We start from the raw sequence: 143678 nt of genomic DNA, 5'->3' as shown, positions 1-143678 counted from the left end.
GGCTTCAGCTTCCTATGAGAGTCTCCCACCCCCTCTGAATCCCCAGACCACTACCTTTCCTTACCTGTGGATGTTATATAAGCCTCAATTACATGATAACCTTTGGAGTCCTCATGTTTCTATCAGGTTTCATACATACATAATTAAATTTATTTTTGTCCTGCCATTTCTCCTGTTAGTCTGTCTTATGTCAATTTAATTGTTAGCCTGGCTAAAGAATCTAAAAAGAAGGGAATTTTTTTTATTCTCCTAGTATTGATTTATGAGGCATTAAGGTTTTTTTTTTTTTAAAGAAGTATAGACCTAAAAAGTACTGAATAGTTTGCCTATACTTATGGAGTCAAGCAGTGGGGTGGGGGGGGAGCATGAACTATAGAAAAGAGTGAGCAAATATATGCGTTCACTATGGGGTTTTTAGGCTAATGGAAGCAACCTAAATATCCTGGGGGGGGGAGTGGGGGGATTACACATATAAACAATGAAATGAAGTATCATTTGAACGCTGATTATGTCATTTGAGCAATTACTAAGAAGAGCCTTTTACTATTATTTGCATATATATGCAAATATATATATATATATATATATATATATATATATATATATAACCCCCTCTTTCCTGTCTCTGGGTCTGTAACAAACAGTCCTTTGCTATCTAGATAAGGCACCTGTTCTCTCCTCGCCCTGTCCCTAGCCAACCTCCATGTGTCCAATTTCAAATGCTACACATTTGTTAACAAATGTTTCTTCCACAGGCATTTGCCTTGAACCCTGTAGGTGGCACCTGTTCTCCTGGGACTGATGGTCAAATAATCACACAAAATCGATTACAAGTGGGAATAGTGCTGGGAAGTAAAGAGATAGCTGTAAAAGATGGTAGAGAAATCTTTGAGGTGGAAGTGAATCTGGAGCTGAATCTAAGAGATGACTAAGACTTTTGAAACACTAAGGGAGTGGGGTGGGGAGCAACTTGTAACCTTGTTATAGAAAATGTATGGAATTTTCAGAGAACAGTAAAAAAGCGATTACAGGAGCATCAAGAAGAGAGGGGGAACTTCATAGGGGTGACCTTATCTTTACTCTGAGAGTAAAGGTGAGATTCTCAGACAGAGAGGACATGGTCACTGACCAACCCACACCCGGATGACACTCCCAAACCACATTCTTCTAGGTCACAAAAGAGCAGTGATTGGGGACCTCCCTGGTGGCGCAGAGGTCAAGTCTCAGTGCTATCACCTCTATGGCCTGAGTTCGATCCCCCGCCAGGGAGCTACCCACACAGCGCAGCAGACCTCTCCTGTCTCGCCCACTGCTCCACTCAGCAGTGTATTTCAGTAGATCTCCCTGTTCTGCTCCCCACTCTTTCTCTGGTGAATCCTCAGCCCCCTGCACCTCTGGCCTATACCCCAGTTCTTCTACAAAATAAATACATATTAAAAAAAAAAAGAGCAGTGATTGCTTCCTCAAACAGGAAAAGAGTAGAAGTTTAGTGAGAGATGATTTATTTTTTGATAAGGGAAGGGCCAAAGACTCAAACATGGATAAAATCTCCTCAAACTCCAGGGCCCTCACTATCCTCAACTCATAACAACCTATATTCTTTAAATAAGGGCCGATGACTTCCTCGGACCTACAGGGTCTCTATTGATCTGTTCTCTTATCAAGGTGACAAGAAGCCTACTCTGGACACTTTGAGCAGAACATTTCTGAACGACCATTTTGGGGAGACCTACCCCACGCAGTCAACACTACATCTCCCAGAACTACCAAGCAGAGCCCAGCCAATTCAGAATCCATGAGAATAAGTCATTATTGTTTTGAGCTACTAAATTTTGAGGGAGTTGGTTATACAGCAATAGAAAACTACTGTAACTCTGTATATCAATTCAACTCATCTCAGTCAAGGATCTCAACAACTCCAGATCCCAAATAACCTCTTAGTTTTCCTAGTTTTTATGTTTGAACCATCGTTTTGTTCCTTGAGTGTTCTATATTGATCTCAGCCATGCATTTCAGACAGTTCCATTTTCAAATACTATGCCCCAGCGTTCCCATAAGAGCACAGTCAAGCTTATTAGATCTTGCTTTGAGTTAAGAAACTCTGACTACTTACCTGTATTACTCCATTAATACAGTTAATGCTTTAACTTCTTTGATTCTGAAGATACTTTGAATTTTATTATTGATCTGAATTCTAAATTTTACTTTCAAAATGTCCTGTGTCTGCAATTGCTGTGATAATTTCCCTTTGAAAGTGTTTTTGCAAGTTTATTCATGCTTTTCAAATGTAAATTTCAATGCTGTGAGAGCAAAGTATATTCAGACAATGGCATTCATCAGATGTCACCACTGAAATGGAAGGGTCCTCCAGGGTATCAGCTCTAATCTGTCTCTCCTCCTTACTCTATGGAATCTCTGTGTGACTTCTATCAAGGCCAGTGACTTCAATTAGCATCTGTAAAAATGATGAGTGGCAAATCTAGACTTCCCACTTGGACTTCTCTCTTGAGACTCAGATACAGTTCCAGCTGACCATGGGGATCTCCACTTAAATGTTCTACAGTCTTTGCAAACTCACCATCTCCAAAATGGAATTCATCATCTCACAAAACGGATTCTTTTTTCCCTAATCCTTCAACCAATGAGTGAGATACCATTCTTCTAGAAGTATGACATGTAGGTCTCACTAATTAATGAGATAAACTATCTTCCATATGTCATTTTTTATTTGTCTGACAGTCCTGATGTTAATCACATTTTTTAGAAAAGTATCCTTTAACACATCTACTTTTACACAGTACAGTGAGATTTGGTTTTTCCAAAATTAGACCCAAAGAAAGTAACTGATAATGAATTACTGACTAACAATCCATAGTTCACAACATACATTAACACAATACCTAACATATGGTTGATGCTCAATACCTTTGTGTTAAATACTCCATTTCCTCTTTTGCTACATATGTGGAATTCTTATCTATTGCCAGGAGCCCCCTCATGTACATTTAGTTCATATCTTCTTAGATCCACCTGCCTTTCACCAAGGCCTTCACACACAGATCTGGTCTGCTGGTGTGATGAGGAATCAGTCTACTACCCACACACCCCTCACCTCATTCGAAATTAGCCTCCTAACCACCCTGTTGCTATCCCTGACATTCCTACCAAGACAACCATCCCTTTGGGTTAAAACATCATTTCCAGAGAGGCTCGGTGAAAAGGTCCCAAAACCAGGAAGAAAAGATGTCAAAACAAACAGCCCTGTAGCCAAAGAACACACTTCTCAGCCTAACCCCCAACTCCCCAAGCCCCGCTAGCACAAGAGGAGGGGTAGTTCCCATCTAAGAATTTAGTTGGGCCTTTTAGAAGTTCATTTTTAGTCATGAAGCCAGGGGAGCGCCATGATGAGGAGCAGTGAGTAATTCACCCTTTTCTCATTCTTGGCTGAGGCAGTGGATGCAATAATGGGAGGTGCTAACTTTATTCTGAGAGGAGACTCTTCGAAATAAAGACCAGCTAAGGGGCCTTCCTGGTGGCACAAGGGGTTAAGACACAACCTATGAAGCTGTCCACAGCCTCCGCAGCACTAGTTCGAGCCCTGGCTAGGGAGCTACCCACATGGCGCAGCAGACCTTTCCTGCCTCGCCCGCTGCTCCCCTCAGCAGTGTGTTTCAGTCAATCTGCCTGTTCTGTTCCCCGCTCTGTCTCTGGTGAGTCCTCTCACCCCCCACACCTCTCGCCTGTACCCCAGTTCTTGTATGCATAAATAAAACTTAAAAAAAAAATAAAGAACAGCAAAGGAAAAAATGATCTTCCTCGTTATCAAGTTTAGATTATAGCCTGAGAACTAAGGCTTCTCCTTAAATGATATATGCTCATTCATTCATTCAATAAATATTTATTAAGCTCCTGCTATGGTTCTGACACCTGTTGGACAACACAGCAGATGTCAGAAAATTGTTTTCAGGGAGATCATATTGCTTTTTTATTCAGATGCTATAAAATTGGCAAGTACCGTATTCATTTAGAGTATTTTGAATTTTGAATGAACCCATTACAATCAGTCCAACTCCAGAAAAACAAGTGTGTTTGAATTTTAAAGAAATAGTTACTTTTAAGAGTCTTGGAATATAAACCCAGAGGATAGCTCATGTGTACCTGAGGCTGTGCTTGATTCCATAAAAAAATTGCTGGATCAAAATTTATGATTTAAGATGCTATAAATTAATCTGGGCTATAAAAAGCAGTTATTACAGACATAAATCTTAAAAATATCATTCACAAAGCTGTCCATCAAGAATTAAAGGCATTGGGCCTCCCTGGTGGCCTAGGGGATAAGTCTCGGGGTTAACACCTCCACAGCCTGAGTTCAAAACCTGGCCAGGGAGCTAACCCACATATGGTGAGACCTCTCCTGTTTTGCCTGCCGCTCCCCTATTTCAGTAAATCTGCCTGTTTTGCTCCCCGCTGTGTCTCTGGTGAATCCTATTTTAAACTGGACTCTAAAACCTCCTAAATAGCCCTCCTTAGCCCTTCTCCCTCAGGACTCATAAATACTAAATTTTTTGAAAAAATTTATTTATGCATACAAGAGCTGAGGTGTAGGCCAGAGGGGGGAGGGTGAGAGGATTCACCAGAGACAGAGTGGGGAGCAGAACAGGTGGTGGATTTACGGAAATACACTGCTGAGGGGAGCAGCGGGCAAGACAGGAGAGGTCTGCTGTGCCATGTGGGTAGCTCCCTGGCCGGGGAGCGAACTCAGTGCTGCAGTGGCTGCAGACAGCTTCGGAGGTTATGTCTCAACTTCTTACGCCACCAGGGAGGCCCAATATAAAAAATATTAATGAGCTCTTGTCCTTTGTTTTCTAAGCCTTCGAAGTCCAGAGCACACTTGTACTCACAGCACATTTCAATCCGCACCCGCCACGTCTCAAGTGCCACATGTTGCTCATGGCTAATGGAAGTGTTCTGAGAGCCAGGAGGCCCCGGATAACAGCCCCTGGCTCACTAGGTCTCATTCAGCAGCTGAGCCAGTGCTCTCCATAGATACCAGACACCATGGCCCACAGGAGAGAGCCACGGAGAAGGAATGAGGGGTGAGCCAGGGCACCCCCTCCCCCAGAGGTAACTGCCTGTGCAGTGGGGTCCTGAGGTCTGGGCCACAGCTGCTGTGTGGAAACCTAATTTGGATTCTTACTTTCTACTGTGTCAGGAGCAAGTTGCATTTCCTAATCTCTTTCTTTTCCCTTGTTATTCCGTCTATAAATTTCTCTTTGAAGATAATAATAAAAAATGCTGGTTCATTCCGCTTGCTGTGCTGTGAGCAATGAAGCCCTTTGTCTGTGATCAGGGTTCTCTATCTACTGGCAGCATCTATGATGCCGTGGCAGGTTAACTTTTTAGCTTGCAAGAAGGATCAGACATCAGCCCCTTCGTAGCTGTTGACGTGGCTGCTGTTGACATGGCCGTGGGTCTCAGCAAGGCCAAACTCCTCTGGAGGGCTTCGCTCCCCTCTTGCCATAGAGTATTTGGCTATAAGTTTGGACGTGTTTAGATTTTAACATCTCCAGTCCCCCCATATTGCTTTTTGCACAATAGTCACGCAAATGTTTGCTGATTGACTCGTTGACTTTTATTCCATAAATGCGAACAGCAGAGGACTTTTGTACACCATATGAAGATGGAGGGCCAGCGGACCCGTCCCCCCTCAGACGTGATGTTGGTCTATATTCCTTCCCTCCTCTTCTCCTGCATTATCCTCCTCCCCCCCAGCCCGCCCCACCTTGAGCTTCCTTTTCTCCTCTGGGCACCGACTACACCTTCCGTTTCATAACGCTGAAACGTCAGATCAGCTCGCGAAAGCAAGCCCATCCTGAGCTATGGGAGGGAGAAGCCAAGGATCAATTTTTAATGGAATTGAATGTCCAAACACATCTGCTTTCAGACTGCCTCAGGACAAGAAGTCTTTCCTTCACCCATGCAAATCCCACTGGAAGGAGACCGCACTGACACAACTGAAGGTAACGGGTCTCGGAACAGCTCTCCGGTTCTTTTTCCTCACAGGAAAAATGCATAAACATGACAAGAGGCCACTGACAGACGCAGGGCATTAACCCTTCTGTTGCAAGTAATCACAACAGGAAATTCCGGATTATTATAACATGCCCACCAGATAACAGATGAAAAGACACAGAAATAATCTTTCACTCTCTAGATGTGAGTTTTTTTCTTCTTTGTTTTCTTTCCACCTTTCTTTTCATTCTTTCTTAACTCCTTCCTTTCTTCCTTTTCTCTTCTTTACTTTTTTAAAAAGATTTATTTATTTATTTATACAAGCATTGGGTACAGTCAGAAGCGCGGGAGGGTGAGAGAATTCACCAGAGCCAGAGCAGGGAGCACATCAGGCAGACTGATGAAGTACACTGCTGAGGGGAGCAGCGGGCGGCAGGAGAGGTCTGTGCGCCATGTGGGACCCTCGCTGGCAGCCGGGGATCGAACCGGCGCGCTGCAGAGGCTGCGGGCAGCTTCGCAGCCCAGCGCTCAACCGCTGCGCCACCAGGGGAGGCCCTCTCTTCTTTATTGTGAGCTTTCAAGTCCATAGCATTAGACATGTATTTTTCAGAGCTTTCAAATAAAATGAATGTATAATGATTATGACTATGTAGGTGGGATACATGGTAAACAGCTCAAATTTAAATATAATACCAAAACACCGTGGGTTATCTGAGTGGTACAGCTCTGCTCTCAGATAAGATGTGTGGGACCTGATGGAAGGTTAATCTGTGAGAAATAGAATGTTGTTAGCTCTCAGGGAGTGGGAGGACAACATAGATTGAATACAACTCCTTCACACTCCCTCCCTAGTCACGGTTAGAAGCAGGAAGAACATTGATCTTTGGACAAGAACAACAGCGCCGCGGTGCCATTCATCGTCCATTATCATAGGGAAGTTACACACTGAAATTCAAGATGGTGCACCATAGGAGGCACCCCAGCACCCCCAAACTAACTTGCACTCTCTAAAGGGGTTAAGCATCCTTGCTCACAAAGAAACTCTTAGTGTGATGGGTCTTTAATAGTGCAAGTGTGCATAGGGAAAGAAGAAAGGATAATAGTTGCCTAAGAAAGCATACATATTACCATCCCATCGTGGGCAAATGCCAGCCAAACAGGGTTGGCCCAAAGCAGGACTGCTGAGACCAGACAGCTTGCCACAGTCTAAGCCACCTTCTGGTGGGGAACTATAGGAAAGTGGTTCTGAAGCAGGTCCCAGAAAGCTGGGACAAAAGGAGACAGGACATCAACAGAACTGCTGCCATTGTCAACCTCCCCACGTGTCTCTGCCCGGCTCTCCTCCACGTGTCTCCCCTTCCATGCTCTGCTATCTAGAAAACCCTAGGTTGATCAGTAACTGTATTTTTCATCAAAAATCAATTAATTGACATTTAGGTCTTATATTTCAGGTGATGGAGAAGGATAAGGTATGCCCACTCCAGAGAAAGTTCTATTCTCTATTTGTTGACAAACTTGGACTTCATATGCTACAATGCTGACATCCAGGACACGGGCTAAGGCAAGTTCATCACACGAAGGGTATCCTAAGGACACCTGACTTGAATAGCAGCCCAGCCCAGCCCACGTGGACCCCTTCTGCACAGTTATAACTCCAAGACCCTAACACCTAAGGTTTAGTTATTCCTGGGGTACCCCCTGTTCTCCAGTGCTTGGGGTCACGGAATCACTCTTATTTACAGTCTTTTAAGTCTGAAACTAGCAATAGACTGAACAGGTTCAAGTGACCTTCTTAGAAGTCTGTAGCTTGTCAGCCAGGCGAATTAGCGATCTTGAAATAAATATGTGTACATGCATCACATCTGCAGAGCTCCCCACAGCCATCTCATACCAAAACCATATGGAAAGAAATCATCAAACAGCAAAATGTGTCTCCATATTAACTATACCTCATTAATTTCTGGCTTGATTCTAACTTGTACCATTGAATATTTGTCTAATGGTTTTATTTCTTTAAACATGATTATTGACAACATATTGACATATCACCTTGGATTTATGGAATTACTTATTGTTTTCAGAGAATATTCTCACCTAATGTTTCATTCCATCCTCACAATAACATCTAGGAAAACGTTTAGCCTTTTCTAACAAATGAAAAAAAAAGAACAGCTAATCCCGGTCATACCTACTCACTCTATAGCCAAACTTGGACTTGAGTCTTTCAACACCCACCAACCCAACATAGTGGAGCTTCCTTCCTTATCAAGAAAATTCACAGCAATTCTATACTGCGTAATCAACTACTTTATCCAAAATACCTGGATAAATGTGCCTCCAAGATATTCCAATATTACCTCTTCTCTGTTCATACAGGTACTAGATAGATAAATTAGTGTTGTCATCTTACTTTCAACAACAAATAAACAATTTTCTACCAGACAAATCTTAAATCACCAAATAAATAAACTTTGGATCCCAGCAATGCTATTGAGAAATCAACTCTTCATTTGATGTTTCATACACTGTCCTGATCCTAAAGGAGCATCTCTTCACATCAGGGTGCCTCGGCGTAGATGGCGCTCTGTACAGCCTGTACAGTGCTTTCAAGAATGTTACATTTTTTTTACTTTTTTAATTGAGGTCATAGTGGGGTACCCCCATCAGGAATCACCACCACAGCGCACCCACCACCAAATCACTCATAGTCTACCACCACGATCCATTGTGCTTCCTTCCCTCTTTGCTCTTACCTCTCCCCCAGACACCCCCTCTTCATGCTTCAGTTCTGTCAGCTATCAAGGGTTAGTTTTTAGGCTTGTCTTTGTCTGACTCATTTGTTACATTCTTATAAACACCCCACTGTGCTGGTGTTGTCTCACCCTCCCGCACCTCTGGCCTGTACCCCAGTGCTTGTATAAATAAATAAATCTTTAAAAATAATAATAATAATAAAATACATAGATTTCTTTTTTTTTTAAGTTTTATTTATTTATACATAAAAGCATTGGGGTACAGGCCAGAGGTATGGGGGCGGTGAGAGGATTCACCAGAGACAGAGCAGGGAACAGAACAGGCAGACAGACCAAATAATACTGCTGAGGGGAGCAGCGGGCGAGTCAGGAGAGGTCTGCTGCGCCATGTGGGTCTCTCCCCAGCCAGCCAGCATCAACCCCGCGCTGCAGAGCCTGCGGACAGCTTCACAGCGTTGCGCTCAACCCGCTGCGCCACCAGGGAGGCCCCAAAATACATCGTTTTCTTTCCTAGGATAAACCCATCCCCTGATTTGCACTAGTCGGCTTTTAGAGGTCCCAGAAAGATAAGTTCACCACACTGGGACATCACCAAGAGAAAAACAAGCATGACCACAGAAAGAGAATTCACCCTCATCAAACAGATAATGACAAGTGTTTCTCCACGTTAACTCATTCCCCAATATATGCAGCAGTTCTAAAAAGATATTATCCTTCTTACCTCAGACATCAGACACAAGGCTCGGCGAAGGAAGTAACTTTCTGTGGGCCCCTGACACTACAGCCAGGGCCAGACGGCAAGGAACAGAGAGAAGTGGAAAGACAAAGACGGAGGGTCACGCGGAATGCCAGCGGGAGTAGTTTTCAGATGCAGGTTGGCTCCAAGTCCCTTATACAATGAAAACAATGTCAAGCAGCAGAGCGAACAAGCTAGAAGCCCTCCCATGCTTCAGTAGTAGCAGATGCCATCTGCGCCCATGCTTCCCCCACATGTACCACTTCCGTGCATACCAATCTGGCTTCCAGCTGCCATGGAAGTGCCATTCTCTGCTCAGGGCTCTCTCTGACTGCCAGAGTGGCTCTCCCAGCTGGAAATGCTGAGGGATTAATATCCCACTGGGAATAACCCTCCACCCACCCTGGCTGGGTCAATACTGCGACTCCCTTGCCCCTCTGGGGCGCTGACTCTAAGGCATGTGTCCTCCATCCTTCCCCACGGTTTCCCCAGCAGCATTCTGCCCCAGCTGCCCGCTGGCGTAACTGGCTCAAGAACCCACCCCTTAGAGCCGCCGTCACTGCCAGTCCTACTTCTCCACGCCCCACTGCGGTTTTCTGCGTTTAACTCACCAGTCAACGATTTACATAGACTCTTTGTCTCAAGGTCTTCTTGGGGAGGAAGGACAACTAAGAAATCAGTCTGTCTGTGAACTTACAACAGTGGCAAACTTTTATTAGAATTACCCAACTCCGATAAATTTAAAGAATTCATACAAAAACTAGCCTATAAAAGATGAGTTATTGGGCTTCCCTGGTGGCCCAAGGGGTTAAGTCACAGCACTATGAAGCTATTGGCAGCCTCTGCAGCACAAGTTCCATCCCCGGCCAGGGAGCTACCCACATGGCGCAGCAGACCTCTCCTGACTTGCCCGCTGCTCCCCTCAGCAGTGTATTTCAGTCAGTCTGCCTGTTCTGTTCCCCACTCTGTCTCTGGTGAATCCTCTCACCCCCCGCACCTCTGGCCTGTACCCCAGTTCTTTTTTTTCTCTTTTTTTTTTTTTTTAAGATTTATTTATTTATACAAGCACTGGGTACAGTCAGAAGCGCAGGAGGGTGAGAGAATTCACCAGAACCAGAGCTGGGAACAGAACAGGCAGGCTGACGAAATACACTGCTGAGGGGAGCAGCGGGCGAGACAGGAGGGGTCTGTCATGTCATGTGGGACCCTCCCTGGCAGCCGGGGATTAAACCGGCGTTGCAGAGGCTGCGGGCAGCTTCGCAGCCCAGCGCTCAACTGCTGCACCACCAGGGGAGGCCCTGTACCCCAGTTCTTGTATGCATAAATAAATCTTTTTTAAAAAAAGGATGAGTTATTACCCCACTTCCAGGCCTGCAAAACCCCACACGCACATGCAGAATGTCAGCCATATCTCACCCTCCCCCATGCCCGTATCCCAGGGTGGCCAGGTAGTCCCAGGAATCCCCACATGTGTGTCATCTGTGCTGCAAGCACAGTCAATGTCCCTGTCACTTGATCTGGCTCTGTCCCAAGTAAGGGACACCATCCCTCCCTCGGTGCTCATGATGTACTGAAGTCCCCCTGGGCTCCAAGGAAAGGGGGAAGAATGTTCTTTTCCTTCCTACCTTGGTCAGTCTTTGTCACATGGACACCCAACATGGCACTGTTTGTGCTCCTAATCACCAAAGTCCTCTGTGGGCAAACTGCAGCCAACTGCTTCCTGCAGCCCCTCCCCCACAGACCTTAAGCATGACCCCATGGAGCTGTTTTGGAGAACATCTCTAAGACAGGACCCCACATTTCCCCCAAAGCCTCTCCCCATAATCACCTCTGAGCTCCCTTGCTTACATTCCTTCCCAAACCCTCCTGGCTACAGACCCTTGATTCCCCATTAATCACCTCTTCCCAGAAATATGTGAATTGCAAGAAAAGTCAATGCATAGGCCCATGCAGGGACCCCTATTTCAGTTTTCCTCCAGCACAGACACACATGCAGCACCCACAAACTCTTTACTCAGTCGACTGAAAAATCAGAGCTAAAGTGACTTCGGAGACTGGAATCAATTCGATGATGAACTGGCCTTACTATTCCCACCATAAAACCAACTCTATAATCTGTGGTCCTAGACTCAGTTGAGACTTTCATTCTATTGTCATTCTAACCTTTTCTAAAAAGCATTATGTACCTTTACTTTGCCCCGGAAATACTACAAAAGATTTTGGTCCAAAATCATCAAGCTCTGACCTGTTTAGACTTGGGTAGATAATGGCAGAAATCAGACATCCAGTTTTCAAGCAGAGTGTTTCAAGCAGAGTGTAATTGAAATGTTAAGAAAAGATCAAGATGTAATGACTTGAACCTAGAAGCACATGAAACTAGGAAGACACAGCCGGAGTGCCACATCCTCTTTCTGAGCCTTGCACACGCGTGTGCACACACACCCACCTAGACAAACACACAGGGCAGTCTTCCATGCACACATCGGATCACTCAATCCTCCGAATAGGCACACAGCAACTTGCCTGAACACAGGCAGGGTCCCATGCTGAGTCTGGAACTGGATCCTCTACGGTCAAATCCCTTATCGACCACTCACTACTTCTGTAACTGCAACAAATTACTTAACCTCCATGTGCCTCAGTTTCCCCCATGAAAATGAAGAGAATAACTGCCTAAAGTGCTACTGAATTCACTATTTTTAAAGTGATTAAAGTGATTTTAAAGTGATTCACAGAATAAGCACTACGTAACTGTGTGTACTTTGCCAGCTTCTTCCTCATTTTAGTCAGTTGTACATTCTGTCTTATCCTCTCTACTAAATGTTAGACACCAGGGGACAGGGATGGCATCTTCATGCTGCTATTTCTCCTGCAGAGTCTTGCATTTACAAGATATCGAACAATAAATACCTACAGATTTTGATATGATTTAGTGGCCACCAACACTGCGGCCTCCTCCAGGGAATGTTTTTATCATGACATGAAGCCATAGTGATAAAATCAATTCAGTAAAACAAAAGTAGAAAAAGGTATCTAAAATAAGGCTCAGACGAAGACAAACATTGAAACTAACCTTTGAAAACTGACCACAGATCTGAGGCATGAGGAGGGAAGGAGTTGGGGGGAGAGCACCAACGACTGTGGTGGGGGACGATGGGTGCTTTAGTGGTGAGAGAGAGCTTCAGTGACCACACCTGACGGCAGAAATCCTATACCGTCGAAATAATAAAAAGGATGTCAGACAATGGTACTTCATTAAAAAGTAAAAACAATTAAACTTTAAAAATGGAAAAAGGGGGGCCTCCCTGGTGGCGCAAGGGGTTGAGATACAACTTACTGCAACACGAGTTCAATCCCCGGCCAGGGAGCTACCCACATGGTGCAGCAGACCTCTCCTGTCTCGCCCGCTGCTCCCCCCAGCAGTGTATTTCAGTCCATCTGCTTGTTCTGTTCCTCACTCTGTCTCTGGTGAGTCCTCTTACCCCCCACACCTCTGGCCTGTACCCCAGTTCTTGTATGCATAAATAAATCTTTAAAAAATGGAAAAAGGAACTTGAAATAATACACACATGTACAACCAACACAAGGAATCTACTGAGTAAACATAAGTAATGATGGGGACCAGGTGTGATGCCACAAAGACAAGACCTTCTTGCCAATCCCGGCAATGCTTGGGATCCTGCTTCCGTCTATGTCTCACAAGATAAGCTCAGAATCCTCTAATTAACTACTCACTACAAAATGAAGCGACAAAGAATCCGAAAATCTACTAAAACATGAGATGTGTGCATTTTACATGTACCAGGTACAATAGACTCATCCAAATTTATCAGTAGTCCAGTCTCATTCCCAGAACTCTGCCACACCACCACACAACAATAACAGCTATCATTTATTATGACCTATTCTGGGGCAGACAATTTAAATACATAATAGTACCTTCCAAGTTAAAATGACAAATTAACAACATCTAACTTTTTCCTTCCCAAAGCTACACTAAAACTATCAAGAAAGGATTTTTTTTTTTTTTTTTTAAGTGGAGGAAAGAAGACAACATCATAAAAATTCTGGAAGTTAGGGGACTATCAAGCAAGGTACTGAAAAAGCTCTTTGAAAATTAATACCGGGGGGCAGGAGGGGAAAATTGGGGTCAGAATGGGGCGTTTGCAATTGTATGGGGGAATATAAAAATAAAATTTATTATTTTAAAAAAAAAAAAAGAATATTGAGACAGCAAAAAAAAAAAAAAAAAAAAAGAAAATTAATACCAATAATGGTGAGTTTTAGTGAATAGTTTAAGTAACCTACTCCTTTCTAATTCAGATTTCACTTGCAATGAAATGGTCTATGGTGTGTAACGAAGTCTTCAATGCCTGAACAGTGAAGTTATATTTAATGCCTTATCAAAAAATGTTAATTTAATTATGAATGGAAGTAATTCTCTTTCTGTCAGCATTAATACATCACTTAAATATCTTTAGACACTTGTGAATTACGTTGTCAAGGCTCATGGCTTGGGGAATTATTTGTAAAATTTCTTTGGCCAAGGATCTAATCTACTATGTCCAGCCAAGTTTAAATGATCATGAAAATTGGATTGTAACCCCCAAATGTATTTACCAATAATGAAACATAATTTTTAAAATAGCTTAACAAATTATTTAATCCCCTTATGTTGAGAAATCACATATGCCATGGTCATTAACTAAAATCTGAGAAATGCATTACCCATGAATTAACTTAGTTTAACTAGCTTCCATGCAAACATTGTAAGAAATAGTTCCTCCCATTAAAAGATAACTTTGTAAGAAGGAATTTATGTCCTGGAAAATTAGTGGATCTACTTAACAAATAGAAATATTTATTTTCTAGAATATGTCTACTTTCTTAGTTGTTAACACCACTTTCCCTTATATAGTGTCTACATAGAAGACTCTGAGGTAGGGGGCCTCCATGGTGGCCTAGGGGTTAAGTCTCAGCGCAGAGAGAAGGAATTTCACTTTCAGTTGTACCTAACAATGACAGCAGGACTCACTAGAGTCCACCCCTTTACTTCCTACAATTATACACCTGTCTTTTCATACCTACAGTTCTTAAACTATCCTCCCAACATTAGTCAACTATTTAATGTACGACCAAAACTGCATCCACCGCCTGCCCAAAAGGATATACCCCAATGCTTTGTCTCATTATTATACTCAAGATGCCTAGATGATATCTCCCAGACAAGGCTAAATATAGCCCCTATTGTCTGGAAGTCTATGGATAGATTATTTAATCACCCCACCAGAGCCAGTACACACAGGCTGAGAGGAGAGAGCTCTGGAAAAGAGGACCTCTGTTAGAAAACAACTCCCAACAATATCATACAACCCAGCCATTGCTCTCCTGGGTGTTAACTCAAGAGAAATGAAACCTAAGTTCACAAACAAACCTAAGCATGAATGTTCATAATGTTACAGGGCAGGGAGAGGTGCAGCCCAAACCCCAAACCCCTGTTCTAAATAGGTTCTGCCATCCGCCGCATCAACACAAAACATATGAGACTTTAATGGGAAGGAACTTTAATACAATTAGGAAACAAGACAGGAAAACGCAAAGAATATAGTTTCTAAATCAAGCATCCAAAGTGACCCGTCCCCTTGTGGGTAAAAGTCCATCCAGATGGGATCGGCCCAGAGCAAAAGTCTAAAGCATCTTCCAGTGGGGACCCACAGAAAAGGGTCAGAAACAACCAAACAAGCCCAGAAGGAAAAGAGCAAAATCAAAATCAAGATAAAAGCTGCCATGGTCCCCTCCCCACGGGTCTCACCCACATCTGCGTCACCCAGTCCACGACCAAAGGACAAGCGCAGTTTCTTCACGTGTCTCTAGGCTCCATGCGCCTCCTCCAGGTCTCCTTCTGGCTCCATCCTGCTTCCTTCCTCAATCTCCTCTTCAGCTTCATCTCTCCCTGCTTAGCTCCACCCTTAGCTCCACCCTCCATTTGGGTGTGGCAGGGAACCTGTAACCTCCCCCTTTCCTGGGGACCATCCTGTTACAATAGCAGTTTTACTTATAGGAGCCCCAGATTATAAACAACCCAACTGTCCTTCAACAGATGAATGGTTAAATTATGGTGTATCTGGTCAGTAAAGTTACCAACTATTTTTTTAAAGATTTATTTATATTTATTTATACATACAAGAACTGGGGTGTAGGTCAGAGGAGGGGGTGAGAGGATTCACCAGAGACAGAGTGGGGAGCAGAACAGGCAGATTGACCGAAGTACACTGCTGAGGGGAGCAGCAGACAAGCCAGGAGAGGTCTGCTGTGCCATGTGGGTCAGCTCCCCACCTGGGATCGAGCTCCAGCTGCCTTAGCTTGATAGCTAACCCCTGAGCCTCCAGGGAGGCCCCCAGACAAAGACTTTAATAAAGGGTACCGAGCATTCGCATCTCTACTAGGTATTCTTTATATATATATATATATTTTTTTTTAAATCCTTGTTTATTCTTTCACAATATAGGATTTCTTCCCTCAGCTGCGGTCACCATATTTCCACACCACCAAGGTGTATTCTTTAGAAGTCAGGGAAGTGATTCAACTTCAGCATTTGCCTTCCTCTGCCTTCCTCAGCCAAAGACACATTAACATAACTTTACATCTTTTTAATGATTCATTGTTCTACCTAAAGACACTCTGTGTTGGAAAACAGTCCTCAGGAGAATCTGCACACTGCTTCCCTGGTTTCAATCCTCACTTTTGATTCTTTAATAAATTCACTTAACTTTGCTTTTCCCAAATTATTTAAGGCAGCCGTGCCCTGCGTGACAATCTAATCAGCTTCTTGGCTAACACAAAACATACACTGCCAGCTTCCCAGCAGAGGGTGTGGAATATCCCTTGCCCCCCTCCAAGGTCACCACCCAATTCCACATCCTGGCCTCCCCCAACTGCCCGGTACTAGCCCTTTGTGGGGTAAATGGTTTTCAGGCTTTTCTGCCCTCCTGCCGTTAGGATAGTCCTGCCTGATGGGGCACCTGCATTTTGTTACATTATTATAAGTTATGTTGTTTGCTTCTGTGGGCCATGGCAGCAGTATTGATAATAGTTGCCAAGAGAAGGAGAGGCAGGAGAGAGAAGGGGAAAGAAGGCCAGAGAAGCCCAGAGTGAAGACTTGCGGGGGGTGGGGGGGGCTTGGAGGCCTGCTGCCCTCCTGGCACCCCTGCCTGCCGTGTACCTGGTTGCGGCATACATGTAAAGCTCAATAAAAGCCTGAGAAAGTCACCGAGGGCTCCAGGACTCTCCTTTACCCGCCAGTCTGCTCGGATCAGAGAAAACCTGCTCTGTGCCCCTCCTGCTGCTGCTACACCCTTTCTCTGGGCAACGTGCTCTACAAGGGCAATCAAAACCCTCTTGACATGCTAATTCATTCTCCATCAACACAAGCACTCCCTTTTTTTTTTAACTCCCTTTTTTAATTCAACTACTTCTCCCCCATTTTCCCATTTCAAAGAAACTGGGGAGCCCCTGAGAACCCCCAGTTTGGGTGTAAGCCCTTGAAGCCCAACTTACTTTTTCTTTGCAAGATTGCTTCTAATTTGCTCATGCACACATCCCTCCCACCATGCCATTCATTTGTGGGGTCTTCCAAGAGGCCTCCAGGCCCAATCACTGTATCCCATTCCCCTTCCCCATCCCCACTGCCCCCCACACACACACCACAACACACACAGGGAAAGTAAAACCACCTTCAGCCCCAGTATCCAATGGCCCGCACATTGCCATAATTGGTTTCTAACCCTCACACCCGAATAAATTTCTTATGTGGTAGTTCAAAAGTCAAAACTTCAGTCAAAGTTCTTCAAAATCACTAAGATAAAGAAATAATTTCCTTGCTATTAAGTTATGAATATAGAGCTGTTGTGTCACCAAATCGAGTCAATTTCTCAGCATCTGCTAGAGTATCTATAGGTTGTGAAATTGTAACAGGGGGGTCCCCAGGAAAGGGGGAGGTTCCAGGTTTCCTACCCCACCCAAGGGAGGGTAGAGCTGAGGGAGAAATAGAAGCTGCAGAGGAGACTGAGGAAGGAAGTAGCGTGGGGAGCCAGAAGGAGACCTGGATGAGGCACGTGGAACAGAGATACACGTGAAGAAACTACACTTGCCTTTTGGTCGTGGACTGGGTGACACAGATGTGGGTGAGACCCGTGGGGGAGTGACAATGGCAGTTTTTGCCTTGATGTTGATTTTGCTCTTTTCCTCCCAAACTTGTCTGATTGTTTCTGACCCTTTTCTGTGGGTCCCCACTGGAAGGTGCTTTAGACTTGGGGCAGGCTTTGGGGCCTTGTTCTGGGCCAATCCCATCTGGATGGACTTTTACCCACGAGGGGACGGGTCACTTTGGGTGCTTGATTTAGAAACTATATTCTTTGCGTTTCCTGTCTTGTTTCCTAATTGTATTAAAGTTCCTTCCCATTAAGGTCTCATATGTTTTGTGTTGATGCGGCGGATGGCAGAACCCATTTAGAGCAGACCGGTTTGCGGGGTCTGGGCTGCCCCTCTCCTGCCCTGTAACAAAATCAAGATAATTTTATTTTCTTCTTTCCGTTCTTGTATTTTCCCAAATTTCTGAAGCAATTTTTTTTGTAAAAAGGAAAAAAAGAGAAAAATGTTTTAACTCATGTACAGGAGATCTTTTAGGGTCACAGAAATGTTGTAAAATTGAGTTGTGCTGATGGTTCACAGCTCTGTAAATTTATTAAAATCATTGACTTGGACACTTAAAATGGATGAATTTTATGGTGTGTAAATTATAACTCAATAAAGCTGTTAACAACGAGAGAACTTCCATCTGACTAAATCTAAAGGAGGTAATCTCAATAATGCTCATAGAACAAACTCAGAACGCTGGGAGAAAAATAAGAAGAGGTCAGATGACAAGGGGATGTGGACAATGAGGAAGGAAGGCAAAAAGGAAAGGAGGGAGAACAGGAGATGAGAGCTTAGAAATTCAACAGGAACTGCCCCATTGTTAGCTGGCAGACTGAGGGACACCCCAGGACCCCCAAACCTGCATGCTTTAAATCGGTTCTGTCATCTGATGCATAAACCCAAAACATACTCTAGTGCGTAAGACCTTCAATAGTGAAGAATTTAGTAGAATGAGTGTGCAAGAGAGAAGAGAGAATCTAGTTTCCCAATGAAGCACCCCAAGTCACCCACCCCTCGTACATAAATGCCCAAACAGGGTTGGCCCAAATCAGGGCTGCTGAGGCCTGAAATCTTACCACACGCCTAAGGCACCTCTGGCAGGCACCCATAGTAAAGGAGCGGAGGGGCCAGGCAAGTCTGGAAGGAAAGGAGGGAAATCGAAGTCCAGGTCAAGATAAAGGCTGCCACTGCCCGCCTCCCCACCGGTCTCTCACCCACTTCTCCTTCAAGCGTCTCCTTCCGTGTCCCCCAGGTCCCTGGTGCCAAGTCCCAGGGCGAGAAGCAAGAACGGCTTCTTCTTCACTTGTCTCTGCTCCATGTGCCTCCCCTCGACTCGGCAGGAAGTGACAGGCCTGGGAGAAGGAATCTCCCCTTTTAGCTTACACGGTTACGCCGCTATCTATAGCACGGCTAGGGGAGCCCAGCGCCGGCGCCCTCATTCTGTGGGCTCTAAGTGCGGCGGAGGATGAGTGGAAAATTTGGGGAGGAGGCCTCACACGAGGGCCATTGTACAGAATCAGGCCCTTTCAGATCTACCCAGTCACACCAAATAAAGAAAAAAATTCTTAGGCGCCAACCTTAGAATGAATTTAACAACAGTTAACATTTCCAGAAAGGAATGAACCTCTCCCAGAGAGACAAAGACTAACTCAGAGCAATCTCTGCCCGGGCGACTGCGGCCGCGGGTGCTAGGGGGTGCTCCCTTGGCCAAGCAGCCAGGCAGCTCTCCTGCTAAGCCTGCCCGCTGCGACTTTGCAGACTTCTCTTTTAACAAACCTGCCCCGAAGGGGGGCACCTCTATTTGCCCTCTTGTGTCTATGTAAATGTCCTTTCCTTCCCTTTCCTGCCCTTTGGATATAAATGAACGTCTCTGCCTTGTGGGGAAACTCACCAGGTGCTGCTGAGAGGGGAGCTCAGATGCAACTTTTCCCAGAGAGAACCCAAGGACCCCGCTCTCTGAACCCAGTGCTGCTTCAAACCTACATCATGTCGGTAAATGAACTTTTCTTGGCCCTCGAGCACAGCAGCAGAAGGCTGGTACTCAGAAGACAGTGACATGACTTGGCAGTTCTACCACCAGCTCTGTCCGGGTGCCTCTCACGTAGCAGTTTTGGCCTTGTGTCTTTGGAAGGCAGATTGTGTGCAACAAATGAAATGCAACCGAGGTGTCCGTGTCGCACACGAGCACAAAGAGCTCAAAATGTTCATTTCGCCTAAAATGGAGCTGTGTAATCCTCATCGAATTGACCTCAACGTTTGTTGAACATCTGTTGGATGCAATGAAATCTGCTCCCTGTTTTGAGAGCTGTAGAGATGAACAATGTCTGGGTGGGTTCCTGACCTCTGGGATTTCACAAGCAAGTAGAGCGGATACATTCAATTTTCGGGGAGGAGCCACACTTCATGAAGGAGGTAATGTATGGAAGGGGACAGGGTTTATGAAGGAGGTAATGTAGGAAAGGGTTGTATGAACCGGTAATGTATGAAAGGGTTGAAGGACCAGTTTATCCTGAATGGACTCCATCCCCACCTCCATGCCAAAGAGAACTCAGGAGCAGTGGAGTACAACCCCCAGCATGCCGTGAATCTGCCATGACGTGACTTCCTGAAGAGGGGTTGCTGGGAACTGAGGATGGAGTTAAGCAGCGTTGCTTGGTATCAAACTGGACACATGTGGGCCTGCACCCAGGGTTCCGGCTCAGACAGCCACACAGACATATAAAAAGATGCTGTAAATCCTATCTGCCCCCTTTAGGGTACGGTAGATGCGGACAAGAGACCGGGATCCGAAGTCAGGACTGAGATGGAAGGCAATGAGCCACACTTAGAGTAGCAAGACGGTAAAGTACCTTGCAGATTGTCATTGCTGTCATTGCCTTAAAATAGGGGAAGGTTGTTCACAATGGGATAAAGGGTCAGGGGTCCAGAGGAAGAGGGTTTGGAAGGCCAATGACTGAGATAGATAGAATGAAGGTATAGAAGAGGATCTGTTCTCGTTTTCTTTTTTAAATTGCTATGTGAACAAGAAATCAAGAAATAAGAATGCTCTGAAACATTTAGCCCCACTACAAACAAGGTATAAATAAATGATTGAATAATAACATAATCAAGAAGCCAGAATTCTGAGAGTAAATAAATATGCATGACTTTCCTGTGACACCTTATATCATGAGCATCTTCCTATGGAAGTTGATTTTACTTACATAAAAATATGCTTTTGTATGTTAAATAGGATACATCTAGACAGCCAATTTATTCTCTTAAATAAAATAACCACCTGTGATGCTTTAAGCCAATATTTGAAAACACATCAAAGATTCCAATTTGATACAGAGGACTCCAAAGAAAGAATTAAAAGCCTCAGGGAAAATTGTGCTGCCAAAACTAGAACGATAATGAGCTGAAATTTCAAATTTTGTTCTTGCATTAGTTAACGCATTCTGGCAGAGGTGTTGCTTAGAATAAATGCATTGCAGTGCTTCTAAGAGCCAAATGGCTTGCTTTCTCAGAGTCTAGGCAAGGCAAAATCTCAAGTGCCCTTCTTTAGGTCAAATAACCCTACATGTTTGCCTTCTAGGCAGAAGATTCTATTCCTCTGCCCGCTCTGCAGTCAGAAGCGCTCTCGTCTCCCCTGGAAATCTGCTTCATCAGACCATTTATGCTCCAATGTCCGAGAGTCCCTCAGCACAGTCTTCCAGATTCAGGGAGCTAGATAACTATGAAGATTCCCCACATGGAAATCTACCACTTATTGAACATTTTTAATAAGAAACAAGTGTAGGGGCCTCCCTGGTGGTACAGAGGGTTAAGTCTCAGCACTATGAAGCTGTCCGCAGCCACTGCAGCACGAGTTGCATCCCCAGCCGGGGAGCTGACCCACAAGGCGCAGCAGACCTCTCTGGTCTCCCCTGCTGCTCCTCTCAGCAGTGTACTTCGGTCAATCTGCCTGTTCTATTCCCTGCTCTGTCTCTGGTGAATCCTCTGACCCCACCCCCCACACCTCTTGCTTGCACCCCAGTTCTTGTATGCATAAATAAATAACAAATAAATCTTAAAAAAAAAATAAGAAATGGGAACTAAACCATCAAAACTTAATTGTGTAAGGGAGGCCACCTCTTTATTTTCTATAAGACAACCTAAATTGAACTCTGAGCCTTAGTTTCTCCTGGCTGGCAGGAAATCCAGCCTCAGCCTTTTGTGCCCACTTCCCCTCCCATCCCCCCTGGGTTGTAAAATGCCAAATTAGGGCCTCCCTGGTGGCACAAGGGGTTAAGACAGAACCTGTGGGGCTATTGGCAGCCACCATAGCACGAGTTCGATCCCCAGCCAGGGAGGTGACCCACATGGTGCGGTTGACCTCTCCTGTCTCCCCACTGCTCCCCTCAGCAGTGTATTTCAGTCAATCCACCTGTTCTGTTCCCCACTCTGTCTCTGGTGAATCCTCTCACCCCCCCCTACACACACACACCTCTGGCCTGTACCCCAGTTCTTGTATGCATAAATAAATGAATCTTTAAAAAAATTAAAATAAAATGCCAAATTAGTCATCCATCATTAATCTGTGTGGTTACAACTGAGAAGTCCAGTGACTCACAAACTACAATCACTTCCTGCCTCCTGGCATGCATACTTCCAGCAGTGAGGAAGAAGGGCCAGGGAAACTCCCTGAACCCTAGAAGCAGTCTCGGTGATGATGCCAGAAGTTACTTCACAGGGCTTCCCCTGGTGGCGCAGCGGTTGAGCGCTGGGTTGGGAGGCTGCCCGCAGCCTCTGCAGCGCCAGTTTGATCCCCGGCCACCAGGCGAGGGTCCCACCAAAAAAAAAAAGAAAAGAAAAGGTCACTTCACAGACCTTAGCTGCCCTGACTCTACACTTTCCCCTAGAAATAGATCCAGATTCCCAAGCCCTTCTTGCTGTCATAGCAGGTGTGTGTGGCCCTAAGCTAGGACCCCAGAGCTGAGGCAAAACTGAGTGTTAAGGACAATCCTGCTCTGGTCTCTCTTCACACTGCATCAATCTTTGTCTTTTCCCAAAGGACAGAGTCAAGGACCAGGGAGACCATTGCAAGGGTCCAGAAGTTCATAGTCAAGGTGTAGGGGTCTTGTGCTACATAAGCCACCCAGTGGTGGTGCTGGAGGACTAGGGAGAGCCCATTGAGCTTAGCATGTAAGGTCATTGGGTCATTCTGATAAAAACCATTTCAGGGGAGTGACAGGAAGGGAATCTGATAGAAATAGACCAGGAGTCTTTAAGAATCAGGGATGGATACAGTAAATTTAGTCTGTTCTTTTGGATTTTTTTTTTAGATTTTTTTTATTTTTTTATTTTTATACAAGAACCAGGGCGCAGGTCAGATGCATGGGAGGGTGAGAGGATTCATCGGAGACAGAGCGGAGAACAGAACAGGCAGACTGACGAAATACACTCTGAGGGCAGCAGCGGGCGAGACAGGACAGGTCTGCTGCGCCATGTGGGAATCTCGCCTCCGGCTGAGGACAGCTTCACAGTGCGGCGCTCGACTGCCTGCGCCACCAGGGAGGCCCTAGTGTGTTCTTTTGGACATGTGATAGCTAGAAGTGATTTGGGGGTCTCTTAAAACTTGCTATAGTTGGGTTTTTGTTTTCTTTTTTTAACACAACAATAACTTGAACATCTCTGAAGGCTGCAGGGAAGGAGCCATATCTAAGAGGACATGGAGATGGGAGAGAAGGGACTCAAAAGCACAGAGAAAAGGATTTGCTTATGAAAGAAGGGAAAGGTGTGGGCGTCCCCTGGTGGCGCAGCGGTTGAGCGCTGGGTTGCGAAGCTGCCCGCAGCCTCTGCAGCGCCGGTTCGATCCCCGTCCACTGGGCGAGGGTCCCACATGGCGCACAGACCTCTCCTGCTGCCTGCTGCTCCCCTCAGCAGTGTGCTTCGTCACTCTGCCTGTTCTGCTCCCCGCTCTGGCTCTGGTGAATTCTCTCACCCTCCCGCGCTCCTGACTGTACCCAGTGCTTGTATAAATAAATAAATAAATAAATAAATAAAATCTTAAAAAAAAAAAAAAAAAAAAACAGGGAAAGGTGTTCCCCATAAGTTCAGGAAAGCAGGAAAAGGTGGAGTCTGAGGTAGATAAAGGTAAATTGGAGGTGACAGTGGGGATGTTGTGGGAGCTCAGACCTCAAGAACTTGTTTTTCTCTGTGTCCTACAAAGCAGTCACCTGCCAGGGGATGGAGATCAGTAAGACTTTAGTTTCATTTACTTATTTTTGGTTTTGCACATAAATATCTAGTGACCTCACTAGACCAGCACACTAGTTCTAGCAGTTTGAAGATTCTTTTGGGTTTTCCAGACGCACAGTCATAAAGCCTACAAATAAGGAGGCTTGCAAAGGAACAGACAAAACCAAATGAGAATAAACCCTAGAAATAGGACTGCAGAACTGAAGCTACTAGAGGGGATACTGAGGTGGGGACACAGGGTGGAAGGGCCAATGGTCTGAGGGGAAAGGACTGTGGGTGTGTTGGTGGCGGGCGTGGTAGGGTGACAGACCGCCGAGGAGGTGTGTCCCTATTGTCCTAAATCATATATAGTGTTGTAAATCAATGTTACCTCAATTTAAAAAATTTTTAAATAATGAGTTTTATCTGAAATTGTGCCTCATTTCTTTTGCTTGCCTTATGCAAGGGCTACGAGGTCTTTGTGGTTCTCACTGAAACACAAAGGCCACAAGCTCTCACAGCTGCCTGGTGGCTGAGCTGGGCCTGGAAGTCAAGGGTAGTTGTTAGAGGAGGCACCATGTTCCCCGCCCCCACTTACATACAGTTGCCTTGGATTAGCTACTGGGAGCCAGGGGTGGAGCCGGGTGGCCTGGGAAAGCTGTGGAACACAGAAGGCAGGTGGGCTCTGGAAGGAAAGCTCTTGTTTCTGCAGCCCAATTTGTACCCTGGTGCTGCTGGGAAGGAGACCTGGAGGAGATACTTGTAGGGACATTTGGAAGAGACAGGTGGGTGAGACGCGTGGTAGGTGGGGAGGCTGACAATGGCAGCCGTTCTCTTCATGTGGTGTCTCCTTTGGTCCCAGCTTTCTGGAACCTGCTTCAAAAGCCCTTTCCTATGGGTCCCCACCAGAAGGTAACTTGGACTTGTGGCAAACTTTCAGACCTCAGTGGCCTGGCTTCAGGCTCACTCTGGCTGGCTGGGATGTGCCCACGAGGGGATGGGTACCTTCGTATGATTTATTGGGAAAAATATCCCCTCTTCTCTTCTCTCTCTACCCGCAACAGTTCTAGTAAAGTTCTCGCCCACTAAGAGTCTGCTCAGTCTTTGTGTGCACTGATGGCCAGACTCTGTTGGAGCGTGCACCCCACTTGTTTGGGGTCCCTGGTGCCCCTTGGTCAGGCACTAACATAACAGCTCTCAGTCTTGGGCTTCTTTGCTTGTCTCACTAGAGCGCACATCTTGGAGCTGAGGTGAACTCCGATGTCTTGCCAGTGTAGACAGTTGCTCAGCTAGTAGAAACTTCAGGGGACAGACAAGCTTACGGAAAAAACTAACAGGCTTCAGAGAGCTCAACTCCAGGGCTGTTCTAGTGCATAAATTAGCCGATTTCACAGTGCATGATAAGAAGTCGGCCTCTCCATTGTCTGTCTGAAACTAAGAAGTTTTTGGCAGAGGGATCATGATTTCATTTTCCAAAGTGTTATCTCTGAAAACATAATCAGCTGAAAGAAAAGGACCCCTTTATGTAAATTAATTTCGCAGACAATTTTTCACGAACACCTCCCTTGAAGGCTAATAAATGAGAAACACGTGTGCTTGCAAGTACAATTTATCTTAGTTAGTGGGCATTTTTGCTCTCTGGGATAGAATTTTAATCTGCTACAGAACAAAGCAACTTGGGAGTTAAGAGGTATGTCAAACTGTCAACAAAGAAAATAAATGAAAGAGCCAAAGAAACCAATTTAAACTAATTCAAGGCCAGCGGACCGGTGAGGAACCGTGGGGTGAGTTGCTGTCTGGAGGAAATTTTGAGGCTCTACCTCTCTGATTAACCTCATGTATTATCACCTGTCCTTCAACCCCCTTGCACTTGTATTTATCAGTTTCTTTGCTCATCGTTCTCATCCACAACTCCCTGCAGAATGCAGAACCTCACCAAACAACTGATCTCAAAACAAGGTCGTTAAATACAGAAATGGCCCCATGCTTTTTGGTAAAAGGCAGTGGCCCCAAGTCCCTTGAGTCCAACCCATTCTGACCTGAACACTCCAGGTCTGGAGAGCCCCAAGTGGATGTTCCATGGGCACTTGGTTTCCAGTCAGGGGGCAGTGTCTTCCAGGTGGCCCCCACCCGCCCCATGCACCAGCACCCACCTTTATGGGTCGTCCCAACCAGTGAAGGTTCAGTCCTCAGCTGGGAAGAACCACTGCCGGTGGGCAGTGTTGGCATTCAGCGGACAGATCTCAGTGCCCATGTGACCCAAGGCCACGGACCATCATGACAGGCTCATGTGCCCATGGAGATGACCTTGCGAGGCCACCTGTGAGAACTACACCCGCCCCAAGGTATCAAAAGGTTATTAGCCATTTGGAATACCACCTCTGACTGCCACCATGCTCACTGTTTTATTTTCTCCAAGGTGTTTCCTTTTCACTGAATGCTCCACCACGCTGTCTGTTTCCCTGCGGCAAACTAGCATCGTCATTCTCTCCTTCCTACCTGAAAAGTGCACATGAACTTCTTGAAATGGCTGATTTCACAGAAGAATTTGAAATTGCTCGTGATCTTCAAGTTCTTCCCTGTGCTTACATTTCAAATAAGATGAATTTGGATATGTGTCTCCCATCCAAGAGAAAGAAGAAAAAAGATGCATATTATTATATTGATTGTTGATTATATCGCAATAAAGTTGAAATGCATTATACATAGATACACATTCATAGTGGAGGAGGGGAGAGGGAAAGGTGCAGGAGCATTTTGGCTGCGTGGCATCTCGTATTTTCCTCTCCCCCGGCTCCCACTGGCTGCAATGCCATGAAAAAAAAAAGTCTATTTCATTAAATATGTTAGTAGAGGAAAGTGGAATCATGTAAAAAGTTGGCCATCAGATATTTTAAAAAGATCAAGGTGGTTTTATTTTTTAAAATATTTATTTTATTTATTTAATGCGTACAAGAACTGGGGTACAGGCCAGAGATGCAGGGGGTGAGAGGATTCACCACAGACAGAGTGGGGCACAGAACAGGCGGATCTACTGAAATCACCTGCTGAGGGGAGCAGCGGGCAAGACAGGAGAGGTCTGCTGCGCCATGTGGGTAGCTCCCTGGCCAGGGATCAAACTTGTGCTGCAGTGGCTATTGACGGCTTGATAGCGCTGAGACTTTAATCCCTGCACCACCAGGGATTATATTAATTTGGCTTGAGAATGACAAAAAAACTTCTTACACTTTGAGTTCCAAACTTTTGTGCTGCAACAGTGAGAGAGAGAGAGAGAGGGAGAGAGTATAATGCAGAATGTGGGGGCCATTTTTATTGCCTTTGCATAAGTTGTGAAGTTTCATGATTTCCAAGCTCTATACTCAGAAACAACAGTGACCAACTCAAATAATGTTTTAACACTGGGGGTTCTTTTCCCTTCTCTAAAAATATCAATAGTGTTTTTTAATAGCTACCATCTGTTGGGGAATATTATGTGACAGGTATAATATTAAAGACTTGCTGCCTCACTTAATCTTCACACAGTGCTGTTGGAGGATGTCACTCACTTACGTGGTGAGCAAAGGGAATCAGAGGCCCTTGTCTAATGACTGTGCAAGCCTCAGCTCTGTTCCATTCTTATCTATTCCGCTACATTGACTCCTGCCCTGCCTCTGTTTAGACATCTGCCACCCATGCCAATAGGAGCAGATGCTCTGAACAGAGATCGAAATTTCACCTGGATTAAGGTAGCAGTAAAAAAGACTCTTGTTCTCAAAATGAAGATTTCTATGCCAATGAGAGCTCTCACTCACTGGGCAAACATTCATCAACTACCTCTTTTGTGCAGATCTTCTTCTGGGTGTTGATTATTAAATTAAAATTGAAAAGAATGCTACTCACTGGGTAACTTACCACTAAACTAGGTGGGGGGGGGGGAACATAATTTAAAGTATTCTTATCTCTAGCAGGGAACTCAGCTTGAAGCTGAATTTTGTTCATCACAAAAATCAGGTATATTTAGAGGCTTGGGAGGTAGAATAGGCAGATCGTTAGTATTTACAGAAATGGGCTTTTAAAGAAACTCATTCTTACGAAAGAGAATCATAAAGAATAATTTGGGTACCAGGACAGTGGACAAGGTCAAAGAAGAAGGTAGGTCTTCAAATCGCCTGGATTTATGATGCAAGCCCAGAACCAGGGACCTTGAGCAAAGGTGCAAGTCAAGCATGTAAGAGTTGATCCATCAGGGCCTCCCTGGTGGCCTAGGGGTTAAGTCTCAGTGCTATCACTGCGACCAAGATCTCCCCGCAACCCCGCCCTGGGGAGCTGACACACATGGCCCAGCAGACATCTCCTATCTCGCCTGCTGCTCCCCTCAGCAGTGTATTTCAGTCAGTCTGCCTGTTCTGGTCCCCACTCTGTCTCTGGTGAATCCTCTCACCCCCATATCTCTGGTCTACACCCCAGTTCTTCTATGCAAAATAAATAAAATTAAAAAAAAAAGAGTTGATCCATCAGGTCTCCACTGCAGCAGCTCCGTTCATGGGCAACAGCCATGGCCCTGGGCTCTTGCAGCAAAGGGAGACTGTGCCTTCTAGGCTGGCATGAGTGCTCTTGGCATGGGACTTGGGCAGCTTCAGGACAAACATCATCTCCAAAAACCACCCGCAGTAAGAGAACCAGCTGCCATGCTGGGCACCAGCTGCATGAAAAGACTTGCCTGGGCCTCCCTGGTGGCGCAAGGGGTTAAGACGCAGCACTATGAAGCTATCTGCAGCCACTGAAGCACAAGTTAAATCCCCAGCCAGGGAGGTGGCCCACATGGCACAGCAGACCTCTCCTGACTTGCCCGCTGCTCCCCTCAGCAGTGTATTTCAGTTGGTCCGCCTGTTCTGCTCCCCACTGTGTCTCTGGTGAATCCTCTCCCCGCCACACACACACCTCTGACCTGTACCCCAGCTCTTCTGTGCATAAATAAATCTTTAAAAAAAAAGGTCTGGAGCAGGAGAGGCAACAAACATGGGTGGCACAGGGTGACCAAGGGAACTTTCACAAAACACCTCCCTGAGACTCCCTAGGCCATCTGGAAGGAATAGAAAGGCCAAAGGTCCAACAGAGGGCTGGTGGTGGAGGCTGACCCTGCGGATGTGTGCAATTATGTTCTGCCAATTCGTATTAAGTGGATTTGAAAGTAGCAGTGTGAGATTAATGAAGTTTTACTTTATGAGGAAATATGAAATAATTCACCCCTAATTTTCTAAATTCAAGAATCTCATAATTCCAAAGCTGCATAACCAAGTGAATTTCATGTTGAGTTTGTCCTGTTGTCACATGGCACAGCGACATTAGTTATTAACCAGAAGTAATGGTCCTATTATGATATTTACCTGAATTACATGGGTTTTGAATTATACAAGATGTCCGCGCTTAGTAGCTGTTTTCACATACTCATACTGCGGCTGCTGCATCTGGGACGCTTGGGTTATATAAACAGCTGAGACAAAGAGGTTGATGAGTCAGATAGAGCCGTTCTAGTCAATGAAACAAGTGTCTTTTCCTTTCATTCCAATAAATTAATACCTTCTTTCATACAACGTGACATTTTCTCAGAAGACTCCTGAAAATGAATTAAGTAGGAGTTGCATTTTTAAGCTAGCTCTTGCAGAGATTTATCACCTAAGTAGCCATTACATTCATGTGGCTATAATATTTTTATTTTTCAATTCATCGGTGATTACATCAATCCATTTTACATCTCTCTATGGGCTTAATTCTGGCTGCCCACTCAGAAGTCACCTATGGTCAGAGGCAGCTCATAAGCCTCTTGTGAAGACAGACTTCTGAAATAAAGAGACTGTGCTATAATGAATTTTGGGGTTTTGTTTTGAATGCCAAAGGTAAATGTAGTCGTCGAGATAAACAGGCCCTTACAGCAAATTCTGTTCGTTGTTTTTAAAAGGCTTTGGAATTAGTTTAGTAATTACAGAGTATAAAGTGTGAGGTCAGCGCTGCGCACTATGGAAGCTATAAACTGTATGTAGCTACTGAGCACTTGAAATGAGGCTAGTCTGAGTTGAGATGTTCTTTATTTTTTTTTTTTATTTTTAAAGATTTATTTCTTTATGCATACAAGAACTGCAGTACAGGCCAGAGATGTGGGGGGGGTGAGAGGATCCACCAGAGACAGAGTGGGGAACAGAACAGGCGGACTGTCTGAAATTCACTTCTGAGGGGAGCAGTGGGTGAGACAGGAGAGGTCTGCTGTGCTATGCGGGTAGCTTCCTGGCCGGGGGATCGAACTCCTGCTGCAGTGGCTGCCAAGAGCCTCATAGTGCTGCAACTTAACCCCTTGTGCCATCAGGAAGGCCCTTAGATGTTCTTTAAATGTAAAATGGGGGCCTCCCTGGTGGCCTAACGGTTAAGTCTCAGCGCTACCACCTCCAAGGCCCTCCCCAGCAAGGCTGTCCCTTGCAAAGCAACCTGAGTTGGATCCCTGGCCAGGGAGGTGACCCACATGGCGCAGCAGACCTCTCTTGTCTCGCCCACTGCTCCCCTCAGCAGTGTATTTCAGTCAGTCTGCCTGTTCTGCTCCCCACTCTGTCTCTGGTGAATCCTCTCACCTCCCTCACGACCCCCACCCCCACACCTCTGGCTTACACCCCAGTTCTTGTATGCATAAATAAATAAATCTTAAAAAAAAAAAAAAAAAAAGAACCAACAATGAAACAGCATTAGGAAACTCCAAATTTCTGAATAGAGATGCTTTTTTGAGGTCTTCAGAATCCAACCAAGCAAAAACAATACTACCAGAGAGAGGACACCGCTGAGGCCTATAGCAATGGCCTTAGAGGACAAATTAAGGTTCAGACAGCAGGGGTGGCTAAAAATTGAGGTCTAAGAAGGCTCTTGGGAGAGTGAAAACAACAAAGAAAAGGAAAGACTCTTTGGACTGAAAATAAAGATCAATCATGGAAAATACAAAAGAAAAGACTATGACTCATGAATTTCAGATACGGACAGAAAATGAATAACAATCATGCACACGAGAAAATAGCATGAGGTTGTTGTTGAGATGTTGAAAACGGAACCTCAAGTCAGCTAAAGTCTTCTGCCTATTTCCACAGATATTTTCAAGAAAAATATTCAAGTAACCAACAAGTGCACAATTTCCGGTTCCCTTCACAGAGTCATAAATCAAGCCAGAAGAAATCCAAAAGCCATTTAAACCAATTATCTGTTCCAGGAAGGAGCAACATTTAAATGACTCAAAAGGAAATTCAAAGGCATTTGGGGGGCACTTCTACCACCTCTTCAGTTTCCCTTTCTGAACCCTCCGCAGAGATGATGCCTGGCACCTAGGAAGTCAGAGAGAAGGGAGCAGAGTCCCACCCCTACCATGTCTTGCTAAGGTTTTGATTCACACATTGTTAAAAATATCAAATCCTCCTAAACCCTTGGTAGTTTACCCAAAACAGTATTTTCAGCTTTGTACATGAGAATCACTGGGCAGCTTTGCAAATGACAGAGACCCAGGCCCAGACCAGCTGAGTTAGAACTTGTTAGAACTTGCTCCCGGCGGGCCAGGGAGCAACCCACATGGCGCAGCAGACCTCTCCTGACTCACCCGCTGCTCCCCTCAGCAGAGTACTTTGGTCAGTCTGCCTGTTCTGTTCCCCACTCTGTCTCTGGTGAATTTTCTGGCCTGTACCTCAGCTCTTGAGAACTGGGCTGAGGCACAAGCATTTTCCTGATCACTCTGGGTGGTTCTACTGTGTAGCTTGGGTTGAAATCCACTGCCGTAAAGGAGTATCTCTCCACCCATGTGACTAAAACCAACTGACTTCTTGCTTGAATGAAAATACACTGAATGGCCCTCCTGGTGGCGCAAGGGGTTAAGCACAGCACTATGAAGCTATCCGAAGCCTCTGCAGCATGAGTTCAATCCCCGGCCAGGGAGCTACCCACATGGCGCAGCAGACCTCTCCTGCCTCGCCCGCTGCTCCCCTCAGCAATCCACCCTTTTCAGTCAATCTGCCTGTTCTGCTCCCCACTCTTTCTCTGGTGAATCCTCTCACCCTCCTGCACCTCTGGCCTGAACCCCAGCTCTTGTATGCATAAATAAATAAATCTTAAAAAAAAAAAAAAGAAAATACACTGAAAATCAATTTTGTCATTCCATCCCTCAAACATGCCACATTTACACTTTCCCCTCACATTCTCATGCCTGTTTCATTTTATTTATTTATTTATTTTATTGTTTATTGTTGAGCAATTCTGGATGAACTTGTGATCCTGATTTACCCAGGAGCTATAAAGATAATTTGATTCAAATCCCAGACTTGCTACCCCATTTCTTCGTTATATGATAAAATCCAAAGCTGGAAAGGCAAATCATGAATGAGACAATGGTACATGACAAATTCAAAAGTTACACATGAGTATCTGTTAGGTTATATAAAATTGATGAATCTAATTTTAATATTTTTCCTTCTCTCCAACCTAATCATGAATTGGAGATTTTCAATTATTCTCAGATCAAGAATTTCCATATTCAAAATGACATACTTGAAATCTTGGATATGTTTAGACTATTAAATGATTAACTAAATGAGCACTATTTGCCTGTTAAATTGCATGATGTAAAATGAATATTACTTTCAGATATTCAAATAAAAGACATAAAGCACTGAACATAATTGCAGTCAACTTTTCATTACCTACACTCACGAAAAAGTAAAGGTGACCTGAATAAATGCAAGTTAGAATATGTTTCTGGAAGGGAAGACAAATGTCCATTCTAGAAATAACATATAAATGCCATTCTGATCAGCATGAAAGGGGAAATTTTAATGGGTGAAGTGATTCTAAAGTTCATATGGAAGAATAAATAGAAGGAAATAAAGCCAAGGAAAAATTAAATAAAAATAGTGAGGGGAGTAATTTATCTTTCCAGATAATAAAATTTGGGCCTCCCTAGTGGTGCAAGGGGTTAAGCACAGCACTATGAAGCTATCTGCAGCCTCTGCAGCATGAGTTCAGTCCCCGGCCAGGTAGCTACCCACATGGCGCAGCAGACCTCGCCCGCTGCTCCCCTAGGCAGTGCACTTCAGTCAGTCTGCCTGTTCTTTTCCCCACTCTGTCTCTGGTAAATTTTTTGGCCTGTACCCCAGCTCTTGTATAAATAAATAAATCTTAAAAAAAAAAAAAGACTATAAACTCCACTTGCAGTAGTATGTAACCTGCAAGCTTTGATATGCCACACTACCATTATCATTAACTTGTATCTCCATCATGATTTCTTCTTTTTCTTCATGATTACTGAGACATGTTTTTGTTAATTTCTAAACATGTGACATTTTTAAGATCATTTTTATTGGAATTTTAGATAAATACTGAAGAGTGGAGACATTCGGAGGACACACCTTGATGATTTTCCACAAAATGAATTCATTTCACTCAGGCACTCACTCACGGAGCAAGATAAAGAACGCTTAGTCCCAGATGCCACCAGCAGATCCACTCCCAGTCATCACCTCCCCAAAGATAGCTATCTGTCCTCATTCCTGTCACCGTCGATTCCAGTTATGTGTCACTTAGAGGGATCCAGCCTGAGAAATGTGTCATTAGGCGGTTTCATCACAGGGCAAATGTCATAGGAAGCACTTCCACAGGCCGAGGTGGCACAGCCTATTGCACACCGAGGCTGCAGGTAGGGACCACAGTCACATGTGAGGTCTGTCTTGACCAAAATGTCTTTGTGCAGTACTTGACAGCTGGGATTTTATAGAAACAAAGATTCATCCATTTTGTTGCATGGATAAACAACTCTTTTGGAACTCGTGCTGCAGTGGCTGGTGATAGTTTCATAGTGCTAAGGCTTAACCTCTTGCATCACCAGGGAGGCCCCTTGCCTTCTGTTTTAGTCAGACTTCTGCAGAGAAATAGAACCAACGGGATGTGGGGTGTGAGAGAGAGAGAGTGGGGGTGGGGTGGGGAAGGATGATTATAAAGAACTGGTTCCCATGACTATGGGGGCTGAGACGTCCCAAGATCTGCAGGGTGAATGCCCAAGCTGGAGGCTCAGCAAAGTGGGTGTAGACCTCTCAGGCCTCTGAAGGCCTAAGAACTCAAAGAACCAGTGATGCAAGTTCCAGGCCAAAAGCTGACAGGCTCAACCCTGAGCGCTCTGGCCTAAGAGCCAGAGGCCAGAAAGGACCAATGTCGTTTGGTTAACGTCCCAACTCAAGGCGCTCCCCGTTTTACTCAGTCTTTTCTTTCTATTCAGGACTGCAGTGGATTAGAGGAGTCCGTCCCTCCTCCGCACCATCTCCACAAGGGAGGGCCATCTGCTTTACTGGGCCTACCAACTCGAATGTTCATCTCGCTTAGAAACAGCCTCACAGACAGATCCAAAAGAAAGTTTGGTCAAACATCTGGAGGCCCCATAGTCTCGTCCCCCTCTTCTATGGTTACAGCTGCCTTCTCTGGGTTGTCCCCCTCTTGCCCATTCAAGTCTAGAATGTTTCTTCACTCTACCTTCTTTTCCTTAATCCATACTACGGTAAATAGATCCTTGGGTAACCATTGCTTCATTTTTCTGTTAGAGTCTCGATCTGCTGCCTGCTGGCCCCTGGCTGGTAGTCTTATTTTTACATATTAATAGCTACAATTAAAATTCCTAAATAATAAATTCTGTGAGCTAAGTGGTAAAGAACCTATTCAAAGCAATGATAGGCCAGCTGGGAGATTCAGAAGGCCTTTGATGCACAGTGTCTCTCTCTCCCTGGTCTTCCAGTCTGAATGTCCACGTGAAACCAAGGGCAGAGGGTCCAGAGGAAGCCTTAAATGCTAACACCTCAATAGCGTTTACTGTCCATAAAATCTGGGCCAAGATCCCTGAACTTGATCCGGCTCATCATCTCCTGTGGGACACAGCTGGCCACTGACAGGCAATCCAACACAACATTTAACATTCAAAATGTGAAACGTAGAATAATGAAGCCATCTGTTCCATATTATGTTGTCCAACAATTATAAGTAATGTGAGCTATAAATACAACAAGCAAAAGGAAGCAAACAAAAGACCATTAATCAATACAGACAATTTGCACGAGATATGATGACTCAAGTGTATTTACACAAACACAGAATAGTCTTTTGAGGAGAACGCAAGCGGTTGACTAAAGATCTAAACTACGACCCGCCGATCTCCCGCGGTCCTACAACTTGTCTGAAGTAATGAGTCCGCATGGGAATTTCACATCGAGAACTTTAATGTTGACATTGAAAGACTCACATAGTCGTGCAGTGGTGCCTTAGCATCCAGAGTAACTTCATGAGGGTTACATCATAAGGACACCCTCATGGAGAGGACTCTAAGAAACTAGTCACCCTCACACTCACTCCTGCTCAGAAAAGCTGTGGGAGTTTAAGGGGGGTGGGGAACGGATAAGCAAAATGGTTTGGCTCTGGATGCGCACGGCCCGCAGTCTCTTCGTCACTCGGGCTACCCCATAGTCACCTCCAACTCAATCTACCTAAAATTGGACAAACCCTCTTCCTGGTATGGACTTTCTTTTACAGCCTGGGCTGTGGTCCCAGAAGGTGGACGCAACTCAAATATGTAAGTCAAATCAAAGGGTGGAACTAAGGGATATTGTGCAGGAGCTCAGAGCAATGAACTAATATACCCGCAGCGGAGGGGAGAGGCTTTCTAAACAGGCGCTCAATGATGAGTAACACATAGAATAAGAATCGTAGCACGGGGGCCTCCCCGGTGGCGCAGCGGTGGAGCGCTGGGTTGCGAAGCTGCCCGCGGCCTCTGCGACACCAGTTCAATCCCCGGCTGCTCCCCGGCCACTGGAGGAGGGTCCCACATGGCGCGCAGACCTCTCCTGCCGCCCGCTGCTCCCCTCAGCAGTGTACCTCGGTCCTTCTGCCTGCTCTGCTCCCCGCTCTGGCTCTGGTGAATTCGCTCACCCTCCCGCGCTTCTGACTGTGCCCAGTGCTTGTATAAATAAATAAATAAATCTTAAAAAAAAAAAAAAAAAGAACCGTAGCACGATGCCATTTATATAAACTAGACACCAACATGTGACCCCCAAAACTCCACCTCAACATTTTAGGGCTGTATACTTTCTTGAGAACATGGGAAGGCTAGGGAGGAGACAAAAGAAATCAGACTTTGGACTGACCACGGAGGACAGTGAGCCACGAATGCAGACACGTGATAAACTTGAGTCTCTGGGTCAGAGATTTTTTTCAGCTACACAAGTAACAAAACGTAAATGTCTCGCTGATTCGCTCCAGGTGACTCAAAAAAATAAAGGAAATTAGAAAAAGAAAAATACTCACCCACATTCCCCAACACCCAAAAATAAGCATTGTGAACATTCACAAAACTTCCCCCATCCACTGCTTTTTATTTCATGTAGCTATTTTAAATATAAATAATTAATACTTGTACTACTTTTCATATAGCTATATTACGTGTAAGTGGTTCATCATTTTACCTCTTTGTGGTATTTTGATTACTATCATAAATTAGAATTTCTTAAGGTTAAAAGAACTATGACAAAAGGGTTTAAAAAGTGTTCAGTCCTCCCTGGTGGCGCGAGGGGTTAAGTCTCAGCACTATGAAGCTGTCTGCAGCCACTGTAGACTGAGTTCGACCGTGGCCAGGGAGCTACCCATGTGGCGCAGCAGATCTCTCCTGTCTCGCCTGCTGCTCTCCTCCTGCTCCCCTCAGCAGCGTGTTTCAGTCAGTCTGCCTGTTCTGTTCCCCACTCTGTCTCTGGTGAAGACTCTTACCACCACCCACCCACCCCCGCACCTCTGGCCTGTACCCCAGCTCTTGTATGCATAAATAAATCTTAAAAAAAAAAAAAAAGAATTACAGCAACAAAAGTGACATTTAGGAATAAAACTAGATGGTTTATGGAGAAAACAAAAAAGAATGAGTCCCTTCAGATTCGGCCCCATTCAAGTCGAAATCAACTAAAAGTATAGGCTGAGAGCAAGCAGGTGATGGCCCCTTGGGGACAGGCCAGGTGACTTGCCCACCTGCCCACCAGGCAGAGAAACGCCCCACTGGGCCTCAGTCCTCAGCCCACTGTCTTCTGTCTAACCACAGGCACAAATGTGGGGAAAGCAATTCCCAGCTTTGCTCAAGCGGCCTTCCCTGGCCCCCCAATTTGTCATTTTACATTCTCTCACAAGTCATTCTGTCCTTATTCTTTGACACTCTCACAGGCCCCTGAACATACCGAATTAGAATCAAGTACTTCTTCACACTAGATTTGTCTAAGGCCTATCATCCCCTATGAGACAGTCAGGTGCAAGAAGGTAGGTCGCTTCCCCAGCACCTGACATGCTGAGTGGCTATCGCTGAGGGTTTGAGTCACATTCGTTGAATGAATGACATGTAACAACTTCACGTGCTCATGTCCCTCCCCTGCGTCTCCATCTTCAGCGGTCATGCTACTACCATTCTGCACGTCACTGGATTCCAAGTTCAGGGGATGGCTCCATAGGAGAAAAATCTCATGTAGCAACAACAAAAAAGCTGGTTTATTGTTTTTTAAGTGCCTTTCTTTCCAGTCCATTTACATGCGCCCTTAACCCGCAGTGAACGCACTCTGTTTGAAGTGACTTTTAGAAACCATAATCACTAAAATTGAAAACGCCTATTTAAGCCAGACTCCCCCTTTGTGATATTAAAGTATCCCCTCTGCGCTGAGTCCCTCCATGAGGCCTATTCCAGCTTTTAGTCTACCTCATGGGCTTTTCATCTGGAACCTCTCGTGATCTTCAAGTTGTAATTTTCACAAGTGGAGCCCTAAAGCTCTTTAATATTTTTGTTTACCACAATTATTCATTTCATTTCTGCAAGTGTTTGGTAGCTTAATTCTCGGTAGTATCTTATGAAAGAATGCTGTAACATCTCACAGTATTAAAAGAAAAAAGTAAAAATGCTAAAGACAGCAATTAACTGAGCAGTTAAAATACTTCCATCAGTATCAGAAAGCTCAAACGTGAACACAAGTAATGATCTCAAACACATTCAAGAGGGAACATCGGGACGCACAGTACCTGAGAACGTTGTATATCAGGGCCAGGACTGGGGAGGTGCGGGAGGGGCAAGGCGAGATCCTGCCATATTTTAAAATTCTGTATTTTGTTCATTGTTAATTTTTTTAAAGATTTATTTATTTATGCATATAAGAGCTGGGGTACAAGCCAGAGATGGGGGGGGGGGCGGTGAGAGGATTCACCAGAGACAGAGTGGGGAATGGAACAGGCAGACTGACTGAAATACACTGCTGAGGGGAGCAGCGGGTGAGACAGGAGAGGTCTGCTGCGCCATGTGGGTTGCTCCCTGGCCGGCTAGGGATCAAACTCGTGCTGCAGATGCTGCGGATTGCGTCATAGTGCAGTGCTTAACCCCTTGCACCACCAGGGAGGCCCCATTGTTAATTTTTTAAGTTGATTCTTCTTTTAGAATATTAATTAAAATATTACTGATGCGTCCTCTAAAGTTAAGGACAATTACCAGATAACCCAGGAATTCCACGCCTAGGTATATACTTCAAAGAATTAAAAACAGGTACTCAAAAAATATTTACACATGAATGTTCACAGCAGCATTACTCTAACAGACAAATGTGGAAACCACTCAAATGTCCATCAGCAGATGGAGAAACAAATCATCTTATAGCCATTTAGTGGAATATTATTCAGTCGTACAAAAGGAATGAAGTACTCATAGATGCTATGGCATGCACGCATGTTGAAAACATGATGCTGAGTGCAATGACTCAAACATAGAAACGTCACACGTTGTATGATTCTTCTTATATTAAATGTCCAGAATAGATAAATCCATCAAAATGAAAGGAGATTAGTGGGTACCAGGGGCTGGGAGGGAGGAGGGAGAAATAGAGAGTGAGTGCCCATGGGTTGGGGAATTTATTTTCAAGTGATGGAATAGCTTCGGAAGTAGATGAAGGTGGCAGTTGCATAACATTGTAAATATACCTAATACCATTGAATTATTCCTTTGAAAGGGATTAATTCTGTGTTAGCTGAATTTCACCTTAATATAGATCTATCTCTTCTGGATTCCTGTGGTGTATTAATGTTCCCCGAGTTCAGTGCCTGAAGTAAGGGCCTGACTTGTCATCTTTCACTTGGATCAACTCTTTAGTTTTACTTTTAACCAGAAATAAACTGGGTGAGAAACTGAAATAAGCTGGGGCCATACACAAATCTGTGCTTGACTCCAGCTAACAGAATAACTCATTTCTGGCTCAAAATTAGTAATAGCAGCTGCCCCACGACCCTTCCCTTGCAGCACTTCGAGGACTCAGTCATCACACGCCGGGCAAAACACCAACACACTTTCTCCTCAGCGAGGTTATTGGGAAAAGTTTAATCAGCTACGGAATGTTGTGGGAAGCAAAGGCCACCTGTGCAGGGGGAGGGACAGGACCCCTCTGGTCCTGGTTCGTGGAAGTGGGGTCTAGCAGGTTCCCTCAGATGCTCGACATCCCAGGTTGAGTGGAGAACAGAGTGATTCGAGAAAACTGGACGATTCCTTCAGATGGTTCCTTCACCTTGGCTTCAGTTACTTCAGAGGCTTACAAACAGACAGACAGAAAGGAATATATTAACACACCAGGAACTGAACAGCCTAAGTTTTCAAAGTGGCTCCAGATGAGCTTCACTCCACGTTGGTTTGCTCCTGAAGGTCTCCAGGTGTGAGGCTCAGCTAACTCGAGTGTTGCTCTCCCCAGCGGAGCATGAAGATTCTGCCCCTGAGTGAAATGGGGAGGCCGCTCGTGCTGGAGCGACGAACGCTTCACAAGTTTTCCAAAAGCTGCTGTCCCGGCTACAGAGAGCAGCTCACCCAACCCGAGGCCGGCCACGACCCCTGGGGCTAGTGACCCCAGGCACCAGCTGCCTCTGAACTTGGATTTAATAAAACTATGCCCGCTGCTTCCCCCTCCCATAAAGGCTAATAGAGCCACGGGGAAAAACATGGGAAGCCGAGCCAGTCTCTGAGCTCTCCCTAGGAAGAGAGAAAATCCTCTTTTATTTTGTACAAATCCAAGGAAATCTGCTTTTCCATGAGTGACCTAGCGCAGAAGTCAGCGGACTGTTTAGTAAATAAAGTTCTGTTGGACACAGCCACGCCCGTTCATTTGTGGAAGGTCGCGGCCGGCTGGGCAAGTGGAAGAGCTGCCACAGAGACTGTGGGGCCCACAAAGCCTTAAATATCTACCATGCGCCCTTTACAGAAAGGCAGCTGGCCCCTGACCTAACTACTGCAGCTCTAGCCGCGACGGCCTACAGGTCCCCAGTGGCAGGCGCGCTGGCGTGTTGACTCCTGACCGCAGGTCACTCCACTTCCCCCAGGCCAACAGCTCACTGCCAGCTCTGTCCCTGCGTGCCAGGTTCCCAAAAGCACCAGCCCACTATGTCAGTCAACAGGCGCATCCTGGCGCACGGGATCCCGGGAGACAGACCCAGTAACACTCCCTTCTACGCTAGGACAGCTTGTCTGTAAAACAAACACGCACTTAGGGATCCCATCTTACCCACTTGGGCCGTCCCCGGTACCCCGAGTCACGCGTTAGTTTCAGCTTATTTCCAACTCCTCTAGCCTTGGCTCTGAGAAGCTGTCATCGCTGGCATCGCTGTATCTATCACTAGATTAAAAGAGGAACTCATTTAGCAAGGTTTTTTAAAAAACCAACAAAATCTGGACAATTATTCCATTTACAGTTCCAACACTTTCCGTAATTAACCCCCAACTCAGAGAAAATACTAAGGAATATTCTAGCACATTTCAGTCAGTCACCACAGGCCACACACAACGGCCTCCTGTGTGTGACCAGAGGATTGGGTCGCTGGTTTTCATCTTCAATTAGAAGTGACCTATTCAGAAAGTATATAAAAGCATTTCAATTTAGGTCAAAATTTATAATCTTCTGAAGACCACTGATCATTTCTGAACTTTGACAAAAACCCTGCAAGCAGATTGCTCCTGCTCCTTTTCCCTATCAACCAGAGGCATTATGTTAACAAAATGATTTAAAATGAAAGTCTGAGCTGATGGAGCCATTTATTTTCTGTGACTCTACACTGGTCCTATTAGGGTCTAAATCTCAGTATCTGATGTTGGGCATCACTTAGCCCTACGCCTAGTGATCTCAATTTGTTCTCAAGGTCAATAACATAGCATGAAATAGTACCTGGCTGCTCAGAGCTTTTCCATTTTTCACGCTCCCAACAACTGTTTCCTTTGGCAAGAGGAAAGGAGCGAGAGAACAGAGAGCATAGCTGTGTCTCCAACACCCTGAGTCAAGGTTGTCAGTGGTAAGCTGCGGTGTGTCAGCAGTCCCTCGGGTCATGTCCCTGATGCAGGCGAGAGGCTGAGGGGCCCTATTTCCTCATCATCCGCTGTTATACCTGCTTCCTTCACACACACACACACACACACACACACACACACACACACACCACCTCTAGGCTGGGAAAAAGCAGGGTGATCCCACCCTTGCCTGGTTGTAGTACTTATTAGCCACATACCTTCAGACTGGTCATTTGACTCCTCTGAGAGTCTGGAAAAAATTAATACTAAAACCTACAACTCACCAAAATGTTATGAGGCTCACCTGAGTATGGATAAAGGTGTGCTGAAAATTATATAAAAATATGAGTCATTGTTGTTTACGTGGTTACATATTCCTGACTTGGAATCTCTCGAACAGTCATGCAAAGGGCCAAGCACGTGATTTGCAGACTGTTTCCTGTGCCGGGAGTAGTTCCCGCCCCCATCTGTTTCCCACCCAACAGCTCTCTTTTCCTGTCTGAGGGCTGGTAGTGCCAAGCGCTGCCAATGCATCAAAAAGGCACAGCTGAGTCTAGCAAAGTCAGGCTGGACCTGAGCTTCCTCCTGGCGAAGGTAAATGACTGGCTTAGATCTTTTTTTTCATATGTGTCAGGGGGTGGAGCCGTGATAATAAAGCAAAACATGACCCTCAACAACAGAATTATCAAAATAAGCAATGCTGCTCAGCTTGACTTTACGGCACTCCCACGCCAGCAAAGAGCAAGCGCTGGACTTACAGTGGGGATGATCACCCTTATGCCAAACAACACTGGAGCCCGCACATTCAATAAATGGTGGGTGCTTATGATTTAGGGATTCATTTTTGCCTCATACAGAACAGACTTAAAGAAATCCATACAATAAAATCATCGGGGTATCTTTTCACTTAATTCAAGGCATCTCAGCCTCATCTGAGGACTAGCCCATCTTTTTAAATAATCATCTGCACACAGATACACTTCCCAGTGGGAGAGTTATAAGGTATTGGGGTTTTGCCTGCTACATTTTATGAAATGGGTACAGATTCATTCAAGGGGAACTTTTAAAAAAAAGATTTATTTATTTATGCATACAAGAACTGGGGTACAGGCAGATCTACTGAAACACACTGCTGAGGGGAGCTGCAGGCGAGACAGGAGAGATCTGCTGCACCATGTGGGTACCTCCCTGGCCAGGGATCAAACTCACGCTGCAATGGCTGTGGATAGCTTCACTGCATCTTAACCCTTGCACTACCAGGGAGGCCCTCAAGGGGAACTCTTTAACACCAAACTCACTGTCCCATAAGGTAGTCAGAAAGGCAGCTTAGTGATCTAAATTTAAGTCAATTCATATCTAATCAAATGTAAGACAACATTCCCTCACTTGCACATATTGAGCCGCACCCCAAGTGTCACAGCCACACGGGGCTAGTGACACTGCACTGAATAGTGCAGATGATAGGACACTCCTACCACGGCAGAAAGTTCCATGGGCTGGCGTGGCATTCAAAGCAGATGAAGGGTAATGAAGGGTAATCACCACGCAATTGGTCCTCTGGTTGCTTCCTTTTATTTTATTTATTTATTTATTTATTTATTTATTTTTTTCTTTTTGTGGGACCCTCGCCGGTGGCCGGGAATCGAACTGGCGCTGCAGAGGCTGCGGGCAGTCTCACAACCCAGCACTCAACCGCTGCGCCACCAGGGGAGGCCCGCTTCCTTTTAGAAATGTGTTTGTGGTTCTGTTTTTAACATCTGGCTCTCTAGTTTATTAAAACCACGGCACATCTCCGTCATGCACGCGTGCGTCCTGAAATAGTGGAAGTGCTCTTTGAAAAAAATACCCTGCCTCACTATTTGTTCTAAGACAAAATCACCAGCAGCAACACATAGGAATCAGTATCCCTACAGCCCCGGCTTGACTTTTAAGACTGGACTGTGATGGTCCGCCGTGGTTCGGACAAACAAAAGGCTTGTCACAGTCAATTGTCTACAGTTCCTACTAAATTCCCAACATAAGAAAACATGTCTCCCCAGGGGCCAGGGCAAGGCTAGAGCAATGGGCCCTGGCGCTCACCTTTTCTGCTACCCCGAGGCAGTCATTCAACTCTTCTTCATTAACAGAAAGAGGTGGTTGGAATTTAAAAAAGAAAAAAAATTTAACGGCAGACTCAGGATTCCCAGTATGACTGAGGCCCTCCAGTACTTTCTATCAAAATCCACTTCATGTGGGAAAAGCATGTTTTAAAACAGGATGCTATGCGCACAGCTCTCCCCAATGCGTTGTTACCACTGTACTGACTTCCTTCTCAAAGAGTCCCTGGAAACCATAAAATAGAAGAGCGATGGAATAAAAACTTAGCATGCTTTGAGTGAGTTTTGCATGGAATAGCAAATGGCAGAATGTAACCCTGGCGGGGCGTTAAAAGCACCGTGCTCTCTACTATGATTAACCGCGTTCCTGGTGGTACCACATCAGCAGGGGGGCAGGGAGTCCCTCTGAGCACACAGGACCTCTGAACCAGCATTTAATCCCCAAGGAAAGGGAGAACCAAACGTGTTTCATCAGTGGAACTTCACCAGGAAAGGTCTCCAGGTTTGGAGTTGGTGTCAAATCACAGAGGGGGGAGCTTTAAAAAAAAAGTTTAAAGAACTGTTAAAAAAAAAAAAAAAAAAAAAAAAAAAAAAAACAAAGCAGGGGGCCTCCCTGGTGGCACAGCGGTTGAGCGCTGGGTTGCGAAACTGTGCGCGGCCTCTGCGGCGCCGGTTCGATCCCCGGCTGCTCCCCGGCCACCGGAGGAGGGTCCCACATGGCGCGCAGACCTCTCCTGCCGCCCGCTGCTCCCCTCAGCAGTGTACTTCGTTCCTTCTGCCTGCTCTGCTCCCCGCTCTGGCTCTGGTGAATTCTCTCACCCTCCCGCGCTTCTGACTGTACCCAGTGCATGTATAAACAAAACAAACAAACAAACCAGCAAACAAATAAATAAAGCATGCCTCTAAAAAAAAAAAAAAAAAAAAAAAAACAAAGCAAAGGGCCTCCCTGGTGGCGCAAGGGGTTAAGCACAGCACTGTGAAGCTGTCCACAGCCTCTGCAGCACGAGTTGGATCCCTGGCCAGGGAGCTACCCACACGGCACAGCAGACCTCTCCTGTCTCACCCGCTGCTCCCCTCAGCAGTGTATTTCAGTCAGTCTGCCTGTTCTGCTCCCCGCTCTATCCCTAGTGAATCCTCTCACCCCCCACATCTCTGGCCTGTACCCCACTTCTTGTATGCATAAATAAATCTTAAAAAAAAAAGCAAAAAGGAATTTTTTTTTTCGGTTCACTTATATTTGAAATGTAACAAAGGGGAGAATGTAGTATTTCTCCACTAGTTTAAACCTTACAACATGCCATTATCAACTGTTCCTCACAACAATCCTCAAGGAGGAAGATGGGGAGCTTGGGGACAGGGGCCTTGGGAAAATGACCCAATAAGTGGCAGGCCCAGAAATTAAATCCATAGCACCCACTCTGTTCATGGACACTGCCCCCATGTAAATAAAATCTCTCCACCGGATATGGTAAGAACAGAACGACCCCTGGGAACAACAATCAGAGGTCCCAAAGGTATTAAAGGGAAAAACCAAAAGATAATTCTACATTGAAAACACTGCTGGAAAATGCGCCTGAATTCACGCAAGGAAAGAATATCTTATTCACTGAGTCAAAGAGAAGGCCAGCCAAGTAGAGCTAAGTCTGCCCAGAGGAAGCAATTCACGCCCTATTTGCAATGGAGGGGCCTCCACCAATGGGGACAGTGGATTTTGATTCTGTCAACTGGCATCCTAACAGGATATAGATGGATATTCCAGCTCCCCCTCTTGCTAAGAGGTTCAGGAATGTTTACCAAGAGCCAGAGAGCGGTGTGAGTTGAGACAAAGGCATTTAAAACCTTCTGGGGAGATTAAGGGGACTGCAAGATGTTCCGAATGGATTTGTGTGGTCAGGGGAAGGCACTAAGAGTTTAAAACTCCAAAATATAGTGGGGAGATCCTTCTGCCAGGAAGATGGATCAAGAGGAGGCAATCTGGAGAGACCAGGCAGGATGCTTTACAGTAGGCAAGAAAGAGGAGACCAGAACTCAGGTCAGATTAACAACTCAGGTCAGATTAATCACATCCCCACTCTGTTTCCTACCACAGATCAGGCAGTGTGTCAAGTGCTTTACATTTAGTAGGAAACTTCACCTTTGTGACTGCTATGGCAGTGTGTGCCATGACCACCTCATTTTTATAAAGAAATAGATGCCTGGAGGAGTAAGGTCGCAGTCAGCTGGGAAGTAAAAGAGCTGGGTTTAAATTCAGCAAAGCCCACCTCCAGCACCCTTTGAAGCCCAGGCCACTCTCCCTAGCAGCACTGCAGAAGATACGGGGGTCCCAGCAGCAGGAATCTCCAGGCACTGCTGACTAGGATGGATGGGAGAGGAGTTGAGCCAGGCGTGTGGATGATGTGGATGGCGGGACCCTGGCAGGAAGATGTTTACTCTGATGTCACAATCTCAGGGGCCTGGGGGTATATTCAAAGAGAACAGGACAAGCTGCAGTGCCAGCACTTCCACGCTGTTGGGGCTACACAATTGTAGGTCCAAGTCCTTTCTTAGCTGGACCCCTAGAGGAAAGTCGCTGGGTGGGGGACTTTGGGGTCACGGACACCAGGAAATGACATTCCAGTTGGCAGGTCTGTGCAGTTTTCCAGGAAGTGGGTCCACAGCTTCTATCATATTCTTAGAAGGTTGTCTGTCCCCCCGAAAAGGTAGAGAACTGTCACACTACCTGATGAGTCCCCTAGGACAGGAGATGTGCTCTTACTCAACTAGGACTTGATTCTCTCGTGCCCAGCAGTGATGGGAACAAACTGATGCAGGTGGGACAGGGAATGAATGCTGACGGATGCAGCCATTAGACACTAGGAGCAACTTGGAAAAAAGCACAGGAGGTACTGCGTTCAAAAGGCAGCCTTCTGTAATTAATAAAGAATCTGCAGTGATGCTTTCAGAGCCTGTGAACATCCTGTTTCCCACAACCCTTTCATCCAACGGTTCGGGCATCCCAGCTGATCCTCATTTGACCCGGTTATTACACTGAGGGTTGCGTCCACATTTTTAATTGGTTTATTTTTAAAAAAAAATCTTAGTATCATTATGGAATTTTTTGAAACTGTGATGTGTTAAAATCCAATATTTTCACTATTCTTTCTCATGTTCTAATTGTCCAAATGAGGCCAGCAGTTCTTTTAAACCAACTTCTTTGACTTATATGAAAGCTCCTATTTGGTTTTTTAGTCTTTCCTTTTGAGTCCAGGAAAATGGGTGTTTTGATGGTGGCGTTGACATATATCTGAGGAGGTGAGACCCTATCCCCCTACATCATATACAGTGTTGTAACCAGTGTTACCTCAATTACAGAAAAAGATTCTATAATGACATTAACTTTACGAGAATCCTAAGATGTTGGTAACTGCCTCTGGAGTAATTGCTAAGAGCGGTAAGTCAGTTACCTGGAAGACAGTTTGCACCCCTGTTGTAGGTAGGCATTCAGATTCCCAGTTGCCGCAAGCAGTAGGCCCAGGTATGGCGGGGAAGGCTTCATCGGCCTAGAAGAAAACTCAGGATGGAATTGGACGCCAACAAAATAAGGGTGATCTGAAATGAGAACAATCACATGCAATTGAGACAGGCAAGCATGAGAACTGCTTTAAAGGTCCTATCTCTGAATAAGGAAGTCGCTAAGTGGTGAACGGGTCACTTGCTATCAGAGCCAGTTACTTTCATGATGCGTCTGCACAGCAAAATTTCAGAGTGTGAAACACAGCTCAATCAGCCATCTGCCCTTTACTCGTGGAAGGTGGCAGAGCGCGTGCAATTAAGCAAGACTTTCAACGGCAAGATGAATTCCGCTTTCCCCAAAACTCTTTCCCATGGTGTCCCTCATTCCTGAGGCCTGCTTTCTCTTCCTTGGCTTCAGAAATCGACAGTCTCTTCTCCTTTTACAAGGGAAGCATGTCCCGGAAATATAGTCAGTACTGCTGCTTGTCTACACTGGCACCCCTACTCGGCCTTCGCCAACCCGTCCTGGGTCATGAAGAATCCCTGGGTGACAAAACGATGATCTTTCAACATGTTACTGGCGGTCACGGCTCAGGCTTGTAAGAGTTCAACATATTTTTATTTTCTTCCTTCTACTTTCTGTATCTTATGAATCTTTACAATGAGCACCCATTACCTACACTACCAGAAGGGAAAATGAAGCTGTTCTTATATTGAGGGAAATAAGAAGCTCTGGGATGAGCAATTCAAGTTCTTCAAGCCGCAGTAGGAACAGAAAAGTAACTTTTCCCAGGCATATGGAGTCCCCTGTTTTGCAATGATCACATTTTGAAATCTGGGTTACAGATTTTTTCCCTAATCAGAATTCTCACAAACTATGTTTATTCCCAGATTAGAAAGCAAATCCTAATTAGAGAGGCAGCAACACCCTAAACCCACAATTGCTACAGTGCAGAGCAGTGTCAGTATGCTGTATTCCCCACTTCAAAAATCATTTGTTATAGATATATACCAAGCTAGAGATAATAAAGTATATAAATAGACATATACATAATAAAAGTTATAATAAAAGTATAACTTTAAACCTTTCAGTGAGATACTTTATCAAATCATTTAAAAAGCTAGTCTGGAATTCAGAAATGCCCATCACTTATCCTGGAGACCCAAAACTGCAGTAGTCAGGAAATGTTGATTGAATGAAAATGTCCAGTCTCTTAAAGGTAGCATTTAAAGCTTTGCTATACAAAATGGTAGCCCCCAAGCCACATGTGGCTACTTCAATCCATTCAACGTGCTCAACAATCCCAAATGGGTAGTGGCTACCATATTGAAAAGAGCAGAATAGCTCCATCATTGTAGCAGGTTCTACTGGACAGCTCCGGGCCCAGGAAAATCCCGTGCAGAAATCCTCTGCATCACACATAGGAAGAAACCTCCTTGAATTAGAGGGACAGCAGGCTCTGAAAACTGGGGGAGGGGAATGCTACCTTCTCCTGGGAATGTGTCCCTAACAAGGAAAGAAGAGAAATCACCCTCATTTAGAAAAGAAACTAAGCAATATAACTTTAAATTTAAGAGGCAGTGACTCTTACAGAACAGCACTGAGGATGTCTCTGAAATGAGCAGACAGTCATTGCATGTTTGCGCTACGACAGACAGAAGCTGCATTATGGACCGTGGTCACAGCCAGGGACAGAATATTTAAATGAATGAATCATTGCTCTGAATCACTTGATTCAAAACATCCTCTATGCCATTATGAGAAAAGAGACTAAAAAGGTTTTATTTTGCTGATGTTCTACCTGTCAGATAAAGTATCTTTCAAGTAATGCTCTTAATTGCTTTGAAACAAATTAGACTATTCTCAAGCTTTCTTGTTCGTTTTGAAGATCTTTAGGAAGATAAGGATTGTTGGATACGGTTTCTAAGGTGTAGCTAAGATCAAACACTGCTGGGAGATTTTCCTTAATAAAATAAATTCCTTGCAGTCAGCTTTTAAAGATTTCACAGCAGCTCTCATTTCCTTTCCAAACCACATAAAATTTGAAAGTGTCAACGGGAATCTAAATTCTTGCGATGAAAGAGGTTTGTTAGTATTTGCTGACAATAATGAGAACCAGGAGAATTAAAAGAGAATAAGTACTTGAACAAAGTAAACAAATAGTAATATCTTGAGAAATTCTCTGCCCTCTGGCATGCCTCTTACTAGACTTCAACACTAGACACTTCCACATGAAAAACATTTTTAATGATGGGCATTCCCCTTAGAAAGACTATAGGAAATACATCCCTCCTATTCTAATTTAAAATTTTCGTATGGATTGACAATCATAGATGGACTGTCCAATGAAAACAAGAAGGACAATACAATTCCACGAGGGACAGACCCTACAAAACCGGGGCAGGAACGTGACGTCTTTGCACTCTAGTCTCCTTCCCTGTAAAGTGGGAATGACATCACCTGCCTTGTAAATGACACAGGCACACGGACACCCTAGCGAGGGGTCTAGTGAGAAGCATCTAGTGCGTGCGCACTCGATGTCCATTGCTTTCCTTCCTTCGGGGTCCGGGGAACATGCTACTGAGTTCAAAGAAGCCTTCTCCAACTTCAATTCTCCTCCCTGCTCGGAACTCCTGAAGCACCTGAACAAATTAGAGACAGAAAAGAAAGGAACAGAAAGAGGAATTTGAAGTCGAGAATAGTGACATGAGCTAGATGGAAAAAGGTTAGAAAAAGAGTCAGTGGTTCAGGTTATGAGGGGACTAAAGTACACAGGTTGAAAAGGTAGGCTCTAAAATTTTATGCTGTCATTTTCAGAGCATCCTGTCCACACTAAGCATTCCATAAATCACACTGGCTTCTCCAACAACTTAGTGTCTCAGGCCCTGCTTAGTCAGAGCCCCGGGCTCGTTGGGAGATACTGGAAAGGGGAAAACCTGGAGGAAGCAAGGAGCTTGAGGACTAGTCTGGGTCAGAGACATCGAGTGCTGGGACTGGGGTAGCAGGGGTAGGAACGCAATCCCAGCGAATCCACAAGTCTTGACAACTGATTACAAGTTGGTGTATGAAGGGGAAGAGGTGCTAATGAAGGTCAATTTCAAGTCTCACGGTCAGTGGTTCCCAACCAGAGTGAACGTGATGTTCAGGGACATTTGCCAACACCTGGAGATGTTTTTGGTCATCACAACTTGAGTTGGGGGGAAAGGGAAGTGGGAGAGGTAGACGCTGCCACTGGCATCCAGAGGGTGGAGACCGGGGATGCTGCCAGCCATCCCACAGGGCACAGGGCAGTGCCTTACACAAAGAATAATCCCACTCCAAACGTCACAGGTGGCAAGAGGGAGAAACGCTGCATTAGGAGATGGATGATACCTTAACAGAAAGTCAGGAGAAAGAACTAATTTGGAGAGCATGTAAATTTCATGTTCATAAGTTGAGTCGGAAGTGCCAGGAGACTATCCAGATAGACAAATAGGTCAAGCAGACGCCTGAAAAGGTTACGGTCAAGTTAGTTAAGTGAAGTGCATGTATGTGGGTCTAAAATAGGGACTGCCAAACAGTTCTGCACAGGGCCAAATACAACTGTATTGCTTTGCGGCCAAATACAACTGTATTAGGCTTTGTGGACCAGAAAACCTCTTTCCAACTACTTATCTCTGCTACTGCAACATAAAATCAACCACAGACAACACAGAAATGAATGCGTGTAACTGTTCCAATGATCCTTTACTCACAGATACTGAAATTGCACAAAATTTTCATGCGTCACAAATATTATTCTTTGTTTTTTTTTTAACCATTTAAAGATGGAAAGGCCATTCTTAACTCCTGAGCTGTACCAAACAGTCAGCAAGCTGAATCTGGCCCACAGGCCACAGTTGGCTTCTCTTGAGCTAGAAGGTCAAGAGAAAGCGCTGTTACCGAGGACTTCCCGTGTCCTTGCAGTTCTGAAGGACAAGAACACTGCCCCCATCTGGTAACAATAGATGCAAAGTGGTTTGTGCCTAAGCTCCTGAGGGTGTCCCTGCCCAGCACAAGCCACTTCTTCGATGATCTTCCTCAACAGAAGTCCAATCCCTTTGCGGTGGGCTGGGTCTGAGTGCAGTGATCAGTGTTCACAAGTGAAGTGAGTGGCCCTTAGAGCACGAGCAACAGGGAAAGGCAAACCCAGGTGCAAGAAGGGGCCAGGTCCCAAACGCAACAGATGTCAGTGCCAGCCACCTGCAGTGAGTAGGGCACTGGGCCATTCATCCTCAAAGGAGGAGAAAGCAGAGTACCACTCTACAGCAGGCTGCCCGCCTCTGCCACACGCTCTAACCTAGAGGCGAGCGACGAGAAGCGCCAGAAAGGGTGGGGGTGGTAAGGAAGGATGGTCCTGGTGGGGCGGGCAGGCCGGGCCCACACATCATCCAGAGGTAGGTTAAGACTCACAGGTCCCCAAATGATGAAGAGGTACAGGTGGTCTGATTTTTCAAGCACTTTATATTCAGCGCATATTATTTCTACTGTCATGCGTATTTATTTCAAAGGCGAGAGGGGAAAAAAAGAGCAAACAAATGGGTCTGGAGCTGTATCTTCATACATACGGGCAACAAAGGATGAGCGCACACTACAAACATTCTACTTACTTGCCAGTTCAATGATTTCCATCCTCTCCCCATCGACATCCTGACCTACAAAATTTAAATCTTTCTTCTCAAATTGGTTGATCAGCTTAGGGTTCACCTGGAAAAAAAAAAAGAAATAAAGTATCTTTGGGAAGCAGAGTAACCCAGACATAAGTTTATGAGAATGCACTTCAGGGTCTCCCTGGTGGCGCAAGGGCTAAAGACACAGAGCTTATCAAGCTATAGCCAGCCACTGCGACATGAGTTCGATCCCCAGCCAGGGAGCTGACCCACATGGCGCAGCAGACCTCCCCTGTCTTTTTTTTTTTAAAAGAGGCATGTATTTTTATTTATTTATTTATTTGTTTGTTTTTTGTTTATTTGTTTGTATTTTTTTTTCTTTTATAGAGGCATGTTTTATTTATTTATTTATTTATTTGTTCATTTGTTTTGTTTATACATGCACTGCGTACAGTCAGAAGCGCGGGAGGGTGAGAGAATTCACCAGAGCCAGAGCGGGGAGCAGAGCAGGCAGAAGGACCGAAGTACACTGCTGAGGGGAGCAGCGGGCGGCAGGAGAAGACCTCCCCTGTCTTGCCTGCTGCTCCCCTCAGCAGTGTATTTCATCAGTCTGCCTGTTCTGCTCCCCACTCTGTCTCTGGTGGATCCTCTCACCTCCCCGCATCTCTAGCCTACAGCCCAGTTCTTGTATGCATAAATAAATAAATCTTTTTAAGAAAAGAAAAGAAAGAGAGAGAGAGAGGAAGGAAGGAAGCAAGGAAGCAAGGAAGCAAGGAAAGAAGAGAGAGAGAAAATGCACTTCATCAATTGCGTGAGTTTTCTATTTCAGTGGTGCTGTGACTTGGAGGCCATGTCGTCGGGTAAGTAAAGTTGTACTGGCCCGCAGCCACACTCACAGTTTTTGTATTAACAGTTGCTTCTGCACAAACATGAGAGAGTAAAGCAATTGCAACAGAGAGCATGGCCTGCAAATATTGACCATCCCTATATTCAATCCCCAAAGTCTATTTTGTTTTTAAACTCCTGATGAACCTGAGAGAGTCTAATCACAGGTCCTAAATCTGGGAGACTCATCTTCTAGCGCTCAAAGATGAAATACACAAAGTCGGATTATGACTCAGATATTCTGACTGGGAGCCTTAAGACTAGTTATTTATAGTTGTCCCCAAGGTTGCTTCTTCCCTTGAGTTATGTATAATGGACGATCTCTCCCCAAACCACAACTCTGCTTGAGGGTTGAAATTATTTTATTTACCTTGTGATTAACTGCAATGCTTTCTTATCATTACATAAAAGCTCTACAGAGAAGGTTGGAGCGATTTTTCTACTAAAATAGTACTTGTAGGGCTTCCCTGGTGGCGCAAGGGGTTAAGATGCAACCTGTGAAATTATCCGCAGCCACCACAGGTCGAGTTCGATCCCCGGCTGGCCAGGGAGCTACCCACATGGCGCGGCAGACCTCTCTTGTCTCGCCCGCTGCTCCCCTCAGCTGTGTATTTCAGTCAGTCTGCCTGTTCTGCTCCCCGCTCTGTCTCTGGTGGATCCTCTCAACCCCCCCCCACGCCTCTGGCCTGTACCCCAGTTCTTGTATGCATAAATAAATAAATCTTAAAATAAATAAATAAAATAGTGCTTGTAAATGACAACCCGATGACATGGCCTCAGCCTCTCCCCTCACTCGGCCATCTCCAGCCCTTTCCCATCTAAAATTAAAGCAGTGTCCCACACGTCCTGCTCAATCTTAACTCCACAGGCTTTATTTTTTTAATATTATACCAATTGTCATAATTTGTGATTATTTTTCCTTTTGTAAACGGCTTTATTGAGATATAACTCACATGCCATACAAAGTGTACAATAAGATGTTTTTTAATAAAGGATGGCAATTATCACCACAATCATCCCAAAACAAATCCTGCACCCTTTATCCATCATCCCCCAATCCACTAATAAACCCCAGCCCTAGGCACCCACTAATCTATATTCTGCCTGTATAAATTTGCTTATTCTGGGCATTATATGTTCATTGAATCATATACTATGTGGTCTTTTTTATTGGCTTATTTCACTTAACATAATCACATGACACTACGCCTCAAACTCAATGTAGACTTCCCAAGAGGTCCCCAAACTCCAAATCCATCAGAGAGGCACCCCTATTCCAAGAGGCAGTTGGTTCCCTTTCAGAAGATGCGAATCTCCCTTTCCCAAACTTGCCAAAATGAAGGGCAGGGGGTTAAGGATGAGGATGACAACTTGTCCTGGTCTAAGAGACAGAAGTTAGGGTAACATAGAATCCTGTTTATCCGTTGTGTAGATATTTAACGATTGTGCCTTTGGGAAAGCAAAAAAAAAAAAAAGGCAGAATCTCTTCACCCATCCACTTCCTCTCAGAAATATGGAGACCCCCTCTTTCCCCGAGCCCTATGGACATCAGGGGCTGGCGGGACATCTTTTCCAAAGGCCCTCTTGTCATTGCTGGGGTTCCCTGCACTACAATGCACAGTCCACAGTAATTCAGCATCAAGGCCGTACCTCATACCGATGTCTGTGTCTTTCTTCTATAAAAGGAACATCACCGTAAAGTTTTCCTGTGGAGATACAAGAGTGACATTAATACCGGCCTTCCGGTCCTGACCTTTAACCTGGGCCCTGCATCTCTGACTCCAGCAGGCTAGAAGAAATCACCCAGCGCATCCACAAAAGGTAACATCATTATCTGACCAGCTTCGTGACCTCTTTTCTCTTGACAGAACTGCCTCACTTTTATACAACCCTCTTGGAAGTGCAGCGGCATCTTCATTTCTTTGCTTTTAAGACTGCCCAGACATGTGCCCTGTGCTAAGCAAGCATTACAAGAACCAGAGCTCTCCGTGTGTGTGCTGGGATTTGCTGGTGTTTGCCTAATTCAGAGATTCCAAGAAGGTGGCCAGGGTGCAGATATTTGGTGTATTTGGCTTGCATGAGATTGGCAAACAGACAATGTTTTAAAATAGTAAATAAGTTACCAACATTTAAAAATCAGGAGATTCCTCATACAACTACAGCTTCTTTTGAAAAAATTAGAAGACTGGCAACAGTGAATTCAGTTTTTCATCCAACTATCAGCTGTAGCAGTTACTCCTTCAATGGATGGAGGCTGGCCAATTTTACCGTCCTCACCACTCCCTATTGTCTCTAATCCCAAGGCCCAGTGGAACTGCCGACCATTGATGAGCTTAAGCTATGGCCTTTCTCACCCCTGTTTGACTCATTCGTATTCCCTTCCAGGTCTTACTGACCAGGCTGCTCAGTCTAATGTTGATTCAGGGCTTGTGTCCCTCCTCAAGCCAAGCACCTGCTTTCAAATTGGTTTTCAGAAACCAGGGGTGGGGTCTTCACTTTCTGCACCTCCCTCTACCCTTCCTACCACAAGAATCTCTTCCCAAAGCCTGTTAGCACCAGACAGCTTTCAGCTGTGCGTGTCACCAGACACCCAAACCTGTTTGGGTTTCACCATCTACTCTCTTTCAGGTCTAGGCATTTGGTAGAGTGAGATGGGCAGAGTTTAGGTTCTGAACTCAGCTCAGTGACTTTCTTCCTTTTTTTTTTTCTTTTAAAGATTTATTTATTTATTTATACAAGCACTGGGTACAGTCAGAAGCACGGGAGGGTGAGAGAATTCACCAGAGCCAGAGCGGAGAGCAGAACAGGCAGAAGTACACTGTTGAGGGGAGCAGCGGGCGGCAGGAGAGGTCTGCGCGCCATGTGGGACCCTCGCCCGGTGGCCAGGGATCCAACCTGCGCTGCAAAGGCTGCGGACAGCTTCGCAACCCGGAGCTCAACCGCTGCGCCACAGGGAGGCCCAGCGTAGTGACTTTCTAACAAGTGAATTCATCTTGTTAAAATTCCTTTCTTTGGTGCAAAATGCAGCGGGATCCTGGGGTGTCGAGAGGAATAAATGTACTGATCCTGTTAGGTCCTAATCACTGGTGCACAGTCGGGGTCGGCCAAACCTTTCTCCTCTATTTAGGACTTGTAGATTTTTTTTTTTTTTTAATAGAGGCATGTTTTATTTATTTATTTATTTGTTTGTTTGTTTTTTGTTTATACATGCACTGGGTACAGTCAGAAGCGCGGGAGGGTGAGGGAATTCACCAGAGCCAGAGCGGGGAGCAGAACAGGCAGAAGGACCGAAGTACACTGCTGAGGGGAGCAGCGGGCGGCAGGAGAGGTCTGCGCGCCATGTGGGACCCTCCTCCAGTGGCCGGGGAGCAGCCGGGGATCGAACCGGCGCCGCAGAGGCCGCGGGCAGCTTCGCAACCCAGCGCTCAACCGCTGCGCCACCGGGGAGGCCCAGGACTTGTAGATTTTAGTATGACCTTCCTTTCATTTCTCTAAAAACATCTACCCTTCAAGTATCAGCATCACTCCCCTTTCCCGAAATTTATTTTTCATGTTCTTTTCTTACCTCAATTTTCTCGTATAAAAATGCTAATTCTGTAGTTTAAAAATGCTAATCCTGGCCTTTAACTCAACAGTGCAGTGTTGCATTCTTTTTTATTGCTTGCTTCTCTTCCCACCATTTAGTATTCTTACCCCATTTTTAACATCTGTTTTCTTACATTTTCTGTATTCTCCTCTTGGCGCCTAGCTGCAGGTGGGCAGCGGGGAGACCAGAACAGGGACTGGAGACAACCTGCCAGACCAAGGATGCCTGCCCCCCCTTATCAAGCTCCCCTTCCACTCTCCTTATGGGACCCCATTCTTTTTTTATGCATACAAGAACTGGGGTACAGGCCAGAGGTGCAGGGGGGTGAGAGGATTCACCAGAGACAGAGTGGGGAGCAGAACAGGTAGACTGACTGACACTGCTGAGGGGAGCAGCAGGTGAGTCAGGAGAGGTCTGCCGTGCCATGTGGGTAGCTCCCTGGCTGAGGATCGAACTCCTGCTTCAGTGGCTGCGGATAGCTTCATAGGTTGCGCCTTCACCCTTTGTGACACCAGGGAGGCCCGGGACCCCATTCTTAATATTGGGTCACTCACCGCCACTCACCTGAGCTGTGAGAAAATCACAGGTAAACAGAAAAAGCCCTTCACATTCATGATCCTAACAGGGACAGTTGATCCCTGGTGCTTCTTCGGTGCCAGCCTCTGTTCTTAGGACCCAGGGGTACACCTGATCTACCCCTCACAAGAGAGCTGGGAGGCAGGAGGCAGGAGGTATTCTGACGTCTGTTGTCACAAGCACAGGATGAGCGTGAGGGAGATCTGGGGCTACAGGGGCCCCCTAAAGGGGTAGTGTGGCTCCAGGGGGCTGGGCTGCCCTGGGGTTGAAGGGCTGCCTCAGTGTGGGGAGGGAGGCATAAACGCCATCTGCTGCCATTAAAGAAGCAGCGAGCCCATTAGGCATCTCCATCTCCACAAACACATCTGAGGATGGAGGACGGGCACAGGGCCAGCAGCAGCAGGGGGCAGTGCTGCCCTGCACTGGGGCCACCGCAGGGGAGGGGGGGACACTCCTCTCTCCAGGCCCCACCCCGCTCCTTTCGAATTTGTGTCTCTGCAGGACAAATGAAGAAGGCCCGGCTCCCGCTCCCTACACCCAGGCCTCCGCCGTGAGGAGGTTTCGGCCGCCGTGAGGAGGTTTCGGCCGCCGTGAGGCGGTTTCGTGCATCACCTCATTAACCCGGCCGAGGCTTTTCCTGCTGCCTTTTTTCTCCGTAAACTTCCTAACAATCTAATCACACCAGGAACTAGGAGCTGGTTTTCTTTATCAACGTTTTGATAAGAAATAAGAAAGCAAAAGCAATTTTTCTCGCCCATGATATTTTGTTGTACCCTCTCCCCATCTCTTCACCGCTCTCCGGTTTGAGACGGAGCCGCGGCTGCCCGGGCCAAGGTTTCCAGCCAGCTCCTCCGCCCTGGGGCTCGCTACCCGCGCGGCTGGCCTTTGCTTGCCTCGGTTGCCTCAGAACAAAACCCTCCCTCACAGTAAAGCCGGACGAAGCATTTTAGTCAAGTCCTTCTCCTCCTTAAGAGGAAACGCAGAGCGTCCCTGGCGGGACTTGAGCCTTCTCCTAACTTCTCCTAGGGCAGCCAATGTCCACTCCCGCGCCGGACTCCGGCGCACCCCCAGGCGCGCCCCGCCTCCTGCCAGCTCACATCTCGCCGTCCCGGGGGGTCAGCCCTGGTCCCCAGCTGAACAGTCCCCAGCACTGAGGGGCCCCCTAATTACTCCCAATACCCAGAGTGGCACTGGCCACTGAACGGCACCCACAGAGGAACAAATGCACCCGTTCCCCTTTGACGAGCCCGGGGCCCAGCCCTGCGAGGTGGCCCTTTGCCTCCCGAGCAGCCTCTGCATTCTGCCTCTGCCTCCTCCCACCGCTGCACACTCCTGTCTCTAAAGGCGAGGGCTCCCTAACCACGCGGGCGTGGGCTGGGGGGCATCGCTACACCAGCTGGACGAGACTGCAGGGCAGCTGTGAGCGGGGTTGTGCTTGGCCGCAGCGCGCTGCCGCGGGCGTCCAGAAAACATGTTTCTGGTCGGGGGCCGCGTGGTTTGCAAACCATGTTGGTCACGGACAAAAGACGGGTCTTCCTTCCTGGATGTCTTGGCAACACAGCTAGGACCCGACTGGAGAAGGAAGCCTGGAGCCTGTTATATTGTGGACACGCTAGCAAACAAGTTCTTAGGCTCCCCCTGGGCCTGCGCCTGAGTTGCTCTCTTGTAAGTTCACATCTCCAGCTCAGGTGAGAGCCACAGGGGGGAAGACAATCAAGTCTATTCTGGGTGTCTTAAAACCCTCGAAAAACAAAGTGCCTCAGTGTTCTCCCAGGCGCCCCCCTCGCCTGAGCTCATCCCCTTCATCTCTAGGCACCCTTCCCTCTACATCTCTCACTATTCAAAGCATCCATGTAACCCCTAAGTGCTCCGGGCCACTTCCCCTGCTTTTTTAAAGACCCTAGTGAGTTAATCCATCAAGTAAGGGGTCACTATGGGGAGACAAGTCCTACCTGCCTTGACAGACAAATGGTGTTTTTAAAAAGGGGGCGTCATTTACATGTAGTATATACAGACCGGGAAGGTAGAGCGTTTGACGAGTTTACTGTAAGACGTGGCTGTCAGGTAACACCGAGGGGCGTGACTGTGCTGGCGGGCTGGGGAGCCGGGCCCTGAGTCCCAGTGGCAAACCAGGCACCATGAGAAAAGGGGGGACCGCCTTATTCTGTGGCTAAGTTGGGTGTGCACGCAGGCAAACAGCTTCATGGGGGGCCCTCACTGAGTGCTCCCCAGGAGGGGAGCTGACTCCCTGCTACAGCCACAGGCCTCCTTCAGCCTGCATTTTTTCTCTGTAAACCCGGAATCTGGAAACTCTAGGCAAAACAAGATCCCCTTGGTTTTTTTCTGCTCACGAACTAAGAATGTTTTTCACATTTTCAGAAGGTTGAAAAAATCAAAAGGAAAATAATAATTCATGATGCATGAAAATTACATGAAGTTCGAATTCCAGGGCCCATAAATACAGGTTTATTTATTGGCACACGGCCAGGCCACTCATTCCCATACCTGCGGGTGGCTGTTTTCACTCGACAATGGCAGGGTGGCGTATTTGTGACATAGACCATAAGGCTCCGCAGCTGAAAATATTCATTATCTGGCCTTTTGCAGAAAAAGTTTCCTGACACCTGGCTTAGGTCATTTAGGTAATAGCCTTTGGGCAGGTCAATTCCCCCTTCCCAGGCTTAAGTGCTGGTGGAGACTGGAGACATGGGCCATATACCCACAAGTAAATCAGCGTGGGTGCGGGGAGTTCCTGTCTTGTAGCCATGAAAAGACATGTCAACGCACAATAATAAAGGGCTCTTTTTTGTTCTTGCTAATAGAGCTAGAAGGAAAATAATAAAAACACAAGCAAAAAGCCAAGAGGATGTAAGGACACTAAGGTACAGTAAAGGCACTATGAACTGGTTCACCTCTTCTTTCAAACAATCCGGCCCAATTAGCAGTCATAAAAGTGTTCATACTCTTTGACCTAATTGTCTGACTCCTGGAAATCTATCCTAAGGAAACGATTAAAAGAACAAAAACACTGTGTCAAGATGTTGGCATCAGCGTTTTTCTAAGAAAATGCCAGAAGCAACCCGAAATGTTTAGCCATTGGAAATGAATCAGTAGATTCTATGCCCAAGTAAGAGATATGAATGCTTGATACATGAAAAAATTAAACTAAAGACTATTAAAACTAAGCATGCTAGATAGTTTGGAAGACCATGAATATGCAATGAGTTACATGAAGGGTGAAGTAGCCAGCTGAGAAAAATATCTTATTCTTAAGGACACTTGAACCAGTTTCAACAATTCCACACACAGTCATTAGCCCTTTTAAAAGAAAAGCCTTTGCAGACAAAGACAGCACACACATACAGAACACAGGACTGGGTGGGCCTCTGGGACACATTTCTCACAGAGCAAAGAATGACTAGCAGTATTTTCATCCAAATCGATTTGTACCTAAAATCTCCACTCCAGAAAACTCAGATTCAATTCATCAACTTATATGTTACATATAGACAGCTTTTTGTATCTTAGTCATACGTCAAAAAAGCGGTTAAAAATTAAAAGAAAATGTGGGGCCTCCCTGATGGCCTAGGGGTTAAGGCTCAGCACTACCACCACAAAGGCCTGAGTTCAATCCCCGGCCAGGGAGCCGACTCACATGGCGCAGCAGACCTCTCCTGTCTCGCCCACTGCTCCCCTCAGCAGTGTATTTCACTAGATCTGCCTGTTCTGCTCCCCACTCTGTCTCTCCCCACTCTGTCTCTGGTGAATCCTCTCATCCCCTCCACCTCTGGCCTACACCCCAGTTTTTCTATGCAAAAATAAATGAAATCGGGCCTCCCCGGTGGCGCAGCGGTTGAGCGCTGGGTTGCGAAGCTGCCCGCAGCCTCTGCAGCACAGGTTTGATCCCCGGCTGCTCCCCGGCCCCTGGAGGAGGGTCCCACATGGCGCGCAGACCTCTCCTGCAGCCCGCTGCTCCCTTCAGCAGTGTACTTCAGTCCTTCTGCCTGCTCTGCTCCCTGCTCTGGCTCTGCTGAATTCTCTCACCCTCCCACGCTTCTGACTGTACCCAGTGCTTGTATAAATAAATAAAAATAAATCTTAAAAAAAAAATTCTTTAAAAATAAATAAATAAATAAATAAATAAATAAAATCATTAAAGAAAGAGAAAAGAAAACACATCGTTTTCGTAATCCTTAAGGAACAGGTGACTAAGAAAAGAATTGTTCTCAATGAAGATAAAAATTAGAATCATTCTAGTAATTCAGCCATTGTACCTAGAACTTTAGGCTTTGGTTTTACTTCAAAGTATTCTCTTTTACTTAAAAAAAAAAAAAAAAAAGTACATAAATAAATCCTAAGAAAGAAAGGTGGCAGTTTGGGAAAAAAAAAAAAAAATGCAAGCTCCTACCAAAGATGATGCCAACTAGGAAAAAACCCACAGAACACCATGGTGCCATTTGCTTTTATATTTTTATGACACTCAATAGAGCCCTGCACGGTGATCCTAATCTCATCTCTTATCTCTGTCACAGCCTTTTTGGGACACTGTGGAAGATCTGGCACAGGCAGGAAGGCAAACCCTATGCCTCCTGGGGACCAGAGGGTCATACACTCACTCACATGGCTTTTACAATCTATTCAGTACAATTTAAATTTAACACAGGCCTGGAAACAACCCAAAAGTCCATCAACTGGTGAAGGTATATCCATGCAATGGAATAGTATTCAGCCATAAAAAGGAGTGAAGTACTGAGACCTGCTATAAGGTGGATGAACCTTGAAAGCATGGTGTTAACAAAAGAAGTCAAACACAAATACCACATAAGATTCCATAACGGCCAAATCTATGGAGACAAAAAGTAGATTAGTTGTTGCTAAGGCTGGGGGGAGGGGTGTGAGCTTTAAAGGGAACTGGATCTCTTTTTAAGGAGATAAAAATGTTCAAACTTAACTGTGGTGAGTTGCACAGCCCGGTAAATACGATAAAAGCCAGTGAATTGTATACTTTTAACTTATGAATTGTATGGTGTGGAAATTATATCTCAATAAAGCAATTTAAAAAATTTTTCAAGACAGGTGAAAGGTACTAATTGAACAACAAACAGAGCCTCCATGGTGGTGCAGCGGTTAAAGACTCAGTACTATCAGCCTACCCCCAGCCACTGCAGCACAAGTTCAATCCCTGGCTGGCCAGGGAGCTGATCCACACAGCGCAGAAGACCTCTCCTGTCTCACCTGCTGCTCCCCTCAGCAGTGTATTTCAGTCAGTCTGCCTGTTCTGTCCCCGCTCTGTCTCTGGTGGATCCTCTCACCCCCCACCTCTGGCCTACACCCCAGTTCTTGTATGCATAAATAGACAAGTAAAAATAAAATCTTAAAAAAAAAATAAGAAATGGGGCCTCCCCGGTGGCGCAGCGGTTGAGCGCAGGGTTGCGAAGCTGCCTGCAGCCTCTGCGGCGCCGGTTCTATCCCCGGATGCTCCCCGGCCAACTGAGGAGGGTCCCACATGGCGCGCAGACCTTTCCTGCCGCCCGCTGCTCCCCTCAGCAGTGTACTTTGGTCCTTCTGCCTGCTCTGCTCCCCGCTCTGGCTCTGGTGAATTCTCTCACCCTCCCGCACTTCTGACTGTACCCAGTGCATGTATAAACAAACAAACAAACAAACAAACAAACAAACAAATAAATAAAACATGCCTCTATAAAAAATAAATAAATAAAAAATATTTAAAAAAATTAAAAAAAAAAAAGAAATAACAAACGTTGGTGTTATATTTAAGACTGATAAGAATCATCAACTCATTTTTGTGTCTACTGTAAAGAAAAAAATTTTAAATCAGGCTGGTTTCCATCAAGACAGATCCAGGGCCTCCCTGGTGGCGCAGCGGTTGAGCGCTGGGTTGCGAAGCTGCCCGCGAACTCTGCGGCGCCAGTTCGATCCCCGGCTGCTCCCCGGCCACTGGAGGAGGGTCCCACATGGCGCGAAGACCTCTCCTGCCGCCCGCTGCTCCCCTCAGCAGTGTACTTCGGTCCTTCTGCCTGCTCTGCTCCCCGCTCTGGCTCTGGTGAATTCTCTCACCCTCCCGCGCTTCTGACTGTACCCAGTGCTTGTATAAACAAAACAAATGAACAAGTAAATAAATAAATAAAACATGCCTCTAAAAAAAAAAAAAAAGACAGATCCAATTTCTAAACATATTGAACACAATGCCCTTTTTAAAAGCCTGGTATGATTGTCACTGCATCTTCTATAGCAGATAAAATTTTAAAGCATTCCATGTCTCACTCACCATCTGTTGTCACTTAGGCAATTGTTTGAACCAAGTTTCAAAGTATTTGAAAACATCTGAAAGCCAAAGAATTGCTAATATGTACAAAGAGAAAACAATTCTTAAATTCTTAAGGAAAAAGAGTCACTTAGGAAACAATGGCTTCTTATCCAGAGGAAGTAGGGAAAAGTGTATACCTTGAAACCTTTCCATTTTAAACTCTTATTGTTGCTAGGAAGCTTTCTATTTCTATTCTTTGAAGCTGCTTATCATCTCTAGAGGAGAAACTCACAATTTCTGGTTTTTTTCCTTCAAGAAGGCATTTTTCTAAAGTATTCTAACTTCACAGGAATGATGCTGACATCTGAGAGACCTGGGTCCCCTTCCTCTGCACCTGGCCCTCTTAGCACCTCATGACCCCCTCTATCACACTTCCTGTTGGTTTTGAGGCTCCCGGGCAGGGCTGGTATCGGTACCATTCACTCCTGTATCTGCAGAATCTAACACATTTGGCACGGAGCAGGCCCTCAAGATCTGTTTATTATGTTGAATTAAAGACTTTGGTGTTTTACATGGTTATTTCCATAAAATATGTTACTCTGTGGGGTGGCGGGGAGAGTGCCACAGACATGAGAACCTTATCGGGAGTAGGAAAACCAGCCAATGCCAGGTGGCAAGCCACATTCTGTTTTCCTCTCCCCAAGCTGGAGCTTCCGGGGGACCAGAGAAACACAGTGTGAGAGACGTAGCTGCCCTCCTTCTCAAGAAGTCCATGAATTAGCCACTAAAACCAGCCAGACACGCAGCAATTAAACAGGGAGCGGGGCCCAGTGCAGTGGAGAGAAGAGTGGGTGCAAAAGCACTGAGCTGGAATCAGGGGTCTCCCAGTTCAGGGGCATCTCAGGGCCCTTGGTTGACTCACAAAGCAGCCCACCCTGGGCAGGGTTCACGAAGAGTAAAGGAGAAGGGGCGTCTGTGTGTGTACTACCAACGCAGGGGCAGACAGGTGAGAGGCAGAGCTTCTAGAAGGGAAGGGGTTGGTGGAAGGGCGGGGTGCCCCTCCACCGGGCGTTGCACGTTCAGCCATGCCAAAGACCAAGGTCTTGGAAAACAAATGATCTGAGAAACTTACTTAATATTGAATTCTCAGTCTTGAAAACGGTTCTTCTCATTCCCAGCCTCATTGTTCCTCCCAAGTTGCCGGGGTGGTGTTCGGGCATATCAATCACCTGCGAAAACAAAACAAGTTTGGTTTTGCTATTTTGTAAAAATGTGATTTCCCAAATTTCAAGCTTCACTTTTAGAGGAATGATCAGTGGGGTAAGGATGCTCCCTAAACAATAAGATCGAATCATTCCTTCCAAGTTTCCTCCTCCAATATCACCATGCTTTCCACACTCCTCCTAGCGCGCTCTTTTTCGTCTCTGCTTCTCATCAGTCATTCAAATCACTCGTAAAAAATTCATCAGGAGCAGCTTTATGACCTTCCTCCTGTCATTACTCAACCTGTCGGTCCAGGCAATGTTCACTCTTCGTGTTCTGGGCTTCTGGGGCCTCCCACTTTGGTATTCACATCCCCCCATAATAACAACCCCCTCCCACTGCCTACTTCATTCCCTAAAGATCCTCCAGAAGCAAATCTGTCAATCTTGGTGGAGACGCACAGACATGCCTCATTTTTTTCGTGCTTTGCTCAACTGTGTTTCACGGATATTACATTTTTCACAAATGGAAGGTTTGGGGCCAGCGTGCAGCAAGCACGGCTCCAGGCGCCATTTTTCCAGCAGCACGGGCTCACTTTGCGTCTCCGGGTCGCAGCGAATTAAAGTAAGTGCATTTTTTAAGACATAAGGCAATTGCACACTTAACAGACTAGAGTCTGATGCAAATGTGACTATCACACACACTGGAAAACCAAATGACTCACTTTATTTCAACATTTGCTATATTGCGGGGGGTCTGGAAGAGAACCTGAAATAAATCTGAGGTATGGCACTATACCAAAAGCACTTTTAGAATTCCTTTCTTGAAAGAAAAAAAAGCAGTATCTATTCTAGCACATTCTGTAGATCAGCATGCTACCCTCTCCCCCTCTCCCTCCCCCCTCCTATCTAACCTGTCAAGTTCTGTCAGTTCACCCCCTCCAGACTTCCCATGCACAGGCTCCCACCTCCAACTAAAGCACAGCCCCTCACTCAGACCACAGCCAGACTTTCCTCACAGGCTGCCCCACACTCCCCCTCCTAGGGCCCCAGGCCACCCTGCAGGCGCAGGCAGAGTAGCACCTGCTTGAAATCCTTGACTTGGGATATCAGCCCAGCCTAACCCTCTAGCCTCACCCCACATGACTCCCCGTGCACCCTGAGCTCTGGTCACCGAGACCATCTTCAGTTCTTCAACTGCCTCTTCCTTCCTCCCACATGGGGACTCAGGACGTGCTGTTCCCTCTACCCCAAACATGTTCTCCCACCCCCACCCCCTTTTTCTTAAATTAAGCCATCCTCCACCTTGAGGCCTCAACTCAATTAGCATATCCATTGTGAGCTTCCACGGAGCTGACAGTCCAGGGGGCTCTGCTGGCCTGGTCTGTCCTCTCATCCTCTCATCCTCGGTTTGGGTGCAGAGAGTGTGCTAGACTTTACATGACTGAGAGCCGGAGCAGCTTTTCCTTACCACAGCACGCCCAGCCCCTCACAGGTGAGCAACAGCCCATGGTACCAACCGCACGGACACACGAGTGAGCGAATGAACTCAGACTCGACCATTTCAGATTTATCTTGATGATTAATTCACAGAAATTCAGAATCATGTGATTTTTACGAAGAGCCTGTTCTCACCAGGCGTTGGTCTGTTTCCTCATCTGTTTAAGACCCTCTCATGACTTCATTTCAGCTTTCTTTTCTAAGTTGTGAGAACAGGCTACCGGCGAGATAACCTGCTGAATTCGGATTGCTCAAGCTTCCCGCTCATAAAAACCTTTCCGTTTCTTTCCCCCCCAAACCCTAACTGCCACATATTGCTCTGTAGAAATCCTTCACAACTGTAATTTCCTGAGGTAAAAATTTTCCAAGAACTTGTCTGATCTTATCAACGCCCCAGAACTTTCCAAGCCATCTGAACCCTGTGTCCCAAGTACACTCTAAGAGTCATTGAGGGGAAGGGGTGGAGAACGAACTTGATTACCCCCTTGTTGGATGGAGTGCTCAGTTCTGAAGTGCTTTTGGCCTTGGCGTCTCTTTCCTATCTTCTCTGCTTGGCTAATTATGGCTAGATAGTATTATTGAGGAGGGGTGAGAGAGGGCATTAGCGTCCAGTTCACAAACCTGAGCTGCTTATAAACGCCCAGCCCCTTATGTATTTTCTAGGAAAGAGCAGATAAGACTGCACCACACGACACAGAATCTAAGAAGTCCTAAGTTTATTCACAGCCTCAGTTTCCGCTTACGCCATCTGGGAGGCCCACAGCCACGAAGCCGTCCTGGCCTGTGGTCCTCAGCCCACCCCGACTTACAGCGATGAAGTCTACCCAGGAAGAGTCTTTTCATGCAGTTTGTTCAGTTATTGTCTTTGGTAGTCAAGAAATGTTCTAGTATGAAGCATTGAGGACAGAGTCAAATAACCCAACCGAAGACAGGAAACCTGCCTTACTGCCTACGTGGAACAAACTGACAAACGCAAGACCAGAGAAGAATTCCAACATTAAAGTGGGGGTGAGGAAGAGAAGGGAAGTGCCTCTAGCCACAGGGAAGATCTGCAAATTCCTGACAGAGCCCCAGGAGGGGCCCACTTAGAAACAGGAGATAAATAGCAGGAGAAACAGCTGCCAGAGTCCAGGGTGGTGGAGCGGAGGTGAGGGCTGCTGAATTTTTCCTGAGAGGCCTTTTGCAACTGTCGGCTTTTAAAACTTGGTGCATATTGTCTGTGTCTGGGAAGCTGGGGACATGGGGAGATCCCCAGTGGTCCAAGGGCATCGGACCTCATCCCCCCATCCCTCTTCCCTCCCTTGAAGCCCTTCAGTAAAGTGGCTTGAGTCTAAAAAAGAAAAAAGCAACTTCGCGCACAGTATTACTTCAATGAAAACACAAACTTAAGGCCCAAATGGTGAAATGTACATTTAGGCCTTACATGACAGTAGCAGTTCACGCATCCTGGCCGCTTTCAGGATCCGTCAACACAACCTTCTCCTGGAATGACAGCCGGGAAAGGAGCACCAAGGGTGTTCCTCCACGGTGACCCTCTGGTTAAAACATGTGAGCACAGTAACCAGCCGTAAAGGCAAAGAAAGTGTTAGAGCAAAGGGGGGCAGTGCGTGCAAGTAGTTTTCCGACTCTGAATGATACCCTGAAGGTTGGAGAAAAGGAGACAAGCAGAGCAAAGTCAGGTAAGTTGCCCTCTGGGGTCTGGCTTGGGAGGGCGGGCTGGGGGACCCCCATGACACACTCAGTGAAGGTTGACCAGGCCAGGCACAAGCTGAGGGCACCCAGCACTCTGGAAGGGGAAGCTGGGGAGGCAGAAAGCACCACATCTCCCCACCAGCCGCCTTGCAGAGTTTCCAGGCGATCCTCCAGGCTCTAAAGATGACAGCAGACTGTGTCTTGGATTACAAGCTCCCTGATTCAGCAACAAAATTAAGGACGTCTTTGTTCCCAGCAGTCCTTCCACAAAAAAGCCCGAGACAAGAGATCATCACACTTTCCGAAGATATCTTGGATCACTACTGAGTGATTAAGGAAAAGAACCTCAAAAATGCTTTCCTTCTGAACCCAGCATTTCCAATATACCTGAGATTTTTTTTGCATCTCAGGGAGGGAATGTCCCCTCCGTTACAAAAGGGTCGCCTCTGCCCACTCTGACTCTGCCTAAATACTGGCTGACAGGCCCCACGAGAGACCTGTGATTTCTTGGAACTGAGCCATCTAGCATAAGAAAAATAAAAAAGGATCAATAAGTAACGAATATTGGTGGTGATAAAGTTCTAAGAGATGTAAAAGCACCACTAATTAACCTTTACCGAAGTTTCTACAGACCATGATAAAAGTGTAATGGATTCAAGACGTCATGAGTCCTGGTGCCTCAAACAATAAAGTCTAGGGAAGCGCTGTCCTCTTATCAAAGATGAAATTCCTCAATGGCAGTGTGTGAGGGAGAAGCCTTCCCACCTACGTGGCAGAGTCCGGGTAAGGCTGGCTTCCCCCGTGTCCTTGCCTTTGAACGTTTCATCCAGGGACCTTACCTCCCAGCAGACGTGTTCACAGACAAATCTCTCAGATTTCGTAGTATATTCCTGAAGTATTCTCCACAAGGATGTCCCCAGCACATTCCTTTCCTCCTGCTCAACAGGTTTTTCTGTTCCTTTTTTTTTTTTTTAAGATTTATTTATTTATTTATTTATACAAGCACTGGGTACAGTCAGAAGCACGGGAGGGTGAGAGAATTCACCAGAGCCAGAGTGGGGAACAGAACAGGCAGACTGACGAAGTACACTGCTGAGGGGAGCAGCGGGCGCGGCAGGAGAGGTCTGCGCACCATGTGGGACCCTCGCCGGTGGCCGGGGATCGAACTAGCACTGCAGAGACTGCGGGCAGCTTCGCAGCCCAGTGCTCAACCGCTGCGCCACCAGGGGAGGCCCTTTTTTGTTGTTGTTGTTCTTTTTTTTGTTGTCGTTCTTTTTTTTAAAGCCTGTTTCTGATTTTGATTCTCTTCAAGCCATATTCAAGTCGAGCATCAAGTATGAACCCATCTGGTATCCATATTATAGCACCTCACACTGCCTCACCCGGCACCACTGCGGAGCACACACAGCTCCGCCTGGGCCTCAGCTTCCAGCACATTCAGGATCTCCAACTATTTTAGCTCGTGGTGCAGCCCTGACTCAGACAAGTCCACGCCAAAGGCTCCTCTGTGCCCCCTCCCCAGCCCAAGCCACACCTGTCACCTCTGTGATACTTTCCTAAGATGCCGTCTCCCTCCATTCCACATGGCTTGTGCTTCAGGGACCCCCTCCACCTCTCCTTACTGTCCCCTAATTAATACCACTGCTAGGATCCCCTCTTAAATAAATAACGCATGTGCTGTTCATGCATTTTCAGTTGGTCCTCATGCTTGGCTGAATAGTGGCACCTCAAAGACGCCCCAGTCCTACTCCCCAGAACCTGTGAGTGTTACCTTCTATAGCAAAAGGGATCTTACAGATGTGATCGAGCCGAGGCTCTGGAGCTGGGAAGGCTCCCTCAGGTTATCCAAGTGACCCAACGTAACCACAGGGTCTTTATGATAAGAGGGAGGCGGGAGGGCCGGAGGAGGAGCAGGAAATGTGCTGCTGCGAGAGACAGAGAAACAGGGAGAGGCAGAGAGAGATTAGAAGGGGCTACTTTGCTGACTTTGAAGATTAAGGAAGGGGTCAAGAGCAAGCGGTCTCTAGAAGCTCTAGACGCTCCCCTTAGAGCTTCCAGAAGGAATGCGGCCAACTCATTTTATACTTCCGAGCTCCAGGACTGTAAGAAAGTAAATGCTTGTTGCTTCATGTCACTAAGTTTATGGAAATTTGTTGATGCAGCAGCAGCCGTGGCTGGCATTTCCCACAGGCCTGCTCTTCCGCTCATGCGAGTGCCCCAGCACAGGGACCACCCCTTCAGTCTCCACCAGAGCTCAGCACAGAGTCGGGGTCTTACCAACTGCTCTGTAATTAAGTCTCCCTAGATTGTTCTCAAAAACTACCAGAGATAAGGGACTAGGGTGGTCCTAAGAGATGTAGGGGGGTGTCTGAGAAGCCATGGATAGTGCCCAGCTGCAAGGGGTGCCCTTCAGCAGACTGTGGGGGAGGGCCGCACCCAAGGGTGCCTCTCACTTGACGCAAGGCCATTACTTCCTTTCCTGATCCCCAACCTGGGTGTCTCAGAGCAGCATGGGGCTGGAATTGACCAAGACGAAAGCCTCCAGTGATCCTCTAAATCTGCTTTCTATTTTAACTTGATTTCTCCTCCAGGAAACGAAGGCCTGTTCCTTCCATCAGGAAACCTTGACATGTGAAGTAGTGCCTTCAGGTGTGAACATAAGAAGTAGGTATAAGTGCTACCTCTGGGTCTTAGGCTAACATTGACCGGCTTGCTTCATAGACACGCTGTCCTGTGGAGGGGTAGGTGGCTTGGTGGGTAAGGTGCATGCTGGGCCTGGCCGGAATCCCAGCTCGACCCCTCCCCAGAGCCATGACCTCGAGCAGGTCCTTGAACATCTCTAGAGAAAGTGACCAAAGTCTCCACTTCTCAGGAGTCCTGTGGCGGGGGAGGGAGAGGGGGGTTCCCCAGGTAAAGTGTTGGGGGATGAAGGCAGCACACCGCCCATGGAGAAGATCAGCCCCCAATAAGCAAGGGCTATAGTTAGGGGGCCTCTGGGAACACAACCACCCAGCACCTGCAGGCAGGCCCCAGCTTTCGGTAATCAGGGTCCCTCCTAAATCTCAGGAACGAAGATAACACAAACCTGTGCCCATTTTGCTTGCCAGGGCCTGGGGACTGACTGTACCCTCTTCCTGAATGCCCTTAACAGGTGCTTCCTGCTGTCAACTTCGAGGAGAATGCAGAGCTCAGGAGACCCGTGGTACCCAGAGCTGTTAAAGATACCCGTGGCTTTCTGAGGAAAGACATAAGTCTGTCCAAAGATCGAGCAATTGAATGGCAAGGATAGAAATAACCTTTGCCTCTCCATTTTTCCATTACCAATCTTGTGCTTGTCATTTTCCCCCCTTCTCTAGTTTCAAAATGCACTCTTTTGAACACACCCTGTATTTATTGCCAATCTCCATACATGTTTAGTTAATGTTTCATGAGAATATCTATTGATGGAGTTCATGTTTCTCACTGAGGTTTTAGCCTCACGCTTGAGTCCACAGGTAAAGAGAACATAAGAGAGGGGAGATGTGATGGCAGAGAAGAGCAAGTGCAATTTGAAGACGACCCATGGCTCGTTTTTCAAGGTCTGTTAGCATTCACTACCAGCACAAGTTCTGACAGCAAACAGCTCTGGTCTCACTGAACCAGGTCCTCCTCTGAAATGAGAGATTTGTAGCCTACAGGACTGTTAACCAAATGTTTTTCTTAGAGTTATTTATATCTATACATATACACATCATAACAGAATATATGCCACGTGTCCTGTCAGATACCTAATAAAATCATATAGTTTATGCACTATGTAGTTATTAAGTAATTATAGTTATTAAAATCACTTATTCCATATACACTCAAGAAATATAACAAGTACCATGTTGATTTCAGCTCACAAGTGGTCGCTGGAGAGAACAGATAGTGGAAGATGTTATTTCACCCACCGGGGAGATAGGAGTATGGACGGTCAGGCTCTGTGGGTGTGTGGTTGGGTAGCAGACAGATGCCCAGGGGTTTCGGGAGCAAGCGTCTGGATGCCTATAATGGCTTCTCAGGTGTTCAAGGGGGAGAGTTGTCTGTCCATAGATGGACAAATGTGGAAATGTGAGTGATTTGAGAATCTGGATGAAAGGAAAGTTGATGCTTACTGACTATTCTCGCAACTTTCCCAAAGATTTGAAATTTTTAAAGAAGACATAAGAGGAAAAAGGAATTTCTTGTGACAGTTGCTCAACAAAAATCACTTTTTTCCCCAAAACCCAGAAATTATCTCGAGCCTTGATTAAAATGCACAGGATATTTTTGTGTCAAGTATAAGCAAATGCCTACCTTTACTCTAAGTGAATTAATACATATTTCAGTACTAATGCATTTCACATCAAAGAATCTGTAATAAAAGCTCAAATAATATTTGTAGGACAGTAAAGGTGCATGGAGTGATAAAGGTTCGGGGTTGGTGGGAAGCTTTGAGGGAACCCCATAAGATTTCACATTTGTGCACCAAAATAAGTAAGACCCTAGAATTTTAGAACTGAAAAGTATTAGGAAAAAATAGTCCAATATGTCACTCTTCAATTTGGACATGATATGATTAAGTGTGAGAGAAAACTGCACAAGAGTGAAAGTGTACAAGGATTTAAAAGCTGGCGAGTGCTTTTAACATGGATCTGGAACCCCTTCTTGTGAGTCAAAATCAGCAGCAGATCAATGGTCTCTGGAAACGTCCTAGTTCTTTCATAGAACTCTTTGCAGGAGAAATAAACATTATCTCCAATTTTAAATCCTGGCAGTTGCGAAAAGATTGAAGCATTTCCAGTGGACTAAAAGTAAGTCAAGTGCGTTCACAAGTTTTAGAATGAAAACTATATTTGGTAAGGAAAAAGATAATAAGAAATAGAAAGCAAGACATAAGAACAACAAATAACGAAAAAGGTGAAAGAAGACTATGTTCTTGGTGATCTCGCTTTGCCAAGTAGAACCACAAATTATTGTGTTGCTTTCCCCCACTGTTTCTCAGTGATATTCATATTCATATTCAAGAATGAATATTCTGTTCTTTCATTCATTTATTCAAATATGCGTGGACCTAAGATGCACAAAGCTGCAGAGGGACTTGAGCGGTCATACTGTCATTTTTAAAACTTTTTTCTGGATGTGACGAAAATTATTTCTCAAGCCTAAATATGCAACTAAATTGAAAAGTAAAATATACTGATGTTTCTTGAAATGTGGACAAATATCATAATTCCATGTTGGAGGGGAAATATAATCTAAGGGGGAAAAAAATCCCAAGCTGACTCTTGGGACTCTGACCCATTAAGCAACTGAGAAGATTGGCCTTTATTGGCTCTTGCCCTTAATTAGGAGGTGAGTGCCATCTTCCACGTGGGTTTCAAAAATCATTAATAATTACCCTTAAATGACAAACAAAAGGAAAATTTTATAATCAGGGTGGTGTGTCTGTAAAGGCTATAAAAGTCTCACATCCTGTTCAGCTCTTCATTGCTACTGCGTTTTGCTAGCTGCCTCTCATTGGGCAACCAGGTAAGTGCAGTTTTGGTACTACCTAGAGCGCTGTCTGCTTGCACTGATATTCTGCTTCTTTTACAATGGTGTGAAAGATAAAGGTCTGGAGAGAAGGTGGTTTTGTGCCATCAAGAGATATCACCAGTATCTCAGAGGCTAGAATCTGTGGCCAGGCGTTCTCCAAGACCACGGCCACAGAATGCAGAGCGGGTACATAAAAAAGTGGTTCTGGGGCCTCCCCAGTGGCGCAGCGGTTGAGTGCTGGGTTGCGAAGCTGCCCGCAGCCTCTGAGGCGCCGGTTCGATCCCCGGCTGCTCCCCGGCCACCGGAAGAGGGTCCCACATGGCGCGCAGACCTCTCCTGCCGCCCACTGCTCCCCTCAGCAGTGTACTTGGGTCCTCCTGCCTGCTCTGCTCCCCGCTCTGGCTCTGGTGAATTCTCTCACCCACCCGCGCTTCTGACTGTACCCAGTGCTTGTATAAATAAATAAATTAAATAAATAAATAAAAATCAATCTTTAAAAAAAAAAAAAGTGGTTCTGGGGACTATACCCGAACACATGTACTGGAAGAACAGACATTTAACAGTGTCTAAGATGATCTGTAGAACACCTTGGCAGTTACTGGTACAGCTCCTAGGGTTCCCTTCCATGTCTTCCCCTGCCCCCCCTTTTTCTTCTCTCTCTCTCTCTCTCTCTCTCTCTTTTCTTCATTTACCTCCTCTCATATGGAGGAGCCAGCCCAATGGCACTTAAATCCTGCCGGTAATCTTCAGCAGGAAACTCCCCTTCAGCTTTTTGGTAAGTTCACGTCTCCCCCCAAACCTGCAGGACACCAAAATGAGTGTGAAAAAGTCTGCCGAAGAACTGAAGAACATTTTTGCAAAATACGCTGCCAAAGAAGGTGACCCCGACCAGCTGTCGAAGGAGGAGCTGAGGCTGTTGATTCAGGCTGAATTCCCCAGCTTGCTGAAAGTGAGTGGCCAACTGCAGAGCCCCGGAAGCGGACCTCTGCTGGTGGGAGGGGGTTGAGGGGACAGGAAAGGACACCGGGGAGAGGCTAAGGTCTGCGACACGAATCCTCACAGCACCCAAGGTGCGGGGGGTCACTTGAAGGGGGCACTCGGACATGTACTCTTCCTCCCTTGACGGCTGGCCACGTTGCAGAGGGCAAGCGCCTAGAAAGCAGGCTTCTACCCCTCCCCACCAGCCTCAGCAGGACTGTCCAGGACCAGCCATGGTCAGAGGAAACACAGGCCACACTTTTACCACGCCAGGTCTACAATAAACATACTCAAAGGCTGCAGCACGCCTGTGCCAGGCTTTAGGAAAACCAAGAGGTCTGTAAAACGATATTAGCTCTCCTTGGACACACCTCGCTGTTCCTGGTAGGATGCCTCAACAAGGCCAACCCTTAGCTGGCAGTCTGTTAGGAAAACCCGGTTTAAAGTTGACAAATTGCCCTCGGTGGACACTGTTTATATTTCAAAAGCATTTGTATTTATTTGTGTTAAGCATCTAAATCTGTGTTAATGAGGCAACCAGGCATTTCTAAACAACTTATGGGAAAGGATTAAATTTCCTCAGCCATAAAGTTTCCTGTCAAAACCATCCCAGAGTTGTCAACATCAAAATGCACCTGGAGGCAAGCAGGAGCAGGGAAAGGCCTTGCTCTTGGCTCGATTTCCTTTGCAACTAAAGCAATCTTTAGCTGGGAAGCAACGCCCTAACTGTCATGTCGATGTGGCCACTATTTAGCAGAAACTCCAGAAAAAAGAATTTGCTTCCCAGTTTTTAACCAGAAACGTCCCTTCTGCCAATATATGTGAAGGTTTCTGGTTTTAGTTGTGGAGAAGGTTTCCATTTTTAGTCCATAAAAGAAAAGCAGCTGAATTCAATGACCTTATAATCTGATCTCTATTCATGTTCTTATAGTTAAAACATAAAATAACTTTGAAAAAGTTAAAGGAGCTAGCAAGAAAAGATACAATTAATTAAAAATTAAAAAAAAATTATTATCCTACTTGTCAGAACTTAATCTGAGAAAGGCTGACTTCTCAAATACGCACATTTTCCAAAAGGAAGAAAAAGCATCATAATTAGTATGAATAATACTAAAAGGGAGAAATATAACAATAAAAGAAAAATAATCAAGTGACGGGAAAGCTTAGGCCATTGACGCAAGCTGTTTTGAAAGGTAAGACTGGTGATTTGTTCTGTCTCTATTTTATGTTCTTCCTACAAAAAGCATGAATGACTTTTACAATTTGGATAAAGGTGGGAGACTAAAGGAAATTTCGAGAACTCTGCTCACTAAGTCATATATCTGATTATATTTCCATTGGGCTCACTAACGTTTCCCAAGCTATACCCCATTTACTTCTCACTCATCTGCTTTCGATTCTAGCAAATGCTCCAGGAGAACAGTGTTAGGTGTTTACAAAACAGATGCTGAGAAACTAACAGTTTGGTCTGGGGATTAACGGCAATGGGCCAAGTTCCTCTGTAGGAATCTCAGGCGGCAAAGCATTCCCTGCTGTAGCGATCTATTACACACAACATGAACACACACTACGAACCGCACACTTACCTACACTTAGGTAGTTAAGATGATAGAGTTTATGTGAGGTGTTACCACAGTTTTATTTTTTTAATTTGAGGATAACTTATAAATGGGCTTCACTGTTCTAAGTAGGATCTATCGACAAGACCAACACTTAGTGGGCAGTCTTAAGAAAATCAGTCTACGGTGCTTGCGTGGTCTATTTCTCTGTGTGTGTGTATATATGCATTTGTATGTACTTAAATATCTATATTTATAAAATATATATGCTAACTTATAAACTCAACTGTTACTTCAGATACGCCCATACCTGAAAGTCAGCGTTGTAATGGCTTTAAGATTTGAATTTTATGGTAAAGACAAAACTTAAGTCGGCTTCAGACATGTCCAACCTGTCAGTAGTGAAAAGGGAATCGAGCTGGACATGAGGGCCTCATGTAATGTCTCAAGTTGGGGTCCCCGAGCAGGGTCAGTCCTGGACCAGCAGCGTCAGCAATGTCTGGGGATCTGTTGGAAAAACAGATTCTCGGGCCCCACCCCAGGCCTGTTGAATCAGAACCCCTGGGAGCGGACCTGTCAATCTGTTTAGCCCACCAGCCAAAGTCATCGTGCGTGGCATAGAGATGGGCCGAGCCCCGGGTGTGGGAACAACTGGGATGCTTGCTGGTGACGGGGCTGGGCGCGCGAGTCCTTGTGAGAACCCTAAGCCCTCAACTTACCAGCCGTGGGCCCTGGACCTAGTTAGCGGCTGTCTCGAAGCCTGTTTCCCCACCTGTAACGTGGAGCTTCTCCACAGGGTGGCTGGAGGGGCTGCACAGGCTACGGTAAGCCCTAGGCACCGACCAGCTCCCTGGGAACCCTTGGGGCAGGGTCCTCAACTATTTGTGGATCCACGCTCCCCCACACCCCCAGCAGTCTAATGAAGTACTCGTCCTTCCTGTCAAAGGAATATTTTTAGAAAATTACCTAAGGGCCTCCCCGGTGGTGCAAGGGGTTGAGACACAACCTATGAAGCTATCTACAGCCTCTGCAGCATGAGTTCGATCCCCAGCCAGGGAGCAACCCACATGGTGCAGCAGACCTCTCCTGACTCACCCGCTGCTCCCCTCAGCAGTGGATTTCAGTCGATCTGCCTGTTCTGTTCCCCGCTCTGTCTCTGGTGAATCCTCTCACCCCCCATGCCTCTGGCCTGTACCCCAGTTCTTGTATGCATAAATAAATCCTTAAAAAAGAAAAAGAAAAAGAAAAATGCCTAAGACTACCTAGGAAATCAGTTAGATTAGAATACACGTTAACAATATTAAAATAACAAATGTTGGCGGGAGTAAACAATAGCCCATTCTGTGATATGAAGCAGTAACACCACAGCGAGAGTTAGTTTTTCATCCTCTAACTCCCAGCAACACGTGACGAAAACTCAGCAGACTTCTTGGACAGACCCAGTGCCCCAAATTTCAGAGAATCGAATTCCAGAGAATGTGGAATAGTAATGTTCATTTTCTCTCCTCTCACCATCCCATCTTCTTTGTCCAAAACCAGGGTCCGAGCACCATAGATGAGCTCTTCCAGGAACTGGACAAGAATGGCGATGGAGAAGTTAGTTTCGAAGAATTCCAGGTGTTAGTAAAGAAGATATCCCAGTGAAGGAAAGAAAGCAGACACCAAAAGAAGACCGTCTGGGAATGTGGTTTTATCCTATGTGAAATTGCCAATGTCTGTTTCATTCTTTGCCATGAGAGAGATCTGGCCACCCAACTGTTGCTAATAAAGAAATTCTTGGACATACCTCTCACTGTGTCAAGTACTCAGCCCCAGAGCGCAATAAAATGCAAAGTATCTTTGGTCTGATTCACCTCATGGTATAGATTTAAGAAAAAGAGAACCAGAGTAGCTCTACAGTCTTCACCAGGACTTGGGAAAGATTGCTCACGTACCAAACCCACTCCCTCACGCCGTTCTTCCACCAGAATAAACCTGTTCCTTGCTCGCCCTGCCCAAATCAGAGCTCAATGCATTTCCAAATTCAACGCGTAGTTCACTCTAGCCAACAGCTAGTGAGAAACAGGCTTCCAAAAACAGACCCATGTCTTTGGAGTCATCTCCCAACATTCACTGGGCTCCCTCTTGGGAGGGAAGGACCACAGGACCGGGAGACAGTTCCACGCCGTCACCAGCAGGGGGCCTCAGTTCTGGTCTGTAACGTCTAGAATAAAAGGGACAGGAAGACTCAGGGCAACCCCAGCTCTGGCATCCAGTACTGCTGGGACTCGCTATCTGCGAGTGGCCACTCACGCACCACTTGTTGAGTCCAGCTGGGTGGCGGGGGTGAGTTTGGGAGGAAGGGAGTTTTCCTCTACCCCTTACTACAAAAGAGTTAAAATATTAAAGTCCAAGTCAGTCCAAGCTGGTCCACTCCTACCTCCTTCCACAGACGTGCCGTGGAAACCAGCTCTTCATCTGCTCTAAATTTACCCTCTCCACAACTCTCTCCTCAACAAGTGCAAGGACCACATGCCCGTGGACAGTGTCTCTCAACCATTTTGCTCACTGTCGCCCTCCTAATGAGCCTTGGTAAGCATTTGTTAACTAATCGTCCCCGATGCAGTTTTAATTCCGCGCATTATTGTGCGTATCTGTTTGTGTACTATATGCACAGCCCTGCTTTTGACATGGAGGAAGATTTCTTTTTTTTTTTTTTTTTTTGCTCCACCACTGCCCTCCCTTCACAAAAAAATCCAATGTGAATGCCTTTGGGAGTGATCCTGCATACCATTGAACAATGTTTTTCAATCTTTTTTATTTTCAACTCATGCTCTAGAGCACAATTGCTATGCTTTACTTTCTGTGGTTGAGATCAGAAAGATAAGGAATTATTTCCACTTTCAAAATGGAGGAAACGACAATATTGAATGCTTTTCACATTACACAAGCTCTCGCAAAGATTCTGCTGCAATCTCATCCTCAACCTGAGAACCACTGTATGGAAAATACTGCCTTTGACTCAATTCTCTAACCCAATCTAAAGTATTCGCTGAGGGTGTCGGTCAAGGAGGCTACCATCGTTTCCAGAGAGCTTGAACTGTGTGCTTATGCACTTGAAGAAGCTCCAAGGTAGGCAGTGAAGCCCCCTTCCACACACCTACCTCCTTCACCCACTAAGCGACGGGTCCCTGGTAGGAAGAAGGGCCACACTAAATCTGAGGAATTCGATGTGAAAGGGCTCAAAGCAAGTGTTTTGAACTGAAGGCAATTAAGACCCAGCATATTCAAGGACAAACTTTTATCTCTCCCTTCATTGCCTAAAAGAATTTAGATAGGGGCCTCCCCTGGTGGCGCAGCGGTTGAGCGTTGAGTTGCGAAGCTGCCCACAGCCTCTGCAGCACTGGTTCGATCCCCGGCTGCTCCCCGGCCACCGGAGGAGGGTCCCACATGGCACGCAGACCTCTCCTGCCGCCCGCTGCTCCCCTCAGCAGTGTACTTCGGTCCATCTTCCTGCCCTGCTCCCCGCTCTGGCTCTGGTGAATTCTCTCACCCTCCCGCACTTCTGACTGTACCCAGTGCTTGTATAAATAAATAAATAAATCTTTAAAAAAAAAAAAAAAAAAAAAGAATTTAGATAGGGAGCCTGGCCCAGGAATAAAAAAAAAAAAAAAAAGAGCCATCAATAACATCCTATCTCCATGCCCCTTCTTCTGTATGGCAGGCAAACATGTAATTACCGAACATGTGCTCTTTATATCCTCCTGTGAATTACCTCCTTCCCTTGAAGCCCCAGGCCCCTAGCCCATTCCCTGGCTCAGATGGCATAAAACTTGCTTTTGCCTATATATCTCTGGACCTCTCATGTCTATGTGAGATCGCTAGATGTACATACCTAACTACATTTGTTTTTCTCCTGTTAATTTGTCTTATGTCAATTTCACATTTAGACAGCCAAAAAAATCTTGAAGGGTAGAAAAAGGTTATTCCTCCCCTACAGACCACAGACAGGGAAGTCCTAGTTGATGTAAGAAGGGCCAGGACAGCACAAAATGAGTAGGCAGTAGACAGTGCCTGGGGAGGTAGGGGAAAAACATATATTTAAATTTGTTTCAACGTGCACTAGAAAAACCTCAGAAGGACACACTAGAAACTAATCTCAGTGATTACATATTTGCGGAGGGCTGGGCAGATGGGGGCAGAGGTGGGAGAGCCACTCTTCACTCTCTATCTTGTCATATATTTTGATTTTTCAGCTCTGTGGATGTGTCTCCGCTCAAGTGACACTGTATGAACTTTAAATTAAAAAAAAAATTTTTTTTAAATACCACATTGTTGCTTTTCATGATAAGCCACTTTGCAACCTCTTGTTTGGGGAAGTCAGAAAATATAACTATGTAAATTTTGAGAAATTCATTGGAAGCTATTTCAAGCATTCAGAAATTTAACCAGAAGAAAAGAAAATGGGGCCTCCCTGGTGGCGCAGCGGTTGAGCGCTGGGTTGCGAAGCTGCCTGCAGCCTCTGCAGCGCCGGTTCGATCCCCGGCTGCTCCCCGGCCCCCGGAGGAGGGTCCCACATGGCGCGCAGACCTCTCCTGCCGCCCGCTGCTCCCCTCAGCAGTGTACTTCGGTCCTTCTGCTCCCTGCTCTGGCTCTGGTGAATTCTCTCACCCTCCTGCGCTGCTGACTGTACCCAGTGCATGTATAAATAAATAAATAAATCTTAAAAAAAAAAAAAAAAAAAAAAAAATGATTTCTAACCCTTCCACAAAAACCAGAGATTTTTATACACAGTAAGGGAATGTTTAAATACAATCGGTATCACTCTAATTCAACATAAGCACATCCTCATAGCATCAAAAGCCTTACACATTCTTAATGACTAATTATTTTCCACTGTAGGGATACCCCATAATAGTCTTAATTTTTCCCACTGTGGGGCATTTAGATTATTGTCATTTCTAATTCTCCTAAAAAATGTCCTATCTGTTCACCTGTTCACATCTCTGTCAATATATCAGATTTCCTTAGGAGAATTTCTAAGAAGCAAATGCCTGAATCAGAGGATTTGAATATCTTTATGCTTTGTGAAACAAACCACCTAATTGATTTTCCAAAAGCGTATGTAGATTCTTATTTCTACAAACAGGCAGAATACCAGCTTCACTCCCTCAACAGCATTAGTTGGTCTCATTTCAAATTTATTAGCCACTATGGTGCACACCTTTTATTGGTTTCTGGTTTTGATAGGAGTCCCCTACTGCTCCCCTCACTGAGTTTACTATTGGATCTCAGTTTGTAAAATATATCCTTTCTCTTATTTAAGAGGTACCCATCTCTTCCTAGTTTGTTTTGAAATTGCAAGCACCAGGGTTTAGATACTGAAGACTGCCTCCTGAGCACCTCTGGCAATCTGGCGTTGTCTCTTGTCTGATCAATACACTGCATTCATTGATTTCATGCCCAGAACAAACACCCTATCCACTCGTGATCAATTGTTCTTTAATGCTGTTAAATTAGGCACTCTAATATTTTATTTAAGATGTTCACATCCTTATTAATAAGTTAATTAGTCTACAGCTTGGAGTTTTATTTTTTTGTTGTGTGTATTTTTCAAGCTCTACCATCTAATCGAGGTGACACTAGCTTTGCCGCGTAGCCTCTGCCCTGAATCACCACCAACCCGTTGCTGAGTAAATATCAATGATCTCTTTCAACTCCGACATATATAAAGCACTTACTATGGGCGGGGCATTACACAAAATGCCATAAAAGACACACGTTTCCAGCCCTCTGAGACTTAAAATCAGTAAATGTGGGATCAGGCCAGGGACAAGCTTCACCGAAGAAGCAGTGTTTCAACTGGGATTTGTAGAAAGAGCCTTGAGAGGCGCCTGGACATTCAAAAACACAGCGGACCTGACATCCGAGTGCAAGGCAGTTCAGGGAACACACGCGCTATGTTTAGAGTGCAAAGCCAGGTATGAGGAACAAAAAGGCACACTGGCGTCTGAGCCTCAGTCCTTAGTCACCATGCTAACCAAGGTCACAGAGGGAGCAGCGAGGCAGAGGAGCCACCGCTATGTTTCAGGATGCTGTGGGCACCAACCAAGAGTCTGCAATGTGTGTGTGTGGTGGGGGGAGAGTTGTCACAGAGTGGCCTGGTTTCCAACACTGTTCTCATCTTCCACAGACAACACAGCTCCCCTGGATTGCCTCTGAATCACCTCCAGCACTTTCAGCCACAAAATTCCACTCCTCACGCCATCATTGGCTCCACCAGGGCAAGGATTTTTAATGTTGTTTCACTGACACAGTCCCGAGTCCAGTGAGGGGCCTGGCCCATGGGAGAGACTCAGTAGTTATTTCCTGAGGAAATGATTCTTTTTTCTTCTCACAAGTTTTATTGGTTTGCCAATCATTTACTTACCTATATAATTTGGGGAGTACACACACCTTCACCCCTCCATATGTGCGTGTGCTTCACTCACCCTCCACCAGAGCTCCGGCACAGGTACCTGTCACCTTCCCTCCCCTTGCCACTCCTTCCTCTACTCCCGCCATGGCTCCACCCTGACCAGTGAGTGAGTCTTGACTCTCCAGTTACTAAATATTGATTGCGCCATCACGCCACCCCACCAGCCAAGTGCAGCTACGGCCACTCCCACCCCCGACCTAGCTTCTGAGATTGCAGACTGAAGGGGGCATAAAACGTGATGAGGTACCTTTTCCGGAGTCATTTCTCCCCTCCTATTCCTCAATCTCTCACGCCAATCTTTTCTTCCCGAAGCACCCATTCTGTTGGCACGCCTTCAGTAACGGGGATGGTGCGCGCATGACATGACACAGTTGACAGGTATTATCTTACCAGTTCTCTTCAGGATTTTGACACTCGAGAACCTCCACAAAGTCACACCCACCTCCTTTTCCTCCGCCCGCTTCCCTACAGGTGCCATGTGTTCTAGCCAAGTTACTTGCTACTTTATCACCTCGCCTTGGACATTCCAGCCTGGCCTATGTCTCCCTTCCTTCCATGAAGTCTCCAAGTCTTTGATAATCTTTCCTTCTTGCTGTGGCCCACAGTATTTTTCCAGATTCTGAATTCATAAGCATGTAAGGTCTGTGCAATACTGTGGCCACTAAATCAATGTGCCTATTGACATTTAAATTAATTAAAATCAAATACAATTTAAAATTCAGTTGTATTCCGTAGCGCCGTGTGGCTAGTGGCCCTCATCCTGGGTGCCACACATACACTCGATCATAGAAGAACGTTCTAGATGACAACTCTTGCGGCATTCACAGGGCAGACTCTCACACTACCCAGTATGTTTGGAATCCCCAACTAAGCCACAAGCAGGGATGTGGCAGTAACTCATGGTAAGACACTGTATTTAGGACAGTATTTAAGGGGACAAGCTCCAAACCTAGTGATTTTTTTTTTTCCATTTTAAAAATCTCTTTCGGGCCTCCCCTGGTGGTGCAGAGGTTGAGCGCTGGGCTGCAAGGCTGCCCATGGCCTCTGCAGCACCGGTTCGTTCCCCGGCCGCCGGCGAGAGTCCCCCCCCAAAAAAAAACCAAAAAACTCTTTCCACTTGCTGCATTTATTTCTACTGCAAAAAAAAATCTTTCAAGTGATTGACATAACTAGGCAGTTCCTAGTGAGTTCAAGGTACAAAAGCTTCAAGATACATTAGCTATGAAGTACTCATTAGTCATTCATTTATTGTTAAGATTATATACTACCTGGTGTTCACTAATGGGGGCTCACCCCAGGCTTTGCCATCTCCTTTCAAAACCCAGACTCGGGAAGGTGGAGGGTGGGTGGAAGAGATGCCCTTGTCATTAGACAGCAGCCATCATTCCTGGAAGAATTCTCCAGAGAGAAAGAAGTTGCTGTGGCCAACGGCCTGACACTAACTCTGAGTCTATCATCCTCACAGACAGGCTGAAATGACCATAGGCTCTCGGGCTGATCCATAAAAAGCTATTTCACCCGGATTATAGTGTATTCTTGAGGACTGCTTTATGGGGGAAAATTCTAAAGCCCAAATTAGGCTCCAAATGACGTCTATAAAATCTTTTTGTTAGTTGGGAGAAGGCTACTTCGATGTTCTAAAGGCAAAGCAGTCTTCAAAGTAATAAAAGTTGCCTAAAGGTGACTCTAAGTGACTGTCTGGTTTTTCTTTTATCACCGTAACTTAATTTGCTATCCACATAAAGCTGTGGAAAGGTAACATGGAAGAAGAAAATATTTCAAACAGGGCTTCAACTGAAGACAGGAAAGTGTCATACGTTAATTATCCTTAATATATAACACAAATTACCCTTCACCTGAATTGACTTTTAATTATAGGCGACTATGTCACAAATCCACTGTGTCAGACAGAAAATTAATTTTGACTCTGAAAATCCCTGGGTCAAAAAGGAGCAGGAAAAGCCCTATGTATGATGAATAATTAAAACTGAAATAATATTGTAACAGGGTGGTCCCCAGGAAGGATTTGGGCTGCCCCTCTCCCTGCCCTATAACTATATCAAATACCACAATCTGAAATTTCCACTTCCATCTGTGTAAAATGCTTCAAATCTCTCGCCTTTCCTTTCTGAGACCACCACCCAGGTGTGCATGTGTGCTGACATGTTTTGAAAGTGGACAATGGATTCTGTTTTCAGGATGCTGTATCTTATGAAAAATCAGATTCGTAAAGCTACCATGTTCAATAAACAAAAGACAAATGCTAAAATTAAGCATAGCTACATACCTAAACCCCTGGTTGAGATCATTCTTCCTATCTGTGTCTCAAAAGCCAAAAAATTCCTAAATATTGGGCCTTCCTGGTGGCACAAGGGATTAAGTCTCAACACCATGAAGCAGTCCACAGTCACTGCAGCATGAATTCGATCCCTGGCCAGGGAGCTGACCCACATGGCACAGCAGACCTCTTCTGTCTCACCTGCTGCTCCCCTCAGCAGTGTATTTCAGTCAATCTGCCTGTTCTGCTCCCCACTCTGTCTCTGGTGAATCCTCTCAACCCCCCCCCCGCACCTCTGGCCTACACCCCAGTTCTTGTATGCATAAATAAATAAATCTTTAAAAAAATAAAAAATTAAGTTCTTTTACACTAAATATGCTTTGTAATCTTCATGAGCATGGATGGCCAGACTCCTGTAGAATGCACAAGTTTGGGGGTCCCCCTGTCGGCGCACTAACAAAATGACACAATAAATCAATTTTAGTCACTCTCTCCGGGTACTCTGAGACAAAGACTCTACCTTCACGCTTAGAGAAATATCTTTCTCCTTCATGTGATCGGATACCTCTTAGGTACCTGTCCGGCATGCCAACGTCTCTAGTGATCTTCAAAGCAACCATGACACACTAATCATGCATGACAAAAGAAGGGTCCGAAGGCACGTGAAGAGAAGCAGAGTATACCACCCCAAAATAAGCCTCTGTGGCAGAAGGATTATCTTGAGCTATTTAAGGATTATCTTGAGTTTTTAAGAAACTGCAGATGTAGGAGAAGCCCCAAACCCTGAGTGAAAGTTACTGTATTGTGAAGAACATTTACATTTATAAAGGAAATCTCCATTTGTAAAGGTGTCTCCCTCTAAGACCAGGAAGAGGACTAAATTCCTAGGAATGCATCAGTGGAGAAGGCAGCAACTTAAATCTGCATAACAAACAGGCCTTAGTTTACTGTATCTCTCCCACTAACCTTCCAAAATTGACTTTCCTCCGGCTTCTTTCGTGTTTAGCTGAAAATGGTACTTAAGATGAGGACTTGCCGAATTCAGGGAGGTAACTTGAGTTCCTGGGCCTCTTCAGGTGTACAGGAGGCGTACGTGCTATTAAACTTCTGCCTGTTTTTCTCCCGCCTGGGGTCACAGTCGGGAACTTGGAAGGGTAGCGGAAAAATTATTTTTCCTAACCCACACACAAAACAGATTTTAATAGCAAATATACCCTAAAGGAGGCTTCGGTTTCCCAAAACTGTTTACTGTTTTAGCGAGAAAGGTCAAAATGACCATTCCCACTGTAAGTCATTGTTATTTTGCTCGTTTAAGTGAATCCCCAGGCTTCCTGGTGTTTGTTGCCTTCTGATTGTATTCCCCTAGTCTTTTTTCTTTAATAAGACTTCCCACCACCGTCACAAATGCTGGCTCTTAAGGCTATTTTTCTCCAACAAACTGATTGCAGGCCATAAAGATGTTCAGTAGCAATGAGGTTTTATTGTTCTCATTTCACTTATGAGCACAGAAGCTATCATCTCCTCTGACTCAGCGACACCCCCCCCCTTTCCAGGAATCCAGCCCTGAAGTGTGTGTGGACACAAAGACATATGTACACAGATACTAATTTGCAGCATGATTTAAAGTAGCATAATGAGGGACACAACCTAAATATTCATCAATGAGGCTGATTAAGCAAAGAATGATGCAGAGAGCAGGGCGAGCTGTGGAATATCCCCTCGCACTGATGTGAAATGATCTGTAGAAAAAGCAGGGGGGAGGTATGGCAAGCAAGCCAGCACACGGATTTATTAAAAGGGGACACGTCCATAGGTGTGTGTGGATAGATAGGTGGACACACACACGCAATCTTCTGCAGCATCACAAAGAAATGGGTAAAGGCTCTGGGAAAGGAAGTGAGATGAGATGGGGACGGATGAGTTTCACAGCTTTTCTATGGGGCTTTCTTACCCTGTATATAATTTTTTTTTTAACACACAGTAAAGGATAGTCATGGAAGAATGAACCCTGCCAAAGCTATGTAACAGTGGCACCTACTGGTGAAATCACTTTCCAGGCCGAAGTGTTATCTTAGGAAAGAGAATCCACGGTTTGCCTGCATAGCCATGTCGGCCATTAATCAGGAAATATATTCCCATTAAAACCTCATAAGGAACTCTTCACTAGTATTGGGTCTTCTGAGCATAAGATTTAACAGGACCATCTGGCTGGGAAGTTATGGTTCATTATGGTCTGAATTGCGAGCTATAAAAGGAGTCAAGAATATCTCTATATTCTTCCATGGAGTGATGTACACTCCATAGAGTGCTATGTGAAAAAGGCAAGGCAGAAAAAAAAAAGTGCCACATTTTCTAAGAAGGAGAGGGGGTTACAAGGAGACATACTGGCTTTCTTCTAACCCATTTAAAAAAAATGAATGGCTGGGGGCCTCCCCGGTGGCACAGCGGTTGAGCGCAGTGTTGCGAAGCTGCCTGCAGCCTCTGCAGCGCCGGTTCGATCCCCGGCTGCTCCCCGGCCACTGAAGGAGGGTCCCACATGGCGCGCAGACCTCTCCTGCCGCCCGCTGCTCCCCTCAGCAGTGTACCTCGGTCCTTCTGCCTGCCCTGCTCCCCGCTCTGGCTCTGGTGAATTCTCTCACCCTCCCGCGCTTCTGACTGTACCCAGTGCATGTATAAACAAACAAATAAATAAATGAAAAACATGCCTCTATAAAAATTTTTTTTTTAAAAATTAAATAAAATAAAAAAAAATGAATGGCTGTCATAATGGGGGGGGGCGTGGAATAGAACTTGATTTCTCTAAATCAGTGGTTCTCCCTGGGGGCTAGTGCGTCTGGGTCCCAGGGGATGTTTGACAAAGTGTGGAGGTAATTTCATTGTCACTCTTGGGGGTTAAGAGGAGTACCATTGACATCTAGTGGGTGGAGGCCAAGGAAGCTAGTAAATATCTTCCAGGGCATAGGATGGCCCCTGTGACAAAGAATGAGCTTGCCCAAGATGTCAAAAGTGCACATCTGCTATCTGATGAGGAAACTGGGATCTAGAATATATGGCGACTCTTACAACTTAATAATAAAAAGAAAAATAGCCCATTTTAAAAGCAAGCAAAGGATCTGAACAGATATTTCTCCAAAGAAGATATACACACCTAGGATGGCTATAATCCAAAAGACAGCTGATAATGAGGATTGATGATGCAGAGAAGTTGGAACCCTCCTACACTGCTGATGGGAATGTAAAATGTTCAACTTCAGAGAACAGCCCGGCAGTTCCTCAAAAGGTTCAACACACATGACTACATGTCCCACATCCACTCCAAGCAAAATGAAAAATATGTCCACCAAAAAAAAAAAAGAAAAGATGTCCACCCAAAAACTTGTACAAGAATGTTCATCAAAGCATTATTCATAAGTCAAAACGTGAGAACAACCCAAATGTCCACGAGCTGATGGAATGGATAAATGAAATGTGGTATGTCCATACAATGAAGTATTTACTCAGCAACACAAAGGAACAAAGTACTGACAGATACTACAACGTAGACAGAATGTGACATGATACTATGTGAAAGAAGCCTGTCACCAAACCCACGTATTGTATGATTCCATTTGTCTGCAATAGGAAATCAATAGAGAAAGCAAATGAATGGTCGCCTACCGCCACTGGATAGGAAACTTGGGGGGTTCAGCCAAGGACACAGGGTTTCTTTCTTGGACTCATGAAAAAGCTCCAAAATTGACTACGGTGATGGTGGCACAAACCTGTGAATATGCTAGAAGGTCATCATTTTCAATGGCTACATTTTATGGTGTGTAAATTATATCTCAATAAAGCTGTTGAAAAAGCAAGCCCATCACAGCGGTTTGGTGTGGAGCCTGTTAGAGGCAGGTGTAAGACACAGAAGGCAGAAGAGGGGTAAGGAAGGTGGTCAGGAGAGGCTTCCCAGGATGAACAGGAAGTTGCCAGTCATCAGGTTTGGTTTTGCTTATTCAATTAAATTTTTCAGTGGTTTTAATGAGATTCCAGGGAGGGGGAAGCTGTGTGAGGGACAGGGAGGCCACCATTGTCTGAATTAGCAACACAGCAGGTGATAGCACAGCGCACTTTGCCAAAAAGCCTGGACTGAATATTTTACAAGAAAAGGAGTCAGTGGAAGATGAGGAGCAGCGAAACGGTTGTCACTTTTGTTTTCAAAAGACAGATGACCGCCAAAGTGGAAACTAGACAGACGAGGGACGAGTCTAGAGACAGGACAGCCCATTTATTTATATTAGCCATTATAAATTGTTGTCACAGTCAATTTAATCCTTTCCTAAACATTAAGCTTAAAAGTGCTACAAAGAGAAATCAGTCCAGGGTTGTGTCTCTTCAAGGCATAGCTGGCAAGTCGGGCTCTTGAGAACCAAGTGGCTTGCCGTAAAAATAATAACAATGAGTACTAATAAGACTAAATTCAGGGCTCCCCGGTGGCGCAGCGGTTGAGCGCTGGGTTGCGAAGCTGCCCGCAGCCTCTGCAGCACCAGTTCGATCCCCGGCTGTGAAAGGGCCATGCAGGAGGCCTGAATGCAAAAGCCTACCAGGAAGCCCGCCTGGGGGCAGGAATGCGGATACCTGCCTGGAGGACTCAGACAATGAGCCTGCCCCCTCCCCCTAGGAGTCCCTTCTCAGACAAAGAACCTCTACCTGCCCCACGAACCTTTTCATGCCCTACAAACTTTTCCCGCCATACGAACCCAACTTCCACCTGACCTCTCCTTACCCTATAAAACCCTGCTTCCCCTGACAACGTGCGCGGCTTCACTGACCCCCACCTTGGGTCCGCCCGGGGCGCAATAAACTTTCCCTCCCTCTGAGAAATTTAGCCTGGCTCTCCTTTTCTTTACCGCACCGAACCTTTCCGGCTGCTCCCTGGCCACCAGAGGAGGGTCCCACATGGCGCGCAGACCTCTCCTGCCGCCCGCTGCTCCCCTCAGCAGTGTCCTTCGGTCCTTCTGCCTGCTCTGCTCCCCGCTCTGGCTCTGGTGAATTCTCTCACCCTCCCGCGCTTCTGACTATACCCAGTGCTTGTATAAATAAATAAATAAATCTTTAAAAAAAAAAAAACTAAATTCAGGGCCTCCCTGGTGACACAAGGGGTTAAGACACAACCTATGAAGCTGTCTGCAGCCTCTAGCACGAGTTCAATACCCGACTGGCCAGGGTGCAGCCCACATGGCGCAGCAGACCTCTCCTGTCTAGCCCGCTGCTCCCCTCAGCAGTGTACTTCGGTCAATCTGCCTGTTCTGCTCCCCACTCTGTCTCTGGTGAATCCTCTCACTCCCAGCAACTCTGGCCTGTCCCCCAGCTCTTGTATGCACAAATAAATAAATCTTAAAAAAAAAAAAAGAAAAGAAAAGAAAAAAAAAGACTGAATTCATATCTAATTTAAAATGTCCTGATGTTGTAAGGGGAAAAAAAAAAAAAAAGAAATCACAGCCCCTTTATGAGTTTAGACAAGAGCCAGAAATAAAATGACAATGATCCAAGCCAGAAAGATACACAAGCCACTCACCACAGGAACACGGGCATTTGGCTCAAATTCCGTGGAATCGGCATCTGAAGATTAAGAGACACGTTCAATAATTCACTGATATGGCTGGAAAATCTTTGCGGTCATAAGAATTTTTTTAAATGAAAGGTTACTAGCAAATCCCAGACGTACCTTTCAAGTCAAGGCAGTTCCTTGCAAACTCGATCACTGCTAGTTGCATCCCAAGGCAAACTCCTATTTTAAAAAGCACAGAGACAGCAAATGAGCACACTGGCTCGCTCAGTACCATCTGTCCTTGTGTTTGCTGTCTCCTCCATCTAGAACGCAGGCTGCAGGAGAGCGCCACTACCTGCTGGGCCCCTGGCTGTACCCTCTTCCCTCAGAAGTGCCCTGCAGAGGCTGCAAAGGGGGTGAGAGGACCCAGAGTGGAGAGAGGAGGAACATGCAGTCAGAAGAGGACGGCAGAGCACAGGGCTAGGTGCAAAAGGCTCATCTGCCTCCTTCCAAATGTGTCCCTAAATCAGGGCGTACGTGTGGACTGCTCCAGGGCACCCTGAGGGTGTACAGGACAACCCCCCCCCCCCGGCCAATTACTCAGAAGAGGCCTCCTTGAGAGGTCCCACTTTGGTGTGTGGATTATTTCAAGCTGGACTCAGTGGAAGCCCTGCAGGCTCAATAGAAACAAACTAAATTAAATTTGGTTTTTCCCCCCTGTTAATCTGTCTTATGCTAATTTAATTATTCGATCAGACAGAGAAAAACCCAGAAGGGTAGGGTGACAGTCCTCTCCTCCACTACAGCCTGATTCCTTTAGAAAATATGGAGAACACCCACCCTCACCCTGAACCCAAGAGGGTGTCTCCGTGGGCTGAGACTCCCACCTCCAGGTGATTTCACAGACTTAAATACAAGTTTGCCTCAGGACAGCCGGAGGAGGGGACTGGCATCTCAGGAACCACAGGTCTGTGGCAGGTTGCCACAGGTGGGGAGAATGGGCGCCTCCCCTGTGGGCATGGGCATGGGGCAGAACAGGGACAGGAGACCCAAAATGGCAGTGAACAGAGAGCTCGGTAAGGAGAAGACTCAGGGAGCCCCAGATCATCAGTCACAGAGATGAACCCTTTGGCCATTCCCTGTGATCACTGCGGCCCCCCGGTTCTCTCCACTAAACTAATGCCACAGAGCATTCCAGGTGCTTTACAGACATATCCAAGACATCCAAGAGACTCAAAAGAGAGAGCAATCAATATAGCAGGCATGCCAGAACAAAAGTCAACAGGCATGAAACAGCTAAGCACTTTGGGCGGACTTCACAAAGTTCCATAAGGCTAGGACATAAAAGAGACTGTTAAAGAGAAATGTACCCTATGCCTTGTCAATTATCTGAAGAACACTACCCATGTTTAGAATAAAGCAGAACCAGATACTTCCAAAGAAAACAATGACCCAGATGATGGGAAAACAAAGCAAAATGTCAAGGTAAATACTCTCGGCTTCTCTTTTGAAAACAGATCCCAAGTGGAGAGCATCTAGAAAGCTAATCAAAAAACAGGCAGTGGGGAGAGGGAAGTCAGTGTACTGACAGTACAAGGCCCCAAAGCCCGTCCACTGGGTTGGTAAACCCAGAAATACCCCCATGGACCACGTGAAACACAGGCTTTCCCCAGTCCCTCTTCTGCCTGAACCCCCAGTTGCAGCACCGCTGGTTCCCAGCAATGACCTGTTTCATCTGGCTTCATGGGTATAGAAGCCAGGCTGTGGCAATTTGAACAAAACCATTAAAAAGACTCAACTCTACCAAATTTGAACAGAGCTTTTTGTATGATGCTGGATAATCTTTCTCTATTACTTTTTCTAGACCAGGCAGAGAAATTTCAACTTAAACTCTTTTATTTTTCTGATTGGAAAGACCATTATGGAGATCTGTTGAATGGTTCTCGTGATGAGAAGACAAATCAGGGTGGGAATCGGAGATGATAAAGGCAGTTGTGGGCAGCGACTCCTTCCAGCCTCTTGCCACCCACCCGGAAGAGTGGCAACTTCTTCTAGGTTGGCCAACTTTTTCTATAAAGGGCTGGATAATAAAGATCTTAGGCTATGCAGACTGTAGGGTCAAGCTCTTCCATTGTACCACAAGCCGCCATAGAAAATATGTCAACAAATTGGTGTGGCGGTATTCCAATAAAACTTTATTTATAAAAACAGACTGAAAGCTAAGTCTGGTCTGCAGGATATAGTGTGTTCACCCCTCTAACAGACTACTTGGCACCTGATATTCAACTCTGAGTTCACACCTTTTATATTAACAAACCCTGTTAAATGTTACCCCTATTACATATCAAAAAATCTAATCAACTCATAGTTAGGATCCATAAACATGAGCTTTACCCAGAAAAGGAATCTTCTTCGACCTTGCCCAAGAAATCGCCTGCAGTTTTCCCAACGTTCCTCTGATTCCGAAGCCTCCTGGCACAAGAACACCGCTGCAACCAATACAAGATGAGGTTGAATTTGACATGATTTTTATTTTGAAAACTCTTGCTTTCAGCCATACAAGCTTAATGATCCCAAATCCAAGCCTCGGTACAACTGCTAGGGAATATGTCTGAGGTTGATTTTCAGAACTGACTACATGATTTCGCATCCACAACTTTCTTTTGAAATCCTCCCAATGTAATGAAATTGTGACAATTTCTCACAGCTGACCTCGATCTATATTTTCTGATAGGTCTTTGGGGTTTGTGAACACAATGACTGAGAAACATGACTCAATTCAAAATACCACTGGGGGAATAATCTGAATAAAAATAGTAAAGTTTCTTTTAAAAGCACTATCATAAAAAGGTTAAGATCTCTCTTACAGTCAGAAAGAGTTAATCTGGTAAAATCCAGCCTAAGGTTTCAGGTTTTGATTACGAGTGGTGCATGAAAATTTCCTGGCTAGAAGACACTATTGAGACTTTCTAGACAAACACTCTCCTTTGAAAAAGACAAGTGTTCAAGAGAAAAGCCATGGACTCATGCTCCCTCCACAATACAATGCTGCTGATTATTTACAAAATAAAACCTAGAATCAAATAATGTGGAAGAGAAAATATAGCCAAGAGAGAATGGTTCCTATATTTAACTTTGTAACTTTGTATCAAACCACTTTCTTTCCAATACAATATCCTCATTCTCCACCAAATCAAACCACTTCAAATTGCACATGCCACAAGAATTAACATGGCACCTTTCAAAAGAAATTCAGTGTGAATGAGACATAACCACAAGTACTCCAAATTGCTTCTCAAAATGCACAAAATTGAGTAACTGGAGTAATTCAAATCACTCTAGGTAAAACACAGTGGGCATTCCCCTCGCTAGTAAGGGTGCTCCCCAGTACTTACTCAGCCTTGCAGAGCTTCTGCCAAGCTTCATGGAATCTCACAGGGTCCTCAGATTTGGTGGTCTGCTCCAGATCAATGGAGTCTATGTACTAAAAAACATCCAACACAAAGATGTGCTATATGTACGCAGTGGACTACTACTCAGTCGTTAAAAAGATGAAATCCTGCCATTTGTGACAACATGGGTAGACCTTGAGCGAGTTATGCTAAGTGAAGTAAGTCAGGAGAAAGATAAACAGGATTTTACTCACGTGTGAAAGACAAACGGAAAAAAAGACAAAGGAACAAAACTAAAAAAAAAACCCAAAACCTTAGACTCTGACAACAGAAGGGTGGTTACCAGAGTTGAGGTGGGAGGGAATGGATAGAGACAGCTGGCTGGGTGGCAGGCAGTGACTGACATCGGGTGGTGGGTGTGTGGTGAGATATACAGTTGCTAAGGTGAGAAACTCTACGCCCGGAATGTAGAGTGTTGTAAACTAATGTTACCTCAATTAAAAAAAATCCAACCAATTAAAAGAACATTGAAGAAAAATAAATACTCGAAAAGGCTAGAGCCATCTCACACCATGACACAATTATTCAGTAACGACTTAACTGCACAAACACTCTACCAAACATGGTGCTAGAAAAGCATGAGCTCTGTCTTGGGATCTTATCAACTCTCAGGAAGATGAAGAAAGCAGACAGATAAGCATCCAGGCTAGACTGTGGTGACAGGAACGGGCACAGAAGGCAGCGCCGGGGAAGGAACCAGGAGGCACCGCCTACCCTAGGCCTGGATGCTGGAGGCAAGAAACAAAGGAGTGACATCAGGGAAGATGTCTGGGGAATCGACATCCACGACGCCAGGTCCCGAGGGCAAATGGGAGCAAGACGAGCACGTATGTGCAGCTAAGGAGGGAGGCGGGAAGGTGTGAGGGGATAAAGGCAGGAGAAGAGGCAAACAGCTTGTATGGAGGAAAGAGAGAGAATGGGGGCCACCCCGGCACCTTCAAATGAGGCTCCACCCCACAAGAGAAGTTTATACTTGAAACATGGAAAGATCTTAAGGAACAAAGAGTGAGTTTAGAAAAATCATTCTAGTACAATGTGGAAAATGGAGAAGCTGGGAAGAAGCCAGGCGAGATAAAGACAGCAAAAGCTGGTCTTAAAAAGAATATAGGACCGTGATTCAAACGGTACTTAGCAGAAGCTAATGTCAATGAATTCTGTTAAATGAAAACCATATACAATTCCTGTATATATTGTCCCTATATATCTATATTTAGTATTTCCCTTGCAAAAACTAGATAGGTATATTTGATACCTGCATATATCTTAAGATACACAATTTTAAAGACATTATAAAAGCTTGTTGGGGCCTCCCTGGTGGCGTAGGGGTTAAGTCTTAGTGCTATCAAGCTATCACCACTGTGGCCTGAGTTTGATCCCTGGCCAGGGAGCTACCCACATGGCACAGCAGACCTCTCCTGTCTCGCCCGCTGCTCCCCTCAGCAGTGTATTTCAGCAGACCTGCCTGTTTTGTTCCCCACTCTGGTGAATCCTCTCACCCCCCCACACCTCTGGCCTACACCCCGGTTCTTGTATGCATAAATAAACAAATCTTTAAAAGAAAAATACAGATTGGATTTCAATGCTGGAGGAGAAAAAGCTCTATTATCTTCTTGTTAGGTAAATGCCGTGTACTTACACTAGCAGGAAGTGTCTATTTCCCAGCACGTGCAAAACCTAGTATCAGAAATTGTGTCTTAAACCTCTATGTGGAAAAAGTGAACATAGCAGGCCTGACTGTTGGCTTAGAAAGGTCTGCTTATAAAGTTGGCCCTTGACTGACACCTGGAAACTTGGATTTGGAAAGGGGACTGATGGCTGCCAGACTGTGCCTAAAGTGTCTGTAGAAACAACATGCTTTCTGCTCAACGCGTGCCTTCCTTCTGGGAGTCAAGAATGTTGGTACTTGGTAGGTTGAGGGTGCCTACGTGATCAGTCCCCAATAAAATCCCTGGGCACTGAACCTCTAATGAGGTTTTCCGGTAGTCAGCACTTCACACGTGTTGTCACAACTCACTGCTGGGGGATCAATTGCAAATTGTGACACCACTTCGGGGAGGTCTCTCAGAGACTTGCACCCAGTTTCTCCAGGACTTTGTCCTGTGTGCCTTTTGCGCTGGCTTTGTTCTGTATCCTTTCACTGTAAGAAATCTTAGCCACACGTCCAATTATACGCTGAATATCGTGAGTCCTGTGGAGGTGGTCGTGGGGACCCTCCAACCTGCTTCTCTCTGCAACATGCACTATCACGATGAATGGCGTGGATATCTGGAAGTCTGGCCAGGACTCACCATCAGTTTCAACTTGTGGTTGATGGCCAAGGCTGAGTGTTCTAGGGCTTTGAACACCGAGGCGTAGCAGTCCCTGAGCTTGGTGTATTTGCCAACCAGGGCTATGGAGCAGGTTTTCTGTAACCTCTCGTACCTAGGAAGGAAGACAAGCTTAAAGGTCATATGCATGTACCATAACATCACAAACACCACGACAGCTACCATTCTTATTCCAAGGCATTCTTATCCCTAAGACTGTAGACTAGACGAGGCCAGACTTTATGAGCTTGACTCAAATCCCCAACCAGCCCCAAAGATCCAAAATCTATATGCCAGAAGATTTCAAAATCATGAGAAGTCCAACACTGGCTTCCATAAGCAGGGACAGATATAAATCCAAGGAAAGTGTATCAGAGAAAAAATTAAAAGCATTGAAAATACTACATGGAGAAAATCTTTCTTTTTCTTTCTTTTTTTCATATCCACAGAGAAAGATGGATGCTAACTAGTTATGGTGCTAATCATTTCATGATCTAGTCATGATGAGTCAAATCATTATACTGTATTCCTTGAACTTATATAGTGTTGGATATCAATCATATATCAATAAAACTGGAGGGGGAGGAAGCATTAAAAATAAAAGAGCTGTCCACATCTCATAAACATGAGTTGTCCTTAAATTCGTTCATAAGGTGACAACATATAAGACTGTGCATTCTGAGAGGCAACAGGCAACATTTCAATATTAGCTTTGTAAGGTGACATTATGTAAGAAAATGCATTCTAAGTGTCTACATTAAAAATGGCTACATTCCCAGCAGGCCCACAAAAGCCTGGGTATTCATGGCATGCCAAAAGAATGGTGCTAGGAGAACTATTTAAAATATTACAAGCCATTTACATCATTTTTATGAGAAAATCCCATTCTTGTAAGATGCTCGACCACATCTTACCATTAGAGACACAATCTTTACTGTTGCTTTTGTCAGGGAATCTGTTCAAAGGACATGAAAGATGTCAGGCCGGTGCTAAGTAGGTGGAATGTCATCTTGGGGCTGAAGATGTTTTATAAGGCTTTGAAACCAATCTCCTCCCAAATGCCTTAGAACAAAAACATTATTGTGATGAGGAATAGTCCTCATTCATTTCAAATTCGGCCAAAAATGCAACAGAAACGTGGTTGCAAACACGCTGGAAGGAGAAAAATGCACAAGACGCTTAGAAGTCACCTAGTAAGGGTGACTTACTAGGACAGTAACCGAAATACCCAAGAGCAGGCTGCTAACTTTAGCATGCTCGTTAATTTTATGTGGCTCTGGAGATTGCGTGGCTGCCTGTGCATCCCCCTATCTCTGCATGAAGGACGCCGAAACAAAGCCAGTTGGCATCAAGTCAAGATTCCCAGCCGACACCGGAAGTCACTGCTTCGGCCCCGGGGTGTGACCTGGGGAACTGGCCATCACAAGCACATTTGAGCATAGAGCTTGGCCAGCCCTCGCCCCTGTTCTCAATCCTCCACTGAGGGAGGACTCTGCATGGAACTTCCGGAAGGAAGCAGAATGGAGTCAACCCCACCGGTGGGACAGGTGAGTCCACTGGTTCACACTGACCAGGCAGAAGGATCGCTGTCCAGGTAGGACCTTAAGCCCGCCTCCCCCGTGCTGTCTTCCCACTGGGACTCGCAGGCCAGGCCCCCGGGGCACTGGACAGACCAGCCTCACTCTCCACGGGGTCACCAACTGACACAGTGTGAGAGGCAAGCTGCTACCACTGCTGTGAGCTGCTGGTGGGAGGCAATCGGGGCCCATCTTTCACAGGCAAGTCCCCAGATATGGGGTTGTTGTCCCCACTGTGGCCTGGGGTCCCAGGTGCGATGTCCTGGGACTCAGTTAAGCCAGGCACCCTGGGGCCTCCCCGGTGGCGCAGCGGTTGAGCGCTGGGTTCAATCCCCGGCTGCTCCCTGGCCATGGGAGGAGGGTCCCACATGGCGCGCAGACCTCTCCTGCCGCCCGCTGCTCCCCTCAGCAGTGTCCTTCGGTCCTTCTGCCTGCTCTGTTCCCCGCTCTGGCTCTGGTGAATTCTCTCACCCTCCCGCACTTCTGACTGTACCCAGTGCATGTATAAACAAACAAAAAAATAAATAAATAAATAAAACATGCCTCTATAAAAAAAAAAAAAAAAAAAAGCCAGGCACCCTGGCCTCTGAGCCGCACTGGACCTCCATGATCAAGGTTTTCCTTTGACCCCTGCTTGCCTCTTAGTATCTCTCTACAGGCTGTGCTGAAGGGACGGGGTCAAAGAGTGGACACTCCATACCGCCATGCCCAATGAACCGAGACAGCCAGCACGATTTAGAGGGACTGATGCTCAGTATCGCCTTTGCTTGAAGACTGAGATGAGCTGAACGGTCAATCCCAAAACATGTGTCTCCCAGAACCTATGAATATGACCCTATCTGGAAAACAGGGTCTGAATTGAGGATGTAATTAAGTTTAAGGCTGTCAAGATGAGATCACCCTGGATTTGGAGGAGTCCTAAACCCAAAGACAACCCGCTGCTGTATCTGCATGAGAACAAGCCTGGAGAGGTTAAACAATCTTCCCAAACTCACACAGCCAGTGAGCGCAGGCGCTGAGGTCTGAGTCCGTGCTGCATGAGGTCACGCTGACATCTGTGACCCCTGCACCTCCTGTCTCTGCCCAAGTGGCAGAAGCTGGGCAGCCAGGACGTCATGGAGTTGAAGCTCCTCTAGGGTGAATGAAAGCAAGGCCGCAAGGGGGCCTTAATCTGCATATGACTTCAAAAGACAGCGACCTCCCTGAAATGACTATTGTCCTAAAACTAAAACCTATCCAGGATTTTAATAACATTGCTGGTAGTTAAGAGCTGCAGGGTAGAAGAGCGATGTTATAGCCCAAACTTCCCATTTATAAGGATTTTCTTTAGAACATGTTAGCCAACTCTTAAAAACAAGCAAAACAGGGGCCTCCCCAGTGGCGCAGCAGGTTGAGCACAGCGCTGTGAAGCTGTCCACAGCCTCTGCAGTGTGGATTCGATTCCCAGCCAGCCAGGGAGATTCCCACATGGCACAGCAGACCTCTCCTGTCTCACCCACTGCTCCCCTCAGCAGTGCTTTCGGTCCATCTGCCTGTTCTGCTCCCTGCTCCGTCTCTGGTGAATCCTCTCACCTTCCCGCACCTGTGGTCTGTACCCCAGCTCTTGTATAAATAAATAAATCTTTAAAAAGATTTGAAAAACAAACACGCAAAAGAAAACCAAGAAAGGGCCTCCCGGATGGCGCAGCGGTTGAGCGCTGGGCTGCGAAGCTGCCCGCGGCCTCTGCGGAGCCGGTTCGATCCCCGGCTGCTCCCCGGCCACCAGAGGAGGGTCCCACATGGCGCACAGACCTCCCCTGCAGCCCGCTGCTCCCCTCAGCAGTGTGCTTCGGTCCTTCTGCCTGCTCTGGCTCTGGTGAATTCTCTCACCCTCCCGCGCTTCTGACTGTACCCTGTGCTTGTATAAATAAATAAATAAATCTTTAAAAAAAAAAAAAAAAAAAAGAAAACCAAGAAAAAACAACCTGTGATATATAAATCTGTTTCAAATATTCAGAAATGAAGAAATAGACTAATAAATAAAGCAAAATCCTTCTAGAATTAAAAAAATAATAATAATTCCAGAATCTAAATTTCTTCCATTCCTTTTGGGTTAATTAGAGCAAAATCAAAGGCCCCTGAAATCTTGAAAGAATACAGCAAACCAACAATGTGTTAGCGCCTTAGATACATCCATACACATACAGGAAGCCAAATGCAATACAGGTTCCTTTAAGGTATCTCTCAGTCCTATCCCCAAGCCCAGGAATTATTAAAGATTCCATTAGTGTTTCCTTTCACGTACCTGTCAGCCATATTTCTCCATTTGAAAAGCAAATTACTTGCAGAATCACCAATGGGCAGATCCAGTCTCTCTTTGAAATATTTAACAATGCCTTGTTCCTCCAAAAGCACAGGCACTCGGTATGTGGATGAAACGTCATGGATACATATCACCTGATTGATGATGAGAAAACACCAGATTTAGATGAAACCACTCAAGTACACCAGAAGAATAAGTTCAAGAATGAGCCAAAACTCAATTGAGACCGCAATCCATTTAGACTGAGAAGAAAACCGAGCACCCCGCAAGTGAAACCAGAGTCAAAATTAACACAAGTTTAGTATGATCTAATTGTCAAACATTTCAAATTCCTTTTTCTACCTCCAGAACCATGGATGTGGTGGTAGGATAAAAAATATATATAGGGCCTCCCTGGTGGTGCAGCAGGTTGAGCGCAGCACTGTGAAGCTGTCTGCAGCCTCTGCAGTGCAGGTTCGATTCCTAGCCAGCCAGGGAGATTCCCACATGGCGCGGCAGACCTCTCGTGTCTCGCCCACTGCTCCCCTCAGCAGTGCTTTTGGTCCATCTGCCTGTTCTGCTCCCTGCTCTGTCTCTGGTGAATCCTCTCACCCTCCCGCACCTCTGGCCTGTACCCCAGCTCTTGTATAAGCAAATAAATCTTTACAAAAAAAGTATTTAAAAAAATATATATATAGTTATATATTGTTATATATATCTTTGTTCCCAGTTCCTGGCACAGACTTTCCAAACCCTTTGGAGTTTCCTGAGTGGCAGGGCCATCTTATGTTAATGAGGGGACACCCGAAAAGCCTAGGTAGGTGGCGGCAGGATGAAAACTGGGCAACAGAAAAACTAAAAAACTAAACAAGTCATTGGGGGGGGCTGGAACTTTCAGCCACCTGACCTCCGGAGAGCAGAGGGCACAGATTGAGTTTAATCACGTGACCAGTGATTTAGTCAATCCTGCCTATGTCTTGAAACCCCAATAAAAACTCTGGATACACTGTTCCTGTGCTAAGAGCAGAGCTGGACCTGAGGCGGTTGTTCTTCTGTCTTGATTCTTACTCACAAGCTGAGACTTAGAGGTGTGAAAAATAAGTGGACATGTAAGAACAAGATCCAAATCTGAAGGATCACAAGATGATCGAGAACCTTCCAAGCCACTTGGACCTTTGGTTCTCATTGATAAGCAACTGCAAGGAAAGGGGTCACCAACTGAGAGTCAGGATATTACACCCGGTCAGGAGAAAAAAGATGAAGGAGGAGCTGTGCTTCAAGATGAAGGGAAAGGGCCTAACACCAGAAAGTGATCTCCAGGAACTGCCTCAGCCAAAGACTGGGGCTGAAGGCAGAGATGATCTTCAAGCTAAGGAGGAGATTTTACCAAATCTAGAGCCTGCTAAAATGCCAGAAGCAGGTGAAGGGCAAGCGCAGGTTTAAACAAGGAAGAGCAGCAAAAATGCAAACTATTCTAATGTTGCATATTTGACCTTTAAAACGCTTTCTATAAAGTTTTACAATTTGCTGCAAAAAAAAAAAAAACAAAAACCCAAAACTGGACACTGAGACTTGGGGCCGTGCTGGTTGGTGAATGTACAGAAGTATCAGAGGGGAGTGAAACTTGACGCCACGGGGACCAACAGTCCTGTGCGCCCGATGAAGACGTCCAAGCCCTTGCGTGCGTCTCCTCCTCTGGCAGTCCCTTCGCGCCCTTTACAGTAAAACAGTAACCGAAGGTGTAGCGCTTTCCTGAGTATTGTGAGTCATTTAGAGAAGTATTGAACCCGAGGGGATTATGGGAAGTGGCACATTTGTAGTCAGCCAGACATAAGTGTGGGCGGCTTGGGGACACTAGAAACGTGTGACTGCTGTCTGCAGTGGCAGGCAGTCTTGTACAGGATTCAGCCCTCCAACCTGTGGAGTCCAATGTCGCTCTGGGTAGTTAGCGTCAAAGTTGAAATGCGGGACCCCCAGCTGGTGTCAGAGAATCTGCTAGAACGACAGAGGCTTTGTATGTCAGCATCCCAGGCCACGGCTCCGGGCACCATCTGAGTCTGGGTTAAAGCAGCAGCCCCGAGTACACACACCTCATCTTCTAACTGGCTAAGTAGGAGGCTCGTTTGTTCATTTGCTGTTGCGCCTGCAGTAGCTGCTTTTGTCCGCTCCCTTCATTTGGGAAGATTTACAAGCACACATTGACCACAGTCCAATTAATTACACCTGTGTTAGACAAGAACGGCTCCTTTAAATGCCAGGTAGGGTGGTTGTTTTTCACACTTTCCCTAATGAGCTGTCACCATCCTCGCAAGTACATCCAAGGGACTACTGGCAGGCATTTAAGGAGCTGCCACGTCCTAAACAAATGCCAAGAAACGTTCTGCCAACTCTGTGTTTAGTCTTTCCAAATCCATAGTTATCCAATCAAGGGTTCCTAAGCTGTTTGGACATCACCAGCTAAATACTTTAAGACCACTGTGCCCCACTATGCCTCCATCAGTGCCATCCAAAGTGCCAAGTTGCCACTGACATGAGGCTCCATCCCAGGTGCAAATTAAAATGAAATCTCTGGACAGCCACGACCTCCAGCGTGGAAGGCGTGCAGTGCAGAGCTCTCTACTCGCTCATCCTCTGGGCCAGAGACTTCTGCAGACATCATGGAAACAGACCCCGTCCGCAGAGACACCATGATCCTCCCTCAGCAATCCAGAAGACAATTGTAAATGCAAACTGGCCAGAAACTAAGAAACGGGAGAATGAACTTGTCAGGAAAAAAAAAAAAAGATGATGTGCTGAAAAAAAAAAAAAAAAAAAAGGAATAAACTAGCCCGAGCACTGGTGCAACAGAGCCTGCCCCAGAATCCACAGAGAAAACAGGTTCCTTGGATCCGGTCAATAGTCTGGATTAAGCTTCCATTCTCAGGATTCTCACAACCCAGCTCTAAAAGCCATCTCCTCCTCCTCATCCAGAGACCTGTTCGCATTTGTTTAATAAACACACAAAGTACAAATAGGAGACATGCAAAAACCAATCACACAAAACCACAATGACTTGGCGACACGCAAATCCCAGAAAGTGCTGTGAACCTGCTGTGACATTTGTCACAGCAGCTCAGCCAGGCGCACTGACCTGCAGAAGGGCCACCCGCCTCTGAGATGCGGGATCCCTAGGCAGTGGTTTGTAGACTTCAGAGAACGCCCTGGAAGAAATTACCTCACCCTTGTCTGAACGCCATTTAATATCACTTTTTTAAACTATAGCCTCCCTGATCCCTTCCACGGAGCCTTCTTGAGAACAAGAGACAGAGCTAAGAGAAGGAAAGAAAAGGGAGACGCTGCCTCTCAGACCCGAGTCCACATCACTGCACAGTGTCCACAGGCACGAAGTGAATGGAGCTCACTCACGTGATCCGGTTTGGTCGCGTGAAAGTCTGTGCAGTGTGTGGTTTGGGGTGAGTCGAGCTAGAAGGCATAAAAAGGAGGAATCACAGGGACAGCGTCCCTGAAAGACACTAAAGAGATGAAAAGCAGGCTGCTTTTGTAGCTATTCGTTAAGGAGTAAGTGGCAAAGTCACACAATCTGCCCAAGGAACCAGGAGCCTCCAGTGTTCTTTTGAGGGCAAGGGAGTGGGGCTGGGTAGGAGTGCCCCAAAGCTTTTCAAAAATGTGATGGGGGTCTCCCTGGTGGCTCAAGGGGTTAAGTCTCAGCACTATGAAGCTATCCACAGCCACTGCAGCCCGAGTTCAATCCCTGGCCAGCCTGGGACCTGACCCACATGGCGCAGCAGACCTCTCCTGCCTCCCCGCTGCTCCCCTCAGCAGCGTATTTCAGTCAATCTTCCTGTTCTGCTCCCCATTCTGGTGGATCCTCTCACCCCCTGCACCTCTGGGCTATACCCCAGCTCTTGAATGCAAAAATAAATAAATCTTAAAAAAAAATGTGGTGGGGAATGCCAGGATCATTTAAAAGGTGCCAAAGTTGGCATCAATAGAAGTGCCTGCAAGATACTAAAATCTGAAAAGCAGCACTAACCTGTTCAGGGTTGACATGACAAAACATGGAAATCTTTTCCTTCACAGCCATTTCGACGGGCTTCGAACTTCGGCAGACAATCTGTCAAAGGTAGTTGCGCACAGATCAGCAGGCAGGAATCGGGTTGTTTCCACTCCCATTAATTTTCAGGAGGATGCTATTTTAATTTCTTTTTGCTACAAGACACTTGCCCAAGTATATGCTCTCATCCTGGGCCTGTGATGTATGATCTGAAACTGGCCTGGGCACACCTGCTGACATGGATATTAAACTCCACACACAGCTACAGGAAGTGTGCAGGCGTCTCTGGTGAGTGGAGTCAAGTCTCACAAGTGTGGCTTCTTTAAAACTGCAAGAACAGAGCTAGCCCAGGGATCGGCCAACTTACTGTCTCAAGGGCCAGATGGTAAATATATTGGGTTTTACCCATCATGCATCACTGTCCTGACTACTTAACTGTTCCTCAAGGTGCAGTGGCAGCTGGAGACAAATGAAAACAAGGGCAGTCCTGCTTTCCAATCAAACTTGACTTATAGGTCACAGTAGGCTGCAGCCCGTCGTTTGCTGACCCCTGAGCTAGACCTGGATAACCTACTATAGATAAGAGCAATGATGTCATACCCCAGTCTAGCGGGGTCACAGCACAATGTGCAGGTCCCACCCCACTCGAAAGGCCTCAGGGACATACAAATGACAGGACATTGTGCCTGCCCAGCTGTCAGTGTGGCCAATGAAGTGAGGGCCAGGAGAAGGGATGGTGGATTCAGAAATAGATGGAGCAACAGCTGAGGAGGGGGACTAGGCTCCCACATACGAAGGCTCACAGGAAACATTAGAGAGCCAGAAAGGACTTAGGTGATATTATCGATGAAGAGATGGCGGCCCAGTTCCAAGAAACTTACCCACTCTCCTTAACTCACCAGATCTGGAGACAGGCCTAACCCCCTCAGCGCTCGGACACTGTTCTGTGTAGGTTTGGTTTTTTGCTCTCCGGTGGCACTGGGCTGCAAGAAATGGGTCACCGTCAGCACACTGGACATGGCGCTTTCTGGGCAATGTATGGCTCCCCCATTGAAAATATGGAATAAACAGAATACCACAGGAAGATGTAGAGAAGTTGCTATCTACGTACTTATCTGGAAAGCTCACCTGAGGAACAAGGCTAACATGGATATTACAGAAATTCTCTCTTTTTGCCTTGAACTGGAACTGCCTGAAGGCTTCGACAAATGGCATTCCTTCAATGTCTCCGATGGTGCCACCCAGCTGGGAGGGGAAAAGAAGACACCGGTGATCTTCCACGGCACAAGAACAGACGTTCACAATTGGCCTAAAAATCATTGAATTGCACGCTCAAAATAGGTGAGATTCATGACATGTAGATTAAACTTCACTGAAGCTGTTAGAAACAGAAAAGCGCTGTAACCCTTAAAAGGGAGATGAAGCAAAGGGAAGAGAAAATGGCAAGCTGAAGGCAACATAGGAAGAAAGAGGTGACGTATAGCCCAGCCAGGCAAGCAGTGTGAGGAAGGGCAGAGAAAGCAAGGTCGGGAGGCCTTCAAGAATGAGCTAATCCCTACGGATGAGATTACTCTTCCATGGTGAGGCGACATGGACAAAGTTAAGAAAATGCATCAGTGACTCACTAGGATATTACAGGCGAGTCAGTTCCCCCTGCTCCCAAAATGGCAGGTCCTCATAAGGTGACCCAGCCTTCATCTTGCCCCAAATGAAAATGTTTTAAAAAAGAAAACGGAGAGCTTTAGTAAAAGAGAAACGAATTCATACACAGAGGCCAAAATATAGGCCACAAATGAGCGAGATAAGCTAGTTTCTCCCAGAAGTCCAGCAGGAAGGCAAAGCCCAAATCCACTGAGAATATAAGCCGCCTGGCTCTGTCTGGCAGGAATAGAGCATTCTGTGTGTGTGTGTGTGTGTGTGTGTGTGTGTGTGTGTGTGTGTGTGTGCGCGCGCACGCGCACATGTGCACACATGCCCTGCTCGCATCTGAACAGTGTCCTTATAATGGTGGCACTTTAGAATGAAGTCACTACTGTTCAAACATGTTGTCTTTCTGAAGGGAGTACTACCAAGAGCTCTAAGAACATTCCTAACATTGTAATACTTGCATAAATGTTAACTTAATTTACAATGAATGTGCTTCCAGTAAAATTATGCTGACATTTTCATTTAGACTAGGATAAAATTCACCTTAATCCATTCGCCCTCACCATATTTAAATACTTAAAGGCCACCACATAGATTTTGAGATGAATTCTCTAGCATTTGAACACCAACTACATGCTCAAGGCTAGAAATGAGGTGACAGGAAGAATTTAAGACAATGTGCTCCTAAGAAGCTCAGAATTTATGGAGGGAAATGAGGTAGAGGTGAGGAACAAGCACCAAGAGTAAAACAAAAACAAGTTCTCAGTGGAGTGACCTGGACATGGAAGAACACGAGATCTCAACGGAGCCCGTCCCAGAATGCACCATCTTCTGTGGCTTTGGCTACCTGGCTGGATCTAAAAGCTACTTTAAGCCTTGACCTCTTGCCAGCTCATTTAGGCTTTGGAGACAACTCACCCTTGACATCTTGGAGTGTTCAACAATTACTCAAATGTACCAAGTGCCAAACTCAATTCTCAGTTTCCCCCACCACCCACCCCCGCCTTGAGCCTGTCTCTCTGGGGGCTTCCTCATCTCAGCACACAGTATCTCCCCCAAGACCAAGTTCAAGCTATGTAACAGGGTGGCCCCCAGGAAAGGGGGAGGTTCCAGGTTCCCCGCAAGGAACCTGTTATAGCAAGAAGTCTGGAACTCAGCCATCACCCCTCTTTTCTTCACGGAGCCAATCCAGTGGATTGGACTTCCAAAACCTCTAGAAAATCTTCACAGTGCTCTCTATCTCCATTGCCATCCACCATGACACCCCAGGCAACACCAGCTTTTGTGGGAATTATTGCCATAATCTGAACAAGGAAGTGGTAAACTGCAGCCCACTGCCTGTTTTTATATATTAAGTATTATTGGCACCAGTTATGCCCATTCGTTTGCATATGGCCTGGGCTGCTTTCCCTGGCAGAGCCGGGTAGTTGTGACAGAGACTCAGTGAACCACAGGATTCCTTTGTAATCCTCATAACCCTGAGGCTTCTTAGTTTGGGTCCATTGGAATTCCAGTAACAGGCAGTAGAACTGTGACCTAGGGAGCAGACTGAATTGTGAGACCTCTGTCCTGTCCTGACCACTAGGCTAGCCGCCCCACCCCCCCCCCACCCCCCCACCCCCGCTGCGGGCAGGATGCTGGGCTTGTGCTGGGGAAACACAGGTACAGTCCTACCGGCCCCGCTCCTGTCTACACCAGAGTGGGGCCCATGAGGAAACGGACTCACATGACAAAACGGCCCCTTGAGCTGAGTGGCTGGGAAGGGCAGGGTGCTGGGGTGGGGAGCCGCAGGAGCCAGGATGCACTAGGTGGGTGATCAGAGCAGGGTTGGGGGTGAGGGCACAGCTCCCTGGACTGAAGGGTGAAGCAGAGAGGAATGATGAAGGCAGGAAGGAGGCCTTAAGGGGGAGGGTCGATGTGAGCACTGAAAAGCCAGCAGGCCGAAGCAGTAGGGAGGAGGGGAGGCTGGGGGAAGGGTGATGGGGACTTGATCTGAGCTTAAAGAAGGGCTCCAGGGTGAGATCTGGAAGGGCCTTTTGTAGTTGTGTAAAGCAGTTTAGGTTTTATTTTTAGTGAAGTAGCGAACCACTGAAGGGCCTAAGCACGGGAGAGATTGTAGGGCAGAAGGTGGCGACTGGGAAGCTATTTAGATGGGGGTTGACCAACTTTTTCTATAAGGAATCAGCCCTCTCTGCCCTCCACCCCCCGGCCCCTGCCCCCAGCGCCCCACCGGTCCCCCTGTGTGTCTGCTGCCAGTGGACTCAGCCCGAGCCTTCTCATCCAGATGTGGGAGGGCCAGTGCAGTGGTTTGGGGTGGGTGATTCTGAAACCTGACTGTGGAACCAGGACTCAGTGGGGGTGAGGCGGCTGCCCATGGACGTGCTCAGAGAGACCCCCGGGCGCTGACTGCGAGGCTGTTCCCCGGTGGGGGTGCGCTGTGAGCCGCAGAGGCCGGTAAAGAAGGCAAAGCCTCAAGCGTTATGCGCTTCTGCCCTCACATGGGCAAAAGTGGAACCGCATTCCCTCGCCAATTTGAAAGGTCCCAGTAGAGCTTCTTCTGGTTCCCCATTATCAACGTTGTGATCAGAAACTTTCAGAATGATTACTAAAATAGTCCTAGATTAACTGTTTCCCCATCCAACAGGGAAAATATCACCCACAATATTTTAAGATCAATCCGAAGCTGAAATTGAAACAGCAGCACATTTATGAGAAATGTCCTATCTCATACCTTGCCTTTAAGGAAAGGAGTCTTCTTCTTTGAACAAAAAATAAACCTTTCGTTTTCCTCTAAGGCAGGCATGAATTAGTTCAAGTTCATGCTTAGATCACTGTGCTAATAAGAATAAAGCCTCTGAGGGCCACTGATCTGAGAGATGGAGACCTCACCCATAAAATGACTAGGGACATTTCATCAGCTTCTACATACTTAAAACTCAAAGTCAACTTTGGTGTCCTTCGGAAGCTTAAATCAAGCACAAACACAATGGTTGGGCACAACTTAAAATGAACTCAAGGAATTCCCGACCTACAAATAAATGTAAACATCAGGGTAATACAGAGAAGGGGGTTTGCTGGAGACAACTAGTCAGTTTCTCTGTTTCCATGAAATTAAAAATCGAGATGATGAGTCCTGGCGAGCAGGAGTCCAATCCCATTAGCCCTCATACTCCTACCAGATCGGGACTGGTATATATTCATCGCTAAATGAATATTTATTAGGCCAAACAATTCAATTCAAGAGCAGAATAAAAATAAAGATAAATCAATAGAAGAAAGACATGCGGGGGAGATGCAGGCACAGGTCTGAAATGTTTGCTTGCAATTCGGTTATTTGAGATATCATGAGAATTCTTGATGTTATTGTAAGAGTGGAATCTGCAGCAACGAGGGTCTGAATCTCTAATATATTTCTCTGTAAAATTATAACAAAGGTGCACCAGCCTCAGAATGAAACAAAAACTTTGTTCAAGGACAATTCTCAAAATCCAATAGCGAGAAAAGCTGAGATGAAACAGAAATGTTAAGAAGGCTCATCCTGGGCCTCCCTGGTGGCGCAGGGGGCTAAGCACTGCACTATGAAGCATTCTGCAGCCTCTGCAGCATGAGTTCGGTCCCCGGCTGGCCAGGGAGCAACCCACATGGTGTGGCAGACCTCTCCTGTCTCGCCTGCTGCTCCCCTCAGCAGTGTGTTTCAGTCAGTCTGCCTGTTCTGTTCCCTGCTTTGTCTCTGGTGAATCCTCTCACCCACTGCATCTCTGGCCTGTACCCCAGCTCTTATATGCATAAATAAATAAATCTTTAAGAAAAAAAAAAAAAGAAGTCTCATCCTAAGGTCAAGCAGGATTTATGTTTTGAGGGGTTTTTTTAGATTTATTTTTATTTATTGTTGCATATAAGAACTGGGGTACAGGCCAGGGGTGTGAGGGGTGAGAGGATTCACCAGAGACAGAGTGGGGAGCAGAACAGGCAGATCTACTGAAATACACTGCTGAGGAGAGCAGAGGGTGAGACAGGAGAGGTCTGCTGTGCCATGTGGATTACCTCCCTGGCCAGGGATCAAACTCGTGTTGCAGTGGCTGGTGATAGCTTGATCGCTCTGAGACTTTAATCCCTGCACCACCAGGGAAGCCCTGGATTTATGTTTTAGTGAAGTTCAGAGGCAGCTCAATTACATTACAAAATATATTTCCTCTTCTCTTTTTTTTATTTTTCTTGACAATTTCTTGTGATTTCATATTTTTTTTTAATTTAAAAAGCAGAATGAGGGAACAAAAGGCAAAAACAGGGGCCTCCCTGGTGGCCTAGGGGTTAAGTCTCAGAACTAGCACAGCTGTGGCCCCAGTTCCATCCCGGTTAGGGAGCTGACCCACATGGTGCAGCAGACCTCTCCTGTATTGTCTGCTATTCCTCTGAGCAGTGTATTTCAGTAAATTCACCTGTTCTGCCCCCCACTCTGTCTCTGGTGAATCTTCTCAACCCCCATACCTCTGGCCTATACCCCAGTTCTTCTACGCAAAAATAAATTTTTTTTTTTTAAAAAACAGTATCTGTAGATGCCTCCCAGTATACAATGAAGTTTTTCTCTTCCTCCACCCAACCACCTCACCAATCCTATTTTGAAAGCTGATGACATTTACATCCCTGCTTTTAAGTCTTCTCTAATGCATCTTGGGGATTGAGTCCAAAAACTGAAAATCAGTAAATAAAATGATGGGATAAGTCTCCTTCACTGCAGAATCAAGCCTTGCCCCCTTGTGCATCCTGCCCTCATAGCAGATATTATTCTTCCTGGAGTGTTACATTAACTTTTTCAGCCATACTACTGTAGCCGTACAAGACATAGTTAATATGTGACAGTCGAGCTCATTTATGCTAAGTTCATCCATTCTACCACTAACAAAGTGGATCTAGTAGATAACATACTGTCTTCCTCAATGCCCATAATGATGACAACAGTAACAGTCAACATGTTTATTGAGCACTTTCTAAATACAGGCAGTGCCAAGTGCTTTATATTATTGCATTTAATCTTCATAACAAGCCTATTACTGTCATCTTGTTATTATTACAGTATTAAATTATTACCATATTGTTTTAGATGAAGACATAGAGGCCTTGAGAAGCAATCTGCAAAAGTCATATAGGCATCTTATTAATGCTTAATAATTTTTGAGCACAGACTATAGATATGACACTATTCTAAGCACTAAACGTATTGATTCGTTTAATCCTCAAAACAATAAGTATTATCACTATCTTCACTTAGCAAGTAAATAAATTGAGGCACAGAGACATTCACCAAACTTGTTCAGGGTCCCCCTAGTTGGTAAGTGACCCAGCTGGGCTATGATCCCAAGCAGTCTGGCTCCAGACTCTAACCACTGAGCTGTACACCACTCAGGGGTCACAGGCGAAATCTGAACTTGGGCCGTATGATGCTAAGAACCAAGCTGTTCCTGATTCTGCTGTCCTGCCTGGCAATTAAGACAAAAGACATTTAAAGAAGGACATCGGGGCCTCCCTGGTGGCACAGCGGTTGAGCGCTTGGTTGCGAAGCTCCCCTCGGCCTCTGCAGCGCCGGTTCGATCCCCGGCTGCTCCCCGGCCACCGGAGGAGGGTCCCGCATGGCGCGCAGACCTCTCCTGCCGCCCGCTGCTCCCCTCAGCAGTGTCCTTCGGTCCTTCTGCCTGCTCTGCTCCCCGCTCTGGCTCTGGTGAATTCTCTCACCCTCCCGCGCTTCTGACTGTACCCAGTGCATGTATAAAAACAAAACAAACAAACAAATAAATAAACAAATAAATAAATAAATAAAATACGTGCCTCTTTAAAAAAAAAATAAAGAAGGACATCGATATTATTCTCATTCTGCACGTGCAGAGGAAGGGGCACAGTGAACTAGTGGCAAATTCAATGTTATCTTCTTTCTTTAAACCGTTAATACTCATAACTCACCTCCCAATCACCTCTCCCATCTGCTTCCCTAGCTCTGTCTCTCTCTAATTCCAATGAACTTGGCACACACATCTCAAGCAGCACCCCCTAGAATGCATGTTGGTGCAAATGGGCAGGGCCATCTGCAAGTCCCTCAAAGCCAGAGATGGTGCCCATCCCAGGCCCTGGCACAGAGGCGTGCTTTACATCGACTTTCTGAGGGTCTGTTCTTTCTTCACCTGCTGACCATCACACCCACCCCACAAGTACTCACCCTGTTTAATGTCAATCTTGCCCACTGACTTATGACCACAAGGGCAGGGGCCAGCTATGTGGCTTCCTGCTGTAATCCTACCTCTTCACCTGGTGTCCAGCACACCAGCCACCTATATGTATTTGCTGAATGAATGAAGATCTGATGCTTTAAAACCCAGTAGGTTATAAGTTTAAAAAGAAAAGTTCCATGCTTGCCTCTATAACGCATATTTGGGGCTCTTCCTTATGACCATCCACAGGCACCATGGCTTGATTCATAACCCAGTCCTGGACAGCATCAGTAATGTGAGGGACAACTGCAGAAGAAAGGGAGAATTAGCATCAGAGCCTATTTCACGATCACAGTGATGGTCATGAGAAAGGAATGTGTTTCTTGTCTACAGAATGACCTCCCTGAAAGTCACCTGGAAATTCAGACAAGCGCCAGTGCTCATGTAATTGTCCATCTCACTGGAATTAATTCTACAGATGTTCTATAGGCTTAAACATGGAAAATTTATGCAAGGGTGGGGACAAAAAAAAAGTTATGCGGAAAAAATAAGTGTTATGCTGTTTCTGTTGGAACTGATTAACGAGACAACAAGAAACAGAAAGAAGAAATGCCATCTTCAATGCCAGTAGAAAACACCTATAATGTCACTAAAAACAGGGCAGGGATGGCAACCGAGGGTGCGGAATGCTGGTCTCCTCGGGCACGAGGGACGGGGTGGCCTGTCCCTGAAAACAGGGGGTTAGAGCCGCAGCCAGTGACGTACACCCAGAGGCTGAAGAGGCCAAAAGGTGGCATCTTCGCAAGCATGTGGGTCCCAGGGGTCCCTCATGGGGTGAACGGGTCTGCAGCTGCCCATTTCAGCTGAAGCCACAGAAAGGTGACATCCCCGTGGTTTGTGCTGGGACTCGGCGCCGTCACCATCACGTCAGCCGAACGTGACGCCTGAAGTAGGAATGCTGGCCCCGGGAAGCTAAACGCACGCAGAGCATGTGCCGCACCTGCCACGCCCTCCACGCAGGAGGCAGTCCTGACCCACCACACATGCCCTGACTGCCCCTTCCCCTGGAGGGTGGGGTCGGCCAGGCTCTGCCTCCATATGGGCAGCTGAGGGATCAGAGATCAGGGTCCAGGTTTGGAGTTTCGCCATCACCCCACCAGAAGAATGTGGTCGACGTGAGGCAACCGCTCTCCCTCCCACAGGTCTTTCCAAGGCCTGCATTTGGTGGCGGGGGTGGGGGAGGTGCGGGGGTGAGCAGGGGGTGGAACCAGTGAGAAAGCACGGTCGGTCGTGGCGAGAGCTCCACCAGACCATCCAGTTTCAGCAATAACATAAGTGATCCTTTGTGCGCCATCTGTCCCACCCCTTGTCTGCTTCTCAGCTGGTTCCAACGAGAAAGTGACCTAACAGGATGGGGGACCATCACCCTCACCCACCATGTAAGAACATATGAATACAAGACTTCAGGGGTGCGGGGGGCCTCTTCTAAGGCAAAAGAGAACCCCACCTTCCAGGGAAAGAGTTGGTATAAATAGGACCAGGCTGTGTTGTCTGCCACTCCAGTTCAACCCCCCAGTTCCTCCTCAAAGGTGAGACGTTCAAAGATGCGTCGTCATCACCCATGCAAAGATACAAGAAGAAAGGCGCCAAAGGACAAAGTAAACACAGCCAACCAAACCACACCAACGCTGCACCCCGTCAGGTTAAAACGATGAACAAATGGTTCTCTGTGAATTTTCTGAATAAAAGCAGAGATAGGAGAGCACAAGGATATCAGTAAAATAGGAAAAAGGCCCTCAGGATGAAAATGCCATCAGGAACATGGGGCATGAGCTTGCCGGCTTCGGAGGAAAAGGAGATGAATGCAAAGATTTGCAAAGAATTAGAGCTTGTGGAATGCAGGGGCTCAGCCTCTTCATGTCTATTTTGAGGAGGGGGTGGGGCTCAGCACACAGGGCTCCCCAGGGTCTGCGGAATAGAGTACCTTGTACTGTTTTCCCCAGGAAGTCACCACGCCTCTCTTTATTGATCACATGCTGATAGATCTTTCCAGTGGTGATGTTGTTGTCCTTATAAAGATTAATATCCAAGAATCTTTCATAATTTCCAAGGTCTAAATCAACTTCTCCACCATCGTTTAAGACAAACACTTCACCTAGGAATGAAAGAAATGGAAAAATTCAAAAGTTGCTGCCAATAGATTACTTTTCAAAAAAGAACACGTTATCTTAAAGAGCTGATGAGAGACTTGTAAAGGCACATTCTCACCCTTTCCTTGTTCTGACGGGAAAACTTAACAATTCAGTTCCATCCATGGAAACGCACTGGAAACGTTCTGGTATCCTATTGTGTTTTGTTAAATGTTTACTTAAGTTCTGTTTTCAAGATTTTGTTTTCTCAAACTTACTACATACACATGAAAAGGGAGTTTTAAAACAGAAATTTTACAAGGAATAGTTTCAAAGCTTCAGTATCCTGAATTATCCAGTTGGCATAAGAAGGTTTTAATTGATTCTCATTTTGGTTGAAGTCATAGTTAGACAGTAGCTGAAAAGCAGGGCAACGGTTAGCCCACAGACCACCTTTGGTGAAAGTGTGGGGGAAAAAAACAAAAGAGCACATAATAACCTATCAGCACAACCATGCTGAGAAAAAAGGAATAGAAGATATAATCCCACCAGGAGCACCTCTGCCCACTATTGGGAATCTGTGGGTCTCCAGCATCACTTTTGGGCAATGATTGGGAACAGAATGTTCTTTTTGTTGTTGTTCTTAAAGATTTTTTTATTTATTTATGCATACAAGAGCTGGGGTACAGGCCAGAGGTTCAGGGGATGAGAGGCTTCACCAGAGACAGAGCGGGGAACAGAACAAGCAGACTGACTGAAACACACTACTGAGGGGAGCAGCGGGGGAGACAGGAAAGGTCTGCTGCGCCATGTGGGTCAGCTCCCTGGCCAGCCAGGGATAGAACTCGTGCTGCAGAGGATGCAGATTGCTTCATAGTGTGGTGCTTAACCCCTTGCGCCACCAGGGAGGCCCAAAATTTTCAATTTTAAAATGTTTTACAGAAACTACAAATAGCCACAAAATTATGAAGAATTTAAAATCTTCAAAAATTTTTGGATTTCAGAGTTATAGATAAGAGATCAAGAGCCTAAAAATCTTAGGCAACATGCTTTGTGTGTCAAAAGTCTGAAAAACATACCTAGCCTGCATCACAAATTCCACCCCTAAGTAACTATGTTAAAAAAAAATAATAACTTGAAAGTTTTCCATCATAGTGCTGTTGATAACATCAATACATTGGAAATGATTTTCCCTTACTGTACTGTTTCTATGCAGTCTTTTAAAAGTATAGGATGTATAAAAATCTTAAGAGCATATTAAGCTTTGAAGCTAGATTTAAGGGCCTCCCTAGTGGTGCAGGGGTTAAAGACACAGCACTATCAAGCTGTCGCCAGCCACTGTGGCCAGGCCAGAGTTCGATCCCCAGCCCGGCCAGGGAGCTAACCCACATGGCGCAGCAGACTTCTCCTGTCTTGCCCGCTGCTCCCCTCAGCAGTGTATTTCAGTCAGTCTGCCTGTTCTGCTCCCCTCTCTGTCTCTGGTGAATCCTCTCACCCTCCCGTGCCTCTGGCCTGTATCCCAGCTATTGTATAAATAAAATAAATCTTTAAAAAGTCAGTATATACAGGGGGCCTCCCCGGTGGCGCAGCGGTTGAGTGCTGGGTTGCGGGGCTGCCCGCGGCCTCTGCAGCATCGGTTTGATCCCCGGCTGCTCCCCGGCAACTGGGCGAGGGTCCCACATGGCGTGCAGACCTCTCCTGCCGCCCTCTGCTCCCCTCAGCAGTGTACTTCGGTCCTTCTGTCTGCTCTGCTCCCCGCTCTGGCTCGGTGAGTTCTCTCACCCTCCCGCGCTTCTGACTGTACCCAGTGCTCATATAAATAAATAAATAAATCTTAAAAAAAAAAAAGAAATAACCATTCATTTATTAAAAAAAAAAAAAAAGTCAGTATATACATCAAAATGTCTCCATTATTAAGTGCCACTCCAAGCAGTGGGAAATGGATGATTTTTATTTCCTTCTTGCTATTCTATATTGCCTGAATTTTTATCTCAGCAATAAAACGTTAAGAGAATATGTTACCTTTATAATCAAATAAAGCAAAACATAAGTCACATCGCAAAAGGTACAATGAAAATGATATCCTCACACAGTTTCCCAAAGGGCTGAAAAATTTGGAAAGTCATCAACAATCTGGAAAATGTATCAACAACCACAAGAACATTCACATATTTGTAATGTAGGGCCAGCAACTCCACTTCTGAAATTACCCAAAACACAACTAATTTACCCAAAGGACAAAAAAGAACTGCAATTTAACCGAGAGCTTGGGGAGGGGAGTCTCCTTCCTACCATGCTCATAGGGTGAAAAAGTGCCTGCGTCAATGTTAATATAGGGGTCAATTTTGATAGCAGTCACTCGGAGTCCACTGGATTTCAGAATTGTCCCGATGCTGCTCGCGATGATCCCTTTTCCAATGCCCGAGATGACCCCGCCAGTGACCAGGATGTACTTCATTGGCAGAGGAGCAGCTGGGTGCCAACACCCAGATGTAACCTGAAAGGTAGTAAAAATAAAGGTCAAGGAAGTGAAACATTTTCTCAAACCAGTAAAGCAGAGTGTATTAATCCAGAATTTCAAAAGCACACAGCATTTTTCCATCGAAACTAAATAACTGAAGTTTAGAAATAATGTCATCTCTGGACCTTTTGCACCTGCAGGGAGCTGCGCTAGCTTCCTTGCCCTGACTCCCACGTGGTAAACTTTCCCATAAGAAATCAAACTTGTCTGGGATTTAGAGTCACGGTAAGGTAGGTATGAGATGAGATCGGCAGCACTGTACAGGCCATGCCTGGACAAGTGACTTATCTTTTCTGGGCCTGCTTCTTCATCTGTGAAAAAGAATAAAAGCACCAATCCCTCGAGATGTTATTCGGCATTTAGAACTGGGTTATCGGACCTCCCCTGGTGGCGCAGCCGTTGAGCGCTGGGTTGCAAAGCTGCCCGCAGCCTCTGCAGTGCCGGTTCGATCCCCGGCCACGCGTGATGGTCCCACATGGTATGCAGACCTCTCCTGCTGCGCCCGCTGCTCCCCTCATCAGTGTATTTCATCCGTCTGCCTGTTCTGTTCCCCGCTCTGGCTCTGGTGAATTCTCTCACCCTCCCGTGCTTCTGACTGTACCCAGGGCTTGTGTAAATAAATAAATAAATCTTTAAAAAAAAAAAAAAAAAAAAAGAACTGAACTATCAAGTCATGCAAAGACATGGCAGAGCCTTACGTGCATATTGCTAAGTGCATGGCTAGTCCTCATATGCATATTGCTAAGTACAAGAAGCCAGTCTGAAAAGGCTGCATACTGTATGATTCCAACTCTTTGACATTCTGGAAAAGGCAAGACCATGGAGAAAGTAAAAAGATCAGCGGTCTGGCTGCTAGGGGATCAGGGGAGAAGGAAGGGTGAATAGGCAGAACACGGAAGATTTTTTTAGGGCAGTGAAATTTTTTTAGGGCAGTTCTGTGAAATACTATAATGGTGGCTACAGATCGTTATACATTTATCCAAATCCATAGAAAGAACAACACCAAGAGCAAACTCAAGTGTAACCTATGGACTTTGGGTGATGACGTGTCAGTGCAGGTTCAGAGATTGTACCAAGTGTACCACTGGTTCAGGCTGGGGATGGGGGAAAACTACAATGAGGGGGGCAGGAAGTGTGTGAGATATCAGGACTTTCTGCTCAATTTTGCTGTGACTCTAAAATTGCTCTAAAAATAATCTTTTTTTAAAAATCAATATTCAAATATGCTAACCAAAAAAAATCTCAGATGTGGTTGTGAGGATTAAATGAGCTAAGATAAAGGTCAGACCCACTCTGACACACAGGCATGTTAAAATTGTATGAAACTCAAACCTCAGTGTCCATAAATCAAGTTGCACTGCCACACAGCCACACCCATGCATTTATCAGCTGCTTTCTGGTTTTAACAGCAGAGCTGAAACTGAGGCGTCCTGCAGAGCCTGAAATATTTACTATCTGGACTTCCACAGAAATTGTTTACAGATGCTGCTATTGAGGGAGTCAACATCGACCTCCTATACGAGCCTCTAGTAAGATCTTAATAATATTTAGCAATTACATTGCTACTAATGAATGTATGCTCTATAACTAAGCATGCTAAACACTGAATCTGGTTCGTCACCCATCAGCTACACCAATAAAGCAGGAAAAAAATGGAAAATACTATGTCATAAGAAAATTTTATGATCTTTCAGCTGCTGTTTGATTCAAACCCTTTTCTTTTAGAGGCAGGCAAGGGATCCCAAGAGGTACTATTTTGAGCACTGTTGCTTTTCCCTGGAGAGCAAGGAGGGACTTCCTATCCTTGTCATTTCATCATGCACAGGAAAGTCATCCTGAACCAGATTATTTGTGTAGTCACGGCAGGCAGGCAACGAGTAACAGCACTAACATCAAATCACAACTGCCAAAAGAGATAACAAAACTATTGAGTCTAAATTCTACTTTCTATTACTCCAGTTCGCAATTAAAAATAAAAGACTTCGAAATTAAGCACAAACACATTTATTTGAGGTGTCTGTCCTCCAAGGAATGCCCATTGTGATTTTGTACTTTCCTCCACTTACTCTAAAAATAAGCCATCTCATCTTAAGGGCGTCAGTTATCTCTCAGAGCTATGAGTTCAGTTCGAAGCAGCTGACCACAGTCAGAGCAAGTAAAATGGCGTCATCCCATCCCAAATGGCTTCTCTGAGCCCGTCAGTGGGCCTGCCTTTCTCTACCCAAGATACTTGATCACGTTCAGTGTCATGGTTCTTCACTAGCCACCTGGTCATCACCTACCCAAGCTAGATTTGGCCTGGAGGATTCTCAATTCAAACCCACTTCCCGAGGCATCTGAATAGTCATTTCTTTCTACTCCTACCTCACAGCCCTCCCTTCCCCTGGCCCCCCGCTGATGTTTTGTTTTGGTAAGTGCTCTTCCTCATGAGTCAAGGGCCTGGGTTCAAATGGCCTAAGCAACTTCTTCAACTCTTCCAAACCTGAATTTTCTCCACCTAAATGGCATACAGAAACAAATAGAGACAATAAGGCCTCCCTGGTGGCGCATGGGGTTAAGCACAGCATTATGAAGCTATCCACAACATTCAGCCTCTGCAGCACGAGTTTGATCCCGGGCCTCTATCCCTGGCCGGCCAGGGAGCAACCCACATGGCGCAGGAGAACTCTCCTGTCTCACCCACTGTTTCCCTCAACAGTGTATTTCAGTCAGTCCGGTTCTGTTCCCCACCCTGTCTCTGGTGAATTCTCTCGTGCCCCACACCTCCAGCCTGTACCTCAGCTCTTGTATGCATAAATAAATAAATCTTTTAAAAAAGAATAGAGACAATAGCGGCGCCAGCCTTGGGCGTTTACCAAGAGTGGTCAAGTGCTCAAGAAGGTTAGCTCTTACCAGTTGAGAGCCACCTACTCACTATTCAGTCGGCTCACTAACTTTTATTGGGCATCTATTACAAGCTTGACTGGTTCCCGGGTCCTGGAGACAGGGCCCCAACAGTCAAGGATCCTGCTCTCTTGGACTTTACCTCTCCCATGGGATTAAGGGGGAAGTAAGCAGGACTGTAACTGCGCCTTATCCTGCCATACTCTTCAAATGAATCCCCATTTGTAAAAGTTAGCAAAATGGAAAAATGCCACAGAAAACTGCAGCATATTCTTGTGAAGTCACTTTATGTGACTGTCAAAAGCCTGAGAATTTTTCATATAAGATGCTCATGTTATATGAACAAAGGAGGATATAAAATTGGATATACTATTAGTTTTTTCTTTTTTTCAATTAAGACAGACCAAGGATACACCAAAAGGCTAAATTTTAATATATTTAGGTGGTTGGGCTGCAGGCAACTATTAGTTTTATCTGTCTTCCAAATCACAAAATACCTTTATTAAGCACATCCGATATTTTACAAGTCCTTTTGGAAAACATAGTATGATGCCAAGGAGACATCTAGACCTTTCCACTTATCTTGAGCAAACAAGTTGGAAACAAAGTTTTAACAATGCAGGAAAGGGCAGGCTCTTCAAGCAACTGCCTTGAATCTGGTGGGTTTTCCCCTGCAAATGTTGTTTTCACTTACTCTTTTATGCAGTGAACACAAACAATTGTCTGTAAAATAGGAGAGTTTCAGGCTGAAGGAATAAAAATATTACACGAGTCAGCCGTGTAATTTTAAATTTTCTAGTAACAATATTTAAAAAGTGAAAGGACAGATGAAGTTAATGTTAGTAATATTTCCTTTAACGGAATGATCCAACTTTGATAACCCACGTATTTGGATACATTAAAAAATTTGGCTGCATTAAAAATGTTTTCAAAACCAATGTATACAAAAGATCATTTTAACACATCATACAGGTATTTGTTCGTGAGAGATAGTTCCCTTTTTTTCTTTTGAGTTACTTAACCTTCGGAAATTGGGTGTGTCTACTCACAACACCTCTCAATCCAGACTCCTACATTTCCAGGACTCAGGAGTCACTTGTGGCAAGTGGCCACCACTCTGGAAAGTGCGGGACTTGGAGCAACTAAAAAACTTGAGCAGCACCAAGGGATAGTGTCTCAATAACAGCAATTTTAAAAGTAACGTTAGAAACAAAAGCGTACTTGCTGAATGATCTCATTTTGTAAAGTTCCAGAACAGGCAAAAACTACGGTACAATCGAAATCAACGGGGCGGGGAGTTGTGGGTCGACTGGGGAAAGACACGAGGGAACTTTCCGGGGCGACGAAACCGATGTCCATCCCGTTGGGTAGACGTTACCCGGTGGCTTATTCATTCAGTCCCCGATCTGCACACTGCAAACCCGGGTATTTTATTGTATGCAAATTACACCTCAAACGTGTAAAAAAGTGTTGCAAAGCGAAAGCTATTCTGTAGCTGTAGCGTCCTGGGGCACAGTGCGCCCTAAGAGGCCAGCTTGGGAGAAAGGCGAGGGTCGGAGTTAACCCGAGCGCGCGGCGGGGGAGGGGACAGAAAGGCCATTTCTCTGCGCGCCCAGTTTCACTTCCGCTAACGCCATCTCGGGGCTCCCCCGGCTCCCAAGGTCCCGGCCAAAGGGGGGCTTGGGGCCGCAGTCGACCCTCGCGCCCCAGCCGGGACCGGTGCCCCGGGCGCCCGATTCCGCGGCGGGGTGCGGGGAATAGTGCACCCCAGGGACGCGACGCTCCGGACCCCGGGCCACCGGCCATCGCAGGGCGAGCTCCGACGGCGCCGGACCTGGTCAGAGTGGCCCCGCGCCGCAGCCGCGCCCGCTCGTCCGCCCCGGGGCTGAGCGCAGGGGAGGGGGTGCGGGGACGTGACCCGCTGTCTGCCCCCGTGGACTCGGCGCGGGCGCTACCCGAGAGGGGACAAAGGCGCCCAGTCCCGCCTGCATTCGGGGGCTGGGGGCACCGGCGGGGGCGGGGCACTGGGGTCGCTGGGGGCCTCGGCACGGAAACCCTGGGGGCCCTGGGGCTGCCCGCGGGAACTGAGGAGGCCCGGGTGGGGTTACCTGCGTGCTGCTGCTAGTGGCACCCGGAGAGTGGCCCGTGGGGACGGCGGACTCCGCCTCGAGTCCAGCCCGCTGCTCACCTGTCGGGTTGAGGAGGGGGCAGCCGCTAGGGGTACCCCGAGTCGCCACCGAGTGCTCCTCGCCTCCCACGCGGGCCTCGGGGTGCGATGCGCCTCCTCGCCCACCTTTCGCTCTGCCCCTGCTCCGGCCCCGCTGACTCACTCTGTGAGCTCCGGGGTTTGCACCGGGTTTGCGCGACGCTCCCAAAGCAGCGCTTAAAAAGTGATTCCTCCGGCACAAACAGCCTCGCGTCACCCTCCGCCCTGGACGCACTTGGCCCCAGGCCGCGCTCAGCCGGGACTGCTCCTCCCCTCCGCGGCTCGCTGAGCACAGGCACCTCGCGAACGCCACGTTCCCGGCGCCCCCGCAGCTGGGCGAGGCCCTTGCACGTCCACCCGCAGCCCCGGAGGGAGCCTCACTCTGTTACAGAGGTTTGTGGATCCCCGGCTGCGCGCCAGGACCTGCTGGGGCGCCGAAGAGGGGTCCGAAAAGTCACGGATCCTGCCTTGGAGGAGCTCCCGGTCCTGGGGGAGTCTACGCGGCCGCCGGAATCCAACATTCCTAGAACGAAACTCCGATGGAAAAACCAGCCGGGGGGCGGAGGGGGGGACGGGGAGGGGGGACTATTAGGGCTTCACCCAGGGACACTTTCACGTTGTTATATTTGCGGGCTCGGGGCATTGGTTCTTGTTTCTAATTTTGAAGAAAACCAAAAAAAAAAGCAAAAACAAAACCCCCACCGCCCTCCCTTACAGCCCTTCACCCTTTTCCCCGCCCTCCATCCACCATCTTCGCCTCCTGCAACCTCAGAGCACTTATCGGTGTCCACGAATTTAATTTTTATTTGCTTGGCCAGTTCATCTGCTTTGTTTCTTTATATCCCTCACACAAGTAAAATCATCCAGTATTTGTGTCTTTCTGGCCGACTTCACTTGACACAATCCCCTCGAGTTCCTTCCATCTTGCTACAAATGGTAGAATATCAGACTTCCTTGTAGCTGAATGGCAGCCCACCATGTGGCTAGACCACATCTTCTCGACCCCATCCTCCATCGGTGAGCGCTCAAGTGGCTTCTGTCTCTTAGCTATTCTAAAGAATTCCCAGACAAGGCCTCCCTGGTGGCGCAAGGGGTTAAGCACTTCACTATGAAGCAATCCGCAGCCTCTGCAGCACGAGTTCGATCCCCGGCTGGCCAGAGAGAAACCCACATGGCACAGCAGACCTCTCCTGACTCCTCACTGTATTTAGTCAGTCTGCCTGTTCTGCTCCCTGTTCTGTCTCTGGTGGAGCCTCTCTCGCCCCACCACCCCACATCTCTGGCCTGTACCTCAGCTCTTATATGCATAAATAAGTAAATCTTAAAAAAAAAAAAAAAAAAAAAGAATTCCAAGACACCCAGTGAGTTTTTAGGAATATTTGGAGAATGGTTGGCGTTGAGAAAGGACACAAAAAGTTATGAAGGTGGGCCTCCCCGGTGGCGCAGCGGTTGAGCGCTGGGTTGCGAAGCTGCCCGCGGCCTCTGCAGTGCGATTCGATCCCCGGCTGCTCCCCGGCCACCAGAGGAGGGTCCCACATGGCGCGCAGACCTCTCCTGCCGCCCGCTGCTCCCCTCAGCAGTGTACTTCGGTCCTTCTGCCTGCTCTGCTCCCCGCTCTGGCTCTGGTGAATTCTCTCACCCTCCTGCGCTTCTGACTGTACCCAGTGCTTGTACAAACAAAAACAACAAACAAACAAACAAATAAATAAATAAAATGCCTCTATAAAAGAAAGAAAAAAAAAGTTATGAAGGTGAAGGGAACAGACACAAACCACAGAAGGAGAGAAAATCTATTGTCCTCTTGGACAATAGGAGGGCTTGGAAGGATGAGGAAATTAGTACAAAATGTTGAATAACCGGAAATAGGCAGTATAGAGTGTCAAGTCCTGTTGTACAAATAAATTCTAGCCTTTTACCCAGGCAGAGGAAGAACAAGCAGTACTTCAGGAATGGTGAGATCACGAGAAGCTTTATTACTCATGCATGCGGTCCCAGACCTGGGGAGCCCGGTAAGTTCTGAGCACCTGTTTAACAACCAAGGGTTCCTTTTACGCACAACTGTCTCCATATCTGTTACATTGATAACATCGTTTTTTCAGCAGGCACAACCATTTATAGCAAAGTCCCAAGCAAGGGGGCAAGGCAAGGGGGGAATGATGCACGCATTCGGGGATGGCCTTGGAGAGAGAGAGACCAGCTTGGCCAGCTGTCCAACCTTGCAGATAGGTGCTGAGGCCCTGGCCATGAATCTTGCAAGGGAAGTAGTTGTAAGTAAGCAAACTTATTGATTATGCCTGCATTGGAATTTTTTTTTTTTTTAAGATTTATTTATTTATACAAGCACTAGGTACAGTCAGAAGCACGGGAGGGTGAGAGAATTCGCCAGAGCCAGAGCGGGGAACAGAACAGGCAGACTGACAAAGTACACTGCTGAGGGGAGCAGCGGGCGGCAGGAGAGGTCTGCGCACCATGTAGGACCCTCACCGGTGGCCCGGAATCAAACCAGCGCTGCAGTGGCTGCGGGCAGCTTCGCAGCCCAGCGCTCAACCGCTGCACCACAAGGGGAGGCCCTGCATTGGAATGTTCATTGCACCTGGGCTGGAAGTTCTGCTGGAATCTTTATTATATTCATTTGCTCAATAATATATTTTCTCATCACTGTAACAAAGTCATATATGTGGCATTGAAGGCCAGCTGCAATTTAGAGTCCATCATGATGTAGTGCTCTCAGCTCTATCATTTTGCAAGCGATCTATAGGTAGCTACATAAATACAGAGATTTATGATGAAACCAATTTCTGGTTGGGTTGGGTAGAAGAACAAGAAAAAGGGAGTTGAGGGCACAAAAGAATGAGATTATAATCATGCACTGGGAGGGTCCCGGAAGCAAATACATGACAATAACAAGGAAGGGTAGAAGTTTGTATGGCAAATTTAAATGAGTTTCAAAACAAAAGGAGTTTCTCCCCAGCAAGGATGTCAGAGTAGTGTTGTGGATGAAGCGCTAAAGAGCTTGGGATAGTGATGTCAACTTCTGGAAAAGTGAGCAGAGGCTCCACTTGGCAGGAACTATAGGGGGAGAACCAAGTCTGGTAAAGGCCAAAGAAAAATTACTTTTTTTTTTTAAAGATTTTATTTATTTATACATGCACTGGGTATAGTCAGAAGTGCGGGAGGGAGAGAGAAGTCACCAGAGCCAGAGCGGGGAGCAGAGCAGGCAGAAGGACCGAGGTACACTGCTGAGGGGAGCAGCGGGCGGCAGGAGAGGTCTGCGCGCCATGTGGGACCCTCCTCCGGTGGCCGGGGAGCAGCCTGGGATCGAACCGGCTCCGCAGAGGCTTCGGGCAGCTTCGCAACCCAGTGCTCAACTGCTGCGCCACCGGGCAGGGCCAAAAATACTTTTTTTTAAAGGAGGAAGCTCCTCATAAAAAGGCTCGGGTCATAGAGGAGTTTGTTAATGCAACAAGTCTCCCACGGGACCCGTTGAAAAGGACACTTGACATGGATGTTAAACGGTTTGACATGGATGTTAATACATAATATCTATTATGTTTGGTCCCTTCCAAATAGTAGTACTTCATTTTTTTTTTTTTGACAACCTGGGCAGTTATGATGATCCCCTCTTTAAGATGAAAAACCCAAGCCTTTGAGATGTGAAGTGTTGTGATTAGTTACTATGAGTAACAAAGCCAGGATATGGGCAAAACATCTGGTCCCAAAGTCAGACTCTAGACCAGAAGATGTAGAGCTTTCTCTTTATTTTATTCTACAAATCTATGAGACTAAGGGATGAAAGATTTTTTGTGAATACAAGAAGGGTTATTATAATAACTATTTTGTTAATCCAAAATGGGGGAGAGGGGTCAAGCAGAAAAACAAATTTGATAACAAGTTTCAGACTGAGGGTTTTGCAGGGCAGGAGGGTGTTTATTCATGGCAGTCTGAGACCAGAACATCCTGGACCCTTGAGAAGATGAAAAAGATATGAAAAGGAAGTCTGGCTTTAAGTTGATTGCTGGTGTTCTTTTATAATCATTTCTTTTGAAGAACTCTACCTTTCAGAACTATTGTAAAACTGCCAGTCCTCTGGGAAGCTCAGCCTTCATTGTGGTTTTGCCCTGAAGATAAAGCAAAAGCAAATGCAGAATGAGCTTCTGACTAAAATTCTGGACTCATTCCAATCATACTTCAACCAAATCTTTTTTTTTCTGAAGAGTGTCAACCATTTTCAGCTTCCCACTGACTTAAAAACTAAAAAGGTGTTAGTCCTAAGATGTCGCCTGACTTTCAAAGCTGAATAAATACCCTGTTTAACAACAGGCAAAAGGCAAATTTCGTTGCATATTTATCATAATTTTAGGAGGTAGTAGTACAATATACCAATATCTTTGAATTTTATACTGTTAGCAGGTGAATTGTATGCTATGTGAATTTTTGCTCAATGAAGCTGTTTGAAAATACAAACAGGGGCCTCCCTGGCAGTGCAAGGGGTTAAGTACAGCACTGTGAGGCTGTCCCTAGCCTCTGCAGCACCTGTTCGATCCCCAGCCAGCCAGGGAGCTACCCACATGGCGCAGCAGACCTCTCCTGTCTTGCCCGCTGTTCCCCTCAGCAGTGTTTTTCAGTCAGTCTGCCTGTTCTGCTCCCCAGTCTGTCTCTGGTGAATCCTCTCACATCCCACACTTCTGACCTGTACCCCAGCTCTTGTATGCATAAAGAAAATAAATCTTTAATAAATAAATAAATAACAAAAATGAAAATACAAACAGGTCAGGCTTGTTATGCTAAAGTTCTGAAACTTAAAAAACTGTAAATATAGATCAGACTGTAAAACTGGAGAGCAGAGAAGTAAGAATTACATATGACTCCTCCCACCCCAATAGTCACATAAGTCACTGAAACTATGCTGCGCTCCTGGAAAGGGTGCAAGAGGAATAATGGGTGTCCTCTACTAATAGATTGTGTTTGGAAAATAGGTACCTTAAGGGGTAGTTGTTCACTGGACCAGTTTACTTGTTATTATGGGAAAAGATAAATATATAGAAAAGCAGACAAAAATATAACCACCCAACTTCAACACTTATCAACCGGTAGTCAGGCTTGTTTCATCTACATTTGCACGCATTTCCTCCTATCCCATATTAGTTTGCAGCAAATGTCAGACAGCCTATGATTTCATTGGTATTTCAGTGTCTCTCACTCTGTCTGTCTGTCTGTCTCTCTCTCACACACACATACGCACACACACACACACATAATTTAGAAATTAAGTCCTGTGTCCAGCCACAGAGGAATGGATAAACAGAATGTGGTATATACATACAAAGGAACAGTATTCAGCCTTTTTAAAGGTAGTCTTTAAGGTGAAAATTCTGATTCAAGCTACCTGACTGAAATTTAAGGACATTTGCTAAGTGAAATAAGCCAGTCACAAAAAAATGAATGATGGTATGATTGCACTTATATGAGGTTCTTGAGCAGTGCAACTCATAGAGACAGAAAGTAGGGTATCACCAGGGAATGGGGGAAGGAAAGAATGGAGAATCCTTTAATCCCCCAGTTTGTTTTGCAACAGGAAGAGCCCTGGTGAAGGGCTGCACAACACCGTGAATGAACTTCACACTACCGCACTTGTACAATCAAAGTGGTTAAAGTGGTCAATTTGGTTATGTATGTTCGCCCACAATTAGAACTTTGATATTTTAACAACTCCTTAATTTCATGAAATATCCAGTGTCCAAATTTCCAATTCTTAAAGTATTCCAATTCTTAAGTATCTCAAGTATCCCTGCCCCCATGTGTGTCTTTGAATTAGGATCCAAACACAATCCCCAAGTGTCCACCGCCCATGACACGTAGATCTTTTTTAATCTATAGGATGCCCTTCCTCTCCGCCTCACAACGTATCTGAAGAAAGGAGTGATTTCTGCTAGATTCTGTTGCCTGCATTGCGGAGTGTGCTTTGACACATTCCTCCGTTCCCCATATTCCCAATAAGTCGGTAGTTGAAGCTAGAAGCCCTGGGCTACTTTTGATTTGGAAGCAGGAGGAGGCTAAAGATACTCGTTTCCGCGGGGCTAGTCCAGCCGGCCTTAAAAGGAGGAAGCTAAGTCAGCAGCCGAGCTGCTTAGAGTGACTGGGGCGCAGTTTACTTGCCAGGGCAGCCGCCTGCAAAGCTGGGCGAGGAAGAGAAGGGGCGGGGCGGGGCGGGGCCGAGCTACGGGGAAAGCCCTTTGTCCGCTTTCCGCGCACGCGTAATAAAGCCACGTCAATAAACAGCGTGTGGGGGCGGGGCCTTTGGCCGGAAGTGACGCATTGAGGTCGACGGCGGATTTGTAATAGAGGCGGGGAGGCGGCCCGACGGGCGGCTCCGGGGCCGCACTTCCGGCTACCTTCCTGGGAGACGCGAGTCGTAGGAGCTGAGTCGTAGGCGGCACCGGCTGGGGTCTCCCGTGGCCGGCACCGCGGCGGCGGCGGCCCGGCGAGCGGGATGTTCCGGGGTTTGAGCAGCTGGTTTGGCTTGGAGCAGCCGGCGGCGGGCGAGCGGCAGCCAGGGGGAGACGGGCCGCCCGCGGGAGACGCTCCACCGGAGCAGGACTCCGAGGCGGTGGCAGGGACCGCCGAGGAGGAGCAGCAGCTAGCAGTGGACCAGGAGCTCCTTCACCAGGCCAGAGACCTCGGCAGTGAGTCTCCCCGACCCCCGAGACCAAAGAATGTCCCAGAGGGTCCGCCTCCCTCCTCTTCAACCCCCTGGGCGCGGGCCAGCTGGTCGGGGGGCGGTGAGGAAGGTGTGTCTGTCGGTCCTTTCAAGACAGTAGAGTTTGGTGAGGACCTTGGCAGGGCCGAAGCTTCACCTAGCAGTTAAATCCTGCGCCTGGAGTTCCTGGTCACTCTTTACAAAGTGTAAACAATGGGAGACAAGTCACTCTTTACAAAGTGTAAACAATGGGAGCAGGACCGCACTAAAGCCGTGTGACCCGAGTTAGTTAGGTTTGTCGAGAAATCTTTTCGTTCCACTCGCCGACTTTCACCTCCACACCCTTACACGCTTTGAAAAGGGGACTTGAGTTGGTTGGAAAGGTGTCTTTTTGCCCTGAGGACAGAATGAGTGCACCGAAGTAAGTCTTGGAGGAATTGCTCAAGGCTTGCGTTCAGGTTAGTCTCCTTTCTAGGTACAGTGGGACCTTTTTCCTTAAGGCGGGAGAGTAGCTGCCAGTTACTTGTCTGGGATGTGCAAGTTTCAGTAGTAGATGTTGTATGAATGGTATCATTTCGTATGCTAAAGGCTCTAGTGACTTCGGAGAGGCCCCGGATTACAGGCTTAAAGTTATACTGATAGTAGGTGGTAGATCTGGAATTTGAACTTCGGTCTAATTTCAAAGCCCATGCTCTTTGCGAGGTTACAGGTTCGTTAGGAGAGATAAAGTGGTAGACTGGAAAAATACACACATTTTATGTAGTATATCTGATTCTGGAGAGACCTTGGCAGGCTTCAGTATCAAGTCAGTGTGTTTGAAGAGGTGGGCCTTAAAGCAGACAGCATTGTATGTGAAAGAACTATAGCAGAGATAGATAATAAATTTAGCAAGCAGGGTTTTTTTTTGAGATTTATTTATGCATACAAGAGCTGGGGCACAGGTCAGAGATTGGGGGGGGGGGGTTGGAGGAGGGGTGAGAAGACTCACCAGAGACAGTGAGAAGCAGAACAGGCAGACTGACTGAAATACACTGCTGAGGGGAGCAGCGGGCGAGTCAGGAGAGGTCTGCTGTGCCATGTGGGTGGCTCCCTGGCTGGTGGAGGATCGAACTCGTGCTGCAGAGGCTGTTGATTGCTTTGTAGTGCGGTGCTTAACCCCCTGCACCACCAGGGAGGTGCTTAGCAAGCAGTTTTAAGACTCCTGAAAGGTATTAAAAAGGCAACACCAGAGGCAAGTTGGGAGCATGAGAACGAAGAAGAGTGAAGAAATACATATTTGAATAGGAAAGACTCTTTGGGAAGTTTGTTGTGGGTGGAGAATACAAAATCTTAAATCATGGCAGTCCATAATATCAGCTCAGGCCCCCAGATAGTGCACAAGATATCTGGCACTAAGTGCTGTACAGTAAACATCCCTAAAGAGGGAACGACTATTTCCTGTGTAGGAAATTGGAAAGAAATTAGCCCAGACTATTTGAGGGATATGAGATGAATTCGACTAGAGCCGAGAAGTTATGGAAGGTAGATGGTATAGATAAAAGTGGGCAAGATAACGTATGGGGTTTACTGGATTTTCTAGAGCAGAGAGGGCCATTCTTATTTGTCTTGAGGGGAGAATCAAAAGTGGCTTCTTGGGCCTCCCTGGTGGCCTAGGGGTTAAGTCTCAGCACTATCACCTGTAAGGCCTGAGTTTGATCCCTGGCCAGGGAGCTACCCACATATGGTGTAGCAGACCTCTCCTGTCTCTCCCTCTGCTCTCCTCAGCAGTGTTCTTCAGTCAGTCCACCTGTTCTGATCCTCACTCTGTCTGTGGTGAATCCTCTCACCCGCCCTGCACCTCTGGCCTATACCCTAGTTCTTCTACACACACACACACCCCTTCTTGAAACTCAGGGCGCGCACACACAGACACACACACCTACCTCTTCTTGAAACTCAGGGCTTTATCCTCAACTTAAAACATCATGTATGTGTTAAGTGATGAAGATCTCTGGATATTTTTATTTTTTATTTTTTATTTTTTTTTAAAGATTTATTTTTATTTATTTATACAAGCACTGGGTACAGTCAGAAGCGCGGGAGGGTGAGAGAATTCACCAGAGCCAGAGCGGGGAGCAGAGCAGGCAGAAGGACCGAAGTACACTGCTGAGGGGAGCAGCGGGCAGCAGGAGAGGTCTGCACGCCATGTGGGACCCTTGCCCAGTAGCCGGGGAGCAGCTGGGGATGGAACCGGCACTGCAGAGACCGCGGGCAGCTTCGCAACCCAGCGCTCAACCTCTGCGCCACCGGGGAGGCCCTCTGGATATTTTTAATAGGTTGTTTTTGATATGGCTGTCTACTTTGGAGCTTAATGCTGCCATCTATTTCCTCACTAGACTTTTTTGATGTTTGGAGACGCTAAAGGTAAATGGAAGTACCCCCCCCCACCCCGTTCCCTGCCCACACATGTATTGTAAATGTGAAGTTACCAAATAAATGAAAGCCCTTTGGGTTCTGAAATTTTTGTGATTTTTTAAAAAGATGTAAATGTCTGGTCTATACACAAATCTTCAGAAGGAGAGATATTTTTTATTTCTGTTGACCCTAAGAGGCATGATCTTTAAAAACACCCATCTGTGTTTCAGAAACTGAAATTAAACATCTCTGATCCTGACTCCCACTGAGTAGGTTAGTTTCTTTATCCTGTTTTATTTTTCATACAGAACTGGGATGTAGGCCAGAGGTGCAGGGGTGTGAGAAGATTCACCAGAGACAAAATGGGGAGCAGAACAGGAGGATCCACTGAAATACACTGCTGAGGGGAGCAGTGGGCGAGGCAGGAGAGGTCTGCTGTACAGTGTTGGTTAGCTCCTTGGCCGGGCATCGAACTCATGCCACGGTGGCTGGTGATAGCTTGATAGCACTGAGACTTTAACCCCTGGGCCACCAGAGAGATCCAGTTTCTTTAGCCTTTTAAAAGCCCCAGGGAATGTCCTGGGAGCCCTATTTGTTCTGTAAATTCTTACCGAGTTCCTACCTTCAAGATAGGACCCTGAATACTTCTGGTTCATGGTGACTTACACATTTACACAACTCACCGGTTAACAGTGGTGGACACCCCGGCCTACATTCCACTACGACATCCAAAACCAAACCTCCCCATACTTGGCCGTGAGGCCTCCTGATAAACTTAGGCCCTCCTATGCTCATCTGCCTCAGAAAGAGGCAGTCCTGATTCTGGAGAGTGTGGCCTTTGAAATGATACTTATCTATACCTAGGCCTGCACCTGCAGAGCCTTGGTCCATATGTCTGGAGTCCTCAGGGAAGTTAACTTTGTTTTTCATTTTGTTTTGCAAAGGTGTCTTGTGTGTTGCAATTTTAATTTTTTCCTACATACTGCTCATGATTGTTAGTTAAGGAGGATTTATATTATGACTTCCCCAAGATTCCTATTTGTTAAAAATCCCCCTAGATTTATTATGAGATGAGTTAATCTAAGAAGGAAGGCACCTTTTTTTCCTTTGAAAACAGGAAGGAAGGAGGAGAAAAATATAAATGGGATATTTAGGGTGTAGGAAGGAAAGAAAAGAACGCAGAGCCTTGATCTTATGTGTGAAGTAGGAGGGGAGATGGCTGACTGAGCTATGTTAAAACTAGGGGCTGGATAAGGGCAAAACCAGTTTAAACAGCTGCTGGGGAGAACTGGGAGGTACATCTTTGAAAGCGTGGAATTGAAGACCCTGTACCCCCGACTGACCTGCCGAGAAAGAGGAGTGCAGTTGGCACTTCCCAGTCCTTGTTTCAGCCACAAGCACATGCCCTGTGGTCCAAGATTCTCATCAGCTGTGTAAGGGAAAAAACCGCAACTACAGTAAGCAGCGTACTTGAATGGAGCATCGACTTTTTTTATTCTTTACAGACTATCTGTTTAACTTTGCAACTGCTGCTACAAAAAAGATTACTGAGTCCGTTGCCGAAACAGCCCAGACGATAAAGAAATCGGTAGAAGAAGGAAAGATAGATGACATCATTGATAAGGTACAGGTCAATAGCTCTTGGAAGGAGAAATTTATGAGATTCATTAGCAGCTAATATGATTATCCCTTCTTGCTATGAACTTTATTATCATTCTGATCATGAGATTCTTGGTTTTTTTTCCCCTCTCTTTTTGTGTAACAAATGGCTGTGATATAAATGACATGATTTGGATAACCTTGGATTTTTAATATATTCTAATACATTGATACTTTCAGCCATACTAAACTACTCATTGTGAATTTACACTGTACCCATCTCGGAAGATATATAGGCCTTTGCATCATTCAGCTAAGTTTTCCAAGTCCTAGTCCATTAGGAACAGCCCTTTTTGACTCTAAGGAATGAGTTTGTTCATTTTTTTTTGTGGTGGTAGAGTGGGGGCTTTGGAGATTTCACTTATGTTGGTCACTATTTAAACTGGGACGGTCATTCACGTTTGCTATTTAGATACTTGTGTTATGAGTATTATTTGTTAAAAATGAGATTCAATTTTTTACTTTTTTTTTTTTTGGTAAAATGCAAAAGTTCACTTTTTAACTCATTTTATTTTTGCACTTGAAAGGATAATCCATCATAAAGGGGGTTGTATACTTAAAATTCAAAAACAGTGATCCCCTCTTGTTGGGGAAAGGGAAAAGTATCACTTTTTTTAGCCTTTTTTTTTTTTTTTTTTTTTTTTTTATAGAGGCATGCTTTATTTATTTGTTTGCTGGTTTGTTTGTTTTGTTTATACATGCACTGGGTACAGTCAGAAGCGCGGGAGGGTGAGAGAATTCACCAGAGCCAGAGCGGGGAGCAGAGCAGGCAGAAGGACCGAAGTACACTGCTGAGGGGAGCAGCGGGCGGCAGGAGAAGTCTGCACGCCATGTGGGACCCTCCTCCGGTGGCCGGGGAGCAGCCGGGGATCGAACCGGCGCCGCAGAGGCCGCGGGCAGCTTCGCAACCCAGCGCTCAACCGCTGCGCCACCGGGGAGGCCCTTTTTTTAGCCTTTTTATTTGAAGAAAATGAATAAAATGTCTCGTGTCCTTCACAAATCTTAGCTGTAAATCTTTTCTAATAATAAACTTTTCAAAGTAATTTGACTTTTTTTTTTTTTAACAGACAATTATAGGAGACTTTCAAAAGGAACAGAAAAAATTTGTTGAGGAACAGCATACAAAAAAATCAGGTATGCTATAGATTTCTTGTACATGACTGACTTACCTGCCACGCTTTACTGGACTTCTGTGCCATGCCAGACACCATGCTTGGGGTAGCACAAAGGCACCTGGAAGAGACGGGCTCCTAAAACTTCAGGTTTCAAGGAAGAAAGGAAATTTGTTCCCTGCTGTTGGATGGTGGGTGAGGTCAGCCAGTGACGGCCCCCTCTGGGGAGCTGACTGAGAGAGAGAGAGAATTCGCTTTCCATTCTCACTTCATAACATGCCCAACCCAGTGCACTTAGCAAATGTTGGCTCCCTTCCCATTTTCTTCTGGAGAAAAAACGAAAGTGCTTTCCAGGGGAGTGACGCCACTGTGAAAAGTCCTGGCGTGTCTGGGAACTTGCACAATGCATTTCTTTGCGAACAAATGCTCCTCTAAATGCATACGATTTTAAGACCTCAGTCTATCTGCTTTTCTCACTGGGCGGTGCTCAAACACAAAACTGGCCACATGGTTTTCAACTTGGCCTTAGTGTAAAACAATTTAATTGGCTTGAGCAGTGCCTCAAATGCAAAAAAAAAAAAAAAAAAGTAGTTGGTCCTAAGGTGAGTTCCCATCAGGCATGGTTGCACCTCGGTAAACTCTCTCTGGGACAAATAAACGGTGCTAGTTAGAAGAACTTAGTGACCATGGGATGCTATACAATTGATCCTGGCTTGATGTAGGAGCTGTGTGGTGCCTCTGAAATGGGAGCTGTGAAGGAGTGGGAGTGAAAGGTTTGGAGGTGATTCCAGTTTTGAGGTGCCCATTAGATAGCTAGGTGAGAGGAAGATGTACAGGACAGGGAAGGGAATGCAGGTGGCATATCAAGAAAATTCCATTCCTTGGTTGCACTAGTCTAATACCCAGTAACCACATGGGGCTAGTGACTGCCATAATGGACAGTGCAGAGATAGAACATTTCCTTCACTGAAGAAAGTTCTATTGGTCAGCACTCTTAAGTGATTGGGGTCCAGCAGCAGTTTGTCCTGTTTGAAGAATGGAGAAGAAATCCACCTCTGATACAGATCGTTAGTCAGATCATATTAGTAAAATGGAAGTAAGTGAGCTCCTTGGGGCTCCCTGGTGGCATAGGGGTTAAGTCTGAGTGCTAACAAGCAATCACCACTGTGGCCTGAGTTCGATCCCAGGCCAGGGAGCTGACCCAAATGGTGCTCCTTTCTCACCCGCTGCTCCCTTCAGGAAATCCACCTGTTCTGCTTCCCACTCTGACTCTGGTGAATCCTCTCACCCCCAGCTCCTCTGGCCTATACCCCAGTAGTTCTATACATAAATAACCTTGGGGAAAAAAGTAGGTGAGCTCGTTAATGACAAGTGTCAGGCAGGAAGAGAGTTGAGCGAGAGCTCCAGTTTAGGGGAAAGAGGACTGGAAGGAACTGACAGTTCCCAAATGCCTGCCAAGTGGTAGGCACTTTATATATAACATCTCACTTAATAAAAAGAAGGATCAGCAAGGCTAATAACTTGCTGAAAATCACTTAGCTGGTAAAAGATGAAACAAATCTGAATTCGGGATCGTCTGTTACATAATCCCCGTACAGTTACCAGCTTTTGGATATTTAACATTGAGATGATATTCGTAGTATGATTTTTATTTATTTATTTATTTATTTATTTTAGATCTTTTTTTTTTTTTTTTATAGAGGCATGTTTTATTTAGTTTGTTTGTTTGTTTTGTTTATACATGCACTGGGTACAGTCAGAAGCGCGGGAGGGTGAGAGAATTCACCAGAGCCAGAGCGGGGAGCAGAGCAGGCAGAAGGACCGAAGTGCACTGCTGAGGGGAGCAGCGGGCGGCAGGAGAGGTCTGCGCGCCATGTGGGACCCTCCTCTGGTGGCCGGGGAGCAGCCGGGGATCGAACCGGCGCCGCAGAGGCCGCGGGCAGCTTCGCAACCCAGCGCTCAACCGCTGTGCCACCGGGGAGGCCCTCGTAGTATGATTTTGTCATCTGACCTCCTAATGTCTTTTTTTTTTTTTTTAAGATTTATTTTTTATTTATGCATACAAGAGCTGGCCAGGGATGCGGGGTGGTGAGAGGATTCACCAGAGACAGAGTGGGGAGCAGAACAGGCAGATTAACTGAAATACACTGCTGAGGGGAGCAGTGGGGAGACAGGAGAGGTCTGCTGTGCCATGTGGGTTAGCTCACTGGCCAGGGATTGAACTCGTGCTACAGTGGCTGCCAAGAGCCTCATAGTGCTGCAACTTAACCCCTTGCACCACAAGGGAGGCCCCAAATTGTGCATTCTTGGGCAGAACAATACAGATGTTGTTGTGTCCTTAGCATGCCACCTGGAGGCCCACAGGGCCACCTCTTCCTTGTTAGTGATGTTGATCCTGGTTACCTGATCGAGGTGTTGTACAGTTTCTCCACTGTATAGTTCAAGGAGAGTAACTTTTTGCCAAATACACATATGCATGAGATTTGCACATTAAGTCTGTGCGTTGTGAGTTGAATCTTCCTATCTGGAACTGGTTGGTAAATTGAGAAATCATTGTATGGAAACTTTCTCATCCATGATTTCAGCCACAGACTACAAAGTCACCCTGGTAACCTGTTGTTCCCTTTTCTTCTTTACTGTTTAAAACCTTCTAGAAGCGGCAGTGCCCCCGTGGGTTGACAGTAATGATGAAGAAACAATTCAGCAGCAAATCTTGGCCTTATCAGCAGTGAGTATCTTGTATAGAAATGCTTTCTTCCCTCTCCTGATTTTAGCCTTAGCAAAATGTTGTTCTATACAATTTTCTAAATATTTTGAGCTATTAGGAATATACACATCTGTGTGTGTGTTGTATATATTTTTTTAAGCCTTATCTTGCTTCTTAACAGGAAAGGTAGCCTGTTACACAAAATAATCCTTTCAGTTTTAAAAGTATTATTTTATGTTAAGATAATCTTTTGATATATGCTATCATATAAACTTTCAATGAAATGATTATATTCTAAATTTTCTCTCTTATCTGCTATATGTACCTGAAACTGAAATTGAAAGAAACAAAATTCCATAAACCGGCCCACAGAAATTTTCTGAGGACTTCAGAGGGAACATTGGGACACCAGTTTTCAATCGGGTAGCACCTGATGGTTCCAGAAAGCACTTTCTCACACATTATTTCTGAGCCTCACCAAAGGTTGGTGAGGCAGGCAGGAGATTTTATCACGATTGTCCAGGTGTGGGAGCTGAGACTCAGAGGTGACATTCACCTCTTACCTGCGTCTCCACTGGGCTGTGAACTCTCAGCAGGCAGAGGCTGGCTTTGATCTTTCCACACACAGCTCCCCACCTGGCATGGGACTGAGCCAGTAGAGCATTTCATTATATCATTGGTTTTCAAACTTTTTAACCTATTCTTTTACTTTCTTTTTAATAATCAAAGTTGTAAATGGGACTGCAGTCTAGAAAACAACTGTAAGGATAGAGCTGGGCTTTTCCGCCCTTCCGCTGCCATCCTCCGGGACATTTTTTTTCCTTTCCATTAGCTCTTTAAAGGCCTGAGCATCCATTACCAGTCCAATGTCAATACCGTGTCTCTAACGGGAGGGAATGTAAGCATCGCAAAGGCAGGTACTCCTGTGCTGTGCCCTGTTGAGCAGGTGGCACCGCGCCTGGAGCACGCGGCACTGAGCGAGTCTCTGCTGAACGCAATGCACTGAGCGCTGCACACAGACATAGCTGACACCGAAGTGGCACAATTTCACCACGACAGAGAGGCTTTGACACTGTCTTCAGCACAGCTTTTGTGATGGCTGATGGATTTGTTAATGGATAGGTTAAATTTCTCTAGTGAAGACATCCAGAAATACTTAGAAAAATAAGCTGTGTCTTTCGCTGCCCCTCATGTAACAGTCCGGAAGTGAATGGTCCAGGTAGGTGTGCTATGCCTGTGGAGTCATCTAGAGACCCAAGTTCTTCCTGCCCTACTTCTCACACCCACCCTAGACTGATGTGGTGTGACTTCTACATGGCGAGCCAGCTTCCTGTGGCCATGGCTGCCTTTTAGCCGTGGGGAGTGGGAAGGATGTGAGCAGGCCAGACCATTTGAAGGATGAGACTCAGACACTGCACCTGTCACTCAGGCCCACATCTCTTTGGTAGCTTGGGGCACACAGCCATCCCCAGATGGCCTCGATGCCAGGGAGCCTGGGAAATCCAGTCTCTGGCCACCTGGCCACGTGCCCAGCTGGAACTCAGAGTTGTGGTCCGAAAAGAAAGGAGGGAAGAAATGAATTCTGGGAGACAATTCGCGAGCTGTGCCAGAGTTGCCTTGCATTCTCTGTCTTGCCAGGCATGCATTTGGGACAATGCAGAGTAGGGTAGAGTGGCCCTTTCAACTCCCTGTTTAAATGGGGAGCTATTTGGGGCCACATAGTACATGAAAAGAAGCCGATCGTGCAGTTGTCATTTGGGGCTTGTGAGAGCACACTCCATCAGCAGATTGTTTTTGGTAACTACTCTGGGCCAAGCCTTGTCCTCAGACTTGAGAGAAAAGACACTCCCCCAAGAGTCTGCAAACTTGCTAAGCTGCTCAGTGGAGACAGCAACACCCTTCCTCCCTGTGGTTAGTGCCAGGGCACAGGCGCTGGGGCGAAGGGAAAAGGATGCTCCCGTGGGAGCTTCTGAGGCGCAGTGACCCTGGAGTCATTGAGTCTTAGGAGGAGGATGTGGGGGTGGGGGTAGTGCTGGATGTCCAGGTAGGGGTATTGGAGGCAGTTAGGTGTGACTGGACTGTAGGATGAAGGTGGAGAAGTGGATGAAGAGCCAGATCATGAAGGCCTTTTTAAGCCATTCTGACAATTTTAGATTTTATCTTAGAGGCAACAGAAGTCCTTGAAATATTCCAGTTCTAGGTAAAATGTTTTTCTTGGGGCAGTGTGGAACGAATGTTGCTGTGACGAGGGTTGTGGGTTGGAGACAGTTGCTCGCTAGAAGCCCAGGGGAAACATTGGGGCAATTTCAGGCATTGACATTTTTGCATCAGAAGGTAAAGCGGCAGCCTCTCTGGTGGCTTAGGGGTTAAATCTCAGTGCTATCACCCCTAAGGCCTGAGTTTGATCCCCAGCCAGGGAGCTGACCCACGGTGATTTCAAGCTGTAGCATTCCAAATGATGGCACGATTGAATATCCTGGCCTCCTACGAGGCTCTCTCCGGTTGAGAGCGTTGGGAACTATATGAGCAGAGTCATTCTCTGTGCGCTCTTACGTGGCCAGGTTAACGATAACTCGGTGCTCTTTGTGGCTGACGTCTTCAGATGAATTCAGTATTTGTAAAATCAATGATGCATTGTTACAGCCTAATTGCATTCTGTGGTTTTCCCCACGTTCTTCCCGTTTTTCAAAGGACAAGAGGAATTTCCTTCGCGACCCTCCAGCTGGTGTGCAGTTTAATTTTGACTTTGACCAGATGTACCCCGTGGCCCTGGTCATGCTCCAAGAGGATGAGCTGCTGAGCAGGATGAGATTCGCCCTGGTTCCCAAACTGTAAGCAGCCTGTTCTCCAACCCTAGTGGCGCACGCGCACAGCAGCTGTTTGTGTGTTCTGTCGGCCGTGCTTGTGTGTGCAGCGACAGGAGGGGTCGTGGAATGGGGCCAGGACAGCCTCATACTTGGTGCTCATAAAAATTGGCTCTCAGAGCTTCAGCACCTCCCCATCTCTCTCTCTCTCACCCTCTTCTCTCTCTCTCTCTCTCTCTCTCACACACACACACACACTCACACTCACACACACATGTGCGCACATACACAGGCACACTTCAGAATCCATACTGATAATGGACTTTTCCAGAAATTTAGGATGCAGATAAGATGCACTCCTTGATCCCAGGTTAGAAGGTAGATGGGCGAATTGAGAATACAGAAACAACGAACATGCCGCCACCTTACTGAAGAAAGTGAGCTTTCCCTGCCCTCAGGACCCCACCTGCTCTTTTTCCACTCAGGCGCGCTCGCCAGCTGCAGTGCCTTTCTCTTCCCCACTGCGGCCCTTCCTCCTGCCGAAGGCCCTCGCTCTGGAAGTCGCACTTGTCCTTCCAGCTGCAGCTCAAGCGTGGCTTCTGTGACACCCCTACCTGGCCTCAGCACTGGCTCGGGCTCCCTGCCTGCCTGCCTGCCTGGGTTCTCCCACTCCTGTCCTGGCTCCGGCCCCTTGGTTTGAATGTGCACACTTTCTGAGTCAGCGCACCCTTCTTGCTGGGAATGCCTTTTTCGTCGTGCTTTGTTCTCACTATGAATGGACGCACCTTGCTCTTCTCTGAGGGCGAGAAGCAGAGTCTTCTCTGCTCACACACAAACAGGACTTCTAAACTTTTCCTTTGAGATACTTTTTCTGAACAGCACCTATCATTAACCAGGAATAAGTTAGAAAATAAAGCAAATACTTGTTCTTTCTTTCCAAATGACTTAGTATATTAGCACTTACCTGTGACAGCAGTGCTGGCATGTGACGGGGCCCTGCTGTTGCATCACAGGCACCCTCTGATGCCTGGGTCTTGACGCCAGTCAGGACATCACACATTCATTCCAACTCGGACTGTGACATATGCCCATTGCTTCTCAGAGGGTGTTCATGGCATGCTAATGCCAGAACAGTCCACGGGAACGTAGTGGTCAGTTTGAGACTTACTACTTCTGATGGATCTCTTTACCACGCTCAGTCACCTGCGTTGTGACTCCGCAGAGGGCAGCCATTTCCACCGTGTGCCCCTGTGACCACCTTCTCATGCAGCAAGAGAGAGACTGGAAAAGAAAACAATGCAAATGTTTGTTTCCAGTAAGAGGGCAAACATTGCCCGTGACCCACCATAAACTTGTTTCAATTTGGACGTTTCATAGAGCTCAGAGTTAAAGTGAAAATAGGCCAACAGGTGCAGCAGACCTCTCCTGTCTCCCCGCTGCTCCCCTCAGCAGTGTATTTCAGTCAGTCTGCCTGTTCCCCGCTCTGTCTCTGGTGAGTCCTCTCACCCCCCACACCTCTGGCCTGCACCTCAGTGTGCTCCTTCTACCCTTTTGTCATGTCTACCAGCAAAGCACTGTTAGAACACAAAATGAGTGACTGCTCCAGGCAGACAGAAACCCTGCACAGAATCTGCAGGTCACCACAGCTGGCCCTTCCTTCGCTGTCCTCAGGGCGTGCGTGCATGTGTGTGTGTGTGTGTGTGTGTGTGTGCGCGCATGCAGTCTTATTTTGTCTTCACTCAAGATTTGTATTTCATTGCTCTGAGATGACGTAGTTACCAGTGTTTTTTATTATTTTGAAATAATCACAAGCTTATTGAAAGGCTGGCAATGCAGCGTAAAGAGCTCTTTTTCTGAATCGTGAGGCCCCATCACCCTTGAGTGTTTTCGAATGTATTTCCTATGAACAAGATTCTCCTCCATGACCACAGTGTAACCAGCTGAATCAGGACGTGAGTGGTCACTCACGTGACTGCCTTCTGATTCCCACACTCTGCTTGCATCTACCATGTGTCCCCATGATATTCTTTGCAGCACAAGGATGCAGGTCAAACTGTTTCAGTGCCTCACCAGCCTCCTTCAATCTGTTGCATCCTGTCAGGTGGTGCACACTGCCACTTTGTCCCAGTAGTTTGGTCACTTGATGAAGGTGGTGTCTGCCTGGCTTCTTGACTAGAAGATTGTTCCTTTCTTTTTTGAGACGATAGGTATTTTCTAGGGATGTACTCTGAAACCGTAAGTATTCCATTCCTCCTGTACCTGGTGGTGGGGTCATGCGTTGTGTCTGTGTGGACGCACGGTCCTGTCGTATTGGAGTTACAACCCACTGCTGGCATCTCATGCTCAGAGTATCAGGTTTGGCCGGTGGGCCCATTCAAGCTGCCTGCTGTGTCCTTTTCACTCATCCCCCCTCTATTCTTCCAGCGCGTCCTTATTTTCTGGCACAAGAGAGTCCAGGGTCATCTTGTTTCCCTCCTCTAAACCGGGAATTAGCCATTTGTCCAAGGACCGCTGATTCCTTTGAGTGGACAGTGGTATTTATAAACCAACATCTGAGCACTGGGTATGCTCATTGCTTTTGGGGCATTACTAGTGCCTGGCCTGCTTGTGGACAGCTAGGGAATATGAGTGTGCTCATGTACACACACACACTCACATACACTCACTCACTTGCATCTCTGCTGAGTGAAAGCCATGTGTTCATAGTGATTCCCCACAGCAGGGATCATCCTAGCACTTACCCTCTTCATGTTTGCGCCTGCCTCCCTTCTCATGGTGACACCGAGATTCCACCACCCTTAGCATTTTTACTTAATGTGTAAGCAACCTTCCATTTGCCACCGCCCCCTCCCCTGCTCAGACACCCTCTGGCCTGTTCAGACATCTCACTCCCCTTTGCAGACCACCTCCCAGCCCCCATGTGGACACTTGGCCAGAACACCCCAAGCTGGGCGATTCTGATTGTAGCCAGATTTGAGAACCGCTGGTCTCAGGTTGGACTGCACTTCAGTCTTTTTGCCTCTCTCCTCCCTGCTAGCTCCTATTGATTCGTAGTTATTTGCAAGCTGCCAAACATTTCCTTTCACAATGAACAATACCCACAATCCTTTCTTCTCACTGCCTGCAAGCACTTAAGCCTCTGGTAAACAGCGAATAATCTGGCCCTGCTTTCATTCTCCCAGCTAGAGGGCAGGAGGTGCTGCTTCTGCATCTCGGGGCCGCTTGCTTTCCTCCCTGGGCAGCGGTGCACTTGTGAAAATACCAAGAAACACTGAGGCCTCCTTGGTTTCCGCTGCTGTGGAGAGGAGAGGAGAGGATAGCTATTCGCATCCTGTACTCAGCTTTCATTCAAAGGCAAATGAGAATGTCCTTTGAATTGAAAATGCCCCTAAAAAAATCATCTATTCTAGTCTCCACTACAGCAAAGAAGCCCTGGTGCATTTGTGTGCGCGCAGTCTCAAATGTGGTGTTGTCTGTCTTTAAAAGCGTGAAGGAAGAAGTGTTTTGGAGGAACTACTTTTACCGCGTCTCCCTGATCAAGCAGTCAGCCCAGCTCACGGCCCTGGCCGCCCAGCAGCAAGCTGTGGGGAAGGAGGAGAAAAGCCTGGGCAGAGAGGATGAGCTGCCCCTGCCAGGTACGTTCAGAGCACGCTCTGGTGACCACACCTGAGGGGAGAAGCCATATATTGTCCCAAAATTAACAACAATGTAAGAAAAAATTACTGAATTAAAAAAAAAGTCACTTTCAGGATATTCTTAACTTGGAGACTCTCATGAGCTTGTCATCTCGAATGTACCAGAAACGTCACCCTCATCTAATGAGACATTCTTTCCTGAAGAAATGTTCATTCTTGTAGCCCTTTCTCTCACTCCATTCACACGTCTTTCCTTTCCTTTGCTTTCTTTCATTTTCAGATTTTTTTATTTCTCTTTATTTCTCCCTTAATCATCTCATCTCTTCCCTTGTCCTGTACTTTGGGACATTGCCCCTCTGTCCTCCCCCAGTCCCTTCTCCCCGCCTTGATTCTCAGTTTTCCACCCACCCTGCGGTTTTCCCAGTCCGGGCGTGCATCGCTTCACATTTTGATCAGTGACAGGTTGTACTGTACCGCCCGGTGGGGGGTGGCGCCGCCATCCAGGCGGGCGTAAGAATTACTCTCGTGTGCTTCCACACAGTGACAGAATCACCTAATGACACAATTCTCAGGTGTCATCCCCTCAGAAGCAAGCTCCATTCCACTCCAACTTAACAAGCGTCTGACTCGGAACTAGGCACCATTAAATTAAACATTTTACCTCTTTGTACTGTGACAGTTTACGCCTAGTTGTTGGGGAAAGTGTTTTATAATATTAGCAGAGATTTAACAACAGTAGAAACAGCTAAAATAAATGTATTTTGTGAATTATTTTTAACATCTGATGAGTACCGGCTATAGGTGCTAGTTATGTAACAGGGTGGTCCCCAGGAAAGGGGGAAGTTCCAGGTTCCCTGCCCTGGTTCCCTGCCCTGGAACTTCCCCCTTTCCTGGGGACCACCCTGTTACAGTTACAGTGGGACACAGGCCCTTCATGGGATTTTAAATGATTATGCAAAACAGAGTCCCAGGCATGGGTTGTGCAGGACGGGTCCTGACCCTAGGTCTCGGTTTTGATGTTGCTCTGCTCAGTTAAATCTGATACTTTGCATATAGTTATTAATACAAATCCCAATTGCCTTTCATTCTTTAGTATTTCTTTTTATTAATTATGTTAGAAAATACCCTTTTACCAAATGCTTCCTGTGTCACAAAATGGGCTTGAGGACTGTGCTCAGTAAAAACTGTTCCTCTGGTAAGGTTAGTCAGATAGGAAGCAGCGCCTGAGAACAAGGAGATGCCGTGATTGAGGATGCCACGCTGTGCTCTCTGACCCTCGTGACCAAAGGGAAACTGGATAAAGAACCTCATTCTCTTTATCATAAAGAAAGAGCAGAACTACTTTGCAATCAATTTTGCCAAAACTGAAGTCAAAAATTATTTCTTGCTGGAAATTTTATAAAGGGGGCATCAGATATGATGGCGTGTTAAAAACATCTCCATTAAGATAGAGGTTGAGATGGTTTCTCATGGCTGTTTCTTGTAATAACTTAGAAGGAGCTTAACATAAAAGCTCATTTCTGAAAATTATTTAGTATCATCATATGTGGATATTTTAGTTGTTATAAATATGCATTCCGAATTGAATCAAGCAATTATTGTCTCTCTTATTCTCACTTCTTAGAGGCAGTACGGCCCAAAACGCCACCTGTCGTAATCAAATCTCAGCTTAAAACTCAAGAGGTAATACAGTTTTACGTTGTACCTAGTAGTTGTGTGAAAATGAAATAACTGTTAACTATCTCAGATACCGTTCACATTCTTGTGGGTCTTACCTGTTCTGGAGCGGGTCAAGTTCTTACCTAGTTAAGGACCTACAGCTGAGACAGGCGCTTTCCTGCCATAATCCTAGATAAGCTCCTGGGGGGGTTGGATTAATGGCTGCAGTCACCCAAACTGGGAGTGA

The 143678-nt window shown here is 46.1% G+C and overlaps 3 protein-coding genes across 6 annotated transcripts in view; 2 read left to right on the top strand and 1 right to left on the bottom strand.

Annotated features, from left to right (window-relative positions):
* Positions 1-38428: 38428 nt before the first annotated feature.
* Positions 38429-121291, bottom strand: CTPS2 (CTP synthase 2). Of its 4 annotated transcripts, none has more exons than XM_037512665.2 (19): positions 121146-121291; positions 115447-115651; positions 113010-113180; positions 111231-111331; positions 104307-104423; positions 104078-104161; positions 103158-103238; positions 99128-99279; positions 95249-95381; positions 92904-92992; positions 91903-91997; positions 89686-89748; positions 89536-89579; positions 63913-64009; positions 54004-54059; positions 51469-51565; positions 46791-46935; positions 40476-40586; positions 38429-39514 (listed from the first exon to the last, which is right to left on the bottom strand). In XM_037512665.2, the coding sequence occupies exons 2-18, from the start codon at positions 115610-115612 to the stop codon at positions 40517-40519; spliced, it is 1761 nt and encodes a 586-aa protein (XP_037368562.1). In that variant the 5' UTR covers positions 115613-115651; positions 121146-121291; the 3' UTR covers positions 38429-39514; positions 40476-40516. The 4 variants fall into 4 exon arrangements, with proteins under 4 accessions (XP_037368562.1, XP_037368559.1, XP_037368558.1 ...); XM_037512662.2 differs by lacking the exon at positions 121146-121291 and adding an exon at positions 120667-121110; XM_037512661.2 differs by lacking the exon at positions 121146-121291 and adding an exon at positions 120747-121110.
* S100G (S100 calcium binding protein G) lies at positions 73527-76930 on the top strand. The gene is made up of 2 exons (XM_037512666.2): positions 73527-73661; positions 76789-76930. The coding sequence occupies exons 1-2, from the start codon at positions 73527-73529 to the stop codon at positions 76891-76893; spliced, it is 240 nt and encodes a 79-aa protein (XP_037368563.1). The 3' UTR covers positions 76894-76930.
* A 5882-nt stretch (positions 121292-127173) lies between the features above and the next one.
* SYAP1 (synapse associated protein 1) overlaps positions 127174-143678 on the top strand; it is a 19446-nt gene continuing 2941 nt past the window's right edge. Inside the window, exons 1-7 of the mRNA XM_037512660.2 lie at positions 127174-127447; positions 131361-131479; positions 132582-132648; positions 135281-135354; positions 138025-138164; positions 141624-141772; positions 143397-143455. Of these exons, the coding sequence (XP_037368557.1) occupies positions 127255-127447; positions 131361-131479; positions 132582-132648; positions 135281-135354; positions 138025-138164; positions 141624-141772; positions 143397-143455 (801 nt within the window). The 5' untranslated portion in view covers positions 127174-127254. The remainder of the gene's footprint in view (positions 127448-131360; positions 131480-132581; positions 132649-135280; positions 135355-138024; positions 138165-141623; positions 141773-143396; positions 143456-143678) is intronic.

The sequence above is a fragment of the Talpa occidentalis genome, unplaced genomic scaffold (assembly GCF_014898055.3).
Source record: "Talpa occidentalis isolate TD23 unplaced genomic scaffold, MPIMG_talOcc4v2.1 talOcc4.15, whole genome shotgun sequence".
Lineage (NCBI taxonomy): Eukaryota > Metazoa > Chordata > Mammalia > Eulipotyphla > Talpidae > Talpa > Talpa occidentalis.
The sequence above is the reverse complement of the archived record's forward strand: the minus strand, read 5'-3'. Positions and strand labels throughout refer to the sequence as shown.

What these genes read in the sequence shown, in the direction of transcription:
- S100G (XM_037512666.2), top strand. Translation starts at nt 73,527, where the DNA reads ATGAGTGTGAAAAAGTCTGCCGAAGAACTGAAGAACATTTTTGCAAAA. An exon ending in AATTCCCCAGCTTGCTGAAA is followed by an intron (nt 73,662 to 76,788) that starts GTGAGTGGCCAA and finishes GTCCAAAACCAG; the next exon opens with GGTCCGAGCACCATAGATGA.
- CTPS2 (XM_037512665.2), bottom strand. Translation starts at nt 115,612, where the DNA reads ATGAAGTACATCCTGGTCACTGGCGGGGTCATCTCGGGCATTGGAAAA. An exon ending in GTCATGTCAACCCTGAACAG is followed by an intron (nt 99,280 to 103,157) that starts GTTAGTGCTGCT and finishes ATCATCAATCAG; the next exon opens with GTGATATGTATCCATGACGT. An exon ending in GGGTGCAAACTGTCTTCCAG is followed by an intron (nt 40,587 to 46,790) that starts GTAACTGACTTA and finishes CTTTTAATCTAG; the next exon opens with TGATAGATACAGCGATGCCA.